General features: G+C 39.5%; 3 protein-coding genes across 4 annotated transcripts; 1 reads left to right on the plus strand and 2 right to left on the minus strand.

The window, feature by feature from the left end:
* Positions 1 to 9,400: 9,400 nt before the first annotated feature.
* On the minus strand, positions 9,401 to 45,398 carry helz (helicase with zinc finger). Of its 2 annotated transcripts, none has more exons than XM_088341479.1 (33): positions 45,351 to 45,398; positions 39,513 to 39,743; positions 37,795 to 37,831; positions 37,529 to 37,653; positions 36,674 to 36,730; positions 36,526 to 36,577; positions 36,357 to 36,432; positions 34,889 to 35,087; positions 34,520 to 34,627; positions 32,201 to 32,342; positions 30,215 to 30,370; positions 29,874 to 30,144; positions 28,884 to 29,010; positions 28,583 to 28,795; positions 28,246 to 28,385; positions 27,542 to 27,721; positions 26,763 to 26,864; positions 25,989 to 26,167; positions 25,278 to 25,396; positions 24,813 to 24,958; positions 24,429 to 24,576; positions 23,847 to 24,030; positions 23,352 to 23,580; positions 22,171 to 22,438; positions 21,989 to 22,034; positions 20,679 to 20,866; positions 20,408 to 20,612; positions 20,244 to 20,314; positions 18,834 to 19,329; positions 16,108 to 16,369; positions 13,866 to 14,505; positions 12,063 to 12,348; positions 9,401 to 10,365 (listed from the first exon to the last, which is right to left on the minus strand). In XM_088341479.1, exons 2-33 carry the CDS (start codon positions 39,723 to 39,725, stop codon positions 10,004 to 10,006), a joined length of 6,027 nt encoding a protein of 2,008 aa, XP_088197605.1. In that variant the 5' UTR covers positions 39,726 to 39,743; positions 45,351 to 45,398; the 3' UTR covers positions 9,401 to 10,003. The 2 variants fall into 2 exon arrangements, with proteins under 2 accessions (XP_088197605.1, XP_088197604.1); XM_088341478.1 differs by having other exon boundaries at positions 26,763 to 26,867.
* A 2,813-nt stretch (positions 45,399 to 48,211) lies between these two features.
* Positions 48,212 to 59,966, minus strand: psmd12 (proteasome 26S subunit, non-ATPase 12). Its single transcript, XM_088341480.1, has 11 exons — positions 59,748 to 59,966; positions 56,485 to 56,544; positions 56,241 to 56,369; positions 56,061 to 56,168; positions 54,392 to 54,496; positions 54,170 to 54,319; positions 53,936 to 54,070; positions 53,744 to 53,856; positions 52,117 to 52,291; positions 48,596 to 48,673; positions 48,212 to 48,519 (listed from the first exon to the last, which is right to left on the minus strand). Exons 1-11 carry the CDS (start codon positions 59,853 to 59,855, stop codon positions 48,310 to 48,312), a joined length of 1,371 nt encoding a protein of 456 aa, XP_088197606.1. The 5' UTR covers positions 59,856 to 59,966; the 3' UTR covers positions 48,212 to 48,309.
* Positions 59,967 to 68,653: 8,687 nt separating this feature from the next.
* Positions 68,654 to 117,014, plus strand: LOC148360610 (cytoplasmic phosphatidylinositol transfer protein 1-like). The gene is made up of 9 exons (XM_088341481.1): positions 68,654 to 68,931; positions 101,923 to 102,071; positions 102,871 to 102,959; positions 103,130 to 103,137; positions 105,304 to 105,375; positions 107,829 to 107,927; positions 110,227 to 110,382; positions 110,479 to 110,542; positions 115,934 to 117,014. Exons 1-9 carry the CDS (start codon positions 68,884 to 68,886, stop codon positions 116,239 to 116,241), a joined length of 993 nt encoding a protein of 330 aa, XP_088197607.1. The 5' UTR covers positions 68,654 to 68,883; the 3' UTR covers positions 116,242 to 117,014.
* Positions 117,015 to 123,044: the final 6,030 nt, after the last annotated feature.

Here is a 123,044-nt window from a genome sequence, read left to right on the forward strand (position 1 = left end):
GTGACGTGAAAAGGGCTGGTACATTGGAGTTGCAGGAAAATGCAGGGGGTGGGCATTTCAGATTTAATTTGATAGCAAAAGTTCCAAGTACCCTTAAAAGACTTTGTGGCTTACAATCGACTCCTTATTTTTAACAACTGTTTAGATTGTCAAATGCTTTTGACGAGGGTAACAGTGCGTGTTCCTTGTATTTATTTAAAATCTCAAGCTTCGGTTTCATGGTTATCATACTTTTGCGTCACTGCACGACAAAGGGACCCATAACTAAAAAAAAGCAATATAAATAAATTTAATATTGCACAAACTCGCATAGATCAACTCTATGAAGGACATGAACTAAACTTATCTTAGAGAGAAAAAGAGCATTGAGGGAGGGAGTTCAGCCAATAGCAAATCAGTACACATTAAAACCAGTTTGGTCAACAACAAAAGTTTGGGTCAAGAATGGAAATATGCAAGACTTGAATTGGTTGGACCTAATGTCCTGTGTTTTTTTTAGGGTAACAAAAAACACTGAAACGTTTGTTTTTTAAAACACAATTCGGCAAAATTGAATATGTGATCAAAATAAAACAAATTGGTTAATTTTAGACTAAATTGTAGTTTTGTCTGGAAAAGGGGCCCCAAATTCAATTGAGTTGGGGGCCGCTAAAACTCTAATGGGGTTTTCCACTAAAAAACAGTCCGATAAAAACATTACAATGTTCTTAAAGGGACAGTGTTTTCTATTTGTCCTCTAGATGTCGCTAAGTCCAAATAAGACTTCAAACTATGGTGACTGAAAGTGAGCAAAAAGCTACAAAAAGATAAAAAGAAGGGAAAACGTTTTTTTCTTTAACAGGAATAAAAACTAGATAAGAATGAACAAAAATAGGCAAAAAGGGAAAACAGAAATAAAAAGAAAAGTAGGGGAAAAAAAAGCAAAAGGGAAATTGGAGCAAAAGAAAGAAAAGAGAAAGAAAAAAGGGATTAAAGAGAGAAAAAAGACAATAGTGAGTTTTACTTTTTCATTTAATTTTATTTCCTTTTTTCTTCTGTTCACAAGTGATAAAGTGCATTCTGGTCTCTTTGAGTCTCTGTATTTTGCCTTTTTCTGTAGCGCTTTTAGCCCTTGTTGTAGCACAACAGCATACAGCGACATCTAGTGGGAAAATAATTAACACTCTCTCTTTAACTTGAACACGAACTAAGAGAAGAGCAGCTTCAGCGCCAGACTGCTGTCACAGTCTTGTTCCACGGACAGACTTATATCATTTCTTCCTCATGCCATGAGGCTCTTTAACTCCACCCGGGGGAATAAAAGCCCACATTAAATCCCACCCCCACATTTGCATATTACCCTATTTTTATTACAGAGTGATTTTCCGTAGCACTATTTAAATACTCTATAGCACAGGTGTCAAAGAGGCGGCCCGCGGGCCAGATCAGGCCCGCTAAGGGATTGAATCCGGCCCGCCAGACAACACTCAGAGAAGCGCAAGAGAAAAACAAGCTGCAGGTTGAAATGTGTCCACTTGATGTTGCCAAAGCCAAGTGCCTCGACACTGTACTTATTGTATATTTATTTCTCGCTCTCTCTCTTTTTATCTCTTTCTTTTCCACCCCTTTTCTCCCACTCTGTCTCTCTCTCTTTCACTCTCTGTGTCTGTCTTTTTCTCTTCCTTTGCTGCTCTTGGTCTCTTCTTCTCTGTCTTTTAAACTCTTTTGCTCTAACTTCCTTTTCTCTCTTTTCTCTTTCTCTCTTCCTACCCTTTGCGCTTTCTTTTCTCTCCTTTCTGTCTTTCTCTTTCTCTTTGGATTTCTTTCTTCCTCTCCCTTTCTTTTCCCCCTCTCACAACTTTATATCTTTTGTTTGTCACGCTCTCTCCCTCTCTCTTTCTTTGTCCCACCCTCTCTCCTTCCCCCCCCCTCTTTCTCTTATTTCTTTATCCCTCTTTTACTCTTTTTAATCCACTAGTCCGGCCCCCCGACAATGTTTGTTCTATCGTGTGGCCCCCGAGTTCAAATGAGTTTGACACCCCTGCTCTATAGCAACACCTTATATTGGGTATTCTTTTTATTTTATTATTTTATTTTTTTGTGAATTTCCCTACGGGGATGAATAAAGTATCTATCTATCTATCTATCTATCAAGAGGTACGCCTTAACCCGGGGGTCTATTGTAGTTTTTTTTTACCATTGTACACAAAACAGCCTATATTTAACAAAAAGAAATGCTTTCAATTTGGTTTTGTGAATGTGATCGTTTGAACAAGGTCACTTTCATACTCACCCGATAATTTCTAACGTGACTAGTACATCATTTTAGAATTTAAAAAAAAAAAAAAAAAAAAGGTTATTTTCCTCATGTAAATTGTACATATTGAGTGTTTCTCTTATTTTACTTTGTGGCATTTCAAAAGTGTAGTCATTTCATAAATCCGAAAGCTGACGTTGTGGGAAAAACCCGCCATTGGTTTAGAGCAGATGTGTTGGAGTTAATGTTATGTATCGAAATGTGCTTTGTCACCTCATGTGCACATTTTATACAAATCTACGCATTTTCTCAGCACCGTTTTTGTAAGAAACTACATTCTGGATTTTTTTTTTTTTAATTTTTACTTGAATACAAACTAACGCTGTTGTGTGCTTGGATTGCAAAATTGTGCATACTATGTGTTTGTGTGCAGTGTATTTTTTTTCATGAAAAATAAACATGCTTGGGAAACTTGTGTTGATAACTGTACAGAAAATAAAAGTTAGTCAAAGTAATTTGAAAAAAACAACAACCAGAAAGGTAGATGAGGCGGTGCCCCATGCATCATCAAAAAAATATCAAATGTGAATATTTTAAATGATTATATTTATTCAGTGTTTAAGATCTTCCTCCATTAACTTCACAAATGTTGGATTTTCTTTATCAAAAAACACTGAATTTTACATTACTGTACATGTATATTATGAATACTTTTAATATTACTGTAGTTTCATTTTTGTAGTATTTTGCTGTATTTCTGCAGCAGTATTTTAGTAGTAAACCTGTAGCATTTTCGAAGCATTATTGTAGTACTATTTTTTTAGTATTTCTGTCATATTTCTGTTGTAGTATTTTTGTATGACAGTTTGACTTGTGTTTTTTTTTGGAGAATTTATGAAGGAATATTTCCATAGTAGTAGTTTGCAGTATTTCTGCAGCAGTATTTTTGTAGTATATCTGTTGTATTTTATTAGTAGTAATGTATTATTAATGTTTGTGTAATTTTTCTGTAGTCTTATTTTTGTATAATAGTATGACTGTAGTGGTATTTTTGTAGAATGTCTTTTTGAAGTGTTTCCATAGTAGTATTTTTTTATAGTATTTTGCAGTATTTCTGCCGCAGTATATCTGTTGTATTTTCTTAGTTGAAATGTATCATTAGTGTTTCTGCAGAATTATTTTTGTATAGTAGTATGACTGTAATGGTATTCTTGTAGAATTTCTCTGGAAGTATTTTTGAAGTGTTTCCATAGTAGTATATCTGTTGTGTTTTCTTAGTAGTAATGTATTATTAGTATTTCTGTCATATTTCTGTAGTATTATTTTTGTATAATAGTATGACTAGTGGTATTTTTGTAGTTTCTCAAAGTATTTTTGACGTGCTTCTATTGTATTACTGTAGTATTTCCGTATTTTTTTTGTAGTATTTCTATCATATAAATTGTGTAGTTGTAGTATCGTAGTATTTTGTTGTACTTAAGTAGTTGCACTTTTTGGGATATCTTTGTTTTGTAATATTTTTGTTTATAGGATTACTGTAGTAGTATTCCTTTAGTAGTTTTGTAGTATTTTTGTAGGTTTTTCGATAATATTTTTTTCTTATTTGGTGCAATAAATATTATTGATGGTGTCTTAGTAGTCTGTAGATCCCTTTGAGACTTGTGATTAAGGGGCTATACAAATAAACATCACTTGACAATTAGTATGTAACACATTACTGTGCTAAACGTCGCCAGATAGAGTGGGGCAAGCCAACATGGGTGGCTAGAGAAGGAGACAGCAGAAATATGTGATCATTTCATGCAGGGTTCAACTGTGTGCCATTTGCAATTTTCCATTAAGCGCTAAGCTAGCTTTACAACAGTCTTTCAGGCTTCCGTAGTCGTAATATGACAGCCAACATCTCAGATTCTTCAAGTTGTATTACGAAAAGTTTCTTGAAATAAAATCACGTTTGTGTTTTGGATTATTATTCGAATCAATGAGTGTTTCGTTTAAATGAATAAAGTACTTTGACACAAATAGGGGGCGCTATATACCAGGGCTGTTTTTTTCCTTTTTGAATAATTGAGAATGGATTTGCTGTACATTTATATTACTGAATGTTGGATTCAAGTGTATTACAACAGGGAGGGGGGGCTTACCAAATCCAAGTCGTCAATAAAAATAAGAAAATTCTAAAAACCGGTAACTGAGCTTAAGTAAAATCACTTTAGTGAAAGAAAGTAAATCCATTTTAGAAGACAGACTAAATCCTTTTATTACAACCACCTTAAGTTGAAATGTAGAAGATTGAAAGAAATCGATTCAGTACTTTGCACCTACATGGGATCGGCCGTCGTGCTTTTTGGGTGGGTAGGGGGGTCCGGTTGATGGATGCACGCCTGGTGCCGGTGCGGGAGGGGAGAGAACAGCTAAAGGGATGACCAGTAAATGGAACAAGCTGGCTTAAGTTGCTCCCTTTGTACGCTACTCATGTCTTAAACTTTGTGTTTTTGAAGTAAAAGAATACAGAAAATCAAAATTGTTTGTCACGTACGACAAGTGCAAGCCCAAAATGGGAAATTTAAATAAAACGTAACCCGTTCCTTTCAAAAACGCAAAATGTTTGTTCTGTACAAAATAATTGAGCATTATTTTGTATGAATTTCATAAAATACTTGGTTATTATATCTCGAGAACTCTAAAAATGTAGTCGTTTCGTACAAATGAATCCCGAAAGTTGGATAGACTGAGCCTATTTTTACGCCAATTCAGTAATAATTACAATCTGGTAATAACATTATAATAACACAAGTGATTTCGGAAATGCATATCAAACTGCTAGCCCTTTTGCGCTAATCGTTAACAAAAAGAGTAGCTCTCCACTTAAAAAGGTTGTTGACCCGTTTAAGAGTGTGAAGAGATAAACCAGACAAATAACTTGAAAGGAAGCAATTTCTAATGTATATGGTAACCATCCATCCATTATCTGTACCGCTTATCCTCAGTAGGGTCGCGGGGGTGCTGGAGCCCATCCCAGCCATCCTCGGGCATTGGGCAGGGGACACCCTGAACTAGTTGCCAGCCAGTCGCAGGGCACACAGGGACAGACACTTCACTCGCTCATTCACACCTAGGGACAATTTGGATCAGCCAATTAACCTAAAACGCATGATTTTTGGAATGTGGGAGGAAACCCATGCAAGCACGGGGAGAGCATGCAAACTACACACAGGAGGTTCGATCTGATGACCTCAGTACTGTGCCGCACATGCGCTAACCACTGCGCCGACGTATATGGTAACCATCAGCTGCAAACCATGTGTATTTTTTTTTTAAACCGAAATAATAGAAAAAGAAAACAGGTTTAAGAACAGATCTTTAAAAAGAGTAGAAAAAGGATAGTTTTGAAGTCTTTTTCCTTCATTTTTTTCGTTATTTGTCTGGCTCTACTACACCTTTAACTGTTGAATACATTATTTTTGATGACATGTATAGATTTCAAATTTGATTAAACCGTGCAATTGAGAATTACATCTTGGTAATAACACAATAATGACTCACTATTAACAAGTTATGTGTATCAAACTAACTAGCTAGCTAACTAGTGTAACAAAAAAGTAAGGTTAGTGTCTGCTGCTTAAAAAAAAAAAAACAAGACAAAGAGCCATCAGTGCAAAACATGAATAATCCTTAAAGGGATAATGTGTTCTATGTAGCACCCCCTAGTGGTAAAAAAGCATAAATAACAATATTGATTAGTAGTTTGTCTCTTCCTTGCACTTTTAGCACTCATTTGCTCATGCTCAAATAATCAACACAGTCCCTTTAAGAAACAACGCAACAATCTTTGGCCCAATGTCTTTTTCTACATTAAAAAAAAAGTATATATTAGTTACAGTGAGTCACATTGGGGAGCAACCTAAGCTTGCATAACACAAACCAACGCGATTCACAAATTGTTAAATAGAATTACACCAACTCGGACTTGACCAGGACTTTGTTTTCCACCCACAATCGATGCATATAAAAAAAGGGGTCTGGATAGTAAAATGGGTGAAAATAAAGAGGTTTGTGCCACAAAGGTTGTACAACAGCAACATAAATATTGTACAATAGAGAAGGGCGGGTAACAATGCATACTGGTTTTTATATTCAAGCCATTTGTTTTTGCCTTTTGTGATAAGGAGGACACAACTCTTTGTACAGGTACTACCAAAACATAGGTGTTCATAAAATTTAGGGCTTGCAAATACCTACAAAATGCAAACTTTTCAAGTAGGCGAGTGACAAAGACCAGTGGCAAAACAAAACGTTTGTTTTTTCATTTGCTAACTGACTGCCAGACTAAAAAAAAGGGTATTTGATGTCAACAGCTTCCTAGCTATAATGGATCTTTGCAGTCCAGAGAAGTCGATTGTCTCCAAGTGAGAATGGCCCATTGACATTTAAGGTCATCAATGGCCTCCTAGCTGGAATGGATCTTTACCAACTATTTCATGTTTTGTCAAGTCATTTAAATTGGCTTCTGAGTTCTAATGGATCTCTGACGTCTGTAGTCGTCAATGACCTCCTCACAAGAATGGATCTTTGACCTTTGTTATCAATGTCCTACTGGCTACACTGGACCTTTGTTGTCAATGGCCATTAATGGCCTATGAGTTAGAATGGATCTTTAAAGCCAATGGCCTTCTAACTCGAATAGCTCTTTGGCTTTGATGGTCATCAATTGCCTCCTATCTAGAATGGATCTTTGTCAATGGCATAAGAGTTAGAATAGATCTATGACCTTGATCACAGTCAAGTGCCTCCTAACGAGAATGGATCTTAGACGTCTTCTTAGCTAGACTGGATCTTTGACGCACGTCAATGGCAGTCTTACTAGGATAGCTCTATGAAGGAGTCAATAGCATTCTAGCTGGACTGGAACTTTGAAGTCTATAGCAGTCTATGGCAGCCAACTAGAATGGGTTTTCTACGTTTAGGGTCGTCATTGGCCTCCTTGCTAGAATGTCTCTTTGATGTCGGTAGCAGCCTAACGACAATGCATTTTCATCGTCTATGGTCATTATTGACCTTCTCAATAGAATTACTCTTGACGCCTGTGGCCTCCATCAGCCTTCTAAATAAAATAGATCTTTGACGTCTATGGTTGTTAATAGCATTCTAGCTAGAACGGATATTTGAGGTCTGTTGTCGTCAATGGCCTCCTAGCTAGAATGCCTCTTTGACATCTTTAGCAGTCTATGGCAGCGAATACGTTAGAAACTAACAGTGCTCTCGTCAGATGTAATAGCTACAAATTGTAAGACCAACCTAGAAACATAAAAACATAAAAATATACATTTATCAATTACTGGATTACAAATCAGACTAAAATGATGAACTCAAGATCAAATTAATTATCTTTAGCAGCGAGCATGACCGTCGGATTGTCTTACTGGGATAACATTGAATCGCTGGTGTGCACGACATTCAACCGCGTTCGATACCCGATCAAAACTGTTTACACCCAGATGAAAACAAAATTAACTGGCAGTGTTTCCAATAAGCGAGAATGCGAACACTCTATTCCCCTTCGTACACATTCACGGACCATCACAATACTCAGACTTTCTTTTCCTTCGACTCACGGCACTTTTAACACCCCCTCAACGTATTCCTAAATCAATTGACTTAACTAAACATAAAAGGAACATTTACATTGAATTTACAAGGGAAAATCCTGGATGACGTCACCAATTCAGTTTTGCCTGCTGATAACCCTCGTGTTCCTTTGACGTTATTCCCCCATCAATAGCAACCAAAGAATTACATGAATTCACAATGAGTTTGAAAACTTAACAGAACTTGAAACATTAACTTTTTTTCAAGAGAAAATCTCAAATGAAGTCACCGTGCTGAGAAATCTCCTCCGTTTCTTTTGACGTCTTTTCCAGTCAATAGCAGCCAATGAGTCATATGATTTTGCACTGTATTTTAGATGACCTAACAAAACATAAAAGAAACATTTACATCGCAATTTTTCAAGAGAAAATCCAAATGATTACATCACCAATTCCGCTTTTCCTGATGAGAAGTTTCCATTTCTTTGATGTCTTTTGAGGTCAATCGCAGCCAATGTGTTCCATGAATCTGAACTGTACTTCACATACTTAAAAAAACATGAGGAAAATTTTCATCTATCCCACATGAGGACCTCGTCCATTGATTTACATGCTGAGAAATTGTTTTAAAAAATAAAAACATGAAACATTTACATCTCGATGATTAAAAAACAAAACAAATGATAAGGTCACACATTTAGTTTTACCAGGTAAGAAACTGCTTATTTTGGTTGACTTAACAAAACATGAAATAATCATTGAGATCTTGGTTTTCAAAGAGAATGCTCCAAATGACGAACTTCCCAATAACGCTTTCCCTGCTGTGAAATCTTACATGTCTTTGGCTGCTATTGGCGAGAGAAGACCTGAATGAATTATATGAATCGCACTGTAATTTAGATCACTTAAAAAAACATGAAACATTTAAATGTTGATTTTTTTAAGATAAAATCCCAAATGATATCAACAATTGCTTGCTGAGAAACCTTTTACATTTGACGTTTTCCCCCTAATAATCACAGCCAAAGAGGTACTTATATAAATCCACAACGGATTTCAGATAACCTAAAAAACATGTTGGAAACATTAAAAGCGCAATTTTTCATGAGAAAATACCAAATGACGACTTCACCTATTAGGTTTTCCCTGCTGAGAAATCTTACACTTTTTGGCTTCCATTTACGGGTATAAATGTAATTGGGTTACACAAATGTGTACTGTATTTTGGACAACTTAAAAAAAAACATGAAAAAAATGTACATATCAGTTTTTCAATAGAAAATCCCAGATATTGACATCGTCCACTCAGTTTTACCTTCTGAGAAGTCTTTTTTCATTTCTTTGATGTCTTTTTCCCAAGAGTTAAATGTATTTTGACCAAACAAAAAAAAACATGCAAGTAATATTTAAATCTGAAATTTTAAAGAGAAAATCTCGAATGGCTACCATTGACAGGGAAAAACGTCAATGGGTTTCAATTCAAAACCGTTGGTAACTTTATGACCGTGTTGTGGAGCAAGGTGAGATATTCTGATTCATTTCCAAAGAATTTACAATAATTTAAAGGACATGTCTGTGGCATACAATTCAGTCATTTATTGAATGTACAGAAGCGAGGAAACGCTCTAACTACGTCTATAAACTTTTCCACAATGATTTCGGTGTCAGCTGACCACCTAGCTTTTATAACCACAAAGGTAAAGAATTCTTTTTGACATAAACGCCGACACCAGAGAAAGAAAACAAACTAAGTGGCCAACCGAACTCTCATTAAATTTCGTAATACTTATTTTTTTTTCCTTAGAATTACGTACATATAAATCGTTGATAATATAAGTATATATGTTCATATATACATAATGAGTATGTATATATACCGGCGACGCATTCGTTATACATACGTGTTTTTCTTCACGGATATGTGAAAACGGGAAAAACGGTTACAAATAAAAAGGATTTTAAAAAAACAAAAACAAAGCTACCGATAGAAACGTTTGCACTAAGGTTTAAAATGGAACAAGTTGCAAAAAACAAACCTACGGATATAAATGTTTTAAAATGAACTCTGCACAATATTTTTTTTGCTGTATTTACATGAACACAATTTTTCTTTTTTTTTTTGTTTTGTTTTTCGTTTTTTAATATATTCGAGTGTGTACATAATAATATGGAGTGGGGCTCATTTGAAGTAGGAATAGTAGCCGTTGCTACCGTCCGAACTGCCGATACTGAGCTCCTGCAAGAGTGAGAGCGGGTCGCTGTTCTTTTTGGCCTGCTCGGGGCGAATGGCTCGGGGTTTAGGGGGTGCTCGCAGGGCGCTAGCGTAGGACATGGTGGGGGCTTTGCTAGGATTGGCCGCCGCCTGGACGGGCTCGGCGGGAGCCGGTTGCGGTGGCCCTGGGTGCTGCGGCTTATTGTTGGGCATGAGGGGCGGGAACTGTCCGAGGTGCTGGAGGGTGTTGAGGGGATGGGGGGGTGTCTGCTGAGGTGCCGGGGGCTCCGCCTTCACCTGCTCCTCCATCTGACGAAGGGCCTTGGAAGCTGTCGATCGCAAATAAAAATGTCAAGGTTTTGAGATGTTGCACTTGACTCGTTTGCTGCCATAGACGTCAAATATCAATACATGACAACAGAAATAGAAGATCTCTTCCAGTTAGGCTAAGAAACGTATCCATTTTATCAAGGGCTGCCACAGAGGGCTCTATATGTCAAAGATCAATTTTACTTAGGCTGCTATAGACAGCTGTATCAAAAGCATTCAGCATACAATATGACATTGAAAGCCCCGCTCCCCTCCCCGACCGACAACCCAAAACACATGATACACAGACACGCGCAATGGTTAAAATACAATAAAAATAAATAGAGATAAAATATGATTATGGCAAGTATAAAAAAGGGACCTGAGGAAGGCTTATCCACACTGATGGGGCTGGCAGCAGACATTGAACCACGACCGACCAGTGTGGTACCCCCAAATAAGGAAACACTGAAATATAGACGCTAAGATACCTTTTAATTAGGCTAACATACACGTGAAAGTTCCATTTTACTTAAGCTGCCATTGATAGCTTTAGACACGCTAACATAAATTACTGTAGAAATAAGGTAGCTAGCATTTTAGCTAGGCTAACAGGCGGCTATAGACGTCAAATAATAATAATAATAATATATTAATTTGATCCAGGTTAACATAAATGACTACAGACATAGAAGATCCATTTTAGCTGGGGTAACATAGATGGCTACAGATGTCAAAGATCCATTTTACTTGGGCTGCCATGGACGGCTGAAGACATCAAAGATATATTTAGCTAGGCTAACAAATGAATAAAATAAAATAAAACGTGCATTTTAGCTAGGCTATCAGACAGATATAGAAGTCAAATATGTATTTTAGGTCGGTGAACACAAATTACTACAGAAATAGAAGACATATCTGAGCCAGGCTAACATAGATTGCTACAGTGTTAAAGATTAATTTTACCTAAACTGCCATAGACTGATACACACTTAGGCTTCCATAGACAACTATTGAGACCAAAGATTGATTCTACTAAGGCTGTCATTGACATCTAAAGGGGTTAAAGATCCAGTCTAGCTTGGTTACCATTGACAGCTATAAACATCAGAGATCTGTATTTCTTTGGCTGCTAAATGCCAAAGAAGCATTTTACTTGAACTGCCATCGACAGCTATAGACATAAAATCCATTTCACTTGGGTTACCGTGGTCGTTCTTAGTCTCTGGAACAGACGGTGCTTGGCTGTGTGCCTTCATTCCTGTCAATGTCAACTAAGGGAGGCCATGGTATACACCCCACATGGTTTTTCTGTGCCTAGTCATATTTTCACGAAGGTCTTGTGTGTGAGTTGCATAGTATGTAGATACTGTTCGATTTGATATAGCACTTTAAAGCCCAAGGGACATTTGATTTTATACAGAAGATTTCTATTAAAATCCAAAATGAGCTTTAAGGCAACTACGACAAAAGTTATGACAAAAATCTAGGAATTGACAAATAATGTGTGTTCTGCAAAATAAATATATAGGAACATGACAATTAGACTTTTGATGTTTATGAAATTTGCAGGATTTCCAAATGTTGGTCTTTGTTTTGGGCGAAAATAGGATGTAAAAATGACTCAGCACTTCTTTATCTGTATCAGTCTAACACGCTATTGAACATCCTAAATCAAAACAACACGTTTAGTCAGTTCTGAATGATCGTCTCTCACCTAAGAGTTCTCGATGATGAGCGAGGGTCCCGCCTCCATTACAAGGAATGTTCTGGAAGGGACCCGGGCCTCCACCGTTACTGGGCCAGAGCTCATGTGTAGGGTAGCCGTAGGGAGGGTGTGGCTGCTGCAGGTGTGAATGAGGGTGGTCCTGATTCCGGTCTCCGGCACAGGGATGGGGCTGCTGGGACATGGAATTGTGGCTATTGGTGAGAGCGGGTGGATCTGGGTAGCTGGAGGAAATTCGGCGCTGGTAGAGGGGCCGGCCTGGACCTCGAGGTTCATACTGGAAAAGTGATAAAAGATAACTTGATTGTGACTGTTCTAATTCAAGAATGATTATTACAGATCCAAAGATGCTAATCTATTCTGACATAAGTTTTAAATGGGCTTGGTTTGTTCTGGAACATCAAGTCAGCAAGGAGCCAGATGTGATAAATCAGTGTTTAATGCGATCAAATTAGTTTTCCAAATATCATCGGGCCATTGAATGAACCCTGGTGAAAGTAAAAAATAAATTGAGACATCATCCATATGCATACAGTTCCAGTGAACATCATGCAACTTTCCACAAATAGTGGAACATCCTCAAAGATAATTAGAAATAATTGTCCTTTCATGTTCATATGCAGATAGGCGCCTTGCATGGCTGCCATTGGTGTGCGAGTGTGTGTGTGAATGGGTAAGTGTGAAGCACATTGTAAAGCGCTTAGGGAGGTCTTCATTGACTTGAAAAGCGCTATATAAATGCAGACCGTTTACCATTCATGCATTATTACTTCACAAATGAATATGAACGGCCTTTTATCAGAAATAACAAACATTAGAGGATTTTGTTTTTAGGTTATTAACCGATCTGGATGTGGTACAAAGATTTTTCTAAAAATATGAGAAAAAAAAACCATACAACTATTAGAAAATTTGTGGGAAAAAAAACACGCTTTTAAATAAAAATTGAAAACTTTTTCTTGTGCAAAAGTTGCATACATTGATTAGTTTTATTATTTAAGAAAATAATGCGAAAATAAATTTGACAGAGTAGACCCGCGAGTTTTGGCATCCCCACCTTCCAATGTTTTTACGTTACGAAGTGGAAAAAAATGTTTTTTCTGCCATTTAATCCGGCATTTTCTCCACCAAATGATTTTGAGAGCCCAAACTTTGCGGTGTTTGTTCGTATGAAGGGTGACATCTCTATGATGCAAATCTGCTATTGGTCGAAGTCATATAAGATGCTGGTTTGGGTCATTGCTTTACGAAGATGCCTTTATGCTATTGGCTCCCTTTCTCTTCCTTCAGATAAGAATGTCGCGTAACAAACTAATTTGTCTAGCTATGGGTCCCAAGACATGCAGTAATGTTAAAGGGCGAATCATAAACATGATAACCATCGAGTCTACGATTTTCAAAAAGTATGAAGAAGGCACACGAATTGATACTTTCGCTAAGTGCCGTAACCAATTGACGATCGGGACTTATTCGAAAATAATGGGGCGTTTAAATCAAGGAAATCTTGGTATGCCATGTAATTTTCCTTTTCATGTATATTTGTTCATGTTATTTAATCTCAGTGTTTATACAAATTTGATGTTTTTACCTGGGGTCCTAGGGGTTTGGAATTCTTTAGCTAATTATCCTAGGTTTCTATACACCAACAAATGACAATTTTATCCCCGCACATCAGAGTGGATCAATGTCATATCCTAGGGGACTGTATTTTGGTAGGCAGCCCGCTCAGAACAAAAACTCTTCAAGTATGCATCTTTGAGTTCGAAAAAAATAAACACAAAATCCATGCTTTACCTCATCTACACTGTGCAGGGCAGTGGTTGCAGATGTTCTTGGTGACAATGATTGGTAGGACTCCTGGTCTTGCCCTTGACTGAGTTGAGCTTGCTGCTGCTGCTGCTGTTGATGATTATGATGATGGTGTTGTTGTTGCTGCTGCTGTTGCTGCTGATGGTGGTGTAGCTGCATCAAATGGACTTGCTCTTGCCTGCCGGGCGGCGCCATCAGGGGAAGTCCGTATGGAAGGCCGTGGGCCTGGTTGCCCAGAAGCTGGCTCTGCTGTGGCGGGCTGGCGGACGGGCCGCCGCCGTGCGACCACTGTGCCTCCTGTAAAAGGTATTTGACTTGAGAAGGAGGGGGGCTCGCCGGATGGGCTGGCGTCGGGTGTGGGTAGCAAGCGTTGTTGTAAAGCGGATTGCCGGCAGGGTGCTGCTGCAGAATGTTGTTGTTGAGCTGATCGCGTCCGCTTTCGTGAGACAAAGCGGGAAATGGGCCGGCGTGGTTTGACGCGGAAGCTAAAGACGACGAGAGGTCAGCCGAGGCACGGGACTGGCGATATTGGAGAAGGCGGGATTGAGGCGGGGGTTGAATTTCACTTGCTTCCCTGGTTTCAGGCAGCTCCTGTTGGGGGATCTCCCTCAGAAGGCCTGTGTATCTGGTGAGCAAAAACACAACACATTAAATCTTGACATCAAGAAAAAAAAAAGAAGGGCTTTAACCTATGTTTTTTTTTTTTTAAACATATTTTGTCTTTTTAATGTTATCAAAGAAAACGCATCCAAAACACTACAGAGGGCATAAAAAACATATTTGTACGCATGGCTAAGGTCCCCCTCCCCATACTGAGTGGTTGGAAGAAAATATCAGAAATGACAAAGTTGTAACACAACAAAGGTGTGGACATTCAATGGTCAAAATACCTCGAGTGTCAATAAAATTATTTCTAACCTCGAGGGATAAATAAACTACATTTCATATTACTTTCTATTGCCGCTATTGTAAACAAAAAAGGATTTAATGAAATGATTTTCTTTGTAATAAAAAAACTATTACATTATCAACTGTGCACAAAATAAAAAACAACATTTTGACTGGGAAAAAAAAAAAAAGAATAATTCTTATCCAATATTAAGATTGGTAAAATATTGTTCAGGAATTAAAAACAAAAACAAACGACAGAAATGATGTTAAAAAAAATACAGGAATCAAAAAGATGGGATTTTTTTCCCCCCTGAGATATTAGACAAATTTTCCAAGACCCCTAAAAACATTTTGCAAAATTACCTAGAAACTAAATTATAAATACAAAAATTCATTGATTAATTTTAATCTTTCATCAAATAAAAAACTTATCTGGGTTTGGAAAAATACACATGCCCCTCAAAAACTGAAATGATGCGAAAATACGTTTTGGCACTGAATTAAGTGATAAATTGGCAAAAAACACAGAAATCTTTTTCACGGCACTGTACATTAAATGTCTATCCATTATCTTCACCGCTTATCCTCAGTAGGGTTGCGGGGGTGCTGGAGCCCATCCCAGCTATCCACAGGCAGTGGGCAGGGGACACCCTGAACTGGTCGCCAGCCAGTCGCAGGGCACACGAGGACAGACAACTCACTCGCTCATTCATACCTAGGGACAATTTGGACCGGCCAATTAACCTGACATGCATGTTTTTGGAAATGTGGGAGAAAGCCGGTGTGCCCGGAGGAAACCCACGCAGGCACGGGGAGAACCATGCGAACTCCACATGGGGAGGCTGCCGCAGCTGGACTTGAACCCTGAACCTCTGCACAGTGGGGCTGCGTATTAACCACACATCCGCCGGGCCGCCACATTAAATGAACCAAACTTCAAAAAATAAACCAAAAACAATTTAGTGATCTTTGACCCCATTTAAGTATTTTTTTTCTAATAGTTTACTGTAAAAGCAGGTTACTCTTTTAAATTACTGGTAGGAAAAATAACATTCTGCCAATAGGACAAATTTGACATTTGTTTTTCATGGTATATATAAAATAATTTACAGTTTTTTTTTTTAGGATTGAAGTTACTAATACAGGTGGAGTTGAGTTTATATTTCATCTTTTTTTCCCCCAAAAAATTTGAAACCAGCTTTGCGGTGGTTGGTGACTTGGCTGAGGTTGGGGGCGGGGTTGCGGTAGAGGGTTTACTTGGCAAAAAAACATTTTATAGGGCGTACATAAGTAATAGGGTTGAAAACCACTGTTCTAAAATGCACAGTACTCCAACCTATTGAAAGGTTGCCCGGCGGCAGCAACAGAGTTGGTTTCCTCCTCCATGTTGGCACCGAGGCCCCAGCCAGCTGCGCGATGCAACGGATGGGAGTAGCGAGTCATGCCAGGCTGAGCGAGGTGAGGAATTGGCTGGGGCACGGGAAAGGCCATTCCCCCCGGGAGGAAAGGCCCGGGGGCTTCGTTCCACTGGCCTAGCCTGGCGGCTTGATGTTGCTGCTGCTGGTTTAGGACCTCGAGAGCTAATGGCCTCCGGAGATCTTAAAAAAAAACAAAACAAGAATGTTAATATCTCTTTTTGTGATGTTGCATATGACTAATGGAAATAGATACAGTAGACCCACAGGATATGGCATTTTTACGTTTTACGATGCTAAACAAGATTCTTTTCAGCCAGTTTGCAGACTTTTTGCCAAAAACCTTTGGTGATCGTGCGCCTGACGTGTTATATCTCTAAAATGCCTCTCTGCTATGGGTCAATTGGTATGCGTCAGGACATCATGAAAATGGAGATTGGCTGAATTCCCTCCTACTATGGCTTTCTCTTTATCCAATTCGGATTCTTATGTGCTTTGTACAGTACTTATTCACCATGTGTCCAAGGTTGCAGTGATGCTATTATGAGAAGCGAAAACATGATAACTATACAAACGAAACTTGAGATATATATGAAGAAAGCACATGAATAGCTACCATCATTAAGTTGCATGGCCATAAGCGATCGACGAACAAGGTGATTTGTAGAAATAAGGAAGCGATTAAAGCAAGGATATCTACTAAAGGCATGACTAGCCTTGCAAGTAAATCTTAAAATCAGTTTAAATTATAATCCACTGTCTCCTCCACTGCATCCACCTGCTACTCCACTGTACCAGTTCATTACGTTACACCAAAAGTAAATCAAGTTTAATTTTCTTTTACCTGAATATGTATTCATAATGTTATTTAATCATATGCATGTATATTACAGATGAAATGTCTTCACTATATTTTATTTGGTTACTTTTCTGTTTTTTTCGAGAGGACAGGGTCTTCAGAAGGCATTAGATAATTACCATAGTTTTTATTCTCCTCTACAGGGAGTGCAGAATTATTAGGCAAATGAGTATTTTGACCACATCATCCTCTTTATGCATGTTGTCTTACTCCAAGCTGTATAGGCCCGAAAGCCTACTACCAATTAAGCATATCAGGTGATGTGCATCTCTGTAATGAGAAGGGGTGTGGTCTAATGACATCAACACCCTATATCAGGTGTGCATAATTATTAGGCAACTTCCTTTCCTTTGGCAAAACGGGTCAGAAGAGGGACTTGACAGGCTCTGAAAAGTCAAAAATAGTGAGATATCTTGCAGAGGGATGCAGCACTCTTAAAATTGCCAAGCTTCTGAAGCGTGATCATCGAACAATCAAGCGTTACATTCAAAATAGTCAACAGGGTCGCAAGAAGCGTGTAGAAAAACCAAGGCGCAAAATAACTGCCCGTGAACTGAGAAAAGTCAAGCGTACAGCTGCCAAGATGCCACTTGCCACCAGTTTTGCCATATTTCAGAGCTGCAACATCACTGGAGTGCCCAAAAGCACAAGGTGTGCAATACTCAGAGACATGGCCAAGGTAAGAAAGGCTGAAAAACGACCACCACTGAACAAGACACACAAGCTGAAACGTCAAGACTGGGCCAAGAAAAATCTCAAGACGGATTTTTCTAAGGTTTTATGGACTGATGAAATGAGAGTGAGTCTTGATGGGCCAGATGGATGGGCCCGTGGCTGGATCGGTAAAGGGCAGAGAGCTCCAGTCCGCCTCAGACGCCAGCAAGGTGGAGGTGGGGTACTGGTATGGGCTGGTATCATCAAAGATGAGCTTGTGGGGCCTTTTCGGGTTGAGGATGGACTCAAGCTCAACTCCCAGTCCTACTGCCAGTTTCTGGAAGACACCTTCTTCAAGCAGTGGTACAGGAAGAAGTCCGCATCCTTCAAGAAAAACATGATTTTCATGCAGGACAACGCTCCATCACACGCATCCAAGTACTCCACAGCGTGGCTGGCAAGAAAGGGTCTAAAAGAAGAAAAACTGATGACATGGCCTCCTTGTTCACCTGATCTGAACCCCATAGAGAACCTGTGGTCCCTCATCAAATGTGAGATTTACAAGGAGGGAAAACAGTACACCTCTCTGAACAGTGTCTGGGAGGCTGTGGTTGCTGCTGCACGCAATGTTGATCGTGAACAGATCAAAGCACTGACAGAATCCATGGATGGCAGGCTTTTGAGTGTCCTTGCAAAGAAAGGTGGCTATATTGGTCACTGATTTGTTTTTGTTTTGTTTTTGAATGTCAGAAATGTATATTTGTGAATGTTGAGCTGTTATATTGGTTTCCCTGATGAAAATAAATAATTGAAATGGGTATACATTTGTTTTTTGTTAAGTTGCCTAATAATTATGCACAGTAATAGTCACCTGCACACACAGATATCCTCCTAAAATAGCTAAAATTAAAAAAGCCCCACTCCAACTTCCAAAATATTCAGCTTTGATATTAATGAGACTTTTGGGTTCATTAAGAACATGGTTGTTGTTCAATAATAAAATTAATCCTCAAAAATACAACTTGCCTAATAATTCTGCACTCCCTGTATAAGGTAATTTCACTTTGCAATCCCCACCAAAGAATGGGTTCAAGTCGTGACCTGGGGGTCTACTGTACATTCAAGATAACATACCAAGTCCATCAGCGTGCACGGCATCTTGGCCTTCCTCCCCAAAATTTCCGACTCTGTTGTTGTGTTGTGATAGACTTGGGTGGTGACCTCCGAGATGGGCCATGGGAGTCCTTATAGAACCACTCATTTCTTCCACACTACCGGAGTCTGGTGCCTCTAAAGTGGGAGACTGGATGGGCCTATGTGGTGCGATATTGCCACTAAAGAAGGACGCGTTGTGAGCGCCGCTAGGGAAGGCAGGGCTGAGCTGACTCTGCTGGACCATCGCTGGATGTTGAGACTGGTTGACCCGGTATGGAAGCCTGGGGACCGGAACCTGTTGAGGGAGGGCTCTTGCACCTGCAGGATGCGTGGGGAAGGCGGGATTGGGGGGTGCTAGATGATAATTGAGCGCTCTTTGAGCTGCAGAGGCTTCTTTGCGGTGAAGGAGCGCATTTGGGAAAGCCGCCATTCCATCGGCTTGGGGTTCCAGACTTCTATTTGTGTCGAAATCAGCCTGGGGAAAAAAAGTTAGAGCAGGGGGTCAGCAACCCAAAACGGTGAAAGAGCTATAATGAATTAAGAAAACAAAAACACAAATATGCCTGGAGCTGCAAAAAAATGTGAAAACTTGAATAGACCTATTTTTATTTTAAAACGAAAAGGGGTTCCATACTTAAAAGTGAGTCCCATAATATTTACTCTGAATGCTTTTTAAAGCTTTGTAAATTGTGAAGAATGTTGTGTCATATTTGTCGCACAGAAAACCACAAAACGACCAAAGATACACATAATTCACACTATTTTTCACCATTTTAAATATTTTTGAAACAGCTCCAGGGAGCCGCAGGTTGCTGACTCACATGTTAGAATGATTTATTTTGTCAATTATTACCCTGGGTGTAAATGCTTTCATTTTTTTATTCTAGGGCAAACTATCTCATCACATATAAAACCATCCAGTTTTCACAAAACCAGAGTGAGAATGCTTTCAGTATTGATTAGTCTTGGTGTAAATGCTTCATATTTCTATTAGAGAACTAACTTTGTGATTAATGCTTGTGCAAATATGACTTGACAGAAAGTCTCAAAGAGCTGCAAAAACCACCATTACAACATCCCCTGATCTGAAACCTACACGAGGGCAAGAAAAACTAAAAAAAAATCAGAATGAGAAAATTAAAAAATGTGCAACTCGTGCTTGTCCTCTATCACATTAAGACAACATTGGTTTTACACAAGGGAAAACCCAAGTCTTCCAGGCTTACATACATTTCCATTCAACTAACTTTAAAAATAAAAATAAAAAAATCAATCAATTCATTTCTACTGTGTTGCAAATTCAATAAAATCAAATCATGCAGCCAGCCTTTCTATGTGAATTGCATTTCAAACACTGCCCTTGTGGTGACTTATGGAGCTACACTGTACCTGTTTATCTTTCATTTCCGTGTTTTTCCTCTCAGGTGTCTGCTCTGGCTTGGGGCATCCTTCTAATTTACCTAGAAAGCAGTCAACAACAACGTTGTTACGAGCAATAAAAAACACAACATTATTTCAATAAGTTATTGTGATATAAAAAAACTAAAGCATGCCATTTCTGACTGCATCCAATTGCATATCCGTGTCAGGACTCGGTTGGCCCACTCCGAGGGGTGAGGGGTGCACCACGCCGCCGCAAGGAATCGGGGAGCCTCGATTCTGGGCTTGCAAAAGGTTGAAGTTGTAGGCCATGGCCGCTTGGTGGCTCATGATGCGTGGGTCGACGGCAAAGCGGTTCTGGTAACCGGGCCAAGGTAACTAAAGAGGAAAAACAATAACTAAGCTGATTTTCACTTAGATTATCTAACCAAGAAAACCACTTACTGGAAGGGGCATTGGCATAACCATGTTTCCACCATAGACTGCGGGAACATAAAGGATGCTGGCTCCGGTGTGAGGATCGATTCTTTGAACGGGACTTGGTGACTTGCCTAAGCCGGCTGGGGCGGCACCCATGGGCGGTGTAAAAGCTTGGATTGGGTTTCCCATTAGAACAGCTGGATTGGGTTGAACTGCAATAAGAGAAGACACCTTGGGAATAAACCTTCTAACGGTTTCAACTGCTTTTGTGCTAACGGGGGTTCATAGTTTATTTACAGGTTAGGTGGGATTGTCTTAAATAGTGTTTTTCCAAGGAGTGTGCCGTGAGACAATAAGTAGTAGCACATTACTATTTTCTATATTATTTATGTTTTAATCTGCTCATGAGGTAGTACAAATAATTGTAATAACAAATTTTGTCTGAAGAAGCAGTTTAAGCTGCAAAATATATTTCAATCAAATAAAACTTTCGTACATTATTATGACTAAAAAAGAAAAAAAGAACAAAAAACAAAGCCTAGTATAAGTAATTCGTTGTACTAGTCGATAATATTTGCTCATTTCAGGAAATATTTTTGTTAATTTTCTTGAAAATATAAATTAAATGTATGAAATAAAATAGTAAAAATATAGTCTAATTACGAAGTACAGCAAAACTATAAACCAAAGTTAATAACCTATTTTACCTTCTGGGCCCCAAGGACCAAAAATGAAAAGTCAAACTTTATACAGTCTGTTTTGGCAACATGATAATTAAATTCAACAAGTGCTGGCAATTAACTTTCTAACATGTTGGACAAACAAGATTTTGAAATCAAAAACTTTGTGCCTTGGCTCAAAAAAGGTTGAGAAACACTGGTCTGAGAATCTTTTCCTATTGTGAGTGATGTAAACTGATTATTTAGTTAATGAGATCCGAGCATCTCGGACAATGATGAGGACACATTCCAGCAAATTTAGTAGAAATCGTGTATTTTTTAAAATGAGTTGGCAACACACATCAAATGTTTTGGTCAAGGTTCTCTGGAACAGTGATTTTCAACCACTGTCCCGCCAATGTCACTTTTTCAAATTTAAAATTTTACAAAACATTTACGAATCATTTTCTGCAAATATGTCATAGTCAAGTGTCTGTGCTGTAAAAACTGGGGGCATTATGAATTATATTGTAATTAAACATCCTGTTCAGTGTCATTTTATAACATTTTTGGTAAGTGGTGTGCCGCAAAATTTTTCCAATGTAAAAAACATGCCGTGGCTCAAAAAAGGTTGAAAAACACTGCTCTGGAATATAGAAGACTGGGATTACTCACCATATCCTTCAGGTGGCAGGTGTTCAGTATGGTTTGCATGTTTGGCCTGCAAGATAAAGGATCATTAAAACTGATAACAGAGACTCCACAAAATTCAACCAAGAGTCTACTCTATGATTGGTCGCAAGATGGAGAACATCATAATTCCTATTGCAAGCAAACAGACCTCGCCCGCAGCTTACCTTAGGGGGTGACTGCTGCTGTGCTTGCTTTGTGGATGTTGCCTGCACATGCTGAGGATGAGGATGGTGGTGGGGGTGTAGCGCCTGTGAAGTCGGGTGCCCTTGCAGGGGCCTGAGGGCACGTGGGATAAATTCCGGGGCCAGAGGGTTGAGAACATAGGTCTTCTTTAGCTCCAGGGCCTCCAGTTGGCACTTTATTATTTCAAAAGTGATGCCGTGGAGACTTGAGTTCTCATGACAGATGGTAATGAAATGCTCCCAAAATTTTCTGAGAACAAAAAACAGGAGAAAGTATAATTCGTGGTCGATTGGAAGCGAGAAGTAATATCACATAAATATCAGGTCTAAACTGTACTTATAATTTGGGATGCACCAAATTTTCGGCACAGAATTTTTTTTTAAACATCATTGACCAAAATGCAACCGAAATAAGGCTTATGAGATAACATTTTTCTTTTGAGGAAGTCGCATTGAAGGTGAGGCGAGCCATGTGAAGCTGGCTTTCAGTGGGGGGGGGAGTTCTGTCTAGTTTTTAACCAAAAAATGTTTGTGTGTCCCTCTGATTTCAATTTTTCTAGCCGCTAGACAGAGTTTGGATAATGCTTGCAAAGCTAAAACTGCAGATCTAACTTTCAACAGTTTTAATCCGTAAACAAGTAGTTTCTGTAAAACATTGTCTGTTCGTCCATAAAGTCAAGGAGCTGGCACTAAGCTATGTGCAAGGAAAATTACATTGACTCGTATTATTTGGATAGTGACTCATTCGTTGCATTAGACTGTACAGAGTACAACCCAATCGTCATCAGTTCCCTTGTTATGCTATTTTTGTTAGCCGCTCTTTAGCTAATGTTTACAGCTAATATTTAGTCTGTAAACACGTAGTTTTTGTGAGACATTTAGTCCGTTCCTCCTCAAAGCTGATTGGATGGTGCTAAGCTATGAATGGCGAGAGTTTAATTTGCAGTATTAGACTGCCCAACTACCGCACCCTACCACCACGATGATCATTATAAATTCCCTCCTACTTCCGTTTTCTTCACTTTACTATCCATATTTATTTTCAGGTTTTTTTTTCTCTCATTTTATTGCATGCCCAGTAGAATTTTGTTAGAAACGGGATTACAAAAATATAAACTCACTCAATTTGCACAAATCTACCACTCTCTATACTAGTAACTTACCTGCAACGTCCAACGGAGCACAGTGCAATTGGGTCACCCACGACCGCAACCAGTGACTGAGCTCTAGTGATGGCTGTGTTGAGCAACTTGTAGTTGGACAGAAAACCGTAGTCCAGATCCTCAGTAGAGTCCTCCACCAGCTGCTCTTTCCTTTTAATGGCTGTTTGTTTGCGCTTGCAGGTATGCCGCGTCCGCACAGTGCTTAGGAACAGCACTCGGAATTGTTTACCTGAAATTTAAAAAAAACTTTATGAGTGCTCATTCTATACAGTTCATTTATAAACAAAAACATACGTATACTTTGTTCTTAAATAAAATGAATCTTTCAATTTAAGAGAATGCCCCCCCCCCAAAAAAAAGAGTTCCCCTTTCTTAAAAATTACTAATAGCGCTGGCGAGCAACCAAAAAAAGGCAGAGCAAGCTGGTGTAAGTGGCTGATCTTAGCAGCTAGCGGAGAAAAGCTACTAAAAAGGGCGATAAAAGATTGTAATTACCTTGGACATTGAGCACTCGTTCCACGCTGACCTCATGCATTCTCTTTTTCCGGAGCTCGGCCCGAATACGAAAGACCTGGTCCCAATAGGGTGAAACCACGCCGATGCTGCCTTCGTCAAGCTTTCCCCAGGCTACAGGCCACTTCTTGCGCAACTCCTCCACTCGCTCCACTATCTCAAACACCTGGAAAATCAAAAAAATATATATTGTTTCAAGTTTCATTATATCTTGGAACATCACTACGGCTTCCAACTTCCCCATCACCTAGTGTTCTCTTTTATTGATGTTTACTATGTTTGTGTACTGTAAGTCAAAGCTAAATCGATTCCACCCTGGTCATCCTAGAAGGGGGATTACCACTTGTGAGGTTTTGAGTTTTTCCTTGCCCACATGTTGGTTTAAGATCAGGTAATGGTGTAATTGTAATCCGGTGCAGTCCTTTGAGACATTTTTTTGTGATTAAGGGCTATATAAATAAATGTGACTTGACTTAAAACGTTGATCTTTTCGCACATAAAAGCCTGGAAAAATATTTAGAAAAATACTTAACTCGAAGAAATCATTGACTCATTCCCAAGTACCTCAGCATTATTGTAGTAGGCGGTGCTGTTCTTCTCCTGGACGTCTTCACCTCGTGCCGTGAAGAAGGTTAGAGGATAGAAGTCCTTGTGAGACGGCTGCTTTCCACTTGCCATCAGCTTGCCATCATAAAACAACTCTGAAGTGTAGCTGCAATGTGAAAACAAAGAAAAAGAATGATAAAAATACAACAAAAAGCCAGTTTAAAAATAATATTAGATTCTTTGGAATTTGCAAGCACCAAAAATTAGATAAGTCTACATGTTTCGATCACATTTATTGTCAAAGTATAGGATTCAAGAGACTGTATCAGCATATTCAAAAATTGAATCAATCTATAATTGTCTACCTCTCACAAGGCCAACACACAGAATCCTTAAACCTACTTGATAATAGCTTCATGGGAGCGGTAGTTCTCGCACAGAAGGATGCGGCACGGAAATTCAGCAGGGTAGTGCTCATACAGTCGGTCCAACAAAGACACGTGCAGGTTTCGCTCACGGGCAAACTCGCTGTACACAAACGGACTGAGCTGTGAATTAGAAGAAAACCACAATGACATGAGATTGGTCATTTGAATGAATACAAAAACATTCGAAGATGAGAAAAAAAACAATGTTAATGTAAGATGTCCGGAAAGGAGTAGGAAGCATCATATGCATTTCAATTCTATAAAAAACAATTTCAGCATGGCTTCATGAGCTTGTGCTATACCAAAACAGTTCCTCACAGGTACCTCAATTTGAGTTACTCAAAGAATCAATAATATCAGGACATGTATGTAAGTAAACAACAATCAAATGTCACACAAAACACCAGAAATCAATATTCCGTTTTACTTGGGAACTAACCTGCATATGATCTCCAGCCAACACAATGCGGGTACTGCTGCTAGCTAATGCAAAAGGCAAGATCGTTTCACACTCCATAGCCTGGGCTGCTTCATCCAACAGGATATGAGTGAACGAGCCTGTGTGGAACAGACAAACACATTAATTTCACTCTGTTATCTCTAAAATCTTGTAGATATTACATATCTATCCCTATATGTTGATTTGATCTTATTTTTATCTTTCAAGTCTTCTGTTAAATGTTTATCCTTGATTGCCATGTCTACATGTAAACAATGTTCACTATGTTGTGATCATTGACAATAAGGACAATTTCACTCTTTACTATTTACCTACAAGTAAAATCCCATTTCCCACACAAAATAAATTAACAAGTCTAGTCTCATTAAAAAGCCAAAGTGTCTTTTGAGGATACAAGATAGCAATTTGTTAGACGTTTAGCAGCAATTGCTTCTGTTCCCAAGTGTTTACATCACCGTCAAACGATCGGCGAGGCCTAGCTATCGAATGCGGGGAGCAGTCTAATGATGTAAAATACATTAAAACAGGCAGATGGTGTTCCCATGCAACAAAGCCCCTAATAGCGCGAGGCGAGGACTATTTGACATTAATAGGAAAAGTTTGTGATCAAGTAAATCAAACCTCCAGAAAATTATGAAACCCAAAACTATGTCTTTTTTGAGCCTGTATATAGCATATTATGCGTCTCACCAGGCTCCAAGTCGAGCTGGCAGAGGTATTGGGATGTGCCGAGTGTGACCACAACTACACGATGCCTGAGGATATCGTCCCTTGTTGGCATTTTGAAAGTGACCTGTGTGTTGGCGATCAGACAGTACTGCTGCACCACTGGATGGACCGTCTTCACCCAGCGGTTCCGGAAGTATACCCTAAAAGAAAAGATGAGTAAATTTGAAATAAAAAAATCTCAACAAAAATTCAAGGACACAAATTAAGAGTGAATTCCTCAATTCAAACAGGCCAGTCAAAGAATGCAAGGGCAAACCAGAATTTGTCTAGGTCGGAACCCTAAATCACAGAACCCAGCGACAATTGCGAGTCACACTAAAGGACTAAGAAAACTTCATTTACAGTGAACAGCCAACAATAACAATAGCAGCTAGCAGTGAGCCATGACTTGCAGTCAAGTGGCCAACATGAGTGGCCCGAGAAGGAAACAGGAGAAAATAATTCAAATAATCCAGAGAATCGGCGACCATCACATGCAGGGTGTATGGTAACGTTAAATTAAAGGCAACACGCTGACAGGTCATTTGAGCTTCCCAAGTCGTAAGATGGTGGCTAAACATTTTAGCTTTTCAAGTTATGTAACATATTTATACATTTTTAAAGTCTTTAAAACAAAATCATGTTTATGAGATAGCACATGACTAGTGAATCAAAAGCGTATTATCAAAATGAAGTATTTTTTACAACAATCAGGGTCACTAATGCAAACTGGGCATTTATTGAGCATATATGTACCTGAGAGGTCTGGCGTGTGGATTTCCTGCTTCAACATAAGGATGAAGGTAGTCCTTAATGTAAAGGTCAGCTGCACTGTTGGAGTGGGTGCAGATCAGAACTCTGCTGTGGAGATAAAAGACAAGCCGCACAGAAATCAGACTTTGGATTTGCTGAAAACATTAGGCAAATTATTTTCTGTTTTAATCAATAGTTAATTTCTAACGTGTTGCAAAGAAAAACAGCACATTTCAAAGGATATTCCCTGAGCCAGCATTCCACAACCAATACAATACAAGACTAGACTTTTTGCGTGCTAATTTGATGAGTGAACATAAACGAGAGCTAAAACCAAAATATATAGGTTGATCCAAAGAAGATTTTAACTTATAAGTAATAGCAAAAGCACGATGTGCTACTGAAGTGCAAAATATGTCACAGTATTTACCGCTCAAAGACATAAGTAAATGTATGTCACTAAACCTTTCACCTCCGCTTGTCTTGCCTTTTAAAACATCAATAATTAAGCCACAGCATTGAATATTAGATGCATTCAGAGTGAAAACGAAAACTACATGTTCCATTTGCTACCTGGCTTCACTCAAAAACGGTTTGTTGCCTTCATGATCTATGTTGTCGATGTTTAGCTGAGAAAAAAAAACTGAACTTGTCATGTATTTAATTTTTAATCAAGGACTGCGCGATGTACACGTTACATGCCGTTGCATAATTCATTGCGGTTTTACGCACTATCAACCCAGTAATTACGGCAATCCAAGAGTGCAGGTAAACAACAATACCTGCTCGTTTCCTGGCGGAGGATGTGCTTGACGGCCTGAGCCAAAGTGAAAGTCTTGCCGGTGCCGTAGGGTCCGATGATGAGGACGGGAGGCAGGGGCATGGAAAGTGGGGTGGTAATGGCCAGAATGGCTTCCTTCTGCTTGGCGTTCAGACGCGGATCCAGCTGTTCGTCCCACTGCCTGACGGTCCAAGAAAAAAGTCCCGTGTTAATTATAGGGTTAAAAGACAACCTACTTGGAGATTTTTTGGGGGCCTTTTGAAAAAGGTGCTTATTTGTTGAAATGGCTGAAGCGTGAGTAAGAGAACATTTATGGGTTGTTTTTTGTTTTTTTCAATTAATTTGTTGAAACAAAATGAGACGTTTGTAGGGAACAAGATTTTTTTTTTTTTCCGTAAACGTCAAAACAAGGAGCTGGAGATTTTTAAAATAAAATACTTTATCTAGGGTACCAGGGGTTCAGAGCGCATTAGTACCAAAAGTTTTACTACCCACCAAACGGCAATTTCCCCTCGCCATCCCCACCTCAGAATGGATTAATGTCCTATCCCGGGGGTCTACTGTAAATATCAAATCCAGCAATCTGCAAGCTTGGTTAAAAAGAGGTTAACTACAGTACCTACACTTGGCTCCAGCAATTTGAATTAATCGTAAAATCGAATTAACGGGTGTTGTGTTCAGATAGCATTACCAATTGCAAATTACCTGTTGGGGCTCCAGGGAATGGTCGGGACAAGGCTAACATCAGGGAAGAGAAAGCTACTGTCTTTACTGTCTTTGATGCGGTCCAGGGCGTAATGCATTTCACACAGTGGAAGCCTGTTCAGCTGGAATTGGAGCTCCACCTAATGCACAAACGACATATCACAGTAAGCAGATAAATAGGTCAAACTATCCAAACAATTATAGGTTTCCATATTTTAATGAGGATAGCATGCAAACAATGACAGAAAGGGGCGGGATAATTAACTAAACCCTCAAAGAGAAATGGAAACCAATTTTAAACAAACAATTTAAGTCAGGTGAGTGCGCAATCACTGACCTGGATTTTCCTGTCAGGCAGTAGTCCAAGTTCATCACAGCAGTCTTTGCAGATCCTGAGGAAAATATACTCCTTGGTCTTCTCCTCGATCACAGCTTCATAGACGCGCTCTTTGACCCCCGGAGGAGCCTGAAGGCTGGCACCTTCCAAGCCCAAGGGCAGGAAGAGAACAGAATTCACCTTGGTCATTACTAGCCGTCCTGCCAGTGTGTCCTGAGAGTTGAAGGAAATGCAGATGCATTGAACCAGAGTGTGGATCTTTAGCGATACAACAATGGTTATTTAACAAAATCAATGATACCTCAGACAGTGTTTTTGTGAGTTTAAAACGTGCAAAGAGTTGTCCATTCTGGGCATACTTGGCTCCAACGGAAATGCCAGTCAGCATGAAGCTGGATACCAGCTGTAGGTTTACTTTGATGTTAAACCTTGCAAGACACACACACAAAAATAAATCAGCCTTGTCTTGTGTGTAAGAGGAAATCCTTCAAAAATAAGACAATACAGAAAATTGATCAATTTAGAACATAAATTATATTCCAGCTCCCATATCAGACAACGTGTCTTAATATCTGTTTAATGTTTTATGTTGGAAAGGAGTAATTCTGCCAACTAATTGTCTTTGAAAAGGATATTTAAGATTAGTCCACAGATAAATAACTGAATATATAATTTTACCTGTGCATGCGTAATATTTAGTACCTCCTAGTAGTGCAAAAAAACTTTCACTCAGTAAAAAAAAAAATGTGTTTGAATACTAGGCAAAAATACGTGAACTATCATACTAATGTTATTTTTTTCTTAAATATAATAAAAAAATCATAGGTCAAAAAATTTGCAATATCTAATTTTTTTTACATTGTGGAATCTCTACCTATGGTTGCCACATTGTAAGCCTGAAATATTGCTGATACGCTTTGTTCTGGCGCACTAGTCTTCATTCGCATTAGACAATACAGTGCCATCTAGTGGTCAAATATGACATACTGGGGCGCTTTAAGTAGGGTTATATTTCTTTATATGCCCCTCTCCCAAGGGAATCTTATCCACCCCTACCAAAAGTTTAACTGTGAAGGTGGAATTTAAAATCAACAATGACTCCTTGTGGTAGGTTAAAACAAAAAAGTAATGTGTCTTATGTTTAATAAACGGTGGTAGGATAATCAAATAATAAATACTAACGCAATGTCAGGCAGACAAAAAACTCTGCTTCATTCATTAGTTCAGATTATACAATTTATATTGAATTAAAGCAAGACTCTTGTACATTTAAAACAAAAAAAATACTCACTTGCTAACTTCTTTAAACTGTGCAATCTCCTCGATGTAGAGAAGGTCATGCAGCCGGGCCTGGTAATTTTCCCTGGTCAGCGTCTTGTCCAGAACGGACTGAGTAAAGAGCTGGTCGGCCGACAGCGGGATTTGATAGCGGGAAAGAAGGCTGCGCTCTAGATCACACATGGTCTCGTTCGGCGTGAACCCGACGAGCGTCTTGCAGGACGAATCCCAACGTTTTGCGGTTATCAAGAGCTGTTGTCTGGCTGCCATCAGATGTTCTATATCTACAAAGGAAAAATGCTTACAGTCTAATTCATCCGTCCATTGAAGGATTATTTCATTAAATAATCATACCTTCGATCGAGGCAGCATCCACCATGATTCGCTGCATCAGAACTGGTTCAGAGCCAAAATCGAAAACTATGGTCTGTCTGAAGGTGCCGAAGATCTCTGTGCTGAAGTACACTGTGACTATGTAAACACAGTGGTCTATACCATTGTCTACCGCCACTGTAAACACAGCAAAAGCAATAAATAAAATACTGTGTTAAAGTGAAGAGTGTAATAATTCACCACTAGAGGTCGTAATTACTTAGAAGTCATCTAAAGCGTGTGCATTCAAACAAGACAAGCTACAGAAGCCCGAAGGATGCCTCAAAATTTGGAGGCCTACTTCCATATTTTCTTTTCTGGCAAGTATGAAATTCAATCAGAGGCAGGACATCAAGGATACTGTTAATCCCCAGGAGCGACAACAAAAAAACAGAGCAAATTGGATAAACCCCAAGTGAATGAAAAGAGCAAAAAGCTGGAGATGATAAGAGACGGTAAATATGCACAACACTTTGCTACTAGACAGGCCAGTAAAAGATTACATTTGTCAAACATCGGGACCCTTAATTGCAAAACTCATTGACATTCGCCTGCAAGACCTCCTGTGGAAGGAGAGTGACACTCAAGGACAAAGAAAGTTTTATTTAAACGTAGCAGCTAACAATAACAGCGAGCCATAGACTGCAGCCGAGTGGCTAACATGAAGAGCTCGAGAGGGAAACAGTGGGGTAAAAGCGCCAGAAGCCTAAATCATAGACTCAACGACTTCCATGAGCAGCTGTCGAAGGCGAAAGACACTGAATGACGATGCAGGAGCAGATAACAATAACAGTGAGCCATTGCCTGCAGGCCAAGTGGCTAGCATCGGTAACTAGAGAAGGAAACAGTGGAGAAAAAAGGTGGAAGATACCCAAATCATTGGATTTGGCAACTATCACATGCAGAACTCAGATATGGAAGGTGAGAGGCCAGTGGTAAAAGCACCAACAGGATACATTGGCAATATGTTTATACGAGCATTCGTAGTACAGTGGAACCTCGGTTTTCGAACGCCTCTCAGTTCGGACAAATCGGTGTTCGACCAAAAATTTCGAGAAATTCTTGCTTCGCTGTTCGGTCAAAAAATCGGAGTTCGAACGCCGGTACGCTAGGGTGCGATGCTGAGCGGCGTACGGGTATTTTAGCCCTTAATTATGCCTCCGAAGAAGGTCGGTGCAAGCAGGACAGGTGAAAAAAGACAAGTTGTTTGTACAACTATTGCCTTGAAGAAAGACATAATAGCTAAATATGAAAGAGGTGTACGAATTTCCGATCTTGCTAGTGAATACAGCATGGCTAAATCTACTATCAGTACGATAGTAAAGAATAAAGAGGCTGTGAAATCGAGTGATGCGGCTAAGGAAGTTAGCGCGATAAGCAAGCAACTGCCGCAAGTTTTGGAAGAGGTTGAAAAACTTTTGAGGATATTTCTCTCCCCACCGTCCACCACAAAGGTAAGAAATCCTATTCATAATCCTTTTTTTATTTTTGCACGTTCATGTTAGCGTAATCTTTCGTACGGAAGATTACGCTAACGCGAACGTACGATTAGCCTGGGTTAGCTTCATGTTTACGTTCATGTTAAACATTCAGAGTGTTGGAACAGATTAAAACGATTTTAAATTACTTTTAATGGCAAAAACGATTTTCGGTGATCGACCAAATCGGTTTTTGAACAGGGTTCTGGAACGGATTATGGTTGGGAACCGAGGTTCCACTGAAATTGGATGGCGGCCAAACAGCGGCCATCCAATTAGCTTCTTCAACTTGTGTAGCATAATTATTAATTTCTTAACCTATGTGTCATTCAAAAAACCATGCTTAGTACTTAGTATTTAAATGAAGAGTGATCTATTGAAATGAATAACACATTTTTACACCACCGGTGTTGCTAAATAATACCCACTGGAGCTTTAAGATAAAGAAATGCATTTTTTACTTCTGAATATCATATAACAAATAGCCTACCTGCTGTTTCTTCACATGGAGTCCACTCCTGGGCGCCGGCAGACACGGATTGTATCTGCTCCCCTGCAGAGACTCCAGTGATGGAAAAGTGTGGTCTGTGGGCATCGTATAGGAGGGCGATGCGACATAACTTTCGAGGAGGCTGCTCAGACACACACACACACAAAAGAGAAAATACTTGGTTTGGTAACAAGAAATGAGTTGTATTTGTTTTGCTTGTAAATAGTAGTTAATTTCTAATGCGAACATTTGCATTGTCAGGGTTTCTACCGCTTAAGTTAGACTTTTTTAATGCCTTTTGAAATAAAATTTATGACCAAGTTCACAAAATCCCACATTTGAAAGAAACTAAACAAAGACAAAAAAACACAAATATTTCTTGTACACAATACATGGTACCTTGTACACATTACCCGGCACAGCTTTGAGCCATGACGAGAAAAGTATGATAGCCGCTTTTCATGAAATTTAAACTTTCGCACGGTCCAAAGTATACGTCTCTGACCGAAGTCGTTATGTTTATTGTGAGTAGACTTAAAACATGCGTATGCTCTAAAAGGCTCGACTGAAACCACATCACTGTTTTGATAGTTTCGTCATTGTGGTCATGCCATGTTGCCACGAAAGTAAATCGGTGAATTATTAAAATAAGATAATTGATAAATGTTACTGACTCTTTTAAGTTCAAATTAGTATAAATCTTATTAATGTTTAAACATTTTTAGGACTTTCAGTAATTTGATTTAAGACATCTTAATGCAAATTAATGCCTGAATTTTAGAATAATGCATTAAATGCCTTTTAAGACTTTTTAAAGATCTGCGGGAACCTTGATTATGCTCATTAGAACTACAGTCATACCTCTACTTACGAACGTCTCTACATACAAATTTTTCAGGTTACGAGCAAACTGAGTGTAAAAAAAAATACCTCACTGTACAATTTTTTTTTTGCAAAAGTAAATGGAAGGAGACCAACAGGAAGGCCGCGCTTGACGTGGAAGGATGGTGTTATGAGTGCACTGCAGGAAAGAGGTCTAAATATAGTGGAAGCGAGAGCTCTTGTTGGTGATAGGAATGAATGGAGAGGTGTTCTAAAAGGATAGTGGGATGTTTTGGACGCGTTCTAAAGCATGGGCAGGGCACGCGTATGATGCGGCAGGGGTAAACCAGTGAAAGCTGTCGGGCCCTGCTGTTGAACAGAAGAGTGTTGTGTCGCCCTGACCCGAGTGACATGGCCGCTTTCTTGTGTCTTGTTTCATCTGGAGGGACGAAAGCATTACCGACTTAGGTGCCGAGGTGCTTAACTTGTTTGGGTCTTTGGGCATTTGGGTTGGCCATGGATCAAAACATTTTGGTGTGTTTTTTGCTATTTTTTTCCCCTTTTTTATTTTCTTTGTTTTTGTATGTGTTTGTCTTGCTGTCGGTCACCCCTATTGAGGGATATGACCAGGGTAGTTGGATTGATAGAATGAATTTTATATATACAGACCAGCACCGTGCACGCTGCTTTTCGGCACTCCGCGGTACTGTACCTACTGCTTATTCTTTGTGCCCACTTCCTCTTTGTATCCACTTCCGGTCTCATTCCCGCTCTGTAAATAGTACTGTACTCTACTATATGCTAGCGATACGAAACATTAACGATGGACCTCAAGCACGACATTCGGAAAAGTGAGCAGCAAGGAGAAAAAAAAGGAAAAGAGTTTTTCTGGACATTGCAACCAAGCAGGAAATAATTGAACGGTATGAAAAGGGGATGCGTATTTGTGATGTCGCCAAAATATATGGCCGTAATACATCTACGATTGCCACGATTATTAAACAGAAGGAAGTGCTAAAATGTAGGGCTCCTTCCACAGGCCTCTCAGTCATTTCAAAGAAACAATCACCTATGAATGATGAGATGGAGAGGTTGTTACTTCTGTGGATGAAGGGAAAATAAATTACCGAAATTACAGGATCCCAAAAACACTGCTGAGGACCAGTAAACGAAAGAGGCCTGTTAAAAAGTAGGAGAAAATTTTTGTTATTTCCTTTATTCTTTGAACTTTTACATTGTGTGCCTCTCGTTTTTTTGTGGTATTGTAATTTCTTTTGTAACTTGTTTTATGTTCTGATGCTTTTTTATCATTTATTCTAAAAAAAAAATCATGCTTTTGCATTTCTTTGAACGGATTAGCGAATTTACATTGAAAAGGCGCCTCTGCTTACAAATGTTTTAGGTTACAAATCTACTCCCGGAACGAATTAAATTCCTAAGTAGAGGTATGACTGTGTTTGAAATTTCAATTTAAAAAAAAAAACACATCTTATTTACCTTGCAAAACAGCGAGAATGTCCAAGAGTGGAAGGATTTTTTGGTAGTAACGGTAACAGAGAGGCTTGAGCTGGTATCAACTCGGACTCCTTCCAAACAGTCACTTAACTGAAAATAGAGGACAGGTGTTGACAGGATTTTAAAAACCCAGCCAAGTAATATGCAGTATAACTGTAAAAAGTACTTCGAAAATAAAAACATATTGGTGTGTAAAAGATTCAGCAAATGCTTTCCAGAATGTCTGCACTTTCAAAAGGAAGAGGACAAATTTCTTTGCAAATGTATTCATACGCCAACGCAATTTGTTAATAACTATTAAATAAATGTGAAATTCTTGCTTTTTGTTTCATATCTTGAAGAGACACATACCACTTTTTCAGGGGAGAGAGAGTTCATCCACTTCTCTATAAGTGTCTCCATGTAATTCTCGGTGAAATGTTTGCTCTCCTGCTGTTGCTTGAGACGAATGAGGCGAGAAGCGTAGCGCTTCTGCCATTCCATAAGCTCCTCTTGCGAATGGGCTGACGTGCATTGGGCCCCGTATCGACAGAGACCTTGCTCCAAGTACCTGGATCAGAAGAATGTGTTTCGGCGTAAGTTCCATTGATTATGTTTTGTTTCCTTTTTCCATTCTGAAAAATCGCCTGTGGTCTCATATGGACATCTCATTAGCCACTAACGGCCCCAAAAAATGACGTCAGTTGTCGTCCGAGAAAAGAGAGGACTGGAAATGAGTCACTTGACGCCATGCAATAATATTCAGTCTGCAGACACTACTTGTAAGAAAAAAATTCTTATTATTTATGTTCCTCATGAGAATATTTTTATGATCTCTAGCATTATTATCTAACTTGGTCGTGTCTATACCTCTTAAGTATGTGCTCGAGTAGCTTTAGATTTGTACAGTTCTTTTTGTGTATTATGGTTACCAAAGTATACAGCCAAGATAATGCCACTTGATAAGAATAAGCGATATATTTTTCTTAGCCATGCGTGCTTTTCAGTGATGGAGATACTTGAAAATAGTATGTTTTGAAGTGACATTTTCACATTATGAACACAGTTAAAATACTTGGCACTTCCTACCGAATTTCAGCGTTGTGGTACTCATAACATCCATCCATCCATTATCTGCCCCGCTTACCCTCAGTAGGGTCGCGGGGGTGCTGGAGCCCATCCCAGCTATCTTCGGGCAGCGGGCAGGGGACACCCTGAACTGGTTGCCAGCCAGTCGCAGGGCACACAGGGACAGACAATTCCCTCGCTCATTCGCATCGAGGGACACTTTGAACTGGCCAATTAACCTGAAATGCATGTTTTTGGAAAGTGGGAGGAAACCGGAGTGCCCAGAGGAAACCCACACAAGCACGGGGAGAGCATGCAAACTCCACACAGGAGGTTCGGTCTCATGACCTCAGAACTGTGCTGCACACACGCTAACCACTGCGCTGCCGTGCTGCCTCATAACAATATATTTTTATTGTAGTTATTACAGACAACCACTGCAATGAATGATCAAATGATTGATAAACTTTACCGAGGGTGTATAATGTTTTTTTTTTTAGAGATAAATGTAAGTAAAGACACACATTAAACTAATTTGATTATGTAGGTGTTTTTAACAAAATATAGCCTACAGTTAAAAAAAGTTACTGGTTATCGGTGAATTTATCGATACGAAAAAAAATAAACAGTTACAGTGCATCCCTACTATATATGAATATACATCACAATGATTGCTTTTTCATGTAGCATCAGTATTGATATTTTTTAAGTCCTCTCTTGAACTCACAATTAGTATTCACTTTGTCGCCCTTTATTCTATCATGATTATCACCTTTTACAGAGGGTGTACTCCTCACTGCTGGTGACTCCTCGAGGAGGGGGCCTAAACTGCCAGCCATCTTGGATCTCTGTCAGAACAAAGTCGAAACAGTTGACGAAAATTAAGCAAAAACCTTTAAGAGCACAACTTGAGAATTCTAAATCCTAAATCGTTTTCCCACCTTCCTCGTGGTCGTCTCCATATTCTGGTGCCATGTCACTTTTCCCTACAGCCTGAAAAAAAAAAACACACACACACACATTATCGTGTCAAGGCTATTACTATAGTGAAACTAAACATAGCAGTGTGCTGAAAGTTGATTTACTGACCTGGATTTCTGAAAATAGAATTTTTAATCTGGACACGTCTTTTGCAATGATGCCATTCTGTAATAGAGGAAAAAATATATATAATTTAGATGACAACAATTGAAAACATAACATCACGGACATGACATTTTTATGTGTGATTGTTTTACCAGTAAATCAAGATCGATTACGAGTTCCATTTATAATTGTTAATGTCTTATTCTTGAGAGACATTATCATCAAGACAAAAACTTGGTGGAGCCTCCCCCAAAATAATCACTAGATGATTTATTTGATAAAGCACAGCCTCCTGTTGGAGGACATGATGGGAGCGCAGCAGCTTGATATTTACGATTGGAATCTGGAATACGGTATTTTCCGCACTATAAGGCGTACCTAAAAGCTTTCTTTTTTTTTCAAAAGCTGACAAAGCGCCTTATAATAAGGTGCACCTTATATATGGATCATTATTGAGTCGCAACAGGTCTCGCAACTATGGTTAACAGCCGCAGACTTGGTTTTCCCACAAACACCCCACCCCCCCTGTAGTGCTTTATTGTCCGGTGCGCTTAATGTATGGAAAATATATGACTAAAGACTTTTTTGTGGTGTTTTCTTCATATAGCTTCATTTTTTTGTCCATGGTTATCTTTTCAAAATAAATACTGAATTAAAGTTTCCTGCCAAAGTCAACCTTGAATGTTTTACAGGTTGAAAAAATACATGTGGGCATGCACTTATATTTACAAAATTCATTTATTCGTCTAACGTTGCTGAATTATATATTCATCTATTCCTTACTCGCATAAAACATTCGCATTAAATACATTCTGCAAAGCTAACTCAGCGCTCACAAGGTACAGTAAATATACGCACCATGGGCTCTCCAAACAAAGCTTTAGAAAGGATGCTCGCCACATCCTGCAGGCTGCCGTCCAACTTCATGGAATTCAAGCTGGCCTGGAGCAAACCGTCTCCTCCTGCCCTACCTTCTGCCAAGACTAGGATAGAAGGAAAACAAAAAACTTTAAGAAAGAAAAAATCCAACTTTTAAAATCATGGTAAAAAAAAATCTTGCCCAGCTCTAAAAAAACAATCTTTAAATCTTTACTGTCACTCCCGTAAACCAGCACAAGTCTTACCATGTTTGCAGTCCTGATCTGCTTCATCATATTTTTTCTGTTGGGAAAAGAAGAGAAAATTCAAAAATGGCCACTGTGGACACACTTCAGACATTCTTCTGGGATCAAAACATCACAAAAATTCAGAGAATCCATATCTAAGCCTTGTAATCAATGTTCGTCGGTTAAGATTACGCAACTCCAGTACTTTCCAAAATTGCTTAACATTGGCTTTTATTATTCTGAGAATAGAACTACAGATGGACATGAAGTGTTATTATTTGAGATGCAGATGAAACTAGTCATTGGAAATATTCGAAGCATTTACTTTCTTTTTGTCGCTCTCCTGATGTTTTTCTGCCAAAGTCGTTTTAATCAGGATTGACAGCTAAAGATGGACAGCTGCCCGGCCAAGTCCACAGATGAGTTTTGTTATTGCGATACAATGTGTTACTTTTCTGTACTAAACATACACAAAGGTGTAATGCCTATTTTAATGTTTTATACTTCTTTAGCAAATCAGGGCTGCCATAATTTGGGTTTATGTGTGCCGCAATGAGAGGGCTCCATGGCCATAATTCGCTAACACAACTACGTTCACTTGATATATTTTCCCTTCTCAGCATCGCCAGCACGAGTATATTTCTTTTTATTTACTATAGCTAATGTGCACAGATAAGATAATACCACTTCATAAGATTTATTTTCCTCAGCCAAGGCACATGTGTCATGTGTATTATGATAATAAGTGACGTATTTTCACATTAATAACACGGTTATAATCATATGCTCTTTCTGCAATATGTCAGTGTTACGGTGCTCAATGTCATTCTAAGTATTACTGATAAACGAAGTATCAAAACCACTGATAGAGGAAGTCATCTCTAGTCTCGCCACATACTACTTTTTGAGACACATTTACCAAAGCTGTTTAATTTATGTTGTTATGATCATTAACAGAAAAAAATACATTCACACACTGATTGGACTTATTGTTTGTTTTTATTTTTCGGTTCTCTATATCGGTTCACAGAAACTTAGGTTTATCAGTTCTCGTGCCGGCGTGATGAAGGGGCCTATGGTGGAGGAAAAGCCGGAGCTAGCGAAGCGGCTAGCGGCGTTATAAGTTTTCGGTACCATCCGTAATCATGGTAAATGCGAACTCACGACCAAATAAGATCATCAAGTGCTGGTGGAAAACATCGAAGCGCACAGGGAGCGCAGTTGCTGTGTTTTGCGGAAACGTGGCTCACGTTTAGCATTCCGGACGCTAACGTGTAGCCACCTGGAGCTACCCGGCTTCAACGCCGCTAAACAGAGACACGAAAACCGGGGAGAATCGGAGAGGAGGCGGACTTGCTAACACGAGGTGGTGCATCCCTGGATTTTCACAAAGAAAAATTTTCCATCTGCCGCAGGGATGTCGAAATTTTGGACTGGCGTGACGTCATCCACTTCGCTACAAGCACCCCTAGGGCATCATGTTCATCTGTTAATAAACAACAGGGTAGACTGCTGGAAGTGTGAATTTCCCTACGGGGATGAATAAAGTATCTATCTATCTATCTATCTAGGTAGGAAAAATTATTGGAACTTCTCTTGGTGGCTGAGACTTATGTAAAATATTGTCAAATGTTCACGCCAAAACTGCCAATCCACCAAACAAATCAGTGTTAAGTGTGAACTATACAAACAAAACAATAGCAAAAGAGCAATTTGAAGACAATCACTTTACTCACCAACTGAAGAAAGGCAGCGATGCGGTAAAGCAGGGCACGGCTGCGGAGGTTGGCGGAAGGCGTCTTGGGCGAGAGGACGGCGCCAGCTGATTGGACTTGGGGGGCGAGGACCGCCAAGGTGTCGCTGCTGTGGCTCACCACCGCCTCGTACTCCCGCCTAACTAACGATTTGCCGGCTTCTTCACATGATTTTTCCGCTCTCCTGTCCGCCATGACTCAGGGACAAAACTTCTGGAAAGGGAAAAAATATATAACAATGAAATATTCACAATGGCTCCCGTGCAAACCAGATAAAGAGATATGCGGGTATGATTGGTCCGTTTCATATTTGTACCGGTCTGGCACTTGGTATGGCTCTCCTGACTGGATATTGACATTAGTCGGATTAGCAAAAAACAAACAAAAAATGGTTAATTATATTTTAATAGATTTCATCCAAATTTTGAGACATTGCACAAACATACAAGAAGTCTATTCTATTTTTAACTCCATCATGTCCAATCATAATTTGGGAAAATAGAAACATTACAAAACCACAGAATATATACATAATATAGGAATCGCACAATACTTAGGTCGGCAATGTCAAAATCAGAATATAAATAAAATTGTCTAATAGGGACTCTTCTGACCCAGGTAGTAATACTCCACAGCAGTGGCAACCACCGGGCCGTCTGTTGCCTTGTTGTGCCTATTCTGTATTTATTCCGTGTATAAAAGCTTTACAATCTATGTTTGAGTGTGTGTGCATTGATTTATCAGTCGACATATGCTGCTGACCACATTTGCTCAGTATTTGGTGTAACAGGAATCAAAACTGGATCGGGGTGGTGAGAGCGCCGAGCCCTCGCCACTAGACCATGTTGGTAAAGTTTTTGACCTAAAGAGACATAATAGCAAATTACTTGGAAAGAGGGCCAGACCATACATTCTAAGACAAAATATAACAGACAAGCCTGCTCCCGGACAAAAGCTAATTTTTCAGCGCATTTAATTCCACTATGTGATGCTAGATGATTTGATACATTTATAAAATAATAATAATGCCAGGCCCCGTGTCCCATGTAAACAAATATACCACTTTAAACTTATCCCATTGTTTCCTAAGCTTCCATGTAAAGGATTACTTAGCCAGCTACAGCCAAAATTGGGTCATTTGGTGGGACACTGTAAACTGTAGTAAAAACTACCCTTTAAATACTGGACTGAACCAATTTAACTACCGGCGCTACATCGGATTTGCATGTACCAAACTCTTTATAGAGCACATCAGAATTGAAACGATACAGAGGAAAGTTGCATGAGCAAAGATTTATCTCTACTCATAAAGAAGCAGTCGGTTCCTGACCCCTGCACTACACCACTAGGATTGTACATGACCAAGAAAAAGTCAATAGATTTTATCTCAGCATCACACTATTTTAAGTCAAGGTGCCACGTTGTACAACGTTGAAATGGAGCATTATAGGAAAGAGTTCAACCAAAACATCAATCAGATCAAATGTAAAGCATTTTCTCAATGATTCTAGATCCGTAGTGGGCTAGTGAATACAAAGTATATTTAGGCTACTAGTTACAATAATTATTACGGTTATAATTACTATTGTTATTTCTGGGCTGGGCCGGGAGAATATTGTCAGACAAACCGGTCTGTGGTACAGAAAAGGTTGCGGACCACTGCTCAATGGAATCATTGTGTAATACTTTTTTTCTGTGGTGATAAGTCTTAATTTTTTACCTCATGAACATTACAAGCTTTACCTACAGTAGAACCTTACTAGGAGTCATCAAAACAGCCCAGAAAACCATCTCCTGCTCTCTGCCCAGTCTGTATTAAACTGATGGCTCTAATTACCACAGCAGAACCGACAACATTAATAAGGACTACTCTCACCCCGTCCACCATCTCTTTGAGCTGGTGCTCTCTAGCAGACACTAGAGGTCCCCTAACACAAGGACTTAAAAGTGGGACCTCGCTACTTCGCGGTTCGATGTTCGCGGCTTCAGAGCTTCGCGGTCTGTAATGGTTAAAAAAAAAAAAGAAGAAGCGACGGAGCGAGTTCGGCGGACGCGGCGGACTCGGCGTCACACGGCACGACGCGAGAAAAGGCGGCGGGCGTGATCGTGCTACCCCCGTAACTGGGGGGAGCCCGCTCGTCCGACGACCCCAGTAGCGCGGCGCGACGACAGGCGGCGGACGTGCGCGGGACCCCCGTAACTGTGTCGGTGTCGTGCGTATCGCGCCCGAAAGTACCCGCGCCGCGGGTTAGGGGTTCGCTCACGGGAGCGACCGAACGGCACCCGCGGTGCGGCGAAAATAAAATCCCTTTCGTGAGTTGGTCTCCGATCGTCCCGGGCGGACGTAAAATCGCCCAGCTGTACGACTCTTAGCGGAGGATCACTCGGCTCGTGCGTCGATGAAGAACGCAGCTAGCTGCGTGAACTAATGTGATTTGCAGCTGCGATTGGCTGGCAACCACTTCAGGGTGTCCCCTGCCCACTGCCCGGAGATGGCTGGGATGGGCCCCAGCCCCCCCCGCGACCCTAATAAGGATAAGTGGTGCAGATAATGAGATTTTTTTTTTTTTTTTTGAAGGGGCGTCGCTACTTCGCAGACTTTCACTTTTAGCGGGTGGTTTTGATCCCCATTAACAGGGTCTAAAAAATAATAATTTAAAACAATTTTTTTGTTTTCCCCCCAAGGTGCAGCGCTACTTCGGATATTCACTTATCGCGGGTGGTTTTGGTCCCTATTAACTGCGATAACCGAGGTCTTACTGTATAGTTTATTCCCTTGAGCCATCACCACCCTAAACAGGCACACAAGACTTAAGCACAAATCTTGTCATCTATAAAAAAAAAAAACTATAATCATCTTTATTTCTTTACTCTCATCTTATTTCTTGCACTGTTTTTCTATGCACTTAAAATTCGAACCAGTCTTATACAAGCACTGCCTTGTAACTATTGCATATATAACAAAATATTTTTTTTTTAAACTCATTATTTTCCTTTACGTCATTTAATACATTTCTATACTGGAATGTCACGTATAATCTCATTGTAAACAATGCCCTCTATACTGGTATGAATGACAATAAAGATAATTCTATTGCAATTCACATTTAGAATTAGGGCTACAAAATATTTGGGGAAAAAATGGTGATTTTTCTGAAAGGTACTTCAATTTAGATTTAGATTTGATTTTAAAAGAAAAGTGCATTTTCGGTGCTTGTTCTTTTTTTCATGAGTACTTAATCTTAGTGACATGCTTTTCTACTTCCGGCGCCGTCACGAATGGCAGCCACTCCAGCAGCTCCCGTGTTATTTTCTCAGGGATGCTGCTGGAAATGTGAATTTCCCTTCGGGGATGAATAAAGTATCTATCTATCTATCTATCTAACCTTAAAAAAACAGTGCCCTCTTCTGGGGAGCTTTGTTACGGTTGCTGTCTGCTGAGCATTAATTACTGAGCATGCTGCTAGCAAACTTTGCCTCGAGTTTATTAGCCAGTGCCATTAAAACTTGCCTCTGATTAGCAAACAATCACTGAATTAACAAAGGGGAAAAAATATACATGGAACTATAAAACCTTGAAAAAAACGCAGTGTCTTGCAATCACACAATCGCAGTCACACTTCAGTATCGGTTAGATTTTGGTCTATTGTGCAGCTCCATTTAGAATTACATCGCAAGCCTAAATTGTCCTCCAGACTGAAGAGATAGCAGCCCACGATTTTCAGGGCAATCTTGATGACTGTGTGAGGTTTTTTTCTGGTTACGGCCGTGCTCTCAGCATTGTACCTTGTGATGCCAGAATACTCCACACTGCTTCTTTTCCAGGTTATTTTCCTGAGCACTCTCAGGAAATTGAGTTGCTTAGGACTAATTGATACATGTTTCATTGGTAAAAAGTAGAATTTTAATATGGGTGAGGACCAATTAATAAAGTTATGATTATTTCTTATTGGAAAATCCTCAGAACAACTCAGACACGGTACATCATTTTGGAATTGTGCACATGTTTTTCTGAGCCATCAAACCGGCAGAGAACTAATGCATATCATAATCGAGAACCTGTAGCGAAGATTTGTTGTTGTGGTTATTGGACTTTTTGCACAATTTCAGTTTTTCCCATGTACCTGCAACAAACATCGCAGCAATCATCCTCATACGCGACCCCTTCTCAAGGATTTTTAATTTTCCTCATGCTGATGTTTTTGGAGATTTCTCTTGCCCCAAAAAGACTTTAGATCGGCGGATGATATGGTGCTCTGTGCAGCCCTTTTGAGACTTTTATGATTAACGGCTATACAAATAAAAGTGACTTGACTTTTGAGGCGGGAAAAGTGGAATTTTATATTGGACAGAAACAAATAACGAGTAAACCATTTTATTATGGGGAAGATAGATTTCAGACTTTGAACTGGTGGTCTAGTGGTTAGGATTCGGCGCTCTCACCGCCTCAGCCTGGGTTCGATTCCCGGTCAGGGAACATAGATTTGGGGGCGGCAGTAGTTTAGGAGGTAGAGCGCTCGTCTTGGGATCAAGACCTACCTACCTATATATATATATATATATATCGTCCGTGTTACATGTCGAAGTGTCCTTGGGTAAGACACTGGAACCCCTAATACCCCCAATAAGCAGGTTAGCGCCTTACATGGCTGCAAGGCCGCTATTGGGAAATGTGGAGCACATTTTAAAGCGCTTTGGGAAGTCATTGACTTGAAAAGCGCTATACAAATGCAGATCATTTAATTTCATTTAACAAATGAGACTAATGACACCGACATGGATTCAATCCGGAAGCTGATGGTAGTAATATTTTATGTGCAGCACATTATCAGTTATGTCTGTTGTTTGCGTGATCAGGAGCTAGAGCGCTCGTCTTGTGATCAAGAGGTCGCAGGTTCGATTCCCGGCTCCTCTGTTTTGAATATCGAAGTGTCCTTGGGCAAGACACTGAATCCCTAATGCCCCCAATAAGCAGGTAGGCGCCTTGCATGGCTGACTCCCTATTGATGTGTGAGTGTGTGAATGGGTAAGTGTGAAGCATATTGTAAAGCGCTTTGGGAGGTCTTCATTGGCATGAAAAGACCTCCCAAAGCGCATATAAATGCAGACCTTTGACCATTTACCATACATAGCTCGAGTTGATACTGCAAAATACTTTGAGGATTCCAGTTCCAAATGTTCTGCGTTAGAAAACATTGCACTGGGGACAAATGTTGTAGAAAAATAATCATCAATGCTATGGATGAAATAACGGACCAGTGATCTTCATAATACAAGCGATTTGTTTCGTTCAGACCCACGGTTCCAAACCGAAAATTCCAATCACATTTGAGAAACGTTAATAGTTGAATGAACAGGGTAAAATCTCACTTTTTTTCTCTATCACGAGGAAAACTTGTTTTGAATATGACAAAACGGTGACGTTTCAAAGCCTCGGGAACGGTTTCGTTCGCGTCGCTTTAGCAGAGAGGCAATTGCAATGCCGTTAACGGGGGAGCGCGCCGTTGGCAGTTCATTTGCATGTCAAAGCATCTTTTGCACACATAATATAAAGTAAAACGAGAATAACGACACAAATGTTCATGGAGTCGTGTTAGCAAGCTAGTCTGGCTAGCTTGGGTCGCCGAAACAAAACGGGTTCGGGCCTGTGATTCCGCTCCGGTATTTTGGCGCATAGAATTAATTTGACACCACGTTGGTGTCGTCGGGTAAAATCCAAACCCGAGTGTTTTTTCCCGAGCGGGGCGCTAGAAAAAATCCATAAAATGTTCGAAATAAAAATGAAAATGCACGATTGTAAAATGGGAAGTCAACACTTACCTAGCTTTACTTTCTACGCCATCTTGGATCCACTTGTCAGACTCGCGCGAAGGATCATGGGAGGAAGTGATCTGAAGGTTGGAAGGAGCGCGCGAGTGAGCGCGTGCGCGTGATCTTTTAGTGACATTCGTTTTGTTTACGCGGTCAAAATTCGCAATTTTAAATTTAGGTCATGAAAAAATTGAAATTGTATATTTATTTATACCTCCATTATGATAACCACAAATATATGTATTTTGAAGTTGACCAAAGCGTCTATTTAAAGCAGATTTGAAAGTAAAACGACATTAAATCCTTTTGTAAGTAGAATGAGTCCGTTCAAAGGTATCTCACATAAAACCATTTAAATGACACAATATTATGAACTACTTACCTGTAATAAAAATGTATATGATTAAATAAGATGATAAATATTCATCTAAACGAAAAATTTACCTTTGGTGTGATGTCACCTGAGCTGGTACAGGGGAGTTACTGGGCGCATGCAGAGGCAGGAGACGGTGGATTTAAATTAAGAGTGATTTTAGAATTTGCGATAATCAACTCTTTAATTTAAATAAACGTCCCTCTTGTTGATGGTGGCAGCTTAATTCCTGAGAGAGTAAAATTTCGGATGCGTCCACTTTTTTCAAAAATCGCAAGCTTTGTTGCCATGGTTATCGTGTTCTTGCTTCTCCCTTTAGCATTACTACAAGCCTTTGGGACAATAGTGAATAAATTCAGTACAAGAAATACATTATTGTATTGTCATGGAATGGAAAATATTTTACATCATGCGGAAGCGAAGTAGTTCAACCAATAGCATGTCAGCATTTTCACGAAACAAACCAAGAGCAGGCCAGCATTTTATACAAGATTGACTAATAGCAGACTGGCATCTTAAAGATACTACTATACAAACGCACTATTGCTTCAAAGTTTCATTTTATGTTTTTGGGCACACAAAATGATTTGTTACAGTGGATGAAGGGCCCATCTTGGGATCAAGAAGTCGCAGGTTCGATTCCCAGCTCCTGACAAAGTGTCCTTGATCAAGACACTGAATTCCTAATGCCCCCGATAAGCAGGTAGTTGCCTTGCATGGCTGACACTGCTATCGGTGTGTGAGTGTGTGTGTGAATGAGTAAGTGTGAAGTACATTGTAAAGCGCTTCATTGACTTGACAAGCGCTATATAAATATAAATGCAGACCATTTACAGTTATACTTTTCATGAAAATGTTTCAGTTTTGACCAAACAAAATTTAAAAAGTTAAAAACATATACATTGTATTCTGGGTTTTTAACAATGAAGTAGTAGGTCATTTGACCCAAGGGCAACAGGAGGGTTCAATACTTAGCATGAAATAAAAGAATGGAGATTTTTTAAATACTCGAGAAATTTCTATTCATCCGGCTCAATATGAACCTCACCAAGAGATTGTGCGCCATCTTGCTTCTACGGGTGGCTAAAAAACGAAAAATTTTGGGAAAGGCTGGGCTAAAGAAATAAGAAAAATAGTTCTTTTTGGTCGCTTTGAGTCTCAATTATTTGTATTCTTCCTTGTGCTTTGAAACTCGTTTCCGGCTGCCTGACAACCATCTATTATCAGCGCCGCTTATCCTCAGTAGGGTCGCGGGGCTGCTAGAGCCCATCCCAGCTATCCTCAGGCAGTGGGCAGGGGACACCCTGAACCGGTTGCAAGCCAGTCGCAGGGCACACAGGGACAGACACTTCACTCGCTCATTCACACCTAGGGACAATTTGGACCGGGACATGCATGTTTTTGGAATGTGGGGGAAACCGAAGTGCCCGGAGGAAACCCACGCACGGGGAGAAGATGCAAACTCCACACAGGAGGTTCGATCTCATGACCTCAGGACTGTGCTGCACACGCGCTAATCACTGCGCCGCCTAGCTGCCTGACATAATACAGCAATATTGAGTGGTCTAATAATACATACTGTACTTTTAACTTTCATATTAAGGCGGGGCCACAAACTATAATCCTGAGGGCTGCAATATATATTTGCCATCGTACGGCATATTACACAATTTCTAACACAAAACGGAGAATCTCTATTTTTTTGAATAAGTAACAGGTCAGGCACGGCAGGAAGCAGTGTCTGAAACCCATGACAAAAAGTTAGCGGACTCCAGGGCAGACAACTCTGAAAAGTTGCCTGCCCCATTTTTCACAACTTGAAATGCAATAAGACTAATCGCAAAAAGAAACCCGTTGTTGCAAAGTATTAAGGATTGATAATCAGAACTCTTTAAAATTAAGTTTATTATAAATCTACTTATAACATCCATAGAATTTATATGACATCGCCATTTTCCATCTGCCATCAGTATGTACCTGTATTTTCTACATTCATGCAATGTTTGCGTTGCGTCGTCTGCTACAAGCCACGTGAACTCCTCTGTCCACGATGCTCTTAATGTACGTTTACGTTTTGTAGCGTCATAAATTGTGTTAGCTTCTTTTGAATATTTCTTCTGGGGCTGAGGTTTTGGCTTCATTCCTAACCACTTATCCATTTTTCCTGCGTCTGCGCGTCGATTTTGGAAAAATGATAAGCAAAATGCACGGCCTTATAAGGCTTGGGAAAATCCAGAAGCAGGAAGTTATTCGTCGCAGGCTTCTGATTGGCCGCCGAGTATGCAAATTGCCAAATCAACCGAAATTCCGAAATTTCCAAACCGAACGAAGATTTCGAAAACGGAATAAAGCAAACGTTTGATTTGGAAAAAAAAAAATCATTCGTTTTTTTTTTTCCTTGAAAAAGTTGTCGGCCACCCGGGCGGAGACGTTTTGTGAGTTGTACGCCCCAAGCGTCCGGGCAGACGTTATTTCAGACACTGCAGGAAGACTTGAAAAGAGTACACAAAGTTCCTGTTTTAATGGACAAAAAGCAACACTGTTCTGCTGCTGAAAACATGAAAAACGAAAAAAGTAACGACAGCGACATGGTTTTTACTGCAGGTTGTGGATCATCTCCTCCTTGGCGATGAGATGCGTGGTCTTGTTGACCAGCGACATGAGCGAGTTGAGTTTTTGCGACCAGTCGTTGAGGAGGTCGTTGGGATCTTTGGGCTTTTGGAAGTTGATGATTCCGGCCAGACGGTCCACTTTGGCGTAGATGGTCTTGTTCACAACCAGGCTGGAGAGGAACTCTTCGGATTCCTATGGAATGGGAAAGATTTTATATCATGCGGCAGGAATATTTTTTGTTTTAAAAAAATGCATTCTTCATCCTTACATCGATGGAGAGATCAAGGAGGCCAGCCATCCTCTTCATTGTTATTCGTGTGTAATATTTGGCCATTATTCTTATGTTCTGTGGAAAAAAACAGATTTCATTTGTTAAAGTACTTGAGCGCTCATCATAGTCAACATGGTTTTTTTTGTACGTTGTTTTTTAACTTTTGAAATTCTAATACCGTTAGATTATAAGCCGCACCCACCACATTTTAAGAGGTTAACAGCTTTTGTACTTACAAAAGCCGCACCTGTATATAAGCCGCATGCGTCCACATTAAAACATGTAACACAATCACAAAATTAACACAAACCCGACTTTGAGTCCTGTGACTGTAACCGAATATAAAGTACACAGTTCAAAAACCACAGCCGGCAAATCAAACTGAAAATGATACCGGCACTTAAAGTTTTATGCAGACCTACAGAGTCAGGGTACCCGTTGAAACTAATCCAAGGAAAAAAAGTCTATTTCCAAAGGTAAGGGTGGGAAAAATATATATCCACTATTGTCCGCCGCGACAACAGGTCTCACTCACCTTTACCCCACTTCCCGTCAGCGCGCGTTTGCTCCGCCCCTCTTTTTTAATTCGCAAAACATATCAGAATAAGTGTCTCAAATAAATACAAAACATATTATACATATTTACAAAGAAAGACGGTACACCGAGTTTTCAAAGCTTTAATAATAATATTATAACTTTCTTCCCAAACCGTGCCTGTGAAGGGTAGCAAAACGCTACTAGCAACAGGCTCGCAACACAGTAAACGGCTTTGTTAAAAAAAAACATACCGTACTTGTAGTCATCACGGTAAACCGTCCTCATCTTCTTCCTCATAACTGACGTCATCAAAGTCGTCTTCCCCAGTATGGGAAAGAGACTATGTCATATAGACGTCGTCCCACGCTCCCTTATTCAATAACACGCCCGCAAAGTAAAGTTTACGTGCAGTAGCTCTGTTTCCTTCTGCTTAATTACGTTTAGCTTGAAAGCTTCGTCAAGTGCCTTTCTTTTTGCAATTTGCATGATGAGGATATGTCTACGCTAATTAATTTGTGCACAAGCTAAGAAGTTGCAGTCTTCCTCAGCGCAAATATTCCACCGGTCTAAATCTTACCTTTTGTACTCGAGCGCCACTGGCGGCTGTTAGAAAAATTACATAAATTGGCAGCATCATTGAATAAGCCGCAGGGTTGAACGTTTGGGAAAAAAGTAGCGGCTTAAAGTCCGGAATTTACTGTAGTTCTTATTTTCTTCATGGCCAAAATCACTGTGCTATTTCGAACGGTTCCTAGTGTGTCTACAATTTACGATCCTTGGGTGTCAATGGGCTGCTATAAACTGACATGAATTCTGCCATCCTGCTTCAACAATGCAACCACAGCTTGGCTACGTCACACGGAAAGGGATCAATAGGTGTTGGGTAATAGTTGCATTCAATACAGAAGACGAAAAAAGAAAGGACCTTATGTATAAAAAGCAGAAAAACGAGTCAAATCTAGACTCATTTTAATGATATCGATTGAATGCACTCTGCTTCGGAGCAATCTTTCAGTCTTAAGACAACGCTGCTCTTTTTTTTAATTTTTTCCCTCGTAATTTTTAGAGGATCAGTGTATAAATTGGTTGGAATAGAATTGTAAATAGCCTTTTTTTGCCAGGGATGTGATTGAGGTGAGGAGAAAAAGTCTGAAACCTAGGCGGGGGTTTGGGGGCCCAGGGCAGAGCCCATTGGGGGGGGCGATGCCCCCCCAAAGCTCCAGGGTTTTAAGCAATTTACTTGTCCAAAACCATGCTTAAATTAATAATTTAACATCTTTTGAAGATTTAAATAACAAAATAATTTGCCCACATACCTGATTTTTTTTTGTAAATACTGCAAGGTCAGTTCAAATGCAGTTCAGACCCTGCAGCTTGTGCAACGATGTGGCCAATTTATGCAATTTTTCTAACGGCCACCAGGATGCGCCAGAGCAATAAAGGAAAGCGTGAGACAGTCTGATTTGTTTGCTACGCAAGTGAAAAAGTCGGAATTCCGACTATAGTCGGAAAAATCACATCCCTGTTTTTTGCATTTTATCATGTATGCGGCAGCGTGTTGGGGAGGCAGCGTCAAGAAGAAGGATGCCTCTCGTCTCAATAAACTGGCGAGGAAAGCGAGCTCTGTTGTGGGCACAGAGCTGGACAGCCTGACAACAGTAGCTGAGAGTTGGGCAGTGAAAAAGCTGCGGTCAATCATGGACAATTCATCACATCCACTACACAGCATTATATCCAGACAGAAGAGCAGCTTCAGCGACAGACTGCTGTCACTGTCTTGTACCACAGACAGACTGAAGAGATCTTTTCTTCCTCATGCCATGAGGCTCTTTAACTCCACCCGGCGGAGTAAAGGCCCACATTAAACCACACCCCCTACATTGCATACTACCGTACTTTTATTGAGTGTGTATTTTATGTAGCACTATTTAAATACTCTATAGAACACGCTACAGTGGTTATTAGCACGTCACATTGGGTATTTGTATATTGTATTCCTTTTGCTTTATTATTGTATAGTTCTCAGCGAAGGGATGCTCCTGGAAATGTGAATTTCCCTGCTGGGATGAATAAAGTATCTATCTATCTATCTATAGCACTGAAGAGTTCCATCTATCCATTATCTTCACCGCTCATCCTCAGTAGGGTCACGGGGGTACTGGAGCCAATCCCAGCTGTCTTCAGTCTCAAAATTTTGGGGCATAATGTTATATTATCATCGATATAATTTAAGGAGAAAAAAAAATAAAATCTGAGGAGCCGCATGGCAGCCCAAAGAGCTCGTCTCAGTAAGCTGAGCCAAAAGAGCTGGTTTTCTAAACAGAGCAGTCCTCTTGGGTGCGACCAGTAGGGTCGTTGCTGCTTACATGACGTCGTAATGACTAAGAGCAGGAGTGTCTGTGTCTTTTCATGCACTTCTCCCCTTCATTTTTGAGTGGTTTAAAGTCAGACTGACATAAAAAACATGGCCATGGCAACAATTTCAAGCATTTTCAATCACTACACCCAAAATTCAAGCACTTTCCTAACCTTGAAGGCACAACATTAAAATTGAAGCATTTTCAAGGATGTCAACCACCCATATGAACCCTGTTATTTGGAGATCAAAAGTCATTACACACAAAAAAATGAACAGTTGAATGACAAACATACATGACAGTGGGGCAATAAGGGAAGACTCAGTGGATGGGTCAGAGGGGCCTGTAGTTAAAGGCGTACATTTATGTTATTTAGTAATATACACATAGATATAAGAAGCATTATATACTATTTTGTGACTAATCTTTATCCAACTTTAACGTTTTTTGTTGTTCTACAACCAGGTCAGGGTGTCCCCTGCCCACTGCCCGAAGTTAGCTGGGATGATCTCCAGCACCCCTGCAACCCTACTGAGGATAAGTGGCGTGGATAATGGATGGATGGACATCTGTTTGAATGTTTTCAATGTGACTTATTCAACCACTGTGCGTGATTGACTTACATGCTCCACCACTCTGTTCTTCAGATCCTTCCATCGCTTCTCGCCTTCTTCAGTATACAAAAAGACCTCGGTGGCGGGGCTCCCTAGTGAGCCCTCTCGAAGCTCTTTGCCGTAATCCTCCACAAGGGCGGCCCAACGCATGAGCTCCATGGTGGTGAATTGCTTGAGGAGATCCCTGGTGATAGATAGCAAGCAGATAAAACCTAAATCTCATGTTATACTATAGATAAAGTACAGAATTAGTACAGCTGTCCTCAAATACTTTTAGAGTCCAAAATTGTATTATTATTGTATCCTTCAAATTTGTGATCTTGGGCCTGGAGCCCAAACTTGGTCAGGCCTAAAATGTCATTTATTAGGATCGGTTTCAGGCCGGGTTTCCCTCTCGATGACCGTTTAAAAAAAATATATCCATCGTTTGTTGTGATTGAATGTAAGTATTGTTACCACCAGTAGACGTAGCTATGGTTTGTTTTCGGCAGTGACTAAATGTTATTGAAATCGAGTTGGCAGCTGCCACTCAGGGGCTTGGCGCAGTTGGCCAAAATCTGTAGCGGCCTCCTCCCGATAAAAAAGAAAAAGGATGGATTATTTGTGCCCGATCGGTCATCTACTTTTCGTCTACTCGCTTGGATGTTACTAATTGATGCAAAAGTTTGCTACTGTATTTCCTAGACCAGGAGTTACCAGCCTTTTTCAAGCTGAGAGCTACTTTTCGTTACTCATTAGAACTTCTCATATTATTACTATGTTGTTACAAGGTGATTGACAAGTTAATTACTGGAAGAAGGCTTAAATAGACTCAGTCAACCACATGTTTCCAAATGCAGTGGTTCGAACTTTGCCTAGCACGCGAAAAGTCCCCTGTTTAAGACTGGGCGGAAACATATGTTGGCCTGGGTAGGGATGGGCGCCACCAGGCTGTAATTGCCCAAGACACACCACATAATCACTATGACCCAGGACTGGTGAGCTATTTTCAGAACATGTCCTTAGAGGACACCATGTTGGAGACACCTGTCCTGGACCATAAGCCTCAACTTTTTTTGTCTTTAACTTCAATCTGAGCCCTGTGGCAAATTTAACAATGTAGCGACATTTTCTTTTGCAAACATGATGCTATTTGCTAGTTTTCAGCTATTGAAAGAATACTAAACAAAACAACGCCTGCAAAAAGCAGGTAGGTGCCTTGCATGGCTGACGCCGCTATCGGTGTGTAAGTGTGTGTGTGAATGGGTGAGTGTGAAGCACATTGTAGTGTAAGCGCTTTGGGAGGTCTTCAGTGACTTGAAAAGCGCTCTATAAATGCAAACCATTTACCATTCACTAGCTTTCGGTGTAGAAGAACTATGATTTATTTGCATAACGGGACAACAATGCTAGTTTTTGTAGTAAGAGAAGATGATCATATTTTTATTCGTACCATGGATATGTAAATTTTACAACAAGAAAATCAAGACAGTAACTTTTGAGATAATAGTCTTCAAGTTTAACTGTATTTATACTTGAATTTTCTTTTTAAATATATTTTTGGAACAAACATTGTTTATCACTGCTTTAGTAGTTTCTATTGATTTTGGAAAAAAAAAACATTTTGCTGATGTTCTGGACATGTCACACTACCTACTTGTATTTGGGAATCTCTTCCAATTTCTTATCCGCGCTGATTCTGTGTACGAGGTCGGATTGTTCGTTGTCATACGGGGCGAGAATAACATACAGCACGACACTTTTCAGGGCCTGAAACAAACATTTCGAGCAAACATGAGAAGAATAGATTCGTATGAGGAGACGATCCACTTTCAAAGGACGAACATACCTGCTGCCACTTAGTGTTGTCTTCCAAGATGCATGGAGTGTCATAAATGGCTCGATAGTGTTTGCAGATGGACAAGTAGGACCCCTCATGCTGGTCCACTTGAATCATCAAGTTGTAGTACTTCAACTTCAGTTCCTAAATTGTCCGTTGGTAATAATGTTTTGTTAAAATTGTGTTCGGCGTTGTTGGCAAAAAACACACAGAGACACCTCTACTCTGTACAAGGTCACTCACCTCACTGCCTTCCTCTTGGAAGAATTTGGTGTTTATCTTCTTGCTGATAATCTGCGTTCGAATGTAATCTTTGACAGCGACACAAAGCCTCATCTGTTCCAAGATGAATTCCGCCTTTTCCTTTTTCTCCATTGAACCATACGTCTCAACCTGATTCAAAAAAAGAATGGGAAATAAGTCAGATCAGCCTTTTCAATTGTCGCCATATATTCAGTCTCTTACCTGCAACTCCTGAAGAATGGACGCCGCCTCTTTTACGTCTCCACTTTGTTCTTTGATATTAGCCAAGGTCTTTGTGAGCCTGGCACGCTCAATCTCAACATAGATCTGCACAGACGGCAAGTTTGACATTAGACAAAAAGAAACGCCATCTATTTTTCTTCCGATACAATAACATTTGTGGGATGGAGTACAGCATTAAAAATTTTAAGAGAACTACCAGGGACAATCCTAAATTTTGACAAAATTGAAAAGTATTTGCCACTTTCTAAATCTTTGGTAGGCTTATTGTCCATCTATAATCATTAAATAAATGTAAAACATAGGGTAATGCTTTTCAAAGTAGTGTTTTGATTAAGGTTTTCTGGACCCTCTTTACAGCATTTTCCCCACTAAACGACAGAAGCAATACTTCTTTTGTGAGCCCAAAAAATACTGATATGAGTATTTACATACAGGTATAAGATTCAAACTTTGTGATGTTCCTGTGTATGATGAGTTACGTCTCCAAGATGCCTGTCTGCTAATAGTCCAAGTCATATTAAATGCTGGTCTGCTATTGGTTTTGCATCACGGCAACATCAAAATACTAATAGTCCAGTGGCTGAACTACCTCTCACAATCCCTATTTTTCATTCAGTTAAGATTCTTCAGAATCAGAACCACCTTTATCATCATTATACATCTACAACGAGATTACAGTAGCACTTCAGTTGGGAAAAATATACAATACAAAGAACCACGAATAGAAAAGAAGTAAAACGTGTTCGCCTCTAATATAAAGTATTTACATATGAAGTAAAAACTATACACAACAGGGATATTGCGCTTGAACTGAGATATTTCAGGCGCAGTAACAAGTCAACGAGACAAGTGAAAAATATTGCATTGCAAAACGAAGTCAAGTATAACAGTACAATGTAAAAACCTTTAACAGTACAAAAGTAAGTACTTATTCGGCAATAAAGTAGTTCTTCTGCACAACTGTTTAAGAATCAAGTCAAGAGCATCTAAAGTAAAAACTGTACAGAACCGGAATATTGCACTCAGTAACCAGGGTATTGCGCTTAGAACAGGGACATTGCACTTTCTAACTGTGTTTCACAACTGTGGTTTAGTGTATTGCTAGCTTTAAAGAACAAGCTACCCCTCAATCTGTTCAGGCCTTGTGGTATCTGAACCTTCGGCCTGATGGTAGCAGTTGGAAAAGATGGTTGCAGGGGTGTTTTGTTAAGGTCCTAAGGCTTGCATTGAGGCTAAAGAGAAGCAAAAACTAAACCTTGGAAACTAATTCTCTGTTGTGACCTCATCCCTGTCTCTTCATCCACCTGCTACTCAACTTGACCACCTCAAGTCAGGTCACACTCAGGGTAAAAAAAATGGCATTTTTTTCTTTAAACATATATCTATAATGTTATTTAATTATATACACATATATTAAACATAAGTAGTACTTACTAAAGGCTTGGTTGTTATTTTAAAATTTTGAACTAGGGTACAGAACACTAATTACCATAGGTTTCTATCCCAATTTCACTTTGCGATCCCCGCCTCGGAATGGATTACGTCATATCCCTGGGATCTACTGTACTACTAGCACCATCAATTATAGTTCTTTGCAGTGGATTGCATGAAAAGCACTTGTAAAATGATACTACTGAGTATTCCAAACCTTTCCAGCAGTCACGGTGCGAAGCGTGTCAATAAGCCTCAGCTTGATGGTCAAGTCAGTCACTGAATCGACGTACTTGTAACATTCTTGAACCATTTTTGCAACAGCCTAATGGGGAAAAAATGTTTTAAACGTTACAACTACTAGCTAGCTTGAAAATGGCCAATTAACATCTCGGACCTGCTTCAGTTGACTCCTCCTTTTGGAAAGCAGCATAATGTTTTCGTTCAAGGCATCCCAGTCTTTTGCCGCATAACACATTTGGACGACTGCCACAAGGATTCTCGAGGTGGACACCATGTCAGATGCCTTTGAAGAGAATTGTTAGAAGAAGAAAAAAGCGCAAGACGTAAATATAATCCCGACTTTTGATACCAAAGCCATCTTTTGAGTGAATGAGATAAGAGTTCATGATCACACTTACCGTTCGAGTTTGCTTCTCCAATGACAACAAGCTTTCAACTGCTTCTTGCAGCTTCCCCTCCTGAAGAAGAAAATGAGCGATTTAAATTATTGGTCTTAAACTTGCAGCCCGAGAGCCAAATGCAGCCCCTTGAATAATACTTTTAGGACGTTGCCTTAATATGAACGTTTCAGGTTATAACTCTGTGCTAGTTAGGCAAAAAAAAAATACTTTGTGGATTTTTTCATATAGCAGGCGTTTCTGGTCCCATTAACCACGATACACGAATGATTACAGTATTTAGTTGTCGTGTAATCATGCGTCACAATCGTCTAACTCGTGTGTGGGCTGCCGTTTTCAGCCATGAAGGTGCAGATCTAATTTAATGTTTAAATAAATTGTTTTGTGAGAAGCCATGTTCAAAACTGACCATGTAAAAACGTCCATCCATGTTCAGAAAGCCATTTACATTTAAATCTAAATATGTTGTTACGTGCTGTACTGTAATTATGTATACAATACTGGAATGATTTTCTTATTCATTCTTAATTTGGCCTTTAGCTCTTATTTTGTGTGGAAAAATAACAAAACTATTTGCAACAGTGGGATGTTTATACCAGAGCTTATCCTGTGGAAAGCCCCATGCGGCCTCTAAGTACATTGAGTTTGGGACCCCTTATTTAAAGCTTGAAAAGTGTGAGGATCATGATGGGATGACTTGGGTTACTTTTTATCCCAACCAGAATCTGTAACGCCTGTTTTCCATAGCACCACACTCCTAGTTAAGTATACAGTGTTGGGAATAATGGCGTTATACATATCGCTGTTACGTAAAGGCAATATTTTTTCAGTAACGGGATAATCTAATTATTTCTTTCGCTTTGACATTGTTTTTGTTACGGACAGTCATAAGCGGTGCATTCCATGCATTTAAGTGTGTATTTACGTACGTTTTTGTGCACGTTTACGTAGGTTTTTTGTGTGTGTTTACTGAAGTTTTAATGTGCAATTACGTACATTTTAGTGAGCAATTACGTACATTTTAGTGTGCAATTACGTACGTTTTTGTCATTGTTTACGTACATTTCATGCTCATGTGCCTAGGTATTTGTGCACGTTGACTAAGGGTGGGACCCAAAAAAAATATAAATAAATGAAAAAAGGATTCATGTATACATCATAATTTCATCTATGGCGATTTTTTAAAATCACTGTTTACCCTGGAATCGAATTTTGTGACGTAACATCTGTTATGTAAAAATGCAGGAAAGCAAACAAGGGAGGAAGAAGGCTAGCAACGACAACTGAGGCCGCACTTGCACTTGAGCTGTTACTTTAGAGGCTTCAATTGATTCATCATCTTATAGTGATATCTGTAAATAGGACCATTAAAAGGACCACTTTTGTGTTACGTTGACATTTCAAGACATGACATTTTGTGGCTTCTTCCAGACTGACAGATGCAAACTAATGCACAATGTTTAAACATCATGGTTTATTGTCCCAGAAGTGTATGAATTAAGTTGCCTATATTTAGAAGAAAAAAAAAAAAGGCAATTATATTGAATCGCAATACTTGTAGAATCGCAATTATCGTGATGGAATTTAATTTGTGTTACGTAAACATTTCAGGTCATGTTATTTTGTGGCTGCTTCTGGACTGACTGACACAGACTGATGTGCATTGTTTTAATCATCATTCATGGTTTATTGTCCCGGAAGTGTATTTAAAAAAAAGAAAAAGTCTGCATTTTTACAGCTCTTCTCAAGTCACTGAAGACCTTCCAAAGCGCTTTACAATGTGCTTCACACCTATCACATTCACACACACTCACAAAACCGATGCAAGGCGCCACCCTACTTATGGGGGGCATTAGGGGTTCAGTGTCTTGCCCAAGGACACTTCGGCATTTAACCCAGAGGAGCTGGGAATCGAATCTGCGACCTCTTTGGTCCCAAGACAAGCGCTCTACCTCATAAGTTACTGCCGCCCAAATGAATAAAGTCGCCTGTTTATTTCGGAAAAATATATAAATTGCAATCAATCATATATAAGCGCAATACTTGTAGAATCTGAACTATCGAGAATCGTGATATAAATCAAATCCGAACCTTAGTAACGTGATACTATCTTATGACCAGAGCATTTTGTCCCACCCTTAGTGTTTACGTACATTTAGTAAGGGGTTATGTATTTGCTAATTGTTATTTTATGATATTGTTTACTCTTTATTTTTGATGTACTTCAAGTGTAAGAAACTTTCTGCTGTTGAGTTATCACAATGCTATACAACACAAACTAGCTGTCAGTTCTTCTTGATTCAACTGACTCGAATATTGCTAAGACAATGTCAAATTCTTCGCCATAAAACAACTTCTTTGAAAAAGAAAGTGAAATAGTTAATTTCCTTGGTATCTAGATACTTTTACTATACAGTAAATTTGTTAGTAACTCAGTTACTTTCTTAAAAGAAGTGGCGAGTAACTCCTATAACATGAATAAACTATATTTTATGTTGACAATATCTGTGTTTTATTTGTCATCGCAACATCCATTGCAGCCTGGTCCCTTCTCAAGGTATCTTCGTTTTCCTCATGTTGTGGTTTTTGAGTTTTTCCTTGCCCTCATGTAGGTTTTAGATCAGGGTGTGGTGTCATAATAGTCTGTGGTTTTCAATCTGGTCTGTGGAGCCCTTTGAGACTCTGATTAAGGGCGTCACAAATAAACATGACTTGACTCATACTGAGGATTTTGTTTTTCCTTGCCCTCATGTAGGTTTTAGATCAGGGGATGGTGTCATAATAGTCTGTGGTTTGCAATAATCTGGTCTGTGCAGCACTTTAAGACTCTTTGTGATTGAGGGCGTCACAAATAAACATGACATGACTATAACGAATTACTTTTTTATTAAAGTAACGTGCCCAACACCGAGTATGACGTTAGACTGCTCTTTTGAATGTCTGTTTGGGGGGTGTTATATTTACTTAAACTTAGAGATTTTTTGAAAACTCAATAATAACTGTCTAGAAAATGTGAAGATCGTGTTTATCACTACAATAATGGACGGCTAAACATGTTAGCATGCTAGCAGGTTGAATCATACAAGCACCGACGGCGCAGAATCTAAACGACAGATTAAGATTTCACATTTAAGGAACTCCAAATTTCAATGTCATTATTAGATTGAGATATTTTTACCGACGTGTTTTTGACGTTAGCTTAATGCTACAAGAAGCTGACACCATGACTCAGCCAGAGGGTGCCTCTTTCTACGGCTACTCACTTTAGCCATTTTCTCGCATTCCGGGAGACGCTGATCGACAGTCGCGCTGTAGTCCATCTCCATCTTTACGATTTTTCCATCGGATCTTTCCGCTCGTTCTTCTGACATCTTTGCAAAATGTAATAATTGTATTAACAATAATAATACACAATGGGCAGAGTTGCCAATATGGCTAGCGCAAGTGCTTCCTGTCAAATGAGCCCAGTTTGGGAATTGACCAATGGGTTTCGAGCGTTTTAGAGGTGTCCAGTATGCCCGAAAGACCCCTGGTACTTTGTACTTTAGGTGACTTAGGGATGCCTGATGCATTTCTTTTTCCTAAAATCTCTGCGGGTGACAAAACAATTAAACATGAACTTGTACATTAATTAGAAACAAATGTTATTCTTGCAAGTAGACTAATGTATACATACAAGGTGAAAAAAATCCCTTATTTATACAAATATCTTAAAACCCCAGTGTGTAATATTTAACTACTAGAGGCACTGTTGTTTAAGCAGGACGACAGCAGACAAACATGGCGGCCACCTTAAGTATGGATTCCGACTGTGTAAAATAAATAAAAAAATCTTGACCTATGGTTTTCTTAATATAATTATTAACATTGGTATGATAATCCGTGTATTTTTGCCGAGTGTTCAAATCAATGGTTTATTTTTTTTACTCAATTAAAGTTTTTTTGTGCCACTAGGAAGCATTACATGTTACACACTGTCCCTTAAATTGTAATATGTTGCATATGTACCTAAACTTTATCTTGTTTCTCTTTGTATTTTTTCTTCCAAATAGAGTTTTCAAACTTAATTTTCTTGGGGGACGCAGGAGCTAGGGTCTTAGAGAGATGGGACCAAATCGTGTTTTCCAAAAGATAATCTTTCATTTTACTGTCCTCAAATTTCTTTTTTCCTACATAAATTTAGCTTTAAAAATAAATCAAACAGATTAATAGAATTAGTAAGAGAATAAACAAAACAGTGATAAATAAATACAACAATATTTTAGCAAATAAGTAATTGCATTGACATATTGGCTTTCCGTCTCTTACTCTTCCTTTGTCAGTCCGTCAACGAACCTCTGCACCGCAAGAGGTGGGTTTTGACTCGGTCCTGTTTCCTGTTGGTATTTCCTGTCCGGTATTGTTCCCGTTTATTTTGTCCTGTTTAATATCGGTTCCCAGTTTCGTTCCCGTCTAGTTTGTCCTGTTGAATTTCGATATCCTGTTTTGATATCATCCTGTCTGTGCCGTCCTGTCTGGGATCGACCCCATCTGTCCAATATCTGCTCGGGCAATTGGTATCGATCTCATCGACCTCTGGCTTACAATCATTCCACGCCAAACTGCTGCCTAACGTGCATGACTATCCATTCCCTGTAAAATAAAAGGCTTGTGTGAGAAACGTCACGCATTTGGGTCCTGATCATGTTCCAGTTCTTGACAAAATGTTTACAAATATGATTATTTCTACTGGCCTTTTGGTTGTGGGGAACGCTTGATGGACAAAATATATTTTATTTCACATTGATAAGTAATTAAAGACAATTTTCTGCCCGTCAATTTGCATTTATGAATGTAAAAAAATATGTAAAAGGATAATAAGATCAACAATAAAGGTTTCTTTTGGCTTTGATTTGAATGTATCAGGGTCATGTATTCCGAACACAATATCTTTCCATGCAGCATGGTGGAGCAGTGGTTAGCGCGTGTGCGGCACAGTTCTGAGGTCATAAGATCAAACCTCCTGTGTGGAGTTTGCATGTTCTCCCCGTGCTTGCGCGGGTTTCCTCTGGGCACTCCGGTTTCCTCCCGCATTCCAAAAAACATACATGTCCTCTTTTCAATATGCTGGAGGGGAAATCCTGTAAATATTTCAAAGCAAATATCTTGCACTTTTGTTTGTTGACAAATAGCAGAAAACTGAAGTTTTAAAGCACATGTTTCAAACTCAAGGCCCGCGGGCCACATCCGGCCCGGCGTACACTTATATCCGGCCCATCAAATCCTTTTATATACATCTACTACACATGTGTCAAACAGGCGGCCCGCGGGCCAGATAAGGAGATTGAATCCGGCCCACGAGACAACACTCAGGGAAGCGCAAGAGAAAAACAGGCTGCAGGTTGAAATATGTGAACTTGATGTTGCCAAAGCCAGGTGCCTCGAACAAAGACACTGTACTTGTATTTATTTCTCTCTCTCTCTCTCTCTCTCTCTTTCTCTCTCTCTCTCTTTCTTTTCCACCCCTTTTCTCACACTGTCTCTTTCACTCTCTGTGTCTCTCTTTTTCTCTTCCTTTGTTGCTCTTTGTCTCTTTCTCTCTCTGTGTCTTTTAACCTCTTTTGCTCTAACTTCCTTTTTTCCTTTTCTCTCTTTTCTCTTTCTCTCATCATACCCTTCGCGCTTTCTTTTCTCTTTTCTCTCCTTCTGTCTTTCTATTTCTCTTTGGATTTCTTTCTTCCTCTCCCTTTCTTTTCCCCCTCTCTCACGACTTTTTATCTTTTGTTTCTCACGCTCTCTCCCTCTCTCTCTTTTTCTTTCTTTGTCCCGCCCTCTCTCCTTTTCCCTCCCTCTTTCTCTTATTTCTTTATCTCTCTTTTTCTTTCTCTTTAATCTACTAGTCCGGCCCCCGACAGAATGTTTGTTCTATCGTGTGGCCCCCGAGTTCAAATGAGTTTGACACCCCTGATCTACTATAATGGCCCGGGTCTATGAAACCCTGATAACTTTCAAACTATACTCGGATACTAAAAACCACAAATGCAGAGAAAATTATGTTAACTGACATTGCCGGTAAACCCGTGTGTCTTATTTATAGAGCTTTTGTGGCCGTAATTAATTAATTTAATGTTAAACGGGGGCAGCACGGCGGGGCAGTGGTTAGCGCTTGTGCGACACAGTTCTAAGGTCTTGGGAACCTCCTGTGTGGGTTCAAATCCGGCTACCGGACTTCCTGTGTGGAGTTTGCATGTTCTCCCCGTGCTTGCGTGGGTTTCCTCCGGGCACTACGGTTTCCTTCCACATTCCAAAAACATGCATGACCAGGTTAATTGGCCGGTCCAAATTGTCCCTAAGTGTGACTGAGCGAGCGAGTTGTCTGTCCCTGTGTGCCCTGCGATTGGCTGGCAATCAGTTCAGGGTGTCCCCTGCCCACTGCCCGAAGATAGCTGGGATGGGCTCCAGCACCCCCGCGACCCTACTGAGGATAAGCGGTGCGGCTAATGAGATGAGATGAGATAAGAATGTTAAACGGCACTACAAGACAAAACTTCAGAGTAAGCTGAAAAACTTGAATCCAGAGAAAAGATACAGAAAGTTGAAAGATATTTTTATGGAGAGCAAATATTTTTAATTAATTTAATGTTTAAGATTGTTTATTCTGGAATAATATCCCTGACTTTTTAATTTTTTTTTTTTAGTTTTAGTGTATTCAATAAATATTTATCCCGTTCGACCCGCGACCAAAGGTATGGTTTGAGTTCTTGCCCTCTGTGTTATTGACAGGGTTGGGTAGGGTTACTATAACTTGATTACTTTCAATTACTTTTGGATTACTCCAATACCAAATATGCTAATAAAAGACAAATTAAACTAAATATGAATATAATTAGTAATTTTTGTGCGGGCTTGGGGAGTAACGGAATACATGGAAAGGAAAAAATGATGTTTGCAAGCTATTTGGATTTATTTTCATTTTATTTCTGTCGCATTTTATGTTCGTTTTGCCGGAGATCAAAGAGATCAAAGCCAGGAGAGAAAGCTTACCGTGTGTTGTGAGTCATCATTTTATTCATATCTAATTTCTTTTGTCTTTTATTAGCATATTTGGTATTGGAGTCATCCAAAAGTAATTGAAAGTAATCCCGTTAAAGTAACCCTACCCAACCCTGGTTATTGAGTTTGACACCCCTGTTTTAAAGCCTTCTACTCCCGCCTCCAGACTGTAATTGCCACAATTCACCAAAAGAGGTCTCTTTACTGCAGCTTTAGTTACCAAAGACAATATCAGGTCCTTCAAATCAAGTTTATTTGAAACGCCCTTAATCTCAAGGAGTCTCAAAGGGCTGCACAGACCACAGATTATTGCAAACCACAGGCTATTATGACACTGATCTAAAACCGACATGAGGGCAAGGAAAAACTCAAAAACCTCAACATGAGGTAAATGAAGCAACCTTGAGAAGGGACCGCACATGAGGTCATCCCCCTTACAGGATGACTATGACTGTCAGGACCAGAACAGAAACAGGACCCAATTGCGTTACGTTTCTCACAAGTTTTATTGGAGGAAAGAGAAAGGGCTGCGCCCAGGATTCGGGAAGCAAGTCACTCTTGTACTCGGATGGTAATCCAAACACGGAAGTGTATCTTCCGTAGCGAGCGATGGCGGTGTCAGGGACAGAAAAAACGGGTCGGTAGCCGGGACTGGGAGAGCAGGGTGTGGTCGGGGTCGAAAGCGAGTCGCAAGCCAGAACGGTAGAGTAGACGTAGTCGGGGACAAAAAGAAGTCGTAAGCCTGGGCGGGAGAGCAGACGTGATCAGGATTAAAATGGGTCGTAGCCGGAAACAGACAAAAAACGGGACAGGTGGGAGTCAGGGTCGAAAAAGGCTTGCCTAGTGTTCACTAAGGTTCGCAAGTGTCAACAAGTTACCAGACTGTGGCAAAAGCATGTCCTGAAGGCCCTAGCAAATAGTCGTATTTGTAATCCAAATATTTAAATGCCAAACATAAACATACAATGTGGATGCATCAACTACTCAATGTTGACAGAACTGAACAGACCTTGAAAAACATCACAAATTGCTTCTTAAGGAGTGTATTGGAAATATTCAACAATTCACTTTTGATATTAGCAGGATTAGAAAAGCCGCTAAATAGTAAAGCCAAGTAGGCCTAATATATAAAAGGTCTAGTTAGTAATTAAGGAATAAAAGTAGAAATATCTTGTTCCACTGGTAGACAATTTTACTCATTGTAAATGTTACTTTTCTTGATTTGATTTTTTGATTTGATTTGGTGTCATAATGGTCTGTAGTTTGCAATAGTCTTTGATCCCTGCAGCCCTTTGAGTCTCTTTGTCTTTTTGTAACAAATATTTAGCTAAATTACAAAAACTGGGCAGCACGGCGGCACAGTGGTAAGCGCGTGTGCGGCACAGTTCTAAGGTCTTGGAAACCTCCTGTGTGGGTTCAAATCCAGCTACCGGACTTCCTGTGCGGAGTTTGTATGTTCTCCCCGTGCTTGCGTGGGTTTCCCCCGGGCACTCCGGTTTCCTCCCACATTCCAAAGACATGCATTTCATGCATGGCTGGTCCAAATTGTCTCTAGGTGTGAATGAGCGAGCGAGTTGTCTGTCCCTGTGTGCCCTGCGATTGGCTGGCAACCAGTTCAGGATGTCCCCTGCCCACTGCCCGATGTTTGCTGGGATGGGCTCCAGCACCCCCGCGACCCTACTGAGGATAAGCGGTGCAGATAATGAGATGAGATGAGATTACAAAAACAAAAGGATGTTTTTATTTAATTTTAACTATACAAACATGTTAAAAAATATACAAAAATATAATGATCAACTTGTTCCACTGGGGGACAATTTTTCTCATTTTAAATATTACTTTTCTTGATTTAAATCTTTATTTTACGAGTAAATTTTAACTAAAAGTATATGTATATACTTTAAAGAATAAATTTTATCTCATTTGAGCGTTTTAAAATGCTCATATTTTATTTAAAACAAGAAACATGTTAAAAAATATATAAAATAAAGACTAACAAGCAAAACAAGACGGAAATATATGATAACATGTGAAAAAAAAAAGACTTTAAACGAACAAAATAATCTTCCTGCATGACATTAAATTGTAGTCATTCTTATCACATGTATATCTGAAATAAGTTTCAAAATAAAAGCTCCACATAATGGCGGTGTCGGGAACGGAAAACAGGTCAGTAGCCGGGACAGGAGAGAAAAAAACGTGGTCGGGGTCGTAAGCGAGTCGTAAGCCAGGAAAGGAGATCAAAAATGGGTCGAAGCCGGGGAACAGACGGGTGCAAAAAACAGGTGGGAGTCAGGGTCGAAAAAAGGCTTGCCTAGTGTTAACTGAGGTTCACAGACGGACTGACAAAAGGGGACAGATAGGAGTAGGTTTAAATAGGGACGGGGAGCCAATCAGAGTCCCAGGCAGTTGGCGCCAAAGGAGCGGACACAGTTGATTCACATCAGTGATGATGTCAAATGTTGGGGCTGATCAGACTGTAGCTGGGCCAGATGTGCCCACCAGGTCCAAATTTGACAAAAAGAAAAATAATATAAATACATGATAAGGTGCTTATGTATTGCATTTATTGCTAAGTGTCGAAACAACCAGGCACTATATCGTAAAATATGGGGAATAAAAAGTTATTACATAAGTAAACACCAAAAATTCTAGCCTTTTTATCTAGTGCTCTTTGGTGCTCCCTGGTGGCACCCTGGCGCCTTTCCAAAATGTTTGATAATGGAAAATGATATGGGTCCTGTAGGTAGTGCAGCGGTTTGCACATTCGCCCAACACGCGGAGGGTCTCCAGTTTGAGACCAAGTGGAAACATTTTTCAGCCTGGAGAGGGATGGTACTTGCCCAAGACACACCACAGGAAATGGTGTCCTTAGGACCCTAGAGGTTAAGGGATACACCCACACAGAAGGACGGACATGTTTTTTACTTTCATCATATAAAGCTTTTCATTTTTTACATCTCCAAACATATTTTTCGAGGGGGAGTCCAAAAAAAACGTTTTTAAATTTTATTTTATATTGTACTGCCAAATATTGTATGCATTGCTTTTTTCAATGCCATATGTTTCAGACCGTTTTTATCACAAATTGAATACAGATTTTATTTTAAAAAAATTCTTATGACATTCTGTGGAAATTTCGCTTTTTTTACTCCTTTCTTTAGCATCTCTGTAAGCCGTTCACCCATAGCGAAGAAATACAGTAATAAAAATACAGTATTGATACCTGACTTGCAAAGCCTTAAAGAAGCAAAGGAGATTCTGAACAGATCGAAGAGAAAGGCATGATAGGAGGTAGTTCAGTCAACGGCTTATCCGTAGTTTTATGATGCCTTGACGGCAATCGCAGACCGGCATTTTATATATTCATCATGGAACAATGGCAGACAGGAATCCTAGAGAGGTAACAAATGTTCCCTGTAATTTTCCTTACGGGTCTGAGCGTTCACACAAAGTCGGTGAGCAGCGCTTGAAACAACAGTGAGCAACCATAATCCCAAGTGTGGCAAGATAATTCATGATCAAACATGTCCAAAACTTGACATCAAGTTACATTTTGCTGAGTTTCGGGCAATGCAAAATGATTTTTCTCTTTTGAATGAATTGACTCATGTACTATTGCAAAGGTTGTACGGCCTACAAACGTCGTTTGTTCTTACAATTCTTTCACAAGATATCCATTTCTTTTTATTTCCTGATATATTTTGTCGCATAATATCAACATTTTTGAGGGATTATTGAGTCGGTTGTAAGATACAGAACTGTACTTAATCACATTTTTTAGTGGAAGTACAATGTTGGCAACAAGATTCACTTGATATCATTGGAAATGATTTGAATGCAACACAAACTTTTTCTTCTTTTTTTCCGTGGTTTTTTTTTCTACTTTTTTTTTAATTCCTTTAAAAAAATCTCATTGTTTTTTTTTCCGAGCTGTTACTTTTTTCTTTATGTTCTCTATTTACTTTTTTCTTACATTTCTTTCTTTTCTTTTTTTCTGTCTTTTTTTTTAATTTTTCCTTCTTTTTTCTTTTCCTTTTGTTTCTTTTTTTCCTCAGCTTTTCACTACTTTTTCATTTTGGTATTTTTTTTCTTGTTTTTTCTATTCCCCCTTCCTTGAAGTCATTTTGTGCATAATTTTACATAATATTTGGTCATGTTGGGATTAAAGAAGCAAAAATAACCCGAAGAGCCGTTTAGGACCCGAAAGAGCCGGTTCCTTTTAGTCAGCCGAGCCGAAGAAGCCGATTCTCGACAAACTCTACTAACTTTACTCAACTTCGTTCTCCTTCGACTCGACTTCAAAATACCGCATTTAGGACACAATGTCAGGGTAACCCGTGTATTTTTACCTTCATGCACTGTAACGTTGATTTGAGTCGCTTCTTAATTAGTAATTTTGAGCCCTCATTTTTGTGCGCTGGCTCGATTTTCTTGCGCTGAGAATGTGCGAGCAGTGCGCAATTGCGCACGCGCGCAGGTTAGAGGTAACCTAGTTTGCATTTAAGTTTTTGGGCACTTGAAAATTTTTTGTTGTTGTAAGTGTGTAAAATGGAACGGTGTGAAGCACATTGTAAAGCGCTTTGGGAGGTCTTCATTGACTTGAAAAGCGCTATATAAACGCAGACCATACATTCATTCATTCAATATGGCTCTTATGCAAGGTTGGGTAGGGTTACTTTAACTGGATTACTTTCAATGACTTTTGGATTACTCCAATACCTAATATGCTAATAAAAGAAGAAATAAACAAAATATGAATAAAATTATGACTCACAACACGTGGTAAGCTTTCTCTCCTGGCTTTGATCTCTTTGATCTCCGGCAAAACGAACATAAAATGCGAGAGAAACAAAATGAAAATAAATCCAAACAGCTTGCCAACATCATTTTTGCTGTTCCATGTGTTCCGTTACTCCCCAAGCCTGCACAAAATGTAGTCATTTGATTCATATTTAGTTTCTTTTGTCTTTTATTAGCATATTTGGTATTGGAGTAATCCAAAAGTAATTAAAAGTAATCCAGTTAAAGTAACCCTACCCAACCCTGCTCTTATGACATTTCGGGTTGCCAACCCCTGATTTAGTGACATCTCTATGCTCTTATTTTGAAGGTCACCCTACCCCGACTTCCGGTTTCACTTACTGCCAGCTTGCAGCTAACTCCTGACTCTTGAGATTTAAAGGAGGGGACAAATCCTTGAAAGTGAGCTAGTTCGGGCATTGTAACGGTCCGGACTGGACTTGCAAACCACCCTTCCGTATGCGTTAACGCCAAACCGAAGAGTTTTCTTTTTTGCTTTTTTTGCATCCCGGTGAGGAGGGGAAGAATTGTCAGTTGCAGCAGCACGCAGCAGCACAAGGGAAGATGTTGCTGAAGGAATACAGGATTTGCATGCCGCTCACCGTGGAGGAGGTAAAAGACCGTTTTTTTGTATTTTAAATGGTGGCGTTTTGGCACTCGTATTTAAAAGAAGTTTGTCGTTTTTGTGGATCTGTTAGCTAACTTCGTGGCGGGCTTCCGCGTGCGTGATGAAGTTCATGCGAGAAAGCCACATGTCAGAATAACAATTTGGGGGTCATTATCTCTGATATAAACTTTGCTTTTGACTCGAGAAGAACCTGGGATGAACTTTTGAAATACTCCGCTCACATTAAATGTTGCCCGGAGACATTTGTCGTAAAAGAAATGTCTGGAGGCAGTAAAGCATGAAGTTCAATTTCGGTGATGGCGTCAATCGAAGCTGTTTTGAACTTGGTCATTAAGGTTATCTAATTGGGGTTCATTCCGAAATACATGGTAACGTTTCATCGATTGAATTAGTCGCAATCATCTTTAGTAATTCTATATTTCAAAAACAGCCAAAACCACAAGAACGCTAGCTTCCCAACACAATATCCAGGTGTAGTTATTTAATTTTTTTTTTCGTTTTTTTTTTTTTTCCTCCCCTTCCATCAAAACTGATTTCAAGATATCAAACTTCTTTACGAAAGACTTTTTAATTTAGTAAAATTGGCATTAAAATAATTTTACAAAACGCTGAAAAGATAACTATCAAGTCTTCTGATTGGCACGTGACTCTTTAAGCGGCCGCCATGTTGGATTACAGGCAATAAAACGGAGGATTCAACTACGAATGCGCGTTCTTTAGGAATTTTAATTTATTTATTTATATGGGGTTTGGTGGACTTGATACAAGGAAACATTGTGGGCAATTAAAATCTTTTTCGCTTGCAGTTCGATATGAGGCCCACTTTAGAATTCTCTTGACCCTCAAAAGCCTCTACAAGTGTCTTTTAAACTACTCGATAAGGACAATTTCCAAACAAATCAAGACATTATTGGGACGGAATCTTGGCATGTTTTCGATTAGATTTTACTAGGTGGGGAAAAATAAACAATAAAACTAATCAACTTGCTTGCATTTTCCAAATTTGGATCACTTCTGTGCCCAGGTAAAACTGATTAAAAAGGTTCCCTGATTCCATCCAAAAGTTTTCATTCAGTTGAAAAATGAAATTTGGTTAAAAAATGGATGACTTATAAATTTTAAAGGTGGGGCATGTTGTTCGAGGTTTCCTTAAAAAGTTGAAAGTAGAATATTTTCTCTATTAAAATATTTTAACATTACCCTTCTTAGTTTTTTTTCCACCGCACCTATCTGCATTTCTTACTTTTTAGGAATGCTTTTTATGCAACATAGGTTTATTTTTTTGCAGTTTTTTTGTTAGTGTATCATGAAAATGATAAAGTTAAGAGGTCTGTGTCAGACAGTCCACACGCCACCCCAAAAAAGTTTATCCTGGCGTGTTAAAGAAATGCAATACTTGCACGTGCCTCATGAGCAGCTTGACAGAGGCTGCAATGATGACTTCAGCCAGAAGATGGCATCAGAGAGTAGAACGTTTCAAAATTGATTTTGGAAAAACATATTTGCAATTTTGATTTAATTTTTAAAAGAAAAGTGTGTTTCTGTGCTCCTTTTGTTTTGGGGAGGATTTTAAACTTAGTGGGATGCAAACTTGCCTCTAGATGGCGTCCTTAGAGACTGAGTGAATGACTGTAAGAAGAACAATAATCACAGTTGAATAAATGTCATAATTGTCATTATACAAAATTGGAGGGCTACTCTTTTCGGTGTAAAGCGATTTAGAGAGCGGCTGGCTAGCTACACGGTAGTGACAAGTAACCACCATTTTTGCAAGGTTTTTGTGATGCTTAAAGAACAAGAGTCACAAATATAGCGGTTTTTCTCAAATGGTAGTTCTAAGTCGTCCGTTACATGGGTAATGGATCTGGTGTCGGTGACTAGCCACCTTTGGCAGTGGTGGGTTAAGAGTTGTTAGCCTAGCTGTTAGCTTTCCCTTCAGACGCCGCCTCAGTCAATTTCCGAAACTTCTAAAAATCCAGGAAGAACCTGCTGGTGATCGGCTTTTCTTTGAGGCTCTTCTGATTTTCCCCAGAGTCCGATTTTATTTGATCAATTCATTTTTAACGTAACAAACCGCTGAAGTTATGAGCTGTCGTGTTAGTTTTGGGGGCCTGTTGTGTGCCCGGCTGTTTGACTGGCAGCTTACACCAGCCAATCGAAGTCGTCCACACACGTCTTATAAACTTTGCCTCGCCTTTATTGGCTGGTGGCATTAAAACTTGCTTCTGATTGGCCGGCGCTGTTAAACCCTCAAATGGGAGGATTCTTGTTGGCTAAACACTCAATCACTCAAAAAACAAATTGGAATTATGTCTTCCTAAAAAAGAAACCAGTGTTTTGCGATTACACTAAGTCACATTGCAATATTGTTAAGGTTTTGGTTGATCGTTTTGGTTGACTTTTTTTAATAATACACTCGGTCCCTTCAAATTTAGGCGTGGCCCTCAAACTGTCAACCCGCGGGCTGCAAGTTTAAGACTTGGGGTCACATGACTTTAAGCGGCCATCATTTTGCATTACAAGATGCTGCCACAAATCAATCCACCTACATCACAGGTGTCAAACAGGCCAGATCAGGCCCGCTAAGGGATTGAATCCGGCCCGCAAGGCAACACTCAGAGAAGCACAAGAGACATACAAGCTACAGGTTGAAATATGTCAACTTGATGTTGCCAAAGCCAGGTGCCTCTTACAAAGACACTGTACTTGTATTCATTTCTTTCTTTTCCACCCCTTTTCTCCCACTTTGTCTCTTTCACTCTGTCTCTTTCACTCTGTCTTTTTCTCTTTGTTGCCCTTTGTCTTTTTCTCTCTCTGTGACTTTTAACCTCGTTTGCTCTTACTTCCTTTTTTCCTTTTCTCTTTTCTCTTTCTCTCTTCATACCCTTTGCGCTTTCTTTTCTTTTCTCTCCTTCTATTTCTTTTTGGATTTCTTCCTTCCTCTCCCTTTCTTTTCCCCCTCTCTCATCACTTTTTATCTTTTGTTTCTCACGCTCTCTCCCTCTTTTTCTTTCTTTGTCCCGCCCTCTCTCCTTTTCCCTCCCTCTTTCTCTTATTTTTTTTATCTTTTTCTTTCTCTTTAATCTACTAGTCCGGCCCCCGACAGAATGTTTGTTCTATCGTGTGGCCCCCCCCCGTGTTCAAATGAGTTTGACACCCCTAACCTACATTATCAGTTTAGACAGTGGAACGAGGGTTCAATATGAGGAAAAGTTTCGGGTAATTAACAACTTGGACTCTTATTTCATGAAAAATGACAAGTTGTCATCAATCCTGGCACTTCTCCCGCAATGTCATACCTGTTTTGATCAGCACTGTATTGTTTTTGCCTCCCTGTGGTGTGTCTTGGGCAATTTCAGCCTGGCAGAAGCCGTCCCTCTCCAGGCAGTTTTTCTTTTGGGGGTAGTGGTCTGCTCCCCCACATAAAACATATTTTAGTATCAGTTTTCATGGTTTCCGGATCCCGGAGAATCCTTTTGGATCTTACTCTGATACAGCAGCTTCACCCTGCGGTCGCCGTTTTTCTGTGTTAAGTTTCATCCCTCTATTCTGAGATTCGGTATTGATAGGCAGGGACGTGTGACAATTCTGATACCAGATTCAAAATCAATGAGGGAAAAAATGTTTTGTTTCGAAATTTTGCGCTTCATTGAATCCTAAGGCTTCAACTTACTACAATTTTAATAGATGAACCTTTCTTTTTTTTAAAAATAAATAAAAAATAATCGATAAATCAAATTTTTAATTTCTTTTGTTCATATTTTGTAATTTGAGATTGAAAAATAGTTCACAAAATATTCTCTAATATAAAAAAATCCAGGTGTTTGTCAAACAGCTTAAACAAAAATATACATGTGTGCTATTCATTGAAAAAAAAAAAAAATGCAAAAATAGAGAGGCAACATCGAAGGATAATGCAAGTACTTTGGATCAAGAGGACCTAGTGCATCAAAATACGGCATTGATCTGCACCAGGGTGTCCCTTAAGGACTGCTGAGGTGCCTGTGGTCCGTTTCTGAAAATAAATAACCAGTGCTAGGTCATTGTGATTTTTCCGGGTGACTGGGTCTATTTAACCGTCTATAAATAACTTGCTAATAACATAGTATCAACATAGTAGTACCATGATTTTTATTTTATTTAAGAAATTCATATCGAACTGGGGTCTCTGTGCGCTAATTAGTAACATAAAGTAGCTCTCGGCTTAAAAGGTTGGAGGCTCCTGAAATGCCGATGAGAAGCGCCCTCTGCTGGACTGAAGTGGTACGACAAGCATGTCCACGCAATGGTACAACCAATTTAAATTCTGCCTCATTTGCATGGAATTAACATCCTGATTGGCATCTAAATCGCGCCATGCAACGAATCGATGATGCAATTCGTTGCCAGCGCTTTTAATGATTTTTAACGATTCGTTGTTGCAGCCCTAATCACTGGTGGATTTCATATTTTTGTTAGTGGTGATGTATGATTGTTCGAAAAAGGCCTGATTTAGAGTGAATATAACATCATTACTGCAGCTCGGAGGAAGATGCTGACTAAGGGCGGCGATGCTGGTGTTGCATGAGGTCAGCATTTTTGGAAGGGCGACTCCGCAAACGTTCGAGCCGTGGGAAAAGACGCAGTGTGAATTACTAGCCGTGTTTTTCTATACACGCTGTGACGATTGTGACGGACGGCACCCGTTGTGCGCGTTAAAATTATTTGTAAATCAGGTCTCTCGCCTCAAGTCTAAAATTAGAAGTGCTGGGTAATTACACCCCTGCACTGGCATGCACGCTGCAAACACAACGACACCTTTTTCCTTCCTCGATTGTCACCGTGGTGTCGCTGATCGTTCTGTCTGTGTCTTTGAGGGCCTGGCACTCTCCGAAACAAAAGGATTTTAAAGTGTCAATGTGTAATACAGTGGAACCTCGCTAGTTCGCGGTTCCACTTTTGCAGGTTCAGAGCTTCGCGGGTCTAAAAAATATACCTTACTTTCTCAATAAAAGCATTTATTGACTTGACGCCATTGAGCGCGAGCTTATGTTCAACTGAGGATACGGTGTGGACACTCTTATTGTGAAGGGGAGGGGGAGGTTCTGACACAATGCTTAGTCATGGTGAGTTACAGCTTCACTCACCCCCACCTCCTTCAACTCCTCCCACCTCACCCCTTTCTTATGTGGCGCTCGTTTATCATGGAGGAACTCGGTGATGTAAGTATATTCTCTTCTGTCACATTTCATCTCAAGTTTGACTTTATTATACCAAAAGCGAGCGGTTGTTTGTACTACCTAAACACGGCTAATTGTGTGTAGTTTCGTGTATTTGTTGTAAAAGCCGTTTGATGCCGCTAGCTAAAGTATGTTGTTATTGTCAGAAGGTAGCTCTTTCACTTTCATTAAAGTAAACACAGACCATTTTTTTAAACTGTTGTTTCCCAAAAGGCTTCACAAACACTCATCAAATATCACAAATATCAATATATATATGAATTTTAGCTAGTGTCAGTAACTACACAAGCAATCAGGGCATCTGAAAAGGGCTAATAGCTGGAGTTGGTCAGTGCTGGTGGAAGTGGTTAACTTTTGACAGAAAATTCAGGATTTTATTAGAAAGGCCAGTAAAAGATGGCGAGAGCAAAAACAAACGATCATATCCTGTGGCTAACATGAGTGTCTGGAGAAGGAAACGGTGGAAAAAAAGGCAACAATACTAGCATCTCTGCGACATTTTCTTGCACAAGCAGTTATGGAGGGTGAGTGACTCTAAAGGAGCAGTAAACGATAACAGCAGCAAGTAGTGAGCCATAGCCTGCAGCAGAGTTGCTAAAATGAGTGGCTAGAGAATGAAACTGTGGATATGTTGTTAAAGAACCCTGTATCTTGAGACCTTTTTCTTGCACGGGCAGCTGCAGAGTGCAAGTGATACTAAAAGCGAAGGCAAGAGCAGCTAACTATATCGGCCATCAGTGAGCCATAAACTGCAACAAATGGCTAACATAGGTGGCGAGAGAAGGACTTAGTGGAAAAATGCCTGAATCTTGGCTACGTTTCCTTGCACAAGCAGCTATGAAAGGCAAGTGATACTGAAGGATGAAGTAGGATTTACTAACGATAATAACGGCCAGAGGCTAGCCATAGCCTGCAACCAAGTGGCTAGAGATGAAGACAGTTAAAAAAATGAATGATGGCTGAATATCAGAACTTGGCAACTATCAATTTTCAAACAAAAAATACACTTAAAATCAGGTTATTTTAGATGTATTTTCCTTATCGGCTTCAGGCAGATTCGCTTTTGTTTTCTTTGGTTCATAGTGGCACTTTCAATTTTAAGTTAGCTTATCCGGGGCTTAACTGAATGGCAAGAGAAGGAAACGATGGAAAATGAACGACGGGACTTTGCGACCATGACATGCATGGTCAGCTTAACAGCTAGCTTAGCAAAATGGTCATTTGGGCTTCTGTAGCATTAAAATGGTGGACAAACCTAAAGCTTCAAGTTGTGCAAGAAAATTTCTAAACCTAAATAAATGTTTATGTAACGGTGCATCTGTTTTTTGTTGTTATTTAAATTCAAAGTATTTTATTTAAACAAATGAGGTATTTTTACACCATTATGGGTTGCTATACAATACACATTGTGGCCATAAAAGGAAATGGACTCAACAAATCCTTTCCTCTCTTGCTTGGACAGACAGGAAACTTAAAATACACTAAAAGGACAATCACGAGAAGGGGCCTCTTTGTCTCCATCCGGCTTCATTAAACCTTCATAGATAAGAAAAAATTAATGAGAATGTATCCTGTTAATCTTTGGTGCTATTCCACATAATCTATAACCAGTATGTCTAAATTCCGGCCCATGGTCTAGTTTTTACTTAATATATGGCCCGCCATTAATTTTGACTGCAATATTAATTCAATTTGCCCCCCATCAAATCACATTTTCACCAAATCGTGCCAGAAGCCCTTTGGCCACCTTGGCTTTTTGTGAGAATTTTAGCCCACACCATTTCTGACATAGCGACTGTAAAAAAAAAAAAAAAAAAAAAAAAAGGAAAGTTGACTGTGAGGGAAGTGGAAGTTGGAATTTTTTTTAATTTTTATTTTTAATCATCTGAAACGACTGTGTGTCTAATTTGCCTAGAGACTGTGGGTGTTTTCAAAGAAAATCATACCAACAGGCACTGCCAGACGAAACATGCCATCTGGTAATAAACGCTGTGAAAAGGAAAAGCAACTTGAAGCTGTCATAACGGCACAGCAGCGCTTTTTCAAATAAAACTGCCACAAAGGGCAAACTACAAGGTTGGGGTGCTAATCGTGCTAATCGCCGAGCACCTCAAACCAAGGCTTTTCAAAGAATGTCAGACCGAATGGACAGTCTTTACACATTTTCACCTTACCAATTCTGACCTCCCCCCCTCCCCCGCTTTCTGGAAAGTTTGGACACCCGAGGGTTAAATGCTTAGTTTGTTTAGTGATTGTATATGCTTTCATGTTAACTCCTCTTAGCGCTCTCAGTGCCTTGCTAACATTATGAAGAGGTTGAGAGGAAACCCGACCAAGGTGTGTTACTAATATAGAAAATTCCAAATATATTCTAATGAGTAACATAAATGCTTAGAACGTTTCCATCAAGTAGTGTCGGGTGATTGAATATTCTAGGATGACGAATTATTGGGTCCTTTTTTTTTCTTTCGGGTCGAAGACTAAAGTCATATTTAGCCGCTAACTCTTATGATAACGGGCAGCACAGTGGTTTGCGCGTGTGCGGCACAGTTCTGAGGTCATGAGATTGAACCTCCTGTGTGGAGTTTGCATGTTCTCCCCGTGCTTGTGTGGGTTTTCTCCGGGCGCTCCGGTTTCTTCAGACATTTCAAAAAAACCATGCATGTCAGGTTGATAGGCCGGTCCAAATTGTCCCTAGGTGCGAATGACGGAGTGAGTTGTCTCTATGTACCCTGCGATTGGCTGGCAACCTTTTCAGGGTGTCCCCTGCCCACTGCCCGAAGATAACTGGGATGGGCTCCAGCACTCCCGCGACCCTACTGAGGATAAGCGGTGCAGATAATGGATGGATGTAGATTAAAGAATTGGGCAGCACGGTGGAGCAGTGGTTAGCTTGTGTGTGGCACAGTTCTGAAGTCATGAGATCGAACCCCCTGTGTGGAGTTTGCATGTTCTCCCCGTGCTTTTATGGGTTTCCTCCGGGCACTCCGGTTTCCTCCCACATTCCAAAAACATGCATGTGAGGTTAATTGGCCGGTCCGAATTGTCCCTAGGTGGGAATGAGCAAGTGATTTGTCTCTGTGTACCCTGCGATTGGCTTGCAACCAGTTCAGGGTGTCCCCTGCCCAATACCCGAAGATAGCTAGGATGGGCTCCAGCGACCCTACTGAGGATAAGCGAGCAGATGATGGATGGATGTTTTGATAACTGTCTACCTGATAAGCAAAATCAATTTTCAAGGGGCCAAGTCCATTCCTGCTGACTTTAGCATGGCACCTCAAACTAACCGTTGGTCATAGTTCTGCAACAGTCTTTTTCCCGCCGGGCGAATTCCCGCCTCTTCTTCACTGTTCGATTCCCGCCATCCACTGGAGGCATCGCTCAGAAAATGTCCCGTTTGTTCCTTCGGTGTCACGGTGAGGTGCAAGGCCTTTTTGCCATCTGGCACACGGCACAATGCTGTGATTCAATCAAAATTCCATTTAGTGGCGTTTAGTCCTCATCACGTGTGGCGATGGGGCCATTATGGGAGCGCTCTCATTTCCTTGATGCGCTCGTTGTGTTTTCGCAACATGAGTTTTTCGTGTATCGAGCTAGCGAAGGACGTCGGCCCCTCGTGTGGCCCCGTTTGAAGTGCAAACTGCAGGATGCAACACTACGAGAGAGAATTCTCTCACTTTGCTGTCACTGTTATTACACAAAGTTGAGCTTGGCTATTAGTCTGGGTGTATTGTCTCAATCAGGCATGTCCAAAGTCTGGCCCGCTGGTCAGATATGGCCCGGGACCACATTTTTACTGGCCGGCGGTGTTTCCCATCAAGATAATACAGTGGCTTGCGAAACTATTTGGCCCCCTTTGTGACCTTTTGACACATTTCAGGCTTCAAACATAAAGATATAAAACTGTCATTTCTTGCGAAGCATCAACAATAAGTGGGACACAATCATGAAGTGGAACATACTTTATTGGATATTTTAAACTTTTTTTTTTTTTGACAAATAAAAAAGTGGGTGTGCAAAATGATTCAGCCCCATTGAGTTAATACTTGGTAGCGCCACCTTTTGCTGCGATGACAGCTGCAAGTCGCTTGGGGTATGTCTCTCAGTTTTGCACATCGAGAAACTGATATTTTGGCCCATTCCTCCTTGCAAAACGGCTCGAGCTCAGTAAAGTTGGATGGAAAGCGTTTGTGAACAGCAGTTTTCAGTTCTTTCCAGATTCTCAATAGGATCGAGGTCTGGACTTTGACTTGGCCATTCTAACACCATTCCATTGTAGCTCTTGCTTTATGTTTTGGATCATTTTCTTGTTTGAAGACAAATCTCTGTCCCAGTCTTAGGTCTTTTGTGGACTCGGTCAGGTTTTCTTCCAGAATGGTCCTGTATTTGGCTCCATCCATCTTCCCATCCATTTGAACCGTCTTCCCTGTCCCTGCTGAAGAAAAGCGGGTCCAAACCATGATGCTGCTACCACCATGTTTGACTGTGATGATGAGCTGTGCTGCTTCTACGCCAAACGTAACATCTTGCATTGTTGCCAAAAAGTTCAATCTTGGGCTCATCTGACCAGAGCACCTTCTTCCACATGTTTGGTGTCTCTCCCAGGTGGCTTGTGTCAAACTTTAAACAACATTTTTTATGGATATCTTTAAGAAATGGCTTCCTTCTTGCCACTCTTCCAGATTTGTGCAGTATACGACTGATTGTTGTCCTATGGACAGATTCTCTCACCTCAGCTGTAGACCTCTGCAGCTCATCCAGAGTGATTGTGGGCCTCTTGGCTGCAGCTCTGATCAGTTTTCTCCTTGTATGAGCTCAAAGTTAAGGGGGTACGGCCCGATCGTGGTAGATTTGCAGAGGTCTTATACTCCATCCATTTCAATGTTATTGCTTGCACAGTGCTCCTTGGGATGTTTAAAGTTTGGGAAGTCTTTTTTTTTTTTTTTATCCAAATCCAGCTTTAAATTTCTCCAACGGTATCTCGGACCTGCCTGGTGTGTTTCTCGTTCTTCGTGATGCTATACAGAGACTCTATTGCACACAGGTAGATTCCATTTCTCATTGTTGGTCATTTAGATCAACATTGAATCATTCAGAAATCCTCACTGAACTTCTGGACAGAGTTTGCTGCACTGAAATTAAAGGGGCTGAATCATTTTGCTCACCCACTTTTTCATTTATTTGTCAAAGAAGTTTAAAATATCCAATAGTGTGTTCCACTTCCTGATTGTGTCCCACTTATTGTTGATGCTTCACAAGAAATTAGTTTTATATCTTGATGTTTTGAAGTCTGAAATGTGTCAATGTCACAAAGTTCAAGGGGGCCAAATAGTTTTGCAAGCCACTGTATGTGGCCAGCCAGTCGTGTTGACTGTAGTAAAATACATTTGTACTCCCCAAAAAATTCGCCATATCACAAGATGGTGGCAGGAGCCCTTCGGCCACCGTCCCCATTTCCGACATGGCGTCTGTAAATAAAAAAAGGAAAGTTGAATGTAAGGGCCGCTGCTTACAGGACAAGCGGGAATTGGAGTATCTTTTTAAATAAACCATAAACGACAAAGGATGGCAGAAGGGGGAGGAATAAGTAACTGAACCATCCAAAAGGACACGTATGTAAAAAGTGTCTTTAACTGAACCACTGAATCGTTTGTAGGTTTATGCTGGCATGAAAAGTCATAAGGGAGAGGAATAAGTAAGATATTTTTCAAAATCACACTGATTAATAAACTGTTCTTTTAAATAAAAACCAGCCAAACATTTATGGGTTCACATACTTTAATGGGGAGCGCATGCAAACGACAGAAGGGGAAGAATAAGTAATAGAAACACACACACAGGTCCAATAATTATTACGCATCACTAGTGGATATTAATAAATCTTCTGTTTTGTTTGTAGTGTGAAGCAGACACACATGGTAAGATTATATATATCTATATAGATATACTGTATATTCAAATGACAATTCACAGGAACCATCCTCACTTCCTCATTGGGGTGCTATATTTAGAAAAGGCTTGGTGAGCCTCTTTATTGTAGTATTAACATCATCACGTCATAGGAATGAATGGAATTTTTATGTCAAAAAATGAGCATGGAAAAGTGTGTCTCAGATCCCCATGTTCTTCAGTTCCGCTGAGTTTCCATAACAACTGTGCATCTATCTTTAGTTTTTGCGCTCAAGGAAAGAAACCAAATATGCTGATCTAGATTATGTTATGATAATTTTAAAGCTGGGGTTGAACAATAGATTTTCTACGTCCCTCAAATATGAACACAATCTGTGCGCATGTAGATCTTATGAGAGGTTTTCAACAAGCTGCTTTGTCATAATTCTCGTTTTTGCTAATGTATTTTCTCCCTGAAACTGACATTTCTTTGGATTTATATGTATAATCTCTTTTAATGGGCTAGGAGGTTGACAATTTACAGGAATTTTTTTGTCAGGCATATTTTCCACAATTTTAAATAAATATTACCAGTGTCTGAATCTCGCAACAAAAAGTTAGCGGACACCAGGCCTGCCCAGCCACAAAGTTGCCTGCCCCATTTTTCACAACTTAGCACAATAAAACGACAAATCACAAAAAAAAACATTGTTGCAAAGTATTAAGGATTGATAATCTGAGTATATAACAGAACAACACTTTAAAATTAAGTTTATTATAAATCTACTTATTACATTCATTGTTTTCCATCTGGCATCAGTATGTACCTGTATTTACTCCTCTTCATTCATGCAATGTTTGCGTTGCCTCGTCTGCTACTAGCCACGTGAACGCCTCTTTCCACGATGCTTTACCTTTTGTAGCGTCATAAATTTTGTTAGCTTCTTTTGAATCTTCTGGAGCTGAGGTTTTGGCTTGATTCCTAACCACTTATCCATTTTTCTTGTGTTCTGTCTACTTTGTAAAATGATATGCAAATGCTCGACCTTATAATGCTCGAAAGTCTGGAAGCATGAAGTTATTCGATGCAGGCTCCTGATTAACAGCCGAGTATGCAAATTACCAAACGAACCGAAATTTTGAAACCGAACGAAGATTTCGAAATCGGAATAAAGCTAATGTTTGATTTGAATATATTTTATTTATTTTTCTAGAAGAAGTTGTTGGCCACCCGGGGAGAAACGTTTTGTAAGTTGTACGCCTGAACTACAAGCCACGGGAACTCCTCTTTCCATGATGCTTTTAATGTACGTTTTGGAGCGTCATCAATTTTGTTAGCTTCTTTTGAATCTTCCTTCTGGGGCTGAGGTTTTGGCTTGATTCCTAACCACTTATCCATTGTTCTTGTGTTCTCTGTGCGTCTACTTTGGAAAATAATATGCAAATGCACGACCTTATAACACTCGGGGAAAGTCCGGATGCAGGCTTCTGATTGGCTGCTGAGTATGCAAATTGCCAAACGAACCAAAATTCCGAAATTTCCAAACCGAACTAAGATTTCAAAATCGGAATAATTTTTTTTACGTGATTTGAATTTTTTTTTTCTTAAACATTGTCTGCCACCCGAGTGGAGACGTTTTGTTGTACGCCCGACGTAAAAGATGCACTGATATTACTATTATTAGTATTATTATTAAATATATTTTTCAAAAAAATGAAACTTAAAAAATTTGAAATTGGCTCTATCGGGGTTTTTTTTGTTTGTTTTTTGCTTCTGTTCTTGCACGTCTCTCTTTATACGTACAGCTGCACGAGCTGAAGCTACATTCAATTTTCAATGGCCTTCAAAAACTTCCCCTTCAACATTTCAATCTTTGCATTAGCGAATGCAAGCACTGTGCCGTCATGGCTTTTTTTTCCTATACTCAAAGTATTCACAAGCAGAGCGCGAATAGGAAAAAAAAACCCCACATCCGAGCGAGTCCGGTCCGTTCGGCAGAAAGCAAAGGCAAAATTGCGTCCGAAGGGGGAGGTGCTAATGGAACGCGCACTAAAGGAATGTCGATATAAAAAGAAATGTGTGGGAAGTGATCAGCTGTCTGCTCCCACTGAAAAACATTTTTCAGCCAGAAAGCGACAAACAAGGGAAAGAAATACATGCAAGATGAGGAGAGGATGAAATCAATTATTATAAATGTAGCAGCACAAGAAAAATGGAGTGGAATGGGTCAAATTACTATTCATTCTCTTGCATCACTGGCAGAATATTTACAGTACTGTGAAAGTGTTTCATGCAGTTTGTTTTTGCGTATTTATCACTCGCAAAGGTGTCAGATCATCAGACCAATTTTAATATCACATAGAGACAACCCACATATTGAAAGGTTGAGTCCATTTATATAGGCAGAAAAGTAAATACCCTCTTGATGAATCACAAAGCAACTGACGAACAACAGTTTTGGGAAAGATGAAGTCATTTCCACAGGCTACACCCAAAATGGATTTCCACCTTATGTTTGGAAACAAGAAATCACTTCAATTTAATCTGTTGGACAAACTCAGGAGGTAGAGCGCTCGTCTTGGGATCGAGAGATCGCAGTTCGAATCCCGGCTCCTCCGTGTTACATGTCAAAGTGTCCTTGGGTAAGACACTGAACCCCTAATACCCCCAATAAGCAGGTTAGCGCCTTACATGGCTGCACGGCCGCTATTGGGAAATGTGAAGCACATTGTAAAGCGCTTTGGGAAGTCATTGACTTGAAAAGCGCTATATAAATGCAGATCATGTCATTTCATTTCATGTTCAAAAGGGCTGCGCAGACCAAAGACTATTATTACACAATCACCTGATCTAAAACCTAATAAAATTATAAGTTATTATTTTAGATATGCATAAAGTAGCCCTCGGCTTGAAAACCCCTGCACAAGAGGTATTTTTTACACTATTTAATTTAATAATAATAAGCGTATTGTGGGAATGTAACTGAAAAGTTATAGTATATAAAAGCAAATTGCAGTAGACCCGCGAGATATGCATGGATCCGCCCTGAAGTGGAAAATACGAAATTGGCGAATAGTTGGGGATGGAAACCTATGGTAAATGCTTTCCGAACCCCAGGTAATAAAGATCAAAAACATTAAAATATAAGAAAATAGCATGTGGTAAGTGATACTCATGTGTTGTGTATAGGATTATAGAACATAATAAAAATATATAGTGGAAAAACAATTTGATCTACCTTTGGTGTGGTACAGTGGAGTTATGGGTGGATGCAGCGGGGGTATTAGGTGAATTCAAATGAAACTGATATTTAAACTTCCACTTGTGAGGATTGTCACGCCCTTAAATGATTTCCTTACTTTATTCGCCTAATTCTTAGACTACTACTGGCTAAAAAAGTTCAAATCATGTCCCATTAATTTGTGATGCCCTTGATCACAAAATGTCTCAAAGGACTGAACAGGATTACAATGACACATCCCCTGATCTTAAACCAACATGCTGGCAAGGAAAAACTCAACCTCAGCACAAGGAAAATAGGAAACCTTGAGAAGGGGTCTCGCAAGTGGTAATCCCCCCTTTCAGGATGACCAGGGTCCCATAGATTTAGCATTGGGTAACAGTACACAAAACCTAGTGAACATCAATAAATGAAAACAAAAATACAAAACAGTCTTACACCATACATATTTTTTTTTTCAAACGTGTTTATTTAGCTGAACATGTTATATTGTACATGTGTTTCGTTATATCATATTTTGTTAATGAACAAAATGTCAAGTCCCGTCATTCATTCATCTTCCACCTTTTTTCTCCACTGTTTCCTTTTCTAGCCACTTATGATACCCAATAAGATACAGGCTATCACTTGCTGCGAGCCACGATTGTTATCGTTGGCTTCTCCTTGTAAGTAAAGTTTGCTTTGTCCTTAAACGGTTGGACGTGCAAGGAAATGCTACGAAGTTCTATGGTTCAGACATCAAGCTTTTTTTCACCCACTGTTTCCTTCTCTAGCCAGTCATTTGAGCCACATGGCTGCAGGCTTTGTCCGTCCACAGCTGGTCAGGCAAGTGAAGTATGCGCAGTTCAATGATTTAGCCATGCAGGAATTTTTGTCAGCTGTTTCCTTCTCTAGCCAGTCATTTTAGCCACTTTCCTATCTTGCTTACCGTCTTTTTGTCCCTCTTTATTTTCCCTTTTTTTCATTTGTTCCTTTTCCATCTTTTTTTCCAGTCTTTTTCTTATTTTCCTTTTCTGTTTTCCTCTGTCCCTCTTTTTTTCTCTCTCGTAGTTTATTTCTCCTGTTGGTTCTTTTCCTATTTCTCCCGTTCTTTTCGCTCTTTTTCTCTCTCCACTTTTCCCCAAGTGGTGGTTCAGGCTTGCATAGCGTGTGCTCTTTGATTGCACTCACATCAGTTCTATTCTCAACTACAGCGACCTCTATTGGGGAATTATCACACACGGTCACTTAAATGAACTGATGCCATGCCCCGGGGCCCATATTTCCTCTTAAATGGAATTTCCACGGCACTCCTGGACAGCGTCCACGCATTCTATTAGTTAGATTGCTCTTCATTCTTGTGAGGCGGGCATTGTGCCGGCGTTTCTTTTCCGAGCAGAATCGGAGTCACGGGTTTGTGTGAAAAGAGTCTCTGGAAACGAGTGACGCAAGCAAAAGTGGGAACCGATCCAGAGGGCCGAACCACATGCTGCGGCCTCGCGTCATCTTCCTTTTTGTTTGTTTTTACTGTCCAACGTTCACTCCAATGAAGCTTGGCCAGATGTCTGGGGAGAACATTTGAGTGAGATGATTCATGAGTTTTAGAGCAGAAGTGGATGGGTTTTGGTGTGAGCTTCGACCAGGTTTTCCTAGGCAACATATACTGTGGAATTAATTTATACCTAACAAATGGCCTCAAGTCAGAAGTGCGAAATGAGAAACAAGAGGTTTACCTAAGTCAAGTCATGGTTTTTGTTTGGCCCTTAATCTCAAGGAGTCTCAAAGGGCTGCACAGACCAGATTATTGCAAACCACAGACTATTATGACACCATCCCCTGATCTAAAACCTACACGAGGGCAAGGAAAAACCTCAACATGAGTAAAATGAGGAAACCTTGAGAAGGGACCATCAGGGTTTGTATTTATAGCAAATGTACGTAAAAATCATCATTGACAATATTATGGCAATATTTTTTTTATATTATTTAACAAAATCCGATCAGTCTTGTAATTTGAAATATTCTGTGTATGTAAGTAAAAATTTTTTTTTTAATTGTCAATCAATGCAGGCATGCATTTTTTTCTCTAAGAATTACAGACCCTCTCCTACTGCTTTTGAACATTGACAAATGTCATATCACCCAGAGTGACTCAGTCAAAAATTTAGGTGTCATATTTGACCCCGATCTGTCCTTTCAAACACACCTTAAGAATATGACTAGAACATCTTCGCAACATTACTTACATTTGCTGTCTCAGCCAGATGCGGAGATTGATTCACGCATTCGTTACCTCCCGTCTCGATTACTCTAATGGACTACTCTGGTCTCCCATAGTCTAAAATCAAGAGCCTTCAGCTTCATGCTGCAGCGAGGCTTTTAACTAAGACCAGAAAGTTTGATCACATGACCTTGATTTTAGCTAACCTGCATTGTCTCCCTGTTCGCTTAAGATGTGATTTTAAGATTCTGTTGGTAGTATACAAAATCATGCATGGACTTGCTCCCTCATATCGTTCAGATTTAATTCCCCCCTATGTTCCGGTCCAGAGCCTTCGCCCTGAAAACACTGGTCTACTAGTGATCCCAAGAGTCAAGAGATCCGCTGGTTCGAGAACGTTCTCCATTCAGGCCCCGGTTCTATGGAATGCTCTTCCCCCTGAGATTCAATCTGCAAACTCAGTGGAACTGTTTAAATCTAAGCTTAAAACACACTTCTATTCTATGGCATATGAATAACTTATATTCTATTTTGATAATACATGTGTATTTGCCCTCATGTAGGTTTTAGATCAGGGGCTGGTGTCATAATAGTCTGTGGTTTGCAATAATCTGTGGTCTGTGCAGCCCATTGAATTAATCGAAAGTTTTGAAGTATTACTGTAGGGTTTTTTAGTATCTCTGAAGTCTAATTTTTATTGAAGTTCTGTTGTTTTTTTTTTGTAGTAGTATCTCTAAAGTAATTTCTATGTAGTAGCTTCTTTAATATAGTATTTAGTATTTTGGTAGTACTTTTGTTGTATTTTGAAAGTAGATTTTTGTTGTTGTATATCTTTAGTATTTTTGTAGTATTTTTTTGTATTTTTGTATTATCTGTTATAAACTTGACTACTTACGAACATTCGAGTTACGATACGAAAATTTGTTTTCGGGATATTCAAAAATATCCGAACAAGTTAGCTTTTGTATTATGTGCATCTTTTTCCGAGTACCGGACATTAGTGTAGTGCTTCTTTCCACCTCTACCGGCAAGTGGCGCTGTGAGAGCTCACCCAGCATCCAACCTGAAGAAGAACTTTTCCCGGTGGTTCTCACCTTTGGTGTTATGAATTTACTACAGCCCCTGAAGTTATAATTACCCTCTTTCTAAATGAATAATTTATGGATGTTTTCTGGCACTGTTTTTGTTGACCTTAGATGGCAGTTGTGCAGTGAAAAAATGAAAAATTTTAATAGAAAATAATATTGGTATGATAGTTCATGTATTTTTGACTAATATTCAAATCAATGTATTTTTCTTAATACGCTGTTTTGTACCACTAGGAGGCACCAAATATTACACTCTAATTGTACATTGAAAAAGATAAATGATGCCCTGCTGGCAGAAATATTTTTTTCTTTTTTTGACCCTAAAATATTTTTTCTTGAAAATATAATGAAAAATATGATTTTCAAATGAGCACTAACTTGGACTTTTTAAAAAGTATTTTTATTTCACTTAATACAGCTAAAAATCTGATCCTTTTTCTTCCAGTTCCACTTAATGAAAGAGAAAAAAAAATCATGTAGTACTTGTGCTCGCTGATGTTAGTGATGATACTTGACATTTTTAGCTACGGTGCCTAGCACGAGCCTTTGGGTTTTATGAAGCCGCTTCCTGGAAATCCGGCCTGTTGCCGGGCAGCTTTGCAACGTTAAACAGAATTCTTTATTCTCTTGGTGCCAAATGATCACATTTGCATGCTCCAACCGCTTCTTTTGTGTCTTTGTCTGCTGTTGATCCGCTTGAACGAGTGTTTTGGACCAGAACTTTTTGTTTTTGGTAGCCTTTTTTGGGGGCTTTCACTGTGGGAGCGAGAGCGCCCACACTGTTATGAAAGAGGCCACTTGCTCACATTTTCATTTTGCAGCGCTGGAGTATTTGCTTTGAAAACATAGTGCGGGAATTGTCTGATATAGCAGATCGTTTTTGTCATTTCCTAGGACTGTATTTATTGGATTTCCAGTGTTGAGCCATTCCGTAACCTGTATTTTCCATGTTCGTCCATCCATCCATTATTTGCACTGCTTATCCTCAGTAGGGTCGCGGGGGTGTTGGAGCCAATACCAGCTATCTTCGGGCAATGGGCAGGGGACACCCTGAACTGGTTGTTCCATGTTCATATTAAGAAGAAATCGCGCTCGCTTGCTCTTTCTGTCTTTCTCTCTCGCTCTTTCTTTCTGTCGTTCGCTCTCGCTCTTCCTTTCTTTCGCTTTCTCTTGCTCTCTCGCTCTCATTCTTATTCTTTCTTTTTCTCTTGCGCTTTCTTCCTCTTTCTTATTCTTTCTCTCTTGCTCTTTTATTCTCTTTCTTGCTCTTTCTCTTGCGCGTGCAATCTCTCGCTCTTTCTTTTTCTCCCACTCGCTATCCCTCTGTTTCGCCCTCTTATTCTCTTTTTCTCTATCCTATTTCTTTATCTCTCTCACATTCTATTTTTTTTTGCCCCCTCTCCTTTTATTTCTGTGTCTGTCGCTCTCTGGTTCACTCTGTCGCTCTTTCTCTCACTCTCGTAATCTGTCACTCTCTTTGTCGTTCTGTTTGTCTCTCATTTCTTTCTGGCCCGCCGACTCTAGCACAGTCTTTCTGTTTCCCTCGCTCTCTGTTGCTCTTTCTGGAAAAAAAAAAACTATCCATCAATATATAGTGTAAGTCTATGCTCGTGGCAAGCCATGTACTACGAGCACAACTTGTAAACAGACAGGGCGCAACAATGGAGTTCACTGTGAGAGCAATTTGGGCGAGGGACATAAACGTAAAATGCGTGATTGGCATTGATTTGTGTCGTGACGGCGCTCGTGCTTATTTTTTATCTTCTCACTTTGAACACCATTTGGTGAATGCAAAATATATATTTTTATATATATTGCGTGATGTATGATACAGACTTCAAAGTTTTTCAGAGCCGCATTAAACTTTAGTTTATTTTTACAAATGGCGTTGATTTATAAATAAACCCTAAAGACCTTTTCTACAGTAAATAGTACACAAACGCACTCCCAGCGGGTTTCCCCTTCAAAGCTGCTTTCACTCAGCCTGACCTTTTCATTTGAGTTACTGTTCTTCTACCAAGTCGTTTACCCTCATGATTATTACAATGTAGATTTGTTTTACTTCAGAAAATCATATCAAAATAATTCTTAATTTGCTGTGTTATCTCTACAAAAAGTGTTTTCGTCACCATGACGGGACCTGAGCTACAAAGCAGAAAAAAAAGCCTTTATCTGTATCTATCGAAGGATTGCATTAAAAGGCAATGGTACGTACAGAAAAGTCCCATGTATCATCACTATGACTGAAGCTAAGCTGCAGAACAAATCCTTCATAAGATATATAATTTTTATATATAATTATGTATTTGTGCATTATGAAATATTATTTTATTTAAACATTTTTTTTTGCTAAAGCCCCAAAAATTGCAATCCTGTAGTCACCGTAACTGCATCAAAGCTAATCTAGATAGATGGATAGATCCTCTATTCATACCCGTAGGGTAATTCACACTTCCAGCAGTATCCTTTTGTTGAAAAATAGAATAGAATATACCTTTTATTGTCATTGTTACAAAATGGGTTAACATATTGTGACAACGGAATTGGGCAAAAATGAAATAAGAAAGCAGGCGGTGTTGTATCCAGTGTCACGTGATTGAAGTCCCCAGAGATTAACAGGATGGCCTTGGGGTGCTGTGTTTGTAGTTGAGCAACACTGAAGTGGATGACGTCACACACTAGGCCAAAAGCTCGACATCCCTGCTGCAGATGGAAATCTTTGTGCCCAGGGTTACAACACCTCGTGTTCACGTAGATGGCGAGTCCGCCGCCTCTCCGCTTCCCGCAGGCTTTTGTGTCTGTCTGCCCTAACGGCGCTGAAGCCGGCGGGTAGCTCCACGTTAACGTCAGGGATGCTAGACGTGAGCCACGTTTCCTTAAAACACGGCAAACTGCACTCCCTGTACGCTTTGTTTTTCGCCAGCACAGCCAGTTCGTCGGTCCTATTTGGTAGAGAGTTCACATTTACCATGATTACGGTACCGAAGGTTTATAACTCCGCTAGCCGCTTAGCCTTCACCTTAGCTCCGGCTCTGCAGCCACGATAGGGCCCCCTCATCACGCCGGCACGAGAATTCTTCAGGGCAAAGAGTTGATTCCTCAAATAAACGCATTTTTGTGCGTTAAAACCCATAACCATAGGATAGAAAGTAATCCAAAGTGTAGTTGTCAAACGGGACGAAAAACGCTGAAGATGGAAGCAAACCATTAAAAACAATAAATCACAAAAAGAGCGAATTTACACGGAGCTGCTGGAGATGTCAGTCTAGCGTAGCTTTGAATGAAATCCCGTTTTATTATTTGCTTTTTTTAATTGCATTCTTTTGGACACCATGATAGGAGGTAAGCTAACAAAGCATTAAGTCGAGCCTTAAAATATATATGTAATTTTTTAATCCTTTGGGCACCATGTTGGAAGTAAAGTTGAGCTAATGTATCATTATAAAAGTGTGTGCTCTCTTGACAAAATAATAAAAAAAAAAAAAAAAAAAAAAAAAAGTGAATTGTCTTCAATTTTTTTTCCCTACCGTTCGTAGCTTTGTTTTTAAAGGGACGGTCACCTTCCAAAAGGTCAATTTTCCTGCCCGGGAATATGAAATGACCTCACAAGGTTCTTCTCATTTTTGTTCCGGTGATTAATTGTCGGTGTAACATCTGCGGGTATATTTAGCTTAAACTCTGGGGCAGGTTTGTAATAACCTTGGATTTGAGTGCTTTTTCGTCCTTCATTTTGTTGTAGAAACTCGATCGCACCTTTTTAATGGTCTTTTGAAATTCATGGCTTATTGTTGACTCCTTTTTATTGCTACCGTAACCCTAATCACTCTCAAAAAAATATTTAGATAATGTAAATGGCTGGGACATATTTCCATTATCTTTTTATTTTTATTTTTTAAAATTCTTGGTTGGAAAGCTCAATAGCGCCTCCTGGTCTTGTGGTGAGAATGTGCTACTGTACCCAGGGTTCCCCCAAGGTCTTAAAAACTGTAAAAAGTCTGACATTTTTTTTTCAGTCCGCCACCTCGAAATTGTTCTTGTCAGGCTAATTCATTTTCCGCCTCGTCATTTTCTGTCATCTCACCGCCACTTTGCAATACATTTTTTAGTTCTTTCTTCTATTCCTGATATTAAAATTGAAGTGCCCTCATACATTTCTGATATGGAAGACTTAAAAAGTGCATAATAAAGTTTTTCTCGACTTTCACTTCCCCGACTTGGAATTATGACTGCAGCGCATTTCTGAGGTAATGGGAATCAAGTCCAGATACCTACCTTTCTGTGCGGAGTTTGCATGTTCTCCCCGTGCCTGCCTGGGTTTCCTCCCACTTTCCAAAACCATGCATGTCAGGTAAATTGGCCGGTCCAAATTGTCTCTAGGTGTGAATGTGTCCCCTGCCCACTGCCCGAAGACAGCTGGGATGGGCTCCAGCACCACCGCAACCCTACTGAGGATAAGCGGTGCAAATAATGGATGTATGTATGCAGCGCTCGATCCTCATTTTTAAAATTTGGTTTGGGAATCCTCAAAAATTTTTCATTATTCACATTTGTAATGCTTTTTTTGAATGGTAAACCTAAAGGATGAACTCTTTAGGCCTAAGAGCGCCTTATATACCGCAGAGTGTGGTAGATTAGAGTGAAAATACATAGTTAAAAGTATGCGTTACTATACAAGGATTTTACATGCAATATTTTACAGTACATTAGTAATGATTGCGCAATGATTGATCAAAAGAATACACATTCCTGACCTAAATTGCAAAACACTGAATGCAACAGCAATATAGTACAACCCGAGGAGTGGCTGTGAGAGCACCAACACTACCTCTATAGATAACATACGAAAAGGCATTAGCACACTATTTTTACTAACGTTGATTTGCATAGTGCATTCAGAGGTTTAACGGTCCCGCCGCTTTTTCACCAATAAATGTTGGAGAAAAGTCGTTTAACAAAACGCTAAACAAGCTCTTTTTGGTACGTATACATATTGAATAGATGTTGGTGACCCACAAGTGAAGAAGCGGAGAGACTGTTTAACCTAACAGAATGCACCATACCAATCAGTGTTGTTGGCACCGGCACTTATGGACTGATCAATCAAGACATCGTTTAAGTATTGTATACTGTAAATTAGACATGATTTAGTTTAAAAAAAAATCCAGCCTGACCCACCCAAGCACGCGTGTATTAAAGCCCCATTCAGCCAAGCCCCACCAATAAACTTGATTTGTGGGAACAAGTCCGAAGTGAACCCAAAATTGTATTCATGAGGAAACTGAAGGACTTTGGCCCAGTAATACACAAAGTAGCTCTGTAGTCTAGAGTCAAGTCGTGTTTATTTTGTATAGCCCTTAATCAGAGTCTCAAAGGGCTGCACAGACCACACATTCTACAGACTATTATGACACCATCCCTTTATATTTTCAAAATAAAATATAGGTTATTCATATGCTATAGAGTAGAAGTGTGTTTTAAGCTTGGATTTAAAGATTTCCACTGAGGTTGCAGATCGAAGCTCCGAAGGAACAGCATTCCACAGCACCGGGGCCTGAATGGAGAAAGCTTTTTTTGAACCTGTGGATTTCTTCTTGGATCTTGGGATCACTAGTAGACCAGCGTTTTCAGAGCGAAGGCTCCGGACCGGAACATAGAGGGAAATTAAATCTGAAAGATATGAGGTCCATGCATGATTTTGTATAATACCAACATAACCTTAAAATCACATCTTAAGCTAACAGGGAGCCAGTGCAGGTTATCTAAAATCGGGGTCATGTGGTCAAACTTTCTGGTCTTAGTTAAAAGCCTGGCTGCAGCATTTTGTACTAGCTGTAGGCTCTTAATTTTGGACTTCAGGAGACCGGAGAGTAGTGTTGTAGAAATTGGAGGTCCGATAATCGAGAGAAAGTCTTCTCATAAGTGGATAAAAGAAATAGACAGGAGCCAGTCTCGTTACGGAGGGAGATTGTCACTTTATTGATGCGTCAATAAAGATCTCACAGAGCTAGGAACATGACAATGTATTTAAAGCTGGTAGTGACGATTACGCTGGATACACCCCAAAAGGCGGTCCTGTATCACGTATGAGTACGTGACCAGTCCCGTGTACGCCGTATGAGTACGTGACCGTTCCTTGCACGCCGTCTGGCAACGGTATCTTCAAGGTAAACTCTAATCGTCTGGTAACGGTATTCAACCGAGGTCACCCCGACCTTTTCCCACAAGCAAGTAATGTATTGTAAGTTAATGTAGACATGTATGCAAATCTATTTCTATATATGCAAGTGCAAATGCTTTTGAGGATTTGCCACAACATAATCCCCCCTTTTTTTTTTTTTTTCCTTTGAATGGAAATTAAAATTGAAAAGGAATACAGAGTAGTGGCAAATTATTACAAATCATAGACATCAATACACGGACAGAGTTTACGCGAATCGAAAATAAAATAAAATTCTGGCGGTCAGCCTGCTGTGATCATTCTAACTTTCATTGTTCATGTTTCATTTACAAAAACCCCCAACACTCCAAACATCTGACCCATGCACTAACCCCCCCTTCATTTATCTTTATCCGTACACACTGGATTATACACGCGGACCGTCGACGGTTGATCGGTACGTGATAAAGGTAAATGAATAAATGAACTGATAAGTGAGTGATAACAAATTTCGGTAACAGTCGTCGATACATTCCAAGATGAGTGCATGACTGGATAGTGATATCCACATTGGCCTTTGGCCTGACCCCCGTGAACAATTTGAAGACCATGCATTGTCGTATTCGTCAACGGGTGTCGTGAAGTCAGATGTTGGAGTGAGTGTTATCCCAGCAGGCATCACGCTCAGTTTCCATGCAGCCAAAAACCCGGAAGCGACGATGACCATCCCAGGCAGCAGCTTGTTCCCCGGCAGTGTGACATACCAACAAAAGAATCACAATCAGAAACCAATATATTTGTTGCTGTTATTCCTAGTGCTATATAGTGCGTTGCGTGTTTAACAATAGTGCTAATTGATATCGTATTCCGTCCAGATCATCATATGTGTCTCTTTCCGCAGATGCTCCATTATTTAATGTAATGTAGACTGACTATTAAAGTTGCCAGATAAAATTCAAGGTTTTGAATTTAGTTGAGTCATCTGTTCTTCCTCACTAAGGAATAGGCTTGGATATTTAATCACTAACTGTGCTCATTGAGCTTCTTGCCACCCTAGTATTAGCCACTACTGTCATTTGTTCTCCAAAATTCTTAAGAATTCCTCTTTTAAGAATAGGTATGGCACAGAAACACAACAAATACATAATTATTACGATAGTTAGTACGAAAATTTCCCCCCTTCGCTAACATACTACCCCAGTACCAATCAAGAGATACTGTTCTTTTCAGTATTTACTGTCACTTCATTGCTCAACTCACTGACATAACAGTCAGTGCTTTTGTGAAGCTTCCTGCTTCGGATGAATTTAAAGGTATATACGTACAGCCTTCCTCCTTTATCATATGACACACCTATACTGGCTAAAAGAAAATCGAAGGCCTGATGATTCTGCCAGGCCATCCTAGACGTCTCATGTAATTGCTCTCCTACTGCACTAAAGGCCTCGTTAATGTAATTAATAAACGTTGTTGGTTGTAATAAATGTAGTTAATCCATTTTGCGTTCTTATTCTGAGTTATCCAGATAAACACCGATCCTAATCCAGACTTAATTTCATTGCTAGCTATAAATTACTCTGGAATTACTCTCGGTTGTCCGATGTTATTTAGCCATACCCGTCCACATACATATGTTTTCTTTACTCCGGCCAATTGTCAACAAAGATATTTCATTTAATTGCTTTTTCCCCTTTTCACTTCTTCCTTTACCACTTGTATATCCCTCTCTTCTCTTTTCCTCAACGCCTACTTTCTTTTCGCCTTTTTACTTCTTCCTTTGCTAACTCATTTCTTTCTGTATTTGTAACTTCCTTACTTGCTCTGCCAACAAACCATTTTCTACATAACTTTCCCTTCTCCTACGCCCTCTAACACATGCTTTTTAGCCCACTAGTTTAATGGGAAATTGACATATAAGTACTCACTTAATCTTTCAATTTATTTATCTATTTTTTCCAAACCAATTAAATCTACTATCCTAGCTTCACCTACTTCATTTGAAAACGACGTGCATTGATCTACAACGATTCATCTTACTCATTTGTATTCCATTCAATGAATATATCCTCCATATTCAATGAAAAAAAGTATTTACTCACGCTTTTCCACTATTCTCGTACAACAATGCTTTTCATTCTCAAATTACTCCATTTAATTCACTCAATTGGATTCTTCATCATCCTCACATTCCTTTATTTTCAAATTTTTACTGAAAACGAAACATTTTAATTCATTTTCTGTCACTATTCCATCTTTCTATGGTGTGGTTTTGGCATTACCTCTATGAATCTGAAATAACTCAACATAGTTTTTCTAAACTTACCACTCCTAAATTTATCGTTTTCCAATTGAAAAAACAGAAAAAATTTGGACCGTAAAAAATATTTACTGGAACCCCTTAGGCCCCTATGCGTTATGTAGTACACCCTTAGCGTCAAACGCTGATTTCCCAAAAAACGAACATTTTCGATTCCTGACCTACTACTTAAATTCACTTAAATTCACTTAAATGCACTTAAATTCGCATCCTTTTTCTTTGTTAAAAACGCACGCGCTCTCGTCCGCGGCAATTTTCCTTCGTATTTTTCTATTTTTCCTTTTCAGTTACGTGGGCCGCTTAAACGCTGGTACAAACAAACATATAAGACAAAGAAAAAAAGAGAATACAGGAAAGGATACAAACATTTACACATTGAACAAACATAAAACATATGACAAGACAAATGGCCCACAAACTTAAGTTAATTAGTCAAATTAAGTCAGTGCACATTGAGACCATGTGCCTACACAACTACCGAATTAGGGTTACGGTTTTCCTCTTCTACACAATTTCCCGAATTTTACGTACTGGCCGTGCACTCATTTTTGGCTGTCGGCGTTGTAACCTCACTCTTTAGTGCTGTCGCCGTGGGTGTAGGTTTCTCTGGACTTTGGTGTGTCGGAACCTTTCTTGCCTGTATCGTCACATTAAGGTTTAGCCTATCATTATTATTTAGTATTATTATTCAGCATATTATTAACTTTAGTCTGTACTGTCGTTAACATATTTGGTTTCTGGTAGTCCGTCGGCACTCCGACTGGTTGCACGTTTCTCTGACTCATCCCATGATACCCGGAATTTCAGTAATTCAAACTTGTCTTCTATCGCAAATTGCACTATTTATACACGTCCTTCTACTCAATCAAGGAAGCAAGGTTTAGGGCGCTTTGAGGAGAGGGATGACTGAGAATGGGCGCCAAGAGTGGACTGAGAGTGTGATCGTGGCCACTGTGTTGTGCGGTGCAGAGTCGATTCAGTTTTATTAAGACGACAGCAGTGTGTGTGTGTGTGTGTGTGTGTGTCGTCGTATCGATACTAATAACTACAAGGAGTGGAATGGAACTATGACGACTATAACATGAAACCAAACGAGAAGTCACGCTCTATAGAGAATTTACCAACCTATTTCATCATCGCCTACAATCAGCTTAAAATTTTTCCAACATTCTGCTTCTTAAAAGAACCTAAAAAAAAATCAGTCATTAAAAGCGCAATTAACCACCAGTCTATCGTCCCAAAAACAATAGTTTTAAGTCAATGGTGGGCAAACTTTTGTCGTCACGGCCTGGGGACACATCCAGTATTTCTCATTTACAATTATGATGTTGTATTTTATTATATTTAATTCCTGTTTATTTATTTTGTGTAATGGTTGCACATCAAACTGAAATATTAGCGTTTGTTCCTTGTTATTTTTCCTTGCCCGTTCTGAGTAAAAGCCTGTTTTATGAGTATTCCTAGTTTGAGTTCCTGTTTGCCTGTAAGCCTGTTTTTGTTTTGTTTTGTCCCTGGGTGTTGGACAATTTTGCTAAATAAAGTAACTGGTCGTTACGCGATTGAATTCTGGTCCGCTCTGCACTTAACTCAACCATTCCTGCAGTAGTATCTTACAATATTTACTAAATTCTGTAGTATTTTCGAAGTTGGTTGCAGTACACTTGAGGCTATATTCTTTCAGGATTTCTTTAGTAGCGCTAGTATTAATGCTGTTGTAGTTTTGTAGCAGTATTCTTGCAGAATTTCTGTAGTTGGTCTTTTTAGAATTATAGCCGTACCATATACTATGTCCCATTTTTTCAAGCTCTATATCCCGTTTTCTATTAATTTCATAGAATTTCTGTAGTAGGATTTTACTATATTGTAATACTTTACCATCCCATTTCTTGTTCTCCTTTGGTTTACTGCACATTAATGGCTGAATTAAACCCTATAGGTTTAATTCTGACCCAATTGTGGAAAAATGTATTTGATAATGTTACTTCCGGCGCCGTCACGAATGGCAGCTGCTCCAGCAGCTTCCGTGTTATTTTCGCTACCTTTGTGATTTATTAATTTGTTTATTTATTTTGCTTACTTTATCAGTGCCTTGCAACACTTGGATTACTTTCTATCTCCACCCAGCAGAGTAAAGGCCAACATTAACCAACACCACCTACCTTGGACATTACCGAATCATACTGCATTATGTGTTCTATGTAGCACTATTTAGTAACTCTATATAACATGCTAAAGTGGATATTTGCACGTCACACTGGGTATTTGTATATTGTATTCTTTTGGCTTTATTATTGTATTGTTCTCAGCTCAGGGATGCTGCTGGAAATGTGAACTTCCCTCAGGGGATGAATAAAGTATCAAAAGTATCTATCTGATTAAATCGTTCACCCCTGTGTTCAGCATCTTTTTCTATAATAAGATATTACGTTTTAAGTGAAAATGTCAAAAATTCCTACAACTGAAGATACTTACGTATTTACTTTTAGCACGGGCGCTGTGCAATGTAGCAAAATGCGCATGTCCTGTTTATAGTTCTTAACACTTACCTAATCAAAACTTTTGAGTTTCTTTGCTACAGCTTCTGGATAAAACTTTCGTTGTCGGTTAAGGTTTTTTCCTGCGAGTTTTTATTAGAAATGTCTTGATAGTGAACCTAAATCGTTTAATTAGCTTTTTTATAAAGTATAAAGTATTTAGCAATTTATATCCAAAACAGGTACTGCTGGTGTGACTACGCGATTGTAAACTGCAGTTACTGGACTTTTCCATAACATAACATGAGCATCACCTAGAGGCAGTGAAAAATAGTGCTTATGTGGGTACTGTGACCCCCCTTACTTATCCTGTTAAGCACTTTTATTTTGGTTGCACTCCACAGCGCAAAGACTTCTTGCGGTCAATTTATACACACTGTCCCTTTAAAAAATTTCGAGTGCATGCTTTTTATGAAACCATATTCTAAAAATTATATTTTACACATTTTCGTCACATCTCACATTTTTCTTTTTTCCTGTAATATTTTTGATTTTGGTACTTTAGAGCTTATCTACCTCAGGGCCAGTGAGCCCTTCATGAGGTAAAGTGTACTTGTACTTTCCAAATCACCAACCGTTTTGGCATGTTATACAGTAGTGTCACACTTAACCGGGTCGCTGTCTCTAGGATGCGTCATGGTCTGCAGCGTCGCTTTTTGGATCTCCGGTTGCACTTTCGGAACCGCAATTTCCATTCGCCGCTGCGATTTCTCGAGCTCTGCTCCTAGTAACAATCATATCAGACAATTTATTATCACACACAGCTTTGTCACCCACATCTTGTTTTCCTAATTTGAACGTTACTGCCCTGTTGATCTTGCTTGGTCTCGTTGACGGTGGCAGCAGGGGTCAGCAATAAATGATTGGTGAAAAATTAATGCAATTAATTGCGAAAAATTAATGGAATGGTTGCTTAAATTCATAAATCCATTTATTGCAAAATTTAAATAATTAGCAATTATTGCGAGTTTGCGACCCATTAATTGCGAAATTATTCGGGTTTTTTGTTAGTCGATTGCGTCAACAAACGTGCAAATTTTCTCGCCGCGCGAGCATTTCGTATGCGGTCAAGGGCACATACACGCACAATCGGGACAGTGCATGTATACGCGTAAGCTACCGTGTTTCCCCCATTATAAGGCCCAGCTTTTTATGAGAAATGAAATTCAACCTTGTCAACAAATTGCCTAGAAGCCCAACTTTTTTGTTTTCTAACAACCGCTTCTGGGACAGCGAATTTGTTTCCCACATCGTTTCATCTAATGAAAATCTCTAACATTTTCACTATCTCCGATGTTTCTATGTTGTACACATTTTTGTTCATAAATGAATGTGTAATAAATAGCAAAACCTCTTATTACTAAGGTGTCTTACTGTGCATGATAATGTTGGCGTGAATGTTCTATCATTCACTGTTCATCTAACATCAGTTAGTGTTCCGACAATTCGCATATTAATTTAGGAGGAATCGACAAATTATAATTATAAAACAAGCCCAAACATGACGGTAGCTGATGTGATCACCAATAACTCAGAAGATATTTTTTGTACTAAAAGTAAAGATTAAAGGACCAGTTTGTTCGACCATATTGACACGGCTAGTATACCATTAAATTACCAATTAATGGCTAGAAATCCAATAAATACCCATCAATTGGCCCTGCCGCAAAAAAAAATAATTTTAATTTCTTCGCACTTAAACATTATTTTTCTTCCAAAAATCAATTAATGATGACCCCTGGGTGGCAGCGTGAGCCCTCGACCTGGACTGCGGCCAGCGTTGCCCTCACGACGGTGTACGGTCCCTCACGCCTCGGATGGTTCCTCTTTCGTCGACCTTGATGTACACGAGATCCCCTGGGACGTCTTTTCAAATGGTTGTTCGACCTTGGACTCCTGTCTCTTAACCAGCTGGTAGATGACAGCCGTCAATTGTCACATTCAGTCTCTCAGTTCACAGGCTCCTGTCCACCCACGAATCTCCACAAGCAAACCGAAGTAAGGAGAGAAAAAAAATCTTCCTTACCTCCACCGCTCATTCGAGACCGTTCCACTGAGAAGTCTTTTCCCTTTTCTTTTTTACTTAATTAGTGCCAATCCACGTTGCGGCGCCAAATGTTGTAGAAATTGGAGGTCCGATAATCGAGAGAAAGTCTTCTCATAAGTGGATAAAAGAAATAGACAGGAGCCAGTCTCGTTACGGAGGGAGATTGTCACTTTATTGATGCGTCAATAAAGATCTCACAGAGCTAGGAACATGACAATGTATTTAAAGCTGGTAGTGACGATTACGCTGGATACACCCCAAAAGGCGGTCCTGTATCACGTATGAGTACGTGACCAGTCCCGTGTACGCCGTATGAGTACGTGACCGTTCCTTGCACGCCGTCTGGCAACGGTATCTTCAAGGTAAACTCTAATCGTCTGGTAACGGTATTCAACCGAGGTCACCCCGACCTTTTCCCACAAGCAAGTAATGTATTGTAAGTTAATGTAGACATGTATGCAAATCTATTTCTATATATGCAAGTGCAAATGCTTTTGAGGATTTGCCACAACAGTAGTGCATTACAGTCATCGAGACTGGAGGTAACAAACGCATGAATTATGATCTCCGCATCCAACTGAGACAGCATAGGGCAAATTTTAGCAATGTTGCGAAGATGTTATAGAGCAGAAGTCAATGGAAGGAGACCAAGAGGAAGGCGGCGATTGACGTCGATTGATATTGTTATGAGTGCACTGCAGGAAAGCGGTCTAAATATAATATATATGTTACTTGAAAACCAGTGCCCTTCCAGGCTTATCTGAAGTTTGCTATAGAGCAGTCGGGTGGTGCCACACTTAACATGCCCCCCTGCTTAAATCTGTACCCTTAGTTTTCTAGAGAGCCCTTGAATGCTGCAGTGCCAGACCATATTCCCCCTAATTTTCCACAGGTCTGAGCGTTTACACAAAGTCTGTGAGCAACGCTTGAAACAACAGTGAGCAACCATAATCCCAAGTGTGGCAAGATAATTCATTATCAAACATGTCCAAAATTTTACATCAAGTTACATTTTGTTGAGTTTCCGGCAATGCAAAATGATTTTTCTCTTTTGAATGAATTGACTCATGTACTATTGCAAAGGTTGTACGGCCTACAAACGTCGTTTGTTCTTACAATTATTTCACAAGATATGCATTTCTTTTTATTTCCTGATATATTTTGTCATATATTAACATTTTTGGGGGCTTATTTAGTCCGTTGCAAGATACAGAACTGTACTTAATCACAATTTTTAGTGGAAGTACAATGTTGGCAACAAGATTCATTTGATATAATTGGAAATTATTTGAATGCAACATGAAATGAAATGAAATGAAAATGAAATGATCTGCATTTATATAGCGCTTTTCAAGTCAATGACTTCCCAAAGCGCTTTACATTGTGCTTCACATTTCCCAATAGCGGCCGTGATCTGTGCAGCCATGTAAGGCGCTAACCTGCTTATTGGGGGTGTAGGGGTATCAGTGTCTTACCCAAGGACACTTCGGCATGTAACACGGACAAGCCGGGATTCGAACTGGGATCCCTCAATCCTAAAACGATCGCTCTACCTCCTGAGCTACTGCCGCCCTAACACAAACTTTTTCTTCTTTTTTCCGTGTTTTTTTCTACTTTTTTTTAAAAATTCCTTTAAAAAAATCATTTTTTCCGAGCTGTTACTTTTTTCCTTTTGTTCTCTTACTCTTTTCCTACATTTCTTTCTTTTCTTTTTTTCTGACTTTTTTCTAAATGTTTCCTTTTTTCTTTTTTTTTTTTTTTCTTTTTTCTCAGCTTTTCACTACTTTTTCATTTTGGTATTTTTTTTCTTCTGTTCCCCCTTCCTTTTAATCATGTTGTGCATAAATTTACATAATATTTGGTCATGTTGGGATTAAAGAAGCAAAAACAACCCAAAGAGCCGGTTCCCTTTAGTGAGCCGAAGAAGCCGGTTCTCGACAAACTCTACTAACTTTACTCAACTTAGTTCTACTTCGACGCGGCTTCAAAATACCGCATTTAGGACACAACGTCAGGGGAACCCGTGTATTTTTACCTTCATGCACTGTAACTTTGACTTAATTCGCTTCTTAATTAGTCATTTGAGCCCTGATTTTTGTGCGCTGGCTAGATTTTCTTGTGCGAGCAGTGCGCAATTGCGCACGCGCGCACCTTGGAGGGAACACTGGTGCCAGACATGGCTCCCTGCTTAAGCCAGTACTCTTCCAGTAACCATCCGAAATTCACTCTAGAACACTTTGTCTAATTTGATTTTTATTTGGTTCCTTTTCTGTACTTTTCAGTACCGCATCGGGCAGCTTTACATGATCAGCAAGCACAGTGACGAGCAGAGCGACCAAGGCGAAGGCGTGGAAGTGGTCCAGAACGAACCTTTCGAGGATCCGGCGCACGGACGGGGACAATTTACGGAAAAACGGGTCTTCCTCAACAAGTCAGTTGCTTGTCGCTAGTGTTTTGTTTTCAGCGTTTCAGAAACCAGCCACTGACGTTGTAGTTGTCAAGAGTCATACCTTAGTTATGTTAATGAGGACCAGAACCCCTGCAAAACGTGAAAATCCACAGAGTAGAGACGCACCTTTTTATAAAAGTGCAAAGGAAAACGGAGGGCTTCTCCTTTCAGTGTTGGAAAGCGAATTATTAAGCGCTTGGCTACCAGCATGCTAGCATCTGGTATCTTCAAGTTGAGCCAGTTCCCCGCGATGATTAAAATACAACTCTGCCAAACAAATGCGGGCTCCCACAAGTTCATGGTAATGGATCTGGCGGTGCTGAGAAAAAGGCTCGGCAGGATTTGCTAAAGAGTTGTTAACCTAGCCTTGGCGGTAGGCTGGACCTGCAGCTTTGCTGTTAGCTTCTCACTGCCTCAGTCGTTTCCCGGACCCGATAACAATCGAGCCGGTAAAATAATAGCTAGCTAGCTAGCAGCTGTGTTTTGGGGGTGGGGTGGCTAGGGGTGAACACATTGAGTTGTGCCCCCGCCCTGTTGTTTGACTGACGCCAGCCTATCACAGTCACGCCCAACCAACACACACACAAATACAACCTGCTCCTTGTGATATCATTTTCTGTAAGCTGTCTGCTCAGAACACAATGCACAATACGTTGATATCAATGACAATTCAATTGAAAATCCGCTAAACAGTGAACCGGCGATAACAGAAGAGCAAAGTGCTAGGGGGCTCTGTTTTCTTTGTTGTTTTTTTACAGATTATTTTTTTCTCTTTTTGCAGTAAACTGCCCAGCTGGGCTCGAGCTGTGGTTCCGAAAATCTTCTACGTGACAGAGAAGGCCTGGAACTATTATCCTTACACCGTTACAGGTTAGTGCCTTTCTGGAATTAGCGTTAGCATTAACTTTGAATGCCTTGAAGTTGGCATAATTATACATTTTAATGTGTAAAAATGTATGTGCTAAAGTTGTGAGGTTTTTCTCCATTTTGTTTCTTATCCATCCTGGACATGATCCTGACGTGTCTCCGCCACCCTGTAGAATATACAGTAAGTGCATTTATCACCATTTTTGACTAGACATCAGATTTTATCATAAATTGTGCTTGTTTTAAGTATCCATTATTTTTTGTAGAAGGCGAAAATAGATATCTGCTAATACAATAAATTATACCATATATTATGCAAAGTGAAATTGCCATATAGTGGGAGATAGAAACCTTTGGGAATTGGCTAATGGCTTCCAAACCTCCGGTACCCTACACTCCGCGGGCCATATGGCGAAAAAAAGAAGCGATTCCTTAGTAGAGACAGGCTGATTATCGGCACCGATATTTGGGAATTTGATGGATATCTGTGTCTGCATTTTTATTTGATTGGCCTATTAAATATCTTTAGAACTGGGTTATTAAGTCTCAGATGCAGCCAAGCCACTCGTCCTCGCACCCGCTCCCCCTGTCTCGGACACTACCCGCTTTCTCATTGGATAAACAACCGGGGGCGCAGCCTCTGAATCGGGAAAAATAACGTCGAAACGAAATTAACCAACAGCAGCTCTGCTTACTCCTGTGAATCGAGATCGCTGATAATATCAAGATTTTAAAATGTCTGTGGTAGAAAAGCATGTGTGATTAAGAGATACTGTTAACGGTGTAGTTAACTTGTTTTATAGAGGTACATTCAGGTGGAGACTAATAAATTGGCTCTTATCATAATATTAGTTTGTCAATTATGCACTTTTGGTTGTAATTGAGAGTATAAAAAGCATGCTAAAGTTGAAGGCTGAGTGATTAGCTCTTACCATAACATTAGTTTGCTCATGTGGGTATTAAACGGGAGCACCCACACTTTTTTAATTGCCAAGCTCCGTTGGAACTTCAATGCACTTTTTGTTTTAAGTTAAGTCATGTTTATTGAATAGACATTTTTATTTATTTATTGTAAAAATAACCAGGGAGCCATTTGTTTTTATGTACCATTATACAAGTTGCTGCTAAGCCTCATTTTATTTCTTGCACTTTAAGTTTTCGTTTTAATAATGTTAGTTGTGTTGAAAGAGAGAAGGGGAAAGTGGGTGAGAGAAAGCAAAGAAGGAAAAGGAAGAGAGCAAAAGAAGGTAAAAAACTGAGAAGAGGGAGCGAGGGAAAAGGAGAGAGGGCGGAAGAAAGAAAGAAAGAGAGAGAGAGCGTGAGAAACAAAAGATAAAAAGTCGTGAGAGAGGGCGAAAAGAAAGGGAGAGGAAGAAAGAAATCCAAAGAGAAATAGAAAGACAGAAAGCGCAAAGGGTAGGAAGAGAAAAAAAGAAAATGAGAGCAAAATAAGTTAAAAAGACAGAAAGAGAAAGAGACAGAGAGTGAAAGAGACAGAGTAGGAGAAAAGGGGTGGGAGAGAGAGAAATAAAGGAGAGAGACAATGATAAGAGGGAGGGAGAGAGTAGCTCAGGAGGTAAAGCGCTCATCTTGGGATCAAGGGATCCCAGTTCGAATCCCGTCTCATCTGTGTTACATGTCGAAGTGTCCTTGGGTAAGACACTGAATCCCTAATACCCCCAATAAGCAGGTTAGCGCCTTACATGGCTGCAAGACCGCTATTGGGAAATGTGGAGCACATTGTAAAGCGCTTTGTGAAGTCATTGACTTGAAAAGCACTATATAAATGCAGATCATTTCATTTCATTATAGTAGGAGAAAAGGGGTGGAAGAGAGAGAGAAAGACGAGAGAGTGAGTGAGAGAAATAAAGACGAGAGAGAGACGAAGACGAGAGTGAGAGAGAAAAAAAGAAATGCAAGTACAGTGTCTTTGTTCGAGGCACCTGGCTTTGGCAACATCAAGTTGACATATTTCAACCTGCAGCCTGTTTTTCTCTCGCGCTTCTCTGGTTGTTGCCTCGCAGGCCGGATTCAATCCCTTAGCGGGCCTGATCTGGCCCACGGGCCGCCTGTTTGACACCTGTAGAGTAGGGCAATCATTAGGAGAATCTCATCTTTTTCTAAACTCTGCGGGTCTCTTATGTCGACCGTGACTCACAAACGTTTATGGGATAGAAAAGAGTCTGTTGACGAGGCGGTGACAGAATGCGAGTTATTTATCGGAGCGTGGGAGGAATTCCACGCGCATGTGCCGGCGCTCGAGTTAACGGCGTCTTTTCTGGATAAAGTTTAGAAATGGCTTTCTGATTCGTCAAAGAAATAACGTCTTTATGATTTCGTCCCCCAGTGCTCCTTCCTTCCCAAGTTCTCCATTCACATAGAAACCAAATACGAGGACAACAAAGGCATCAACGATAATGTGAGTGCCGGAGCCAGATTGTGCATGGGGGGGGGGAGGACTTGGCCGCAGTTCCGGTCATTTCTTTATTGAATAACGATTTGGCGAAGTTTTCAGTCTGATGAAGAAATCCATCTTGATGTAGGCATGCTAGCAATTGCTTGATTTATGGCTCTCTATAGCGTTTCAGTCTATATCTATTTGTTCCCATCTCTCAAAGTCTTTGTTAGTCACTCTAGCGCAGTCCCACTATCTCTAGCTATAATTTTTTCACTTTTATCTTTTTTTGTCTAGATCTGTAGCTGTATCACTCTTTTAGTCTGTCTATGGCTCTGTTTCTTTTTAGCTAGCTTTCTCTGGGTACATCTCTTAATCTAGTTCTGTATATCCATTTCTATATCTTTGTTTACCTCTGGCTCTCTAATTCTATCTATATCAATACGTCTTTGTCTTTCTGTATCTTTATCTTTCTGTGTCTTTGTCTTTCTGTATCTTTATCTTTATCTTTCTGTATCTTTCTTTCTGTATCTTTTTTCTGTATCTTTTTTCTGTATCTGCCTGTCCATCTCTAGCTAGCTTTCTCTGTGTACATCTTTAATCTATCTCTGTATATCCATTTCTTTATCTTTGTTTACCTCTGTCTTTCTAATTCTATCTATATCAATACGTCTGTCTTTCTGTAGCTTTATCTTTTTCTGTCTTTCTCTTTATCTGCCTGTCCATCTCTAGCGAGCTTTCTGTGTACATCTTTAGTCTATCTCTGTATATCCATTTCTTTATCTTTGTTTACCTCTGGCTCTCTAATTCTATCTATATCAATACGTCTATCTTTCTGTATCTTTTATTTCTGTCTCTTTATCTGCCTGTCCACCTCTAGCCCTCATTAAGTGTATCCATCTGTATATCCTTATCAGTCTCCCTTTTTATATATGTTTTCCCCTGTCTCTCTAGATTTCTCTGTATAAATCTACTATGTCTCTTTCTATAGCTCTCAGATAACAGTCCAACTTGATTTTCTTTTTCTTCATATTTGCATCTTTCCCCCTAAATCTTTTTCTCTATTAGCTCACTTTTTCTCTCTAGGTCTATATTTCTATCTGTTTTCTGTTGATTTATCACTAGCGCTACATTTGTCTATCCCTCTGTCTATCTCTCTCATCTCTTTTTATATTTATCCCTTGCTCTAGCTCACTATCCCTTTGGAATTATCTCTAGCTATCATTTTTTTATCGCTCTAGCTAGTGTTCTCTCGTTAAATTTCTCTTTTTTTTTACCCATTTTTCTGTAGCTCTTTCTTTCTGTCTAGTCTTGTCTTGCTAACTAAATCTCTTAATCTATTTCTATCCTTGTCTGTCAAGGTCTCTTTGTCTAGTTCGATCCATCTCTACCTCAGTCTATATTTCTGTCTGTTTCGTTCTTTGTTGATATTTCTGTGTATCTCTATCTGTGTCTGTCTCCTTATCTCTATTTGTATATCTAAAGAACTAAAATGTGTTCGTGGTTTTATTAAAGGTTAGGTTTAGGCAATTGCAGTGTTCATTTTACCTCTGAAAAGTGATGAACATTTTGTTGTGAGACAGTGAGTTGCTCAACATGAATGAGGTTTATTATAAAAAAAAGTTCAAAAATGGACGTTCACTCTAGAAGGAAAAAATACATGCAAATATAATGAAGTAAAATAATACATTTTCCTATTCAAATTATGAATTCATTTTCTGCATTAAATTATATTTGGTAATATACTGATTAAAAGGGATCACCACAAACCTGTCTTTTTTTTCATTTTCTCCTTTTATACTTCCTTTTTTTCTCAACTTTATACAACATCATCATTCGTAATATAATGCATCAAAGCAAGTGAGCTGTTTGAGAGCCGGCTCTTTAATGACTTGAGCCAAAAAAGCCGGTTCTCTAAAAAGAGACTGACTTTCACCACACAACTCTAACTCTATCGGCGTGCAGACGAAAACTCGAACTGCAAGACCAAAACAACAATGGCGGATCTGCCTGACGAAAAGTTTGGAGTGCGGTAAATCTTTGTTAAAAAATGATAATGACAATTTTGTGTCAGAAAAAGTTGCGTCCCGGGGACGCACGTTGATTTGACGCGATGCGTCCCCAGCAAAAATAATGCGTCTAGGACGCAGGGACGCTGCAATTGTTTTCTATGTTTAAGTTTGCGGCAAGGGGAAAGGAGAGGCATTACTTCAACGGATTGTCCCAACTAGGAAAAACTGTATGAAAATATTCCAATTGACTGTAATCCTCTCTATAGTCTTACTGATGGATTAAAGCTTTTCCTCGAAAGATTGAGATGACGAATAGCTTAACACTTTTTTGTTTGGGCATTTGTGAAGAAATGAAGTTGTACACACAGTGCCTCCTCGTGGCTTTATCGGATCTAAATGCAATTTTGAGATTTATATTCAGCCTTGTCATCATCTTGTTTTGTTTTTTAATTTTCTGCGGAACAGATCTTTAATGACTCAGAGTTCAAAGACCATGAGAGGGAAGTGTGTTTCATCGACATTGCGTACGATGACATTCCTGAACGCTACTACAAAGAAGCAGAGGTGAGGCGAGCGTCGGTTCCAGCCTCTTCTAGATTGGACAAATGGGAGATCTTGAAATAACTTGAGAAAAATATGTTCTTGATGTTTACATTTGTTTTTTTTTTATATTTTCTATGTTGATTATCTTTTATTTTTTGGTGTGAAAACTGTAATTTGAATGGCTATTACAACATTGGCATCGAGATTTTATATATAATACCGAGACCCTTCGCGCGTCTGTTATAGCTAATTCACTGCTTCTGATTTTCAGTGTGCATTGTTCTGCATTCTGATTGGCTAAACAGAGGGAGACACTTTCTACTGCCAACAAAGTTGGACCTCTCCACCTTAGTGGCTCTCGCGCTTTCCAAAATGTGTGTTTTCTGTATGACAACAAGAAGTCAGATGCATTTTTCCATACTGTCCACATCATAGCAGCAAAGTATGTAAAGTGAAGTGGATTGGGTCCTTAATTCCTAAGATATGCTAGAAACCCCTAAGATGTTTGTTCTTGTAATAGATAATTGAAGGTTTATACTAAACAGATTTTCATGTTTTGTGGGGCGTTCTGCCCCTAATTGACCACTACAACCAAGGTAATACTGTAAACATAGTGGTATTTGTAAAAAGAAGCTTCATTTCCATTTTTCCAATTGCAGTACCCTCTAGTGTAAGAGTCAGGAACATTTTTGAGCCATAAAGGCAATAATAGTTAAAATATTTATTCAAGAGAGCCACACCATATATTTTAAGAGTAAATTCAACAAAACCACCAAATGCTTATTATTCGGCACAATTTATTTCACTGTGTGATAATTGGTTTAATAAAATCTATGAAATAATAATGATAATGCCAAAGCCTGTGCCCAATGTTCCCTGTAATTTTCCTTACGGGTCTGAGCGTTCACACAAAGTCTGTGAGCAACGCTTGAAACAACAGTGAGCAACCATAATCCCAAGTGTGGCAAGATAATTCATTATCAAACATGTCCAAAACTTGACATCAAGTTACATTTTGCTGAGTTTCTGGCAATGCAAAATGATTACTCTTTTGAATGAATTGACTCATTTACGATTGCAAAGGTTGCAGGGCCTACAAATGTCATTTGTTATTACAACAATTCTTTCACACGATTTCCATTTTTTTCTTTTCCTGATATATTTTGTCGCATAATATTAACATTTTTGGGGGCTTATTGAGTCGGTTGCAAGATAAAGAACTGTACTTTATCACATTTTTTTTTAGTGGAAGTACAATTTTGGCAACAAGATTCACTTGATATCATTGGAAATTATTTGAATGCAACACAAACTTTTTGCGATTGGCTGGCAACCAGTTCAGGGTGTCCCCTGCCCACTGCCCGATGATTGCTGGGATGGGCTCCAGCACCCCGCGACCCTACTGAGGATAAGCGGTGCAGCTAATGAGATGAGATGAGACAAACTTTTTCTTTTTTCCGTGTTTTCTTTTCACTTTTTAAAAATTCCTTTAAAAAAAATCTCATTGTTTATTTTTTTCGAGCTGTTACTTTTTTCTTTTTGTTCTATTTACTTTTTTTTACTACGTTTCTTTTTCTTTTTTTTCTGGCTTTTTTCTAAATTTTTCATTTTTTCTCTTTTTGTTTTCTTAGCTTTTCACTACTTTTTCATTTTAGTATTTTTTTTCTTTTTTGTTCTATTTCCCCCCTTAAGTCATTTTGTGCATAATTTTACATAATATTTGGTCATGTTGGGATTAAAGAAGCAAAAACAACCTGAAGAGCCGTTTAGGATCCGAAAGAGCTTTTAGTGAGCCGAGCCAAAGAAGCCGGTTCTTGACAAACTCTACTAACTTTACTCAACTTCGTTCTACTTCGACTCGCATTTAGAACACAACGTCAGGGGAACCGGTGTATTTTTACCTTCATGCACTGTAACTTTGACTTGAGTCGCTTCTTAATTATTAATATTGAGCCCTGATTTTTGTGTGCTGGCTAGATTTTTTTTGTGCGCTGAGAATGTGCGAGCAGTGTGCAATTGCGCACGCGCGCAGCTTAGAGGGAACACTGCCTGTGTCCCATATCAATATAAATATACCAAGTAAAATGTCTCCCCTCCCTCAGTTGTTTAAGTGTGTTGCGGCAATTCTCACTAGGTTGATTGTTCCGTATTTCTGGTGCATTAGTGTCATCTGCTGAACATGTATAGTAACAGCAAGTTTTCTGTTTGGTTTCTTATAAGGTGAAACACTTTTGACCAAACCGTTGCGGTTTAAAATGCTGCTTCTTGTCACTTCCTGTGTGACCGTAACCCAATTTTTTGCGCTTATTCACCACGGCAGGATTTGCGTCACTTCAAGTCCAAGAAAACGTCGCGTGGATTGCTCAAGGAGGGCTGGAGGGACACTCAGGATCCCATCATGTGCTCTTACAAGCTGGTTGGCGTCAAGTTCGAGGTGTGGGGCCTGCAGACCAGAGTGGAGCAGTTTGTGCATAGGGTCAGGAAACGCGTTTTTATTTTATTTTTTTTCTTTTGTTTTAAAATTTCTGCTTGCAAGAAAGGGAAGTAGTGAACAAAACTTTGTGTTTTGCAGTTGATCCGAGACGTGCTGCTGCTCGGACACCGGCAGGCCTTCGCTTGGGTGGATGAGTGGTTCGGTGGGTTGGCCGGCACCAAGTCAGATGAATGACTTTTATGCAAAAATATGTTTTAAGATGATCGTTTATATCGGGGAACCTTAACGGTTCATTATTGAGCATGTGCATGGGGCAACTCCAACTTGCTAACTGCATCCATGCTTCCGGAATAACTTGAAACGCTAAGTTGTATTACTCACTCAGCCTTAACTAAATTACCCACTCCACTGTATTATATAGCGACCCTTACAGTCTTCATTTTTACCTGTGAAAAGTGATGGGTCCCGGGGAATCGCATGTTCAAAAATCTATGGGTTTCAACAGAGATCTATGGGTCCCCAAAATTTAGTCTTATCGAGGTTGAAATTGTAAATCGGCAACAAATATATAATATAAATCTATATATTCATTCAGTTTTAATCATCATGGTTTATTGGTAACACAAATCAGTTATCACTTCAAGATTTTTCAGTTCACAACGATATTGTACATTATACAAAATAATATTGCTGAAATATTAGTCTATATATTCATGCCGTTTTATTCATCACAGTTAATTGGTAATACAAGGCAGTTATACTTCAGGTTTTCAGTTCATATATTCTTCGTGGTTTGCTGTCCCGCCGCAGTTGTAATGCCTTCTCAAGGTCCATTCGCAGCAACAGAATTTCCATAGCTAATTTGTGGTTTTCATTGTCGTGTTGCTGATCGAATGTGCTCTTCTGAAAGTTCGTATTGCGAAATCATTTATGCAATCAGTTTTTTGTCACGCTGGGTACACGCATCACAGAAAATGTAGCCTCCATTATCATCCTCATAGCGTAACCAGGAATATAATTGAGTCCATTTTGGCAGAAAGGTCCTTTTCTTGCTAGGAGTATTCTTTTATTTTCTTTCGTCGAATCGTTCGCTTCAACACACCTGCTTTCCTTGCCGGAATTATTGCCGTTATCACTTTCTGCATTATGTTTCGACTTGTTACTGACACTGATAAATGACCAATTTTGTGTTTATTTTTACCTAATATTGTTTTTTCGGAGGCATACTTAACCTTCACTCGACGACAAGCACCACAACAATGACTTAATCTCGAAGCATCGAAATCTCGTTTCTTGAGATCGGCGTGCAGACAAAAACTCGAACCGCGAGACCAAAACAACAATGGCGGATCTGCCTTACGAAAAGTTTGGAGTGCGATAAATCTTTGTTGTAAAAAAAAAAAAAAAAAAAGTAATCGGGTTATAATGTCAATTTTGTGTCAAAAAAGTTGCGTCCCGGGGACTCGCATTGATTTGACACTATGCGTCCCCACCAAAAATGATGCGTCTAGGACGCGGGGACGCGAGCAAACAAGAACACTGCCCTTAGTGATGTAAAATATGTTTTGATTCAAATTAATCCCTTAACAATCCTGGTCGAAGAAGTACCCCAAGTAAATTGCATGTTATTGGAATGTTAAGAGAATGTGGATGGTTTTGGTCTCTTAAAAGGTTAACACTAAGGTTTTGTCCCCAATTGAAATAATCACTGCCAAGTGCTACTAACATTAAGTAATCTGAGTTGCAACACACAGAAATAGATTTTTAATTTTCACCTGAATTTTATCACATTACTGCCAAAGGGTATAGCATGGGCTTCTTAGCTGAAAAAGACCTGGGACGATACTATGGTCAACTTGCCTAGTCCTGGTCAAATTTGATCACAATCTGAATAATTAAACATAACGTTTTTTAAAGTTATGTCTGTTTCAAAAGTGGCCATTTGCAGACAACCAGTTTACAGCCTTAAAAGCTTTGCCACTGTGTGTTTTACTTTGGCCAATTTTTAGACATTGTGAAAGAATGGTAAATATTTTACCCCACTTTCCATAAGTCAGTCACTAAATGTGTGCACTTGCGAGTGATAATTGTGCGCAAAAATGGATCCCGAGCTGTGTTTATATTCTGCTCTACACACCATAAATGTGTAAATATTTATGTAGGGAATTTCATTGGTTAGCCAATGTGTCAATCTACATTAGAATTGGTCACTACTGGCTGATGATGGAGCCAAGGTTGTGCGTGTTGTTGTTTTTTCAACACAGCCCCTGTAGGACCGGGAAAAAAAAACCTTCAATTAGTCAAGAGTGGTGTCAATCAAAAGTTCAGAGGGTAACGGGCATTTTAAAAAAGACTTTATGAGTCAGTTCCCTTTTAGAAGGAAACAATCAGGCGAAACGGACAGATTGCAACAGGGAACGTCCAACGATGCAACTGGCCGGTGGAACATGAAAGGGTTACACACTATTGATTAAAATAAGCAGAACACACACACAGCTAAGCCCTGCATGTAATGGTCGCAGAGTCCCGTGATTCATCAATCTTTCGCTTTTTTCCACTGTGTCCTTCTCTAGCCACTCCCGTTTGCCACTTGACTGCAGACTGTCCAGCCGCTATTGTTAGTTGCTCTTTTTAAACAAAACTTGCAATCTTTTACTGGCATTTCAAGCAATCTCTCCTGCCAGATGCTTCATTTAGCCACTTACCCCAGCTCTGGCCAACTCCAGCTATCGGATCTTTTCAGCCGCTCCGGGTATAACCAGCAGAGCCCTAATATGTAATTAGTTATTGAGTCCTGTAGTTCGAGCGTTGTTTTTTTCCCCCGACTGTTTCATTCTTTAGCCATTATGTTGGCTATGACTCGCTGCTAGTTTTTAAGCTGTTCTCTCATATTTTACTGGCCTTTTACGTAGCCTTTCTTGCTACCTGCCAAAGTTGGCCATTTTACCACCTCCAATCAGCTATTGGCTCTCTTGAGCTGCTCTGGGTGTATTCAATTTAGGCCTGCATGTGATGATTCCGACATCTGGTGCTTCCTTCTTTAGCCACTTGGCTGCAGGCTATAGCTCGCCGCTAACCGCTATTCCATTTTTAGCTGCTTTGTCTTAACGCTTGCCCTTACAATCTTTCACTGGCTTTTTAGGAGTTTCTCAGGCTAGCCACTTAGCTCCACCTATCCTTTTTTTCAGCCGCTTGTAGCTAGCTAGACCTAATCTTTGCTCGGACGAGAAAATAGGGAAGTAGGCTTTGGAATTTTGCCAAGCGGCATCCTTTGGGCTTCTATTGTGTCTACCTCCTAGTTGCAGCTTTTTACACACTGTCCCTTTAACAAGATTTCTCTTGCCTGGAAAACTCCACTAACCTGTCGCATCTTTCGACCTGGACCGGAAAACCTTCTGCTTGGGATGCTCGCCCTCCCCTTTAGTGTCTTTCTCTGCTTCTCCCGGTCTATCAGAGAAACCCCCAAGAGATGAATGACCATTGTTTGCGTCCCTCCCTCCCTCCCTTCCTTCTTCCAGATATGAATTTGGATGACGTTCGGAATTACGCGAGCAAAATGTACAAGAAAACCAACTTTAAGGTTTGCCACCAACAGGCCGATCATTCCGCCACAAATCCCTCCGCCATAGAAAGCGTAGGTTTCATTTTCAGACTTTTGTTTATATCTTGTGTGTTTTTAAAACGCCATTTAAAAAAAAAATATATATATATTTTGTTTGTTTTGAAATCTTTGCGGTTTTCAGTCTCTGAGGGAAAACGTTTGTTACATTTTAACAAGCGGGGGACATGGAAATGTATTAAAAAGAAGGGGGTAAATAAATGTTTTTTGCAGAATATTCTGCTCATTTATACTTGTTTTTTTCCCACCTTTGACATTTTTGTTTTATTTGAAATACAATCAATGTTCATGTGTTAATATTAAATTATAGTAAAAACGGCTCATTATTTTAATGTTTTTCCTAAAAACAATCAAAAATAACTGGATTCGCTGTTATCTTTAGTTTATTTACAATTTATCAACTGCATTACATTTTCTGAAAATTAATTCTGTTATTTAGATTGTAATTCCAATGATTGTCATAATATTTTTTATTGTAACATTTTAATTGTTTTGGTATAATGAGGAAAAGCATGAATAAACACTACACTCAGTTACAATTAAGCTTATTTTTAGTAAAAATATGTGGAAAATAGTTGCTACATTTTATTTGTAAAATAATAATTTGATTCGTCAATTTTATTGTTTTTTCGAGCAATTATTTTTTTCTGCTAAGTTAATTTATCATGAATATTTCCTGGTAAAGTGAAAAAAATATACATTATGTAATAATTGAACCCATCTTTAATCTTGTAATAAAAATGACTAAACTTTTTTGTTATTTTTAAACTTGTTTTTAAGCAAAAAATCTTTGGTCCATAACAGGGGTCGGGAACGTATGGCTCGTGGGCCATATGTGGCTCTTTTAATGAGTTCATATGGCTTGGAGATAAAAATCGAATCCTGTAAAATGACGTTGGAATTTTTTATATGCAAAGTCAAGATAGACGCTTGCATAAGCGACTTGACACCAGAAATGTGGTTAGGTCTTGTATATAAAGGGTACAGACCCCCGACTACAGTTTACAGCGAAGGTGTCATACCAACAGACCCTAATTTGGCTTTGTTGCTGAGAAATCCTTTATGTGGAAGCTCATTAAACAATTTTTATTCTCTGCAAAGAAACTTTAAGATGAAAACCCACAGAACAAACTTCAAACACCCGTCTGCACCTGGTTTTTAGAACTATTTATCATAAAATGTAGGTCACAGTAAGCTTCAACAGTCCTAAAAGCTTAGAATCCTTTTAATGCTGTGTTTTCAAGGTCAGAAAAGTTCTTGAATTTTAGGTGAAGTGCTTGAAATGATCTTTCGTTGCCATGTTTCCTGTCAAGCTGACTCGATAGACCACAAAGTGTTTTTCTTGTAAATTGATAACTTATTACGTTTTGAAGAAAAAATTCTGGTAAACTGGGTAAAAAAGGAAAGGAGAAAAAACAGACAATTGAGCCAATTTTACAACTTTTTTTTCCTCCCAGGTAAAAAAAACCCGTACAAATGGTACATATATTGTTATCTAGTAAAATAATTTTTAAATTTGTATTTATTAAATTTATTATGTGTAACTTTTATTCATTACTTTTAAGTTTATTTGTTTGGCCCTTTATCACAAGGAGTCTCAAAGGGCTTCAGAGACCAGACCATTGCAAACTACAGGCCATTATTACACCATCCCCTGATCTAAAACCTACATGAGGGCAAGGAAAAACTAAAAAATGTCAAATCAAGTCTTGCTTATTTGTGTGGCCCTTAATCACAGGGAGTTTCAAAGGGCTGCACAGACCACAGACAATTATGACACCATCCCCTGATCCAAAACCTACACGAGGGCAAGGAAAAACTCGAAACTTCAGCATGAGTAAAACAAAGGACTGCACATATTTTGGAAAATAAATATATTGCTTGAATTAAAAACGACTTAAAACTAGCAACATTTTCTGCTTAAATGGCAACAGTTTATCCAATATACCCACGTATTTTCTCTCTCCCGGCCAGACATGACAATGGACCAGGTGAGAGAATTCGAGCGAACAATCCAGGAGGCGACCAATCAGAAGATCGGGCCCATCCCCCCTTCCATCTCCATCAGCGAGACCCCTCTGGCCTCCACGTCCCTCGGGGGCCCCGCCAGCGCACCCCCCACCCCCCTCTCCAAGGACGCGCCCGAGTCCCTCTCAGTCTCCAAGGACCGGCCCCGGAAAAAGTCGGCCCCCGAGACCCTAACCCTTCCCGAGACGGGTTCCGAATCCGCCTCCCGGGACCCATCGCCGGGGGAGACGGAGACTGTCAAGGGGGGGCAGTAGGACCCGGCGGAATGTCTTCCCTGCACTTTTGGGGTCCCCAAAGGATGGGGCCCTAGTATTTCACAATCTTTTGGCATTCCAAGTAAGAGAGCCGAGTAAATACATTTGTCATATTAGGGTATGCTTGCACGACAATGATCCATCGATGTTTTTTTTCTTATTTGGTGGGGGGGGGTTGTTTTTTTTGGGGGGGGTTGGACAGCAAAACAATCATGATTGGCTATTCTTGGCACGCACGGCCAGTAACGCCACTTGTCCTTCCGATCCCATGCACAGCAAAGAAAATAAAATAAAAATTCTGATAAACTTTCTCCATTTGCAGGATATAAATCTTTCATTTTACTACATTAAACTCTTACTGTCGAGGTTATGTTCTAAAAAGAACCCGTGTTTCGTGAAATCTCTACAGAAGAAATCTTATTATAGTAGACCCCCCTGGATACAACACGAATCCATTATGAGATGGAGTTCGTCAAAAGAAATTGTTGCATAGTAGTGGATAGAAACCTATGCTAATAAGCTAATGCGTATCATCCTGTGATGCCCAGATAAAAACATAAGAATAACAAAATGTTAAATACTACCTATACATGCATATGATTTAGTAACATGTTGAAGTTAAATGAAATTTGATTAACTTTGGTGTGAAGAGCTGGTCCAGTGGTGTAGCAAGTGGATGCAAAAGGTGATTGGACTGCAGATTCAAATTGATTTTAAATCTTCCACTTGCAAGGACTGTCATTCCCTTTTAAATAAACCCCTCTTTATTCTTAGTCGTTGTCCTGATTGTCGATTGGCTACAGCCACATTCCTTAGTGACAGGGTTGGGTAGGGTTACTTTAACTTGATTACTTTCATTTACTTTTGGATTACTCCAATACCAAATATGCTAATAAAAGACAAAAGAAACTAAATATGAATAAAATTACTAAATTTTCTGCAGGCTTGGGGAGTAACCGAATACATGTAAAGGCAAAAATGATGTTGGCAAGCTGTTTGGATTTATTTTCATTTTGTTTGTCGCATTTTATGTTAGTTTTGCCGGAGATCAAAAAGATCAAAGCCAGGAGAGAAAGCTTACCACGTGTTGTGAGTCACCATTTTAGTCATATTTAGTTTCTTTTGTCTTTTATTAGCATATTTGGTATTGGAGTCATCCAAAAGTTATTGAAAGTAATCCAGTTAAAGTAACCCAACCCTGCATTTTATGTTCGTTTTGTTGGAGATCAAAGCCAGAAGAGAAAGCTTACCACGTGTTGTGAGTCATCATTTTAGTCATATTTAGTTTATTTTCTTTTATTAGCATATTTAGTATTAGAGTAATCCAAAAGTAATCAAGTTAAAGTAACTACCCAACCCTTTTTAGTGAGTGTAACAATGCGCGTGTCCTTTGTATTTCTTCCTTTGCTTTCCTTGGTGATCAAGTTTTTGCTTCTCCCTTTAGCATCACTTAAAACTTGAGACCCAGAGCACCCATGTATTAAGTGTAAAAGTAGTGTTGTGTTCCCCACTTAGGTTTTGCAAAGTATGCAAGATTTTGAACTGAATTAAAAAAAAGATGCATTTCAGGAGGTAATTTATCCATTAGCAGGTCTGCATTTTCAGGATGCCGTGACGCAAACTGATAACAGAGCAGCATTAATATGCCGTCGACCAATAGCAGACAGCATCTTGGAGACGCAACTAATCATACAGATGTACACCACAAAACCAGAGTTTATTAATTTTTGGGCACAAAAGATAATTTGTCTTAAATGCCATAAATAGGGGCTGAAAGAACTCCCACTCTGAAGAAATCACACTGTTTAGTGAAAACACCACAAAGCTGTGTTAGTGTTTCCTGGGGGTCTACTGTATCCGCTAATTTAAGAAACCTGTACGATTGCAACAGCCAGTGCCTCGCGTACATAATGAAGTGGTCGAGAGGAGACACAACTAAGTTGTGCTACTACTAAAACAAATATATTCTGATTAGAAACTAATTCTTTGAAAATTTCCAACAATTTGTCACGCTACTGAAAATGAGCAAACTCTCTAGTGCCTCGTGTACTTTATGAAGTGGTTGAGAGGAGACACAACTAAGTTGTGCCACTGCTTCCAAACCAAAAGAAAATATATTCTAATAAGAAAAATACATTCTTCGACTGCTTCTAAAAAGTAGTCATGCTAATGAAAAAGGCCAAGCTCTCGGTGCCTCGCCCATATTGTGAAGAGTTTGCGAGGAGACGCAACCAAGTTGTGCTACTACTTCTAGACCAAACACAAATATTCTGATTAGAAACATAAATACTTCTAACAATTTGTCACGTGACTGAAAATGACCGACCTCTAGTGCCTCGTGTACTTAATGAAGTGGTCAAGAGGAGACACAACTAAGTTGTGCTATTACTTCTTAACCAAACAAAAATATATTCTGATTAGACACATAAATACTTCGAATATTTCTAACAATTTGTCACGTGACTGAAAAAGACCAAGCTCGCCAGTGCCTCGCGTACTTTATGAAGTGGTCGAGAGGAGACACAACTAAGTTGTGCCATTACTTCTAAACCAAACACAAATGTATTCTGATTAGAAACATAAATACTTTAAATATTTCTAACAATTTGTCACGTGACTGAAAAAGACCAAGCTCGCCAGTGCCTCGCGTACTTTATGAAGTGGTCGAGAGGAGACACAACTAAGTTGTGCTACTACTTCTAAACCAAACTCAAATATATTCTAATAAGAAACATACATTCTTCTAAAAAGTCGTCATGCTACTGAAAAAGACCAAACTCTCAGTGCCTCGCCCATATTGTGAAGAGGTCGAGAGGAGACGCAACCAAGTTGTGCTACTACTTCTGTAGAAAAAGAAAATGTACTCTGAGGAACACAAATACTTCAAATCTTTCTAACAAGTCGTCATGCGACTGAAAACGACCAAGCTCTCTAGTGCCTCGCGCGCATTGGAGACTCATCAAAGTTGTGCTACTACTTCTATAGAAAATCAATCTATTCCAACGAGGACTATAAATACACTGACTTTCTCACAAATTGTCATGTGACTGTAAGACTAATCACTCCAGTGCCTTGCTCACATTTTGAAGAGGTATAGAGGAAACACAACCAAGTTGTGCTATTACTACTTTAGAAAATATTCTAATGAGAAACATTAATACTTTGAACTTTTCTAACAAGTCAACATGCGTCTGATAACGGCCAAGCTCTCAAGTGCCTCGCCCTCATTAGAGACACAACCAATTTGTTCTATTTCCATAAAAATCTATCAAAGAACATAAATACTTTGACTCTTCCTCACAAGTCGTCATGGATTGATAATGACCGAGCGCTCCAGTGTCTCGAACACATTTTGAAGAGTTCGAGAGGAGACCAACCAAGCTGTGCACTACTACTGTAGTAAATGAAAATATATTGTAATTAGGAACATCAATACTTTAAATCTTTCTAACAAGTCGACATGCAACTGATGATGACCAAGCTCTCCAGTGCCTCGCATTCATTGGAGACGAGATATACTGCTACTTCTGTAGAAACTGAAAAGATATTGTAATGAGAAACATGAATACTTTAAATCTTTTTAACAATTCAACATGCAAGTGACAATGACCTCGCTCTCCAGTGCCTCGCGCTTATTTTCAAGAGGTCGAGAGGAGGCACAACCAAGTTGTGCTACTACTATAGAAAAAAACAAATATATTCTAATGAGGAACATAAATACTTCGAATCTTTCTAACAAGTCATCATAACTGATTATGACCAAGCTCTCCAGTGCCTCGTGCAATTTGGAGACACAACTACGGTAGGTTGTGCTACTACTACTAGGAAAAAAAATGTATTCCAATGAGTAACATAAATGCTTCGAACATGCGACTGACAACGACCAAGCTCTCCAGTGCCTCGCGCTTATTCTGAAGAGGTCGAGAGGAGGCACAACCAAGTTGTACAACTACTTCTATAGAAAATATATTCTAAGGAGGACCATGAATACTTTAAAGCTTTTTAACAATTCAACATGCATGTGACAACAACCAAGCTCTCCAGTGCCTCGCGCTTATTCTGAAGAGGTCGAGAGGAGGCACAGCCAAGTTGTTCTGCTACTATAGACAAAAACTAATGTATTATAATAATCTTTCTAACAAGTCATCTTACAACTGATTATGACCAGGCTCTCCAGTGCCTCGTGCAATTTGGAGAGACAACTACGGAAGGTTGTGCTACTACTACTACTCTAGAAAAAAATATATATTCCAATGAGTACCATAAATGCTTCGAACATGCGACTGACAACAACCAAGCTCTCCAGTGCCTCGCGCTTATTCTGAAGAGGTCGAGAGGAGGCACAACCAAGTTGTTCTACTACTAAAGAAAACGAACATAATGAATATTTTGAATCTTTCTATCAAGTCATTTTACGACTATGACCAAGCTCTCCAGTGCCTCGTGCAATTTCGAGACACAACTACAGAAGGTTATGCTCCTACTACTCTAGAAAAAAAAATGTATATTCCAATGAGTACCATAAATGCTTCGAACATGCAACTGACGACAACCAAGCTCTCCAGTGCCTCGCGCTTATTCTTAAGAGGTTGAGAGGAGGCACAACTAAGTTGTGCTAGTACTTCAATAGAAAATATATTCTAATGAGGAACATAAATACTTTAAATCTTTCTAACCAGTCGTCATGCGACTGATGAAGACTGAAGTCTCCAGTGCCTCGCGCACATTCTGAAGAAAAGAGGAGACCTGACCAAGTTGTACTATTACTTCTATAGAAATTCAAAATATATTCTAATGAAGGAGATGAATCCCTGGAATCTATTTAGCTAATATTTATGCTTTCACGTCAGTTCTTATTAAAAGTCATGATTCCTCGAGCACAATTAGAAGAGGTAGAGAGGAGACACGACCAAGTTGTGATACCTTTACAGAAAATCTAATTACATTTGAATAAGGAACATAAATGCTTCAAATCGTTCTAACAAATGGTGTTGCCTCATTGAATACTAAAGCGTGGCACTACGTGACTAATTAGCTCGTCTTGTTTCTATCAGGGTGCTAATTATGCAGCTCTACTGTATGACTGGAAGTCCTTCATTTTTCCCCATTTCCTCAGTCGGTATTTGAAGAAAAATTCTGACTTTTAGAGGTTGTACTAGGGCTTACGTTCCCACTGTTTCATGAATTCCAGTATCGAAAGGATTCCAAGATACGCTTTCATAGCTCAGGTCCTTAACCGATACCTTGACTCTCCTTACTTGTTGCTAAACAGCCACGATTTCTAAATACAAGGGCAGCCTTGGGAATGTTTACAAGCCTCAAATGTTTGCCTATGAGTATAAAGCCATTAAGCGGTCTTTGCTGTCAATTTATGAGGAGTACAAGAGAAAAAAAAAATCCGTTCTAAAATGTTTGCAACACAGTCACTAAAAAACGATGTGGATCAAAAATGATTTTTATTTAGCTCAACTTTAATCTTTTGCATGATTATTTTATGAATATTTTGAAATTAAATTAATATTTTAAGCAATTTTCTGTTTGTTATACAAAGGAAGAATGGACAGGTTTTACAAAATGACCCCCGCTTTGTTTATGACCTGCGGACACCAGGCTACTTGGTTGCTAGGCAAAAATTCCATTCCATGTACTGTATTTGGAGACCAACAATCTTTGGTCCATAACAGGGGTCGGGAACCTATGTCTCGTGGGCCAGATGTGGCTCTTTTAATGAGTTCAAATGGCTTGAGATAAAAATCGAATCCTGCAAAATGACGTTTGGATCTGTAAAATGCTAAGTCAAGATAAATGCTTGCATAAGCGACTTCACACCAGAAATGTGGTTCGGTCTTGTATATAAAGGGTACAGACCCAACCACAATTTACAGTGAAGGTGTCATACCAACAGATCCCAATTTGGCTTTCTTACTAAGAAAGCCTTTATGTGGAAGCCCATCAAACAATTTTTATCCTTTGAGAAGAAACATTAAGATGAAAACCCACAGAACAAATTTTAAACACCCGTCTGCACCTTGTTTTAGAACGATTAGTTATTTAAAAAAGTGAAGGTCACAATAAGCCATAACAGTCTTAGAATGCTGTGTTTTCAAGGTTAGAAATGTTGTTGAATTTTAGGTGAAGTGCTTAAAATGATCTTTTGTTGCTGTGTTTCCTGTCAAGCTGACTCAATAGACCACGCTTTGAAAATGTATTTTTTAAGTGCATAAAAATGACACAGATGGTGGCTCCAGTTATCGAGTTTTCAAGTGAAGTGTTAATGCCCCTCACTGTCGCATCCAATAGGACAGGTTTATCAGACTAGTCGTAGGAATTACATTTTTTTTTTTGGGAGAAGCGGCTCTTTCAGCTCTGCTCACTGAGCTATTGGCTCCCAAACGGCTCCTCACATGTTTTTTTTGAATGATGTTTTATCTACATTAATAAAACATTATACACCAAATTATTTAATAATCTCATGTTTTGCAGAGAATTGCTAATATAAAGTAAAATATTCAGATATACAAAATTTAGGATTTTACACACTGAACAGATTTAAAGTCAAAGTACAAAATAAAATTCCAATTAAATAAAAAAAAATTAAACTAAGAACTCTTTAGTGCTAAAAATCATGACAAAATGCCAAAACTATATTTTCAATTGTATTTCAACCAATTTAGACAGATCCGATGAAAAAATATGTAATAAATATTATTTAAGTATAAAATCCATACAACAAAAATTTTGCAGTCTCTAAATATAGAATGCACCCTTGCTTCGGAGCAATCAATGTCACTAAAATGAGTTCA

The sequence above is a fragment of the Urocampus carinirostris genome, chromosome 8 (genome assembly GCF_059441175.1).
Source record: "Urocampus carinirostris isolate Australia breed hairy pipefish chromosome 8, RoL_Ucar_1.0, whole genome shotgun sequence".
In the NCBI taxonomy this organism is placed as follows: Eukaryota; Metazoa; Chordata; class Actinopteri; order Syngnathiformes; family Syngnathidae; genus Urocampus; species Urocampus carinirostris.

Coding starts and splice junctions, on each gene's coding strand:
- helz (XM_088341478.1), bottom strand. CDS start 39,725: ATGGCGGACAGGAGAGCGGAAAAATCATGTGAAGAAGCCGGCAAATCG. Junction 30,371..32,200: donor TCCATGTGAAGAAACAGCAG/GTAGGCTATTTG, acceptor CTGTGTTTACAG/TGGCGGTAGACAATGGTATA. Junction 24,577..24,812: donor TCCCATGAAGCTATTATCAA/GTAGGTTTAAGG, acceptor TTCACATTGCAG/CTACACTTCAGAGTTGTTTT.
- psmd12 (XM_088341480.1), bottom strand. CDS start 59,855: ATGTCAGAAGAACGAGCGGAAAGATCCGATGGAAAAATCGTAAAGATG. Junction 56,169..56,240: donor GGAGGAGTCAACTGAAGCAG/GTCCGAGATGTT, acceptor TTTCCCCATTAG/GCTGTTGCAAAAATGGTTCA. Junction 54,320..54,391: donor CCATTCTTCAGGAGTTGCAG/GTAAGAGACTGA, acceptor TTTTTGAATCAG/GTTGAGACGTATGGTTCAAT.
- LOC148360610 (XM_088341481.1), top strand. CDS start 68,884: ATGTTGCTGAAGGAATACAGGATTTGCATGCCGCTCACCGTGGAGGAG. Junction 102,072..102,870: donor AAACGGGTCTTCCTCAACAA/GTCAGTTGCTTG, acceptor CTCTTTTTGCAG/TAAACTGCCCAGCTGGGCTC. Junction 110,383..110,478: donor TGGAGCAGTTTGTGCATAGG/GTCAGGAAACGC, acceptor TGTGTTTTGCAG/TTGATCCGAGACGTGCTGCT.